Here is a 137252-nt window from a genome sequence, read left to right as displayed (position 1 = left end):
TGACTGACCGAGACAGTCCAGACAGCTGGACTGTGATTGGCCATGGAATTAAATCAAGAGCTCCAAGCCCAGGTCTGGCTGATCCCAGGGCTGGCTCTGTCCTGCTGCAGGAACAGGGATGCCTTTCTCGCCCTACACTACACCCAGAGTGTGATCAGAGAGTCTTGACGAAACCTGGGCTCGGAGCGCTTGATTTAATTCACTCGCCCACAGCGGGGATTGAGTGCAAAAGAGAAAGAATAAAGACTAGAAGAGAACATGTTTTCCCTTCAATAATGCAGGGAAACACGGTGGAGGAGGCTGTACAAATGTGATTTGGTCCTTTGCCCCTGTGTTACTCGCTGCTGGTCACTGGTGCACCCCAGCTGTGTCTCAGGGCCAAGAGAGCTGTTTGCCCTCTCCATGGGCGATGCCCACACGGAGCCTCCTCTCCCACACCATGAGCAAGGGCCTGGAGCTGCTTTTTTGAATATTTCTTTGGCAGCCACTGTGTTTGATGTGACTCAATGCAAGAGCAAATTGGATTAACTGAAACATATTTACTGGGATAAGCAGGGGGGAAAAAAACCTGCACAGGGGTGGTTTGCAGAAACTGGTGTCTGAACCCTCCAGGGACTCCCAGCACACAACAAAGCAAGACCCTGGTGTGTGGAAAAGGAAAATGGGGGTTGAGAGGGCCACAAACGAGGTGGCCCATCAGGGTCTCCCTGGCAGCAGTGGGACCCAGTGATTTACTGGTGTCACCTGCCACACTCACAAAAATGCTTGTCTTTAGCAGGTGACCCTTCCAAAAGAGCAGGGCAGGGACACCTTAGGAGGTGTGCACTTGGGTAGATAAAAACCAGGCACTGGACTGGTCACACTGAACAAATCAAGCTGGGTTCAGTGCTCCTGATCAGAGTAACTTGTCTCTGCACCTGGGAATGACCCTCCCTTGCACAGGAGGGGACAAGGCAGAGGAAAGGTGCAGACAGAAGAAGTTTTTGCTGTTAGGGGCAGAAGGTTGGGGCAGAAGGTTTGTGCCTGTAGCTGCCCTGCCTTGCTCAGCTTGCTGCCAGGAGCATTGCCAGGGCAATATCCTGCCCTGCTCCCTGCTCAGCCCACAGAGCACGATTATTTCATTCATCTCGTGTCATCTCCTCCTTGGCTGATCCAGCTGCAATATTGCAGAAATAACTTCCCACTGCTCCCTGAGGAGCAGCAGACTTCAGAGGCCAGGAGAGCTCTTCCCTCTCCCCCCTGCTTGCAGCGGGCCCCAGAGCTGACAGAAGGTCTGAAAGTCTTTGAATCCTTCGAACTCCTACAGTCAGGGATGCATAAAAAGCAGCTGATGCAAAAAAAAAAAAAAAAAGAAACCAAAAAAACCCCAATCAGTTATTATAATCATCAGACCCTTCAAAATCCCTGGGAATTTAGCAAGGTCTGGATGAAGTCAGGTCCCTTTCCCAGGCACCAAAACGTCACCTGGCACTGGCTGGTGCCAGCACAGGCTGTGGTGCTGTGGGTCATTCCCCATTCTCTTTGTGTGCCTTCTCCCCAGGCTTCATGCTGCTCCTCTGCCTGTGCCACGCTCTGGCCTGAGCACTCCAGGGCTGCTGCTTGGTGGAGATTCATTAGGAGCCAGGTGAATCCTTACTCCAACTCTTAAAATACTGTTTTAATTCAAAATATATGTCCTGGAGTAAATCCCTGTTTCCATTTAAATGTGGGGAAGAGTGCAGTGCTGAATTTTAAGCACGTTGTCACAGGGAACAATGGCAGTGCTGAGTGAGTGACACATCTAATGAGCACAGCAAGGGGAGTGGGGCTGGCACTGCCACCCCCTTGTGCCAGGGCAGCCTCTGTCCCCTGCAGGGGGAATGCTTTCCCCAAGCACAGGAGTGACAAATTATGGGATCAATACCCAGGCTAATTGTGGTCTAATCTTGCTTAGCCCCACTAAGGCTGGGATTGATCCAGATCTAATCTTGCTTATCCTGGACAAGCCCAGGAGCAGATCCAGATCCCAGGGCAATGCATCCCATGCAAATCCAGAGTGGCTCTATTGATGTGCTGGCTGTGGCCTCTGCAGAGGGGTTTATCAGCATTATCTGCCCCTTGATGTGTAATGCAATCAAAGCCGTGGATGAATCTTGATGAAGTGCTGGCAGAGAGTGCCAGCAGCCCTGGCGGCAGGGCTGTGGTGCCTGCTGCAGCTGTGTGAGCACTCCCTCCATCAGTGCAGTGCCATAGAGGAGGAGGTCAGTGCTGCTGGGAACCAGGGCTCCCCTGCTCCCTCTCACGCGAGCTGGGGCAGGTTTCCTGTGCTCTGAGAGGTGACCAGGGTTCCTGCAGAAGGTGCAGTCTGTGTCAGCGAGGCTCCTGCTCCCACTAGAGTGCTCTCTGGCCTCCTCCTTGGCCCTGCAGGTTTCCACATCCAAATTTAGTTAATAGAAGGGTTGTGACACCTGACAGTCCTGTTACTTTGCTGCGCTGCCCTGCAAAGGCTGGAACCTGCAGCCCACGCAGAGAGCTCCACACACACTGGGCTGCTGCTCCTGTGATCCAAGGTGCTTCTGTTGCAAGACCCTCCTGCACTCTAATAACTTCAGGAAGGAAAAAAAACCCAAGTAATTACCTTCTGGGTGGAATTTCTCCAGCCTTTACGGAGCCCACTGGGGAATTTGTCAGGAACATGGACTGTGGTTTTGTTCAGCAATTCCTGACTTATACCAGCACAGGGAGAATGGCATGTCTTGCAGCTTGATGTTTTTGTGATGTCTTTCTTTGCTCTCAGGTTTGAAAGAAAAATACCAGACCCAAAAAAAATCTCTCTTCAAAATGTAAAACTTGCCCTTAGCTTAATTCAGTGGGGACTTGAGCAGCTGCTCCTGCATCTCAGAGAAAAAAGGCCTCGTGCTATTAACATGTCTAAAGAAATTGGATGTAGAAATATGAAGGTCCCTCATCCTTTAAGAGCTGCACTCCCTGCCTCAGGCTCCTGGCTTCTGCCTGAGCAGAGCTGTGGGATGCAAATGGGTTCCAGGAGATGACCCTGCTGGGCTGGAAGGGGCAGTGCTGAACCCCAGCCCTTTGAGGAGAGCTGCCAGGAGGTGATGAGGGGCTCTCTTCCATCCTACAGCTTTTGAACCCCCCTGCCAGGTGTGTTGTGAGGGATTGTGCCACTGAGTCCTGGGGGCTTGGTGCCAGAGCTGAGCTACAGCTGTGTCTGCAGCCTGGACCCATATTTCTCAGAGTGCTTTGATCTGAAAAGTGCTTTAGCAGTGCAAATATAACCTAGAAGGTTCTCAAATGCCCCAGAAACATTCTCCAAGAAAATATGTTGCCTCTCCCCTTCCTTTCCCTTGAAGGGGAAATAATTCCGACTTCATCCAAATGTGCTTTTCTAATCAAAGGGGCCACTTTGTACATCTGAATCCAAGGGGAGGGGATGGGAGCAGGGCTAAAACAAAACTCCTTCTCAGCGCTGCCTTTGTGAGATGGATCTCCCGTGGCTAAATCCATCTGTGTTTCTCCTTTGGCAGGAGTGGGGGGATCTTCCCCCTGCAGCTGGGCACTTCCCTCAGAGCCTGAGCTGCTGCACAGGGAGGAGGAGGAGGAGGAAGTGCTGGAGTGGCCCAGGTTTCTATGGCACTGTGTGCAGCAGCCTCTCTCCTTATCTTCCTAACTTGATCGGGAGAAATTGCTTTTGTCAATTTTAATTTCAGCTGAGCTGAGCAGGATAAACAAAGGGAGGTGCAGGAGAAGCAGATGGTTTGTCACAGAGCAGTCAGGAAGACTCTGCAGCTTTTTATAGCATATAATGGCCTTTCCTTCCATCTAGCTATCCATCACCATGTAATTCCCAAAATAAACTGGGATTGTGCAATACAATATGTGAAGTAACCCGGATGTCACAGCAGGTTTGGAATATTTGGCCTGCAGGAGGTTTGGTGGTGGCTGGGAGCACTCACACAAAACCGTTTTGGTGGTCGGTGTGGGCTCCTCGTTTGGAAAGTCCCTGTGGTGGCTGCTGGTCCCACAGCTGGGGCAGGACAGCTCTGCTGAGTCTGGAGATGTGGCAGTGGCTCCAACACTTCTTGGTGTAACAGGATAAACGAGGGGTTTGTGCCTTACCCACAGCCCTGTCCTCTGATTACCCCAGCCAGGGTCACCCAGACCTCCTGGCCCAGGTCAGAGGGGCTGAAGGAGCAGGGGAAGGAGATATCTCATGGCCCTGCTGTGCCTTTCCTCACCCATGTGGGAGCCTCATGCTCACAGAGCTTTGTTATCCATGCAGGAATTGTTGTGGGGGTGGAGAATGTGTGCTTGGCCTTCTGCCTGGGCTGGGGTGCTCCCACCACAGGGAGCATTTTGGCCATGAGGTGTCCCCTGTGGCATGGCAGGGCTGCAGGAGGCTGCCTGTGGCCAGGATGCTCCAAGGCTGCTGCTGTGGCACCGTGTCCAAGGCAGCTGGGGGCACAGGATGGTTCCCAGGGCTGCTGCTGTCGGGTGCTGACGCAGGCTGGTGGAGATTTGTTTCAATAAGAGCTGTGCTGCTGTTTGCAAACCCTTTCAAATTGCTCTCAGCGTCTGGAGCAAAGTCTGCTCGCAGCAGAGCCTGTGGAAGGGAGGGCTGGGGTGGTGGAAGGAGCCTGAATCCCTGCCAGGTTTCCATCCTGCAGAGCGTGTCAGGGTGAGCAGGGACGTGCTGGGGCTGCTGCCTGCCTTGGAACAACGGGCAGCCTGTCCCCCTCCGGAGCGTCCCCATTAAAGCATCCCTCTGCAATTCCCAATAATGAGCAAATATGAAGAAAATCAAAGTATGTTTGAACTTCGTTAATGAACAGAAAGAGGGCTAAATGTTTCCAATAACTGTTTGCTGCAAATTTGCTGAATACCTGTCCATTCCAGCTCAGGTTCTGCAGGGCCCAAAGCCATGAAATTCTGAGGGCTGGGATGACAGGAGCAGCCAGAGCCTGCTGGCCAGAGCTGCTGCTGGTGGCTGTGATTTCTGGAGACAGGGGTTTAATTCAGCATCCCAGGGAGACTGTTCCACACCTGGGACGGGCAGGAACGTCCCTCGGGGAGGACAGCAGGGGACAGTGCCTGTGCCAGGAAAGGGGAGATGCGCTCCTGGGCTTGGGACAAAACAGCTTAAAGGAGGCTCCCGGAGGGGTGGGCAGCCAGCTCGCATTAAGGAGAGCGGTGCCCATGGCGCTTGCTGCAGGAGAGCCGGTGAGTGTTGGTGTCCCTGGCTGTCCCCGAGGCTGAGCCGCGCTCCCGGCTGTGTGTGCTCCAGCCGGCACCCGCTGTGCAGGGGACACCCCCGCTCTGCTCTGCGGCATTGCAGCCGGCTGCCTTTCCGTCCCTCAGCGCTGGAAACCTGATCCTGGTCACGGGCTGGCTGCTCAGGCCTTCCCCAATGGACAGACGGACAGGGACGGACAGCTGAGCCCCACCTGCACCCTCGGAGCTGAGCTTGGGCCCGGCTGGGGGTGCCCTGCGAGGGTCTCTGGCTGGTGCTGTCCCCTATGGGACCCTCAGCTGTCCCCCAGGGCCATCCCTGGCTGCACGGCGCCGACAGGTGATTAGCTGGCTAATTAGGGTAAATGCTGATGGCGGGTAGGGCATGGTTAGCCCTGCATGAAGGGTGTGTTTTCAGTGTAACTCGCAGCTCTGACGCAGGCTCTCGGCTGTAATTGCTGCTTTTCCCTCTGAACTTCAATGGTTCTTTGCTGCCCGGCTGCAGGAGAGCTCGGTGCCCTGGGTGACAGCCACAGGAGGGTCCTGGCTGCGGCGGAGAGCCAGGGAATCACAGAATGGCTTGAAAGGTTGGAAAGGACCTTAAAGCTGCTGTCACCCAACCCCCTGCCATGGGCAGGGACACCTTCCCCTGCTCCACGCTGCCCACAGCCACTTCCAGCCAGGTCTTGGATGCTTCCAGGGATGGAGCAGCCATAGCTTCTCTGGGCAGCCTGTGCCAGGGCCTCCCCACCCTCTGAGTAAAGAAATTCCTCCTTACATCTGATCTAAATCTTTCCTCTCAGTTTAAAACCATTTCCCCTTGTTTTTCATCACTATCTGCCTGGGGAAGAGAAACGTCAGGAGGGTGTAGAGGGAGAGCTACAGGCAACAGCCTTCTCTGGGTTCCTGCAGTGTCCCCCTTTGGTGCCAGGCCTGGGTCTCTGGTGCCAGCTCTGCCCAGTGCCTGGGTGTCTGTCCCTGCTGCTGCTCCTTCCCCAGAGCTGGGTGATGGCTGTGATGTCTCCTTGCTCCTCCTGGCTCCACGTGGCACTCCTGAGGTGTCACCCACTGCAGCAGGTCTTGCTCTAAAGGCAGCTCCTCCATCAGGTGGGTGCTGAGCCTCCCCATGTGCCACCCTGGCTTTCAGGGGTGACTCCTGCCTGCAGAAATACAAAATCTCCCTCAAGCAGCACACCAGACTCTGGGTCTTGTTTACATCACCTGTAAACAAGATGAACCCAGGGAACAGATGCACCTTTTACTGTTAATAGATCAAAATTATAGATGATCACAAAATAACAGCGTGCAGAATGCTTAGCTGATGTAAATTATCTTTTCCTCTATTTCCTTCCATTAGCCACCAGCCATTTACCCCAGGCAGAGATCTGTGCCAGGGAAACACCAAGCTGGATGTGGAGCAGCAGGCTGGGTAAGTGCTGGACAAGATAGCACTGCTGATGGACTGTGATGAGATGGAGTGTGAAAATCAGAGGGACTGGGAGATGGAAGATGCTGCATGTCATATTATCTCTATTTCTTATGAAAAAAAGGCAGAAAGCTGTTTCTGTCTGATTTGTGGTCTCCTGTCCAGGGTATTGCTTGCTCCAGGACAGGATTTGGCCTGCAGAGCAGAGAGGAAAGTTTGTAGCATTGGCAACAACACTGTGTGATTCAGGAGCGAGCCCTTAAACAAGATTATTATTCATTTTACCAGGCACAGCTATCCATTATGGTTAATAAAACACTGCATAAGTGATTCTCAGCCTGATCCAAACAATATATCTTGTGGCCCAGCTGGGCTCACTTTTATCCTGAGCCTCACAATCAGGATATGTTGGCATCAGCAGACACTGAGAGATTGGTACCTGATGGCACCGGCAGCCAAGATCTGCCTCTTCCTTTCCAAAGGGATGAGTGCTGCTGGATGGGTTCTGCTGCCACCTCCCTAGCATGTCCTTCTCTGAAGGACAGGGTCCATGCTGCTGTGGTGGCACCTTGTCCCAGGGCTCTGGGGAGAGGGCAGATCCTCCTCAGGCTGGGCACCCTGTTCCCCTGCTCCAGGGCAGCTGGGTGGCCTCGAGGGGACAGTGCTTTGTCCTTTTGCCCTGCTGGAGCAGCTGCTGCTGCTTTGGGTGCCCACTTGGGGATGTCTCATCATCCCAGGGCAAATGAGTGCTGCCTGCTGGGGAAGGGGAGGAAGAGCAGCCTGGGCTGCGGAAGGAAGGCTTGGTCAGGGCACTGCTGGTGGAAATGGGGCCCAGGAACTTGTTGTGGAGGTGCAGCTGCTGCAGGGATGGTGACACAGCTGCCTCCCCATGCCTGAGCTGCAGGAGGGTGGAGCCAGCCCCCTGCCTGCATGCTGCCCCTTGCATTCAGCATTCCACCTGCTGTGCCAGGCACTGGGAACAGCTCGAGGAGTGCTGGGACAGCAGCAGGAGCTGGTCCCTGCCAGGATGCTCTTACCCCACAAATAAGCAAGCAAGGCCTTGCTCTGCAGCGTGCTGGTGGCAGGCTGGGGGGCTCTGCTCCAGGCCATCCATCTGGCATCTTTTTGAGACACTGTACTCATTTTTTCTACCATGCCAAAACAAATCCTTGCAGACTATTAATCACTGGCTTGGAGCAGCATCCACCCAGGTTCAGTTGTGCTAAGATATGCCAGCCCTTGTCTGACATCGTGTAGCCATTTCAAGAGGACATAATTACAGCAATTGTTAGGCATTTTTCTAGCTTTTCCTGCCTTCTCTCCCAGGTAATGTTATGTGAGGAATCCCTTTCCCTGACATCCTCAGCTCAAACACCACTGCTCACCCGGCTGTGCTTTGGTGCAGGAACATCAGGCTCACTGCAGACAGTGCAGGTGGGGAGCCACAACCTGCCAATCTCAGTTTGATGGGTGAACATGACCCATGTGGCAATGCTGGGGGAGAGCTGGGGCTTTGGTGGGTGCGTTCTGCAGTCTCCCTGTGTCTGCAGTTGCAGGAGTGGTGGGGGATGCCAGGGAGGAGGGAAGTGCACCGGGACTGCTGCCTGGGCTGCCAGTTGCTGGGTGTGGGATGTGGGCAGGCAGTGTTGAAATGCCAAAGTCAAAACCAGGGAGGAACCAGAGCCAGATTCCCTGATGTGGGCACCTTGGTGGGATGGAGCTGGAGCCTGCTCTCAGCCCTGTGGCTGCTTCTCAGCTGGTGCTGGATCTCTGTCGGCAGCTCTGGGGCCAGGACAAATTGCACAGGCTGAGGAATGCTGCTGAAATGCCCCAGCTGACGCTCAGGGCTGCAGCAGGAGGCTGCACATCCCAGAAATGAATCCTGCCTGTTGGCGTGCTGGGAAGGAGCCTTGTGGCTCAGGGGTAAAGGCAGATGAACGTTTGGGAGCTCTCAACGTTCTGCCAGTGCCAGGTATCTAATTTGTGCTGGAAGATGGAAGATGTGCAGTGTCTCTGACCCCTTGCATGGGGTCAGCAGCAGACTAAGCAGCATGCAGGAATAAAGGGGGAGAAAAGCAGAAAGAGAAATGCAGAACAAGTGATTTAGCTCTGTTCACGAGTGTTTTGAAAGATGGGCTGGGTGTTGCTGGAGCGGCTGTGCGGAGTTGGCTGAGCTCTCTGTGTTATCTGTGGAGCCGTTCAGACTCGAGACACTGCGCTGCTCTGTTCCACTAAATCACTGTCTTTCCCCAGGTGTCTTTATTCCCCGACCTTCACAATCTGTTTGTCCATGCGGGGACCCGGAGCCTGAATTAAGATGTGCTGTTTGTAAGCAGGGCAGAAAGAGCAGAGATTGTCCCATCACCTGGGATAACCTTCACCAGCAGGCGGATCTCCTGCAGGGAGAGCTTTGGCTGCCTCTTAATCCATCCGTGGCACGGCTGCCCTGCGGAGCCCGGGGCCGTCTGCTGCTCACCTGCGGGGCCAGCAGCGGGCCTGGCCCGCAGGCAGGCGGCCGAGCCCGTGTGCTGTGCGGAGCGGCTCCTGCCCCTGCCCCGGGGGCCGCTCCCGCTCCTGCCCCTGCTCCGGGAGCGGCTCCTGCCCCTGCCCCGGGGAGCGGCTCCTGCCCCTGCCCCGGGGAGCGGCTCCTGCCCCTGCCCCGGGGAGCGGCTCCTGCCCCTGCCCCGGGGAGCGGCTCCTGCCCCTGCCCCGGGGAGCGGCTCCTGCCCCTGCCCCGGGGAGCGGCTCCTGCCCCTGCCCCGGGGAGCGGCTCCTGCCCCTGCCCCGGGGAGCGGCTCCTGCCCCTGCCCCGGGGAGCGGCTCCTGCCCCTGCCCCGGGGAGCGGCTCCTGCCCCTGCCCCGGGGAGCGGCTCCTGCCCCTGCCCCGGGGAGCGGCTCCTGCCCCTGCCCCGGGGAGCGGCTCCTGCCCCTGCCCCGGGGAGCGGCTCCTGCCCCTGCCCCTGCCCCGGGAGCGGCTCCCGCTCCTGCCCCTGCCCCGGGAGCGGCTCCCGCCCCTGCCCCTGCTCCGGGAGCGGCTCTTGCCCCTGCCCCGGGAGCGGCTCCCGCCCCTGCCCGTGCCCCGGGGGCCGCCCCTGCCCTTGCTCCTGCCCCGGGGGCCGCTCCTGTCCCGCCCCCTGCACGTGCCAACGGCGCACATCCCAACCTCCCTGAGCTTCGCCTTCTGCCCTCCCTCCTCTCTCCTCCTCGCTTTTAATCTTTGCTTAACTTGTTGTGCAGGCGAGCGCAGGGCAGTTAGCGCGCGGTGATGTGTGTTTGGGGCCCGGGCTGGAAATACGGCTCATTACCTGGAGTGGGGAATATTAAGCACTTCTCTCTGTTGGCCATTTGATCACAAGGTTATCCTGTTTGATGGTTTTATACCCTGGAATTGATTGCATGGGAAATATTTAGCCAGCATGGCTGGAATGTGTGTCTCCCCACAGGCTGCCAGGTGCAGGTGAGCTACTGCACTGTGGGGAGCCACTCAGGGGGTGATCAGCAGCCCCCTCCAGACCTTCAGGTCATCTTTCCTTGCAGGGTATGGGATTGAATCGAGCAAGATGCAGTTTTTTGTGTGATCCTGCAGCAGCCAGCGGGACACAGCCCAGTGAGGTGGGGGAAAAGGCTGTGTCACTTATTGCAGCGCCCTGAACCATGCAGCATGCTTTGCTTCGTGTCTCGGGTACAGGGAGACCTTGGAGCCCCTTGCAGTATCTAAAGGGGCTGCAGGAGAGCTGGAGAGGGATTTGAACAAGGGCATGGAATGACAGAGCAAGGGGAAATGACTTTACACTGGCAGAGGATAGATTTAGGCTAGATATTAGAAAGAAATTCTTCCCTGTGAGAGTGGGGAGGCCCTGGCACAGGGTGCCCAGAGAAGCCATGGATACCCCATGTCTGTGAGTGCTCAAGGACAGATTGGACAGGGCTTGGAGCAGCCTGGGATGATGGAAAGTGTCCCTGGCTGTGGGAAGGTTTGGAACTGGAAGATCCTTCAGGCCCCTTCCAACCCACACCGTTCTGTGATGCTGGCTGCCCTTGCCTTGCTCTTGCCCCGTGCAGGCTGGTGAGAGGCAGCTCCCTCCCAGCTCCTGGCTATGCCCTGTGCTGCTTCTGTTCACACAGGATGGGCCTGCCTGGCTCCTCAGGCACCTTCAGAAAGCCCCAGCCGATTATTTCTCCTCTTTCCCCACGATTATTTCTCCTCTTTCCCCACGCTGTGCTGCCAGGCAGGCTGTGTAAATTGGGAGTGGGTCCAGCGGGCTTCCTCTGGACTGACACCAGTGTGGGAGCAGAGAATTAGCCCTGCACCTGTCACTTTTATAATATAGGCTTTAAATCTGATTATGGCTGCCTGTCTGGCTCTACATTATGTTCTTCATGATTATTCAGCATTATGTAATCTTTGATAAAAGATGCTGCATCAGTAAAAGTGAATTAAACTATTGAGTGATAGGAGTTTATCGAATTCCTTAGAGTGATGTTGTCCTCTCTTTGGCACTTTAACCTCTTCAGTGCAAGGAGTGTGCCAGACTCTGCCCTTGCTAACAGCCAGGAAACCCTGCTGACTTGGGTGGAATTGCAGGAGTACAAATAAAGTTAGATTTCAGCTTAGAAAGACAGTTTTTTATAGTCTAAAGACTCAATATTTTACAGCAGCAGTCTCTTATCTGCATTATGTGCAAACTGCTAACAGAGTTACACAGACAGATGTCTGCAAGTCCTGCAGATGCTCAAGAAGGTTTGGCTCTCTGATGGGCAGAGCTGGCCAGGATCTCCTTACTCCAAACCCTCTTGAGAATGGGCGCTGAATTCCCATGAGATGAAAAGAAAAAAGTCTTTAAATCTAAGCTGAATACTTTGTCTCATTTTCCAAACACCCCCTGAATATAAAAACTTGTATTTTTCTCTGTTTAGGGCTTCTCTTTCTCATCACACAGTAGATGTTTCATGGCTGAATGGTCTGAGGATTTTGCCTTGAGTCTTCCTATTTCTTCACTTCCTTTTTCTATGCCACAAGTTTTTTCTTTTTCTACTTCACTGTGATATTAGAAACATTTCAAGGGGAAGAAAAACCACAAACCTAAAGTGTAACTCCTGACACCCGATACTTTGAAAAGCTTTCAAGTTGTGCAGAACTGGATAAGCAAAGAAAGGAAAAAATAAACCTACATCATTTATTTTACTTCACCTAGTAGCTAAAAGAAAAGGTGCTGGAAAGGGGAAAAACAACACTTCAGAACTGAGAAACTAAAAGAAAGGTTCTGAAAAATTAAAAAGATAAAGTTCCTCTTTGATGTTTAAAACAGATTTCAAATTTTCAAACTATTTTGTGTGTTCTCTCCCCAGTTGTGCAGAGAGCTGGGGTGCTGAGGTGCTGCCTTGGCTCCCCCTGGCCCCAGCAGAGGATGAGGGGGGCTGGTGCAGGGACCTGAGGGAGCCTGGGCTAGGAGGGATGAGGGCAGGCACTGAATCCCCCAGCCCACCCTGCTGTGCAGCCCCACAGCCCAGGGGAGGCAGCGATGTGAGCAGGAGCAGATTTCTGTGAGCAAGGGCTCATCCCTGCACAAGGAATGCTTAATAAAACCCCTGATACCATAGTTTTAAATATACATCTTTCAGATGCTGAGATTTACTTTTTGACAGGGATGAGGGCTGGAGGGGGGAGTCGTCACATTAATGCTCAAACAAAGGGCTGCAAGCTGCACCTCTTGCTTGTAATTCAAAGCTTTCCCTATTCTACAGGGTAGATCAGGATCTCTGTTCCATGCTGCCCAGCCCCAGCAATGAGGTGGGTGAGAGACAGGCCTGGTGCCATCCTGCTCCTCAGCCTCCTCCCGTGGCCCCTGGGCTCCAGGGGGGACGATGCAGCTCCCCAGCAGCAGCAGGAGGTGCTCCTACAAAAGGGGCTTGCAGGGCCAGCTGCTGCAGGGAGTTTGGCCAAGGGCAACGTGGGCACCACCCTGTCACCAGCTCCTTCCCAGACAGGCCACCAGGAGTGATGCCAAGGGCATCACCAGGTGCACTGCAACAGGAGTGCTGGGCTTTGCATGAGCTAATTGTGTTGCAAGGAGTGGAGCAAAGCTTTTAGATTCCAGAGCCAACGTGTGGCATCTTTATTAATGTGCCTACTTGAGTTCCCTGGGACGCGATGTTTTCTCCTCACCCTGGCCATCCATCTGAACTGATAACAGGACTATTAATCCATTCTGCTGACAGCACACACAGACCTCCAGTGAGGCAGGAGATGGGGAAGAGGTGGGGCTGCAATCGATGCTTGTTTTGCTCCAAAGGGATCCCTCTGACACAGCGAGCGGGAGCTGCAGGTGAACAGCTGGAGGGTGACCAAGGCCACGGGTGATGGCCACAGCTGTGCTCAGCTGGAGAGCATCCTGCAGGAAAGCACCGAGAGATGAAATGTTCTACAGGGGGCACACCTGGAGACCTTGTGCTCCAGGGCACATCACACTGTTCAGGTTCTACACTCAGCAACCTCCTATCAGTTATTGACCCACTTCTCATCCCCCTTCATACCCACACAGAGGTGAAGTTCCTCTAATCCCAGGGCCTTTTCAGCCCTGCCTGGCTATGAGATGACTGGCACAGCATCCATTGTCCATGATTTCCTTTACAGCAGCAGAAATACAATGCAATAAGTAAAGAGATGCAGGTCTTTTATAGGTATGATCTATAAAGGAATAGTTCAGTAGGAAAAGAGCTGGGAAATGAGGTGCATCCCTGCCCAGCTCTTGCTCCTTTGCCCAGCCCCTGCCAGTAGCTGATCCCAGGCGCTTTTATATTCAGACTGATCCTGTCTGGTTTTAAATATCTCAAGCCACAGAACTTTCTCCCTCCAGGGAACCACGTTGCAGTCTCATAATTTTCGCTGTCAGCAGAGGGGATTTTTTCCCCTGTGACATTCAACCTAAATGCTCCATTTCTTCATTTCCTGTCATCCCTTCTGGTGATGGCCCTTGTACTCTATTAAATAATTCCTTCCCTCCCTCTCTATTTACTCCAACCAGATCTGTAAGGCTCTTAGTTTGTCTCCCCACGGACAGCTCTTAACCAAGCAATATATATATTTAAGCCTTTTAATCTTCTTTCAGAAATCAGTCTCTCCGTGCCTTTGATCATTTGTGCGGCTTCCCTGTGAACGGCCGCCAGTCCGTCTGTGCCGAGGGAGCGGCGCTGGGGCTGCGGCCGCACCTGAGCCCCGCAGCGCCGGGGGCCGCCCGGTCCCTGCTGCCCTCAGGCACAGCAGCGTCCCCCTGCTGACCCCTGGCCCCAGGCTTTTCTCTGGGGCGTCGCTCTGCACCGTGGCTTGGCTTGGCTTGGCTTGGCTCGGCTCAGCCATCGCTGCCTGTCCTGCTGTCGCTTCCTCTCGCCTTTGCGTCCCAGCCGCGCTCGCTCACATCTGTGCACGGCACAGCTCCTTTCGCTGCTTCCTGCCCGCATTTCTAATCTCACCAGGCCCTTTTTGTGTTAATTTTCTATGCTTGCTGGAGCTCACAGCACCTCCCAGTATAGCATCATCTGCCAAATTCATTAATGTGTAGTTTACTCCCTCTTTCCAGGTCATTAATGAGGGTATTAAATGAGAGCAGCCCTAACCTAGATCCCTGCAGTACCCCATAAACACCTCCCCCTGCTTCTAATTACCCTTTGTTTATGATCCCTCAGCCAGGTTTTCAATCCGCATGGCACAGTTCAAGTCATCAGAATTAATTTTTTCATGGAAGACTTCGACAGGGCCTTGCCTCCTCGTGCTGTCCCCACCTGCCACCCCTCCGTGTCCCACAGCCACTCCCCCGTGGGTCACAGTGACCTACGCTGCTGCTTGCCGGACACGAGAAGGAACACCTGGCAAAGGCTTTTTCCTCTGCCGGCTTTTGTCCCTCTGCTCCAGGACACGGCAGCGGAAATGGAGGCGCCCTGCGTCCCTCCGGTGTCCTGCGGGGAGGAGCGGGCTCCCCTCGGCTGTCCCTGGGCGGTGTCCCTCCCTGGACGGGGGCACCCCATGGGGCGCTGTCCCTGGAGGGATGCTGTCCCGGGGCATGGAGACAAAGGGCGGATGCTGTCCGGGACAGGTGTCACCGAGAGTGGTGGGTGTCCCCGGACAGATGTTGTCGCGCGGGATGGGATCACGGGGACGGTGTCTCTGAACGGATGCTGTCCCAGGGACTGTGACCGTGCATGGAGGCTGTCCCTGGCGGCAGGCGGTGTCCCGGTCACCCTCTACAGGCGCTCCCAGCCGGGAGGGGCCCGTGCCGCCTGAGGACCCCGCCCAGGCCGGGTGTCCCGGGGTCCCGGCGTCCCGTTCTCTCGGTGTTCCGTTCTCTCGATGTCCCAGTGTCCCGGTGTCCCGTTGTCTCGGTGTTCCGTTCTCTCGGGGTCCCGTTCTCTCGGGGTCCCGTTGTCTCAGTGTCCCGTTCTCTCGGTGTCCCAGTGTCGCGGTGTCCCGGTGTTCAGTTCTCTCGGTGTCCCGGTGTCCCGTTCTCTCGGTATCCCGTTCTCTCGGTGTCCCGTTCTCTCGGTGTCGCGGTGTCCCGTTCTCTCGGTATCCCGTTCTCTCGGTGTCCCGTTCTCTCGGTGTCCCGGTGTTCCGTTCTCTCGGTCTCTCGGTGTCTCTGTGTCGCCCCCCCGCGCGGCCGCGAGATGGCGCCCTTGTGCCTGGGAAGGCGCTCGGGGCCCGACGGCGCGGCCGGGCCGGGCCGGGCTGGGCCGAGCTGGGCTGGGCCGGGCGGGGCGGGGCAGGGCCGGGCCGGGCCACACCGGGCCGTGCCCGCGGGGCGCGGCACCGCCCAGGTGTCGGTTCCGGATGCCAACCACCCAATGGGACCTGTGCCGCGGCGGATGCACCGGACCCCCGCCCCGCTGCCCCCCTCTCCCTTCGCCGCCTGGCCGCTGCCGACCGGCGGGCTGCGGGGCGCTTTGCCGACGGCCGCGGCGGCACCGGCCCCGCTGTAACCCCGGGGAAGGGAACGGTGTGCTGGGAGGTTTCCGAGCCGAGAACTGCCGGGGATTCTCCCGGTGACACCTTCCCCCGGCCCCGTACAGAGCCCCCGGGACCCTGCGGACGGCGCGGAGACGGGAGGTAAGGTACGGGCACACGCACCCGGGAACGCTTTATTTCATCGTTAGGAGGACTCGGTACCGCGGTGGTTTCGCCAGGGATCAGCACGGTGCAGCGAGCGCTGCGGGGCTGGAGCCTCCCGGGGGCGTTGGGCGGTCCCGGGCCCCTCGCCGGCTCCCGGGAACACTGCCCGGTGGGGCGGAGTCCTCCTGCCCCAGAGGGCTCAGTCTCTACTGAACGGACTTGGGGCGCACCGCGGGACCCGGTGGTCCCCGCGCTGCCCGCGGAGATTCGCCACCGCCCAGTGCGCACTGGCTAAAGAAGTAACCGCCGGTGACCGCGGCCGCGGAGCCAAAACACCGCTGCGTCCGCAGCTCCCTGGCAACAGGACGGTCTCAGCGGGGCAGCGGAGCGGGGACAGCAGGGACAGAGGGCTCCTGGCTTGGGAAGCGGCTCCGTCCGGTTCCGCTCCGCTCCGCGCGGCTCCGTGCCCGCTCCGCTCCCGCTCCGCTCCCGTCCGCGCCGCCGGCTCCGCCCCGGCCCCGCCCCCGGCCAGCGGCGCTATCCCATTGGCGGCGGCGCGGCGCGCAGGTCCCGCCCTCGAACGCCCATTGGCTGCGGCCGGGCGCCGCCCGCCCCCGCGCCGCCCGCCCCCGCGCCGCCCGCCGGCGCTCCGGACTGCGGGCAGTGGCGTGCGGCCGCCGCAGCGAGCGCCGGCGGGAGCGGGCTCGGCTGGCTCGGCACTGCACTGCACGGCTCGGCTGCTCGCCTCGCTCCTCGCTCCGGTACCGCTCGGCTCAGCACCCCGCTTCTGCTCCCGCACCCGCTCGCCATGCCCGGCCCTTCCGCGGCGCCGCCGGCACGGAGCGCCTGAGCGGACGGCGTTGGCGTGTGCGCGGGGGACCGCGGCTCCGGTGCCCGCAGCCGCCCGCCCGCCGCCGGGGCAGCCCGGCGGGCGCTGCCCGCATGAGCGCGGCGGGCCGCTGAGGCGCGCGGCCGGCGGCCGTCGGGGCGCGGCGCGGCGGGCGGAGCGGCGGCGCGGCCATGGGGGCTCTCCCGGCGCTGCTGGGGGCCGCCTTGCTGTGGGCCGGCGCCGGGGCCCTCGTCAACCTCAAGTACTCGGTGGAGGAGGAGCAGCGGGCCGGCACGGTGATCGCCAACGTCGCCAAGGACGCCCGGGACGCCGGTTTCGTGCTGGACCCCCGGCAGCCCGCAGCCTTCCGGGTGGTCTCCAACTCGGCCCCCCACTTGGTGGACATCAGCCCCGGGTCCGGGCTGCTGGTGACCAAGCAGAAGATCGACAGGGACTTGCTATGCCGACAGAGCCCCAAGTGTGTCATCTCACTGGAGGTGATGTCCAGCTCCATGGAGATCTGCGTGATCAAGCTGGAGATCAAGGACCTTAACGACAATGCGCCCAGCTTCCCCACTGACCAAATCGAGCTGGAGATCTCGGAGACGGCCAGCCCTGGCACCCGGGTGCCACTGGAGAGTGCCTATGACCCGGACTCGGGCAGCTTTGGTGTGCAGAGCTATGAGATCACCCCCAATGACCTCTTTGGGCTGGAGACCAAGACGCGGGGTGACGGGTCTCGTTTTGCTGAGCTGGTGGTGGAGAAGAGTCTGGACCGTGAGACCCAGTCCCACTACAGCTACGTGATCACGGCGCTGGATGGTGGTGACCCGCCCAACTTTGGCACAGTGGAGCTCAGCATCCGCGTCATCGACTCCAACGACAACAACCCGCTCTTCGAGGAGCCAGCCTACACCGTCAGCGTGCCTGAAAATGCCCCGCCGGGGACGCCAGTCATCCGCCTCAACGCCTCCGACCCGGACGAGGGCACCAACGGCCAGGTCCTCTACTCTTTCCACAGCTACGTCTCTGAGCGGGCCCGGGAGCTCTTCCAGATCGACCCCCAGAGCGGCCTCATCACGGTGAGTGGTGCCATCGACTACGAGGAGGGTCACGTCTATGAGCTGGACGTGCAGGCCAAGGACTTGGGGCCTAACTCCATCCCTGCCCATTGCAAAGTGACCATCAGCGTCCAGGATGCCAACGACAACCCGCCCCTCATCAACCTGCTGTCTGTCAACAGCGAGCTGGTGGAGGTGAGCGAGAACGCCCCGCCGGGGTACGTCATCGCCCTGGTGCGCGTCTCGGACCGCGACTCCGGGGCCAACGGGCGCGTGCAGTGCAAGCTCCTGGGCAACGTGCCTTTCCGGCTCCAGGAGTACGAGAGCTTCTCCACCATCCTGGTGGACGGGCGGCTGGACCGCGAGCAGAGGGACCAGTACAACCTCACCATCCAGGCCAGGGATAATGGCATCCCATCCCTGCAGGCCACCAAGTCCTTTACCGTCAAGATCACCGATGAGAATGACAACCATCCCCACTTCTCCAAGCCCTATTACCAAGTCATCGTGCAGGAGAACAACACTCCGGGGGCCTACCTGCTCTCGGTGTCGGCCAGAGACCCTGACCTGGGCCTCAATGGCAGTGTGTCCTACCAGATCGTGCCGTCCCAAGTCAGGGACATGCCTGTTTTCACCTATGTCTCCATCAACCCCAACTCTGGAGATATCTATGCTCTGAGATCCTTCAATCATGAGCAGACCAAGGCCTTTGAGTTCAAGGTCTTGGCAAAAGACGGGGGTAATCCCTCTCTGCAGAGCAATGCCACCGTCAGGGTGATTGTCCTGGACGTCAATGACAACACGCCCGTGATCACGGCCCCGCCACTGGTCAACGGGACGGCGGAGGTGTACATCCCCAGGAACGCGGGGGTTGGCTACTTGGTCACCGTGGTCAAGGCAGATGACTATGATGAGGGTGAAAATGGCAGACTTTCCTACGAAATGGTGGAAGGAGACAGAGGATTTTTTGAGATCGACCAGGTCAATGGAGAGATAAGGACCACCAGAGCCTTTGGGGAGAACGCCAAAACAGCCTATGAGCTCATCGTGGTGGCTCATGACCATGGGAAAACATCGCTCTCGGCTTCTGCCTTGATTTTGATATACCTGTCTCCAGCTCTGGATGCCCAGGAGTCCATAGGATCTGTTAACCTCTCCTTGATTTTCATTATTGCCCTGGGGTCTATTGCAGCCATTCTTTTTGTCACCATGATCTTTGTGGCAGTCAAGTGCAAAAGGGATAACAAGGAAATCAGGACCTACAACTGCAGGTAAAGATACCTTTGTTTATGTGCACCTGCGGGTCTGCTTTGATTTTTGCCACCGCGGTTACTTTTGCATTTGCTGCTGTATACTCGGGGGCGGTGAAGAGGGGTGGATTTGCCTGAGCAAATCTGAACAAAACTGAGCTTCCTACCCCTGCAAGAAAATTTCTTGCAAAGCTTTAAGAAATTGCTCTCTGCGAGGAGAGCGCGGAGTAACGAATCGACTTAATCGTGCGGCTTGACAATCTGTTGCAGCACCGCCGATTTTCCCTGCTCCATCACTCGCGGCGGGCAGAGCGGTGTTCCTGCCTTTTCCAGGGGCACGGCTGGATCCCGGCGGGGCTGCCGAGGGGGGAGAGCCCCCGGCCCCGCAGCATCCCCGCAGCAGCCGCTGCCAGCGGCATCCCCGAGCCTCGGCGGGCGCTCAAAGGAGCTATTGTGTGCCCGCTGCGGCTCCCGGCCACGGCACGGCACGGCGAGCAGCGCCGAGCGGCTCCGGCACCGGGCAGGGCTGCCGGCGACGGCTCCGGGGCATTTTTGTGTCGTTTTGCCCCGGCTGGGCCAGCGCTCCTCGGTCCGAAATGCCGGAGGGGAGGTCAGCCCCGCGCCTGGAGCCGCTGAAAGGCTGATCGGGGAAATCCAGTCCCCTGAATATGTAACAGCCTGGCGATTATTGTCTCTCTTTTACTATTCTCTGTGTTACACAAGTTAGGAGACAAATGCTAACCACACATGAATATCAATCAGATGCCATAAAAGAGCAGCTGCAATGCCTCATAAATGGTTTAATCCTGTTACTAGTGAAATAGCCATGACTTCTCCATTCCTTCGGCACCGAGTCGTTTCAGAGAGGAGGGATGGAAATTAATTTTGCTCTACCTTGGAAACGCACGCTCGCCCCTGGCAATTCAGCGGCGCGGGGGGATGTGCGGTCTTTAAAGTTTTATTTACGCAGAAATAATGCCGGAGAGTCGGGGCATTGTACCCCGTTTTCACAGCGTAAAGTGCGTATATAAGCCTTTTTGCTCGATGGGGGAAAAATCATCTGCAAATAAAGGTCGGTCTGTGCTGTATTATGGGATGTCTAGCTTCAAGTGAAAGCTCACAGACCAGATTTCTTGCCAGCTCGGCCCATTAAAAGGGGATGGGACCTGAATGGATAAAAATCATGTTATGGTGGTGCCCCTAACAGCTACCCACAAACGTATAAGCCCCGGGTTTACTGTGACGGCTTGGGGATTAATGAAGTGCGGTTTAATTAAATAATTGGTCAATAGAGAAAGGACAGAAAAATGAATGCCTGCAGGAAATAATTGGGCTCTCGCATTGCCAAACTTAAACATTTAGGTAAACAAAACAATTAAATCTTCATCAGGCATTGTTAGACGAGTCAGCAGCATATAGACTGTTGGCACAACAGCAATCCCTGCCTCCCCGTGATTTATCTGCAGGCTCGGGGTGCTCGGGCTGTGATCAGTGTGTGTCTGAGCAGGAGTCAGTGCAGACGTGGGGAGGCACCAGGCAGGCTCGGTGATCGTGGGGCACCCTCTCCCCACGCCTTTGGGCTTTGCAGTGCCTCGTGTGAGAGATTCTTCACTCGAGCTGCTGGAGACTCTTCACATGACGTGTTAATTTATGAGGCACATATGAGGGCTGTTCGACTTAGTGGCATTTTCATGCTCAGGCAATTGGCTTTCTGGAACAAGAATATTTGTCCAAGATTTGCCTTTCCAGATAAACTGTATTATTTATTTATCCCGTTATTTCTGTTGCAGCTATTGGATTTTTTTTTTTTTTAATGCTGTTGTCATAACAAGAAGAGGAGCAAAATCCTGACTTTCAGATGTGCATTTCTGACTGTGCATGGCATTTGATGTGCTTCCCTAGGAAATACCGAGTTGCCCAGTGCTGTGCATGTACAAATTAATGGCAGGGACTGTTGTGGTGCTCACTGTGGGAAGATGAGCCACAGCCACTCTGAGCCGAGCAGACCCAACTAATGCAAGGTGCAAATAATTTGTCATTATTTGCTTGGGTGTTGTTTTGCAGTAACTTTTTTCCTCTGGTGTTTTGCAGAAGGCAAACAAGGCAGTTCATCAGTTGATTCTTTTGGCAGGTGGGAAGCGAAGAGGGAAGGAAAGGCAGAGAAAAACAAGCTTGCAGTGAAATAAAAAGGTCAAAAAGGATCATTTTTCTTTGCAAAACACACGGTTGTTGTTCTCTGGTTTTGAGAAGGTGAAAGCATTTCCCAGCAGAAGGGGATGTGTGTGTCAGTGTGAGGCAGGAATGGAATTCAATTGGAGAAAAGATCAGGTGTGATCAGGAGACAGTCAAAACACCAGCAATTTAGATAAAGCATTAATAAACAAACAGGCTTTGGAGTGTGAGAGAATTGAGCTTGCCAGCTAGGACTGCTTCTGGGTCTGCTTTATTTACTGCTATGGAAAACGAACCGGGGAAAAAATCTGCTATTTGTTTTGAATTTCCATTATGGGGACCAAATGAAATCACTTTTAAAATCCTTATTATGCATGAAAATGAATGCAGGTACCCTTTTCAGTTCATGGATTTTAACATCTCTATTTTTCTCTTCTGCAGGATGGACTTTACTTCTAGTAACTAAATATCAGCAAATACATAGACTAGGTCAAAACAGAAGCATTCTCCCTTCCCATTTTTTTTACATGTTTGACCTGAAAATGTTATGCATATGAAATAAGCTAAAGACCGTGTTGTGCCACCAGCCCCAAACCATGATGTAACGTGCATGACTAAGAACCTGCACGGAGATGGGGCCAGGCCCTCTGGGTTCCTGTGTGGGAGTTTAGCGGGGCAGGGTTTAGGATGCTCTCAGCTTCTCATTTCCCCTCTGTCCCCCAGGATCGCGGAGTACTCCTACGGGCATCAGAAGAAATCCAGCAAGAAGAAGAAGATCAGCAAGAACGACATCCGCCTGGTGCCGCGGGACGTGGAGGAGACGGACAAAATGAACGTGGTCAGCTGCTCCTCCCTCACCTCCTCCCTCAACTACTTCGACTACCACCAGCAGACCCTGCCGCTGGGCTGCCGCCGCTCTGAGAGCACCTTCCTCAACGTGGAGAGCCAGAACAGCAGGAACGCGGGCTCCAACCACATCTACCACCACACCTTCACGGGGCAGAGCCCCCAGCAGCCCGACCTCATCATCAACGGCATGCCGCTGCCCGAGGTGAGTGCGGCCAGGGCTGTGCCCGGGGTCAGCAGGGGCTTGTGCTGAGCTGTGCCTGGGGTCAGCAGGGGTTTGTGCTGAGCTGCGCCCAGGGTCTGACAGTGCCAGCGCTGCCAAAATGGCTCTGTTGGTGCCAGCGCTGCCAAAACGGGCACTGCTGGCTTCTGTGTGCTGCACAGAGTAGGCTTTGGTGGCTTCTGTGTGCTGGACAGGGCAGGCTTTGGTGGTTTCTGTGTTCTGCACAGAGTTCTGTGTGCTGGACAGGGCAGGCTTTGGTGGTTTCTGAGGGCTGGACCAGGCAGGCTTTGGTGGCTTCCATGTGCTGGACAGAGCAGGCTTCAGTGGTTTCCGTGTGCTGGGCAGAGCACAGTTCAGTGGTTTCTGTGTGTTGCACAGAGCACAGTCTGGTGATTTCCGTGTGCTGGGCAGGGCAGGCTTTGGTGATTTCTGTGTGCTGCACAGAGCACACTCCGGTGATTTCTGTGTGCTGGACACCCCAGGGGGAGGCAGTGATGGAGGATGGGCAGGGGGGAGCAGCCAGCACTCACCTGTGGGTTCTGGGGCAGCCCTGACATGTGGCCATGGGTGGGTGGATGTTTTGTGCCCAGACACTGCAGAGACCCTCAGAGGTGACCCTCAGGGCCAGGCCAGGCTGTCTCCACGTGCCCCAGAGGCTGGAGGTGGCTGCTTGGCAGGAGGATTCTGAGTGTGGCAATGGCAATGCTCAGGAGAGGAGACACTCTCCTTCACGGGAGCTTTTTTAAAAGGCTGTTGGAAGCAGTGTTGGTGGCTGTTCTCTGGAGGCAGCTGGCCCTGCTGGGGGTGCAGACTGTGTGGGATGTCCCATTGTGACCACTGGCCTAGTGCTGTCCCTGCACTCTGCAGGCCCCTGGCTGGCATGGGAGGGATGTGTGGTACCTGCCAAAGGCAGGGAAAGGGACTGCCCTGATCCACACCATCCTCATCAGTTTCTTCTAATTCTTTGTCTTTCCTGTACATCACAGGCATCATTTAATGTTGCTTGTTTGTCTCTCTTTGAATTATTGTTTGGTTTTAAGCAAAACAATCAAAGGTTTGTCATGTTTCCTGCTTTGAACAGAATAACAAAGCTGAAAAAGCAGCTGAAATATTTATGGCTCACTCTGTTTTGTGTTCAGTGTGCTGGTGTAAATGCAAAATGCTGTTGCTGAAGGCAGTGGAGCTGCTTCAGATTCATCCTGGAGCTGCAGAGAGCCGAGCCCAGCGCTCTGCAGGGCTGCTGGAGAGGGCTGGTGCTGGGGGCCTGGTCCTGCTGTGGTGGTATTGGCAGAATGCTCACTGAGCCCTGGTGTTTGACCTCCCCTGAGGCAGAACCAGCTCTGAGAGGTTGTGTACCAGTGTTGGCCCACACGAGTGACCACTGCTGTTGTGGGCAGTGGTCCCTGAGGAATTCCTGTTTTCCTGGAGCAGTGTCTTCTGGAGAGGATTCTGGAGTGCATCTCTGGCTGGTGCCTTGCTCTGGGCACTGGAGCAGTGGAGCATCCTGTCAGCCTGTGATTCACAAAGCCCATCACAGGCTGGCATTCTCCAGGAGTGCAGGCTGGCAGTGGGCGGTCTCAGGTGCCAGGGAGGACGGAGGGACCATCAGAACTCAGGTGATAAACTTAGCAGGCAGCTGCATGCAGAAGGCACTGCTGCCTGTGCTTCTCTATGATGCAACAGCTGGGCTGGGGTCTCATGGAGTGTGCCCTCCAGAGATGTCCCTGCCTTGGTCACCCTCTTGTGAGGGACACGGGATTCCTGTTTCTCCCTGTGGCTGCAGCTCGCCCCATATCCCCATCACTCGTGCAGGTGAGATGCACTGTGCAGGGCTGGTAGCTTGCCTGGAGAAAGAAGTCTGTCTCTTGTAATGAGTGGCTGGAGTGTCAGTGGAGCAGCAGCCCCGGGAGCTGGCCGAGGGCAGCAGGCAGCTCACCAGTCCTGCCAAGGCTCTGGTGTGAGAGAAACACGTCCTGGCAGGGTCTGCTCCCCCTCTGGAGGTGCTTCTGGACAAAAGGGCAGGATCAGGGTATGGGGTGGAGAAATCCCAATGGGAAGCTGTTTGGAAGTTTAGTTCAGGGTGGGAATGTTGATGTTTTTTGGCAGAACCCCTGTGTTATGCTTCCAGCTGTTGCAGGCGCAGCTATCTTGCTGGTGGTGTGGGTTCTGTTGGCTCCTAAAACTCCCAGAGACCCCTGAGAGCGAGGTGGTTCTTTGGTGCTGGAGTGCCAGCCCTGTCCTGGCACTGGGGGTGACACAGACACTCCGCAGCAGCTGTTCCCATGGGGGAGCAGGGGGCCCTGAGCCGGAGCAGGCAGCCCTGAGCCGGAGCAGCGCTGTGCTGTGCTGCTGCGGCTGTGCAGGGTGCTCTTGGCACAGCTCCGGGGGCTGAGCGTGTAATAAACACAGTCCCTGCCCCGAGTTTACAGAGCCAGAGCCTTCCCTGCAGTGCTTGCAGGGCTGCTTTGTCTGGGCTGGTTTGAATGGCTCCCAGCGATGAAGCCGCCGTTGTTTCCCCGGGGAGGCTCTGAGAGGTGCCAGCATCAGGGAGAGATCATTGCTGCTCCACCCAGGAGTGACTTTTCCTGATGGGAAGGCAAAGCACAGGTTGAGAACAGGTGAAATACGAGGTAAATGTGTCTGTGGCAGTGTCACTTGGCATATGGTGGCTGTGGCTGAGGGTAAGCTATTGCCTCTGCAGGCACGTGCTGCCCCAGCAGCGGTGGGTTTGTGATGTGGCTGGTCTTTAACGTGAGCCTCATTTATTTTAACAGTCAGGAGCCTTGAAATAAAAGTCCCCAAGGATGGCTTGTTTGTGGAGCTTCAGGAAATGTTTCTTCTAGTGTGGTGGCAGGTCTCGGGGCTGGGAATAATTGGGTTTGTTGGTGCTTCTCATCTTTCCCTGGTGATCTGGAAAGGATTAAAGAGTGGTGTCTGAGGGGCTGCAACCCCGCTCTGAGGATGCAACAGAAGTTTGAGCCCACCCTTATAAAGCTTTTCCCTTTGACTGGGGCTGGGCTTGGCTGTCAGCTCTGCTTGTGCCGAGAGCAAGGAGGGGATATCCTGGGGTGCTCTGGCCCTGCTGGGAATCAGTGGGTGCCAGGGAGCCACTCAGGGCACTGCCCACAGCCCCTCAGTGCCCTGTGGCTCTAGGCAGTGATGGCAGGAGGCGTTTGTGAGCAGCTCTGGTGATCCTGGCTGACAGCAGGAGGCTTGGCCCCTGTTAGTTCAGACTTGTCTTGCAGCAGGGAGCGTGGGACATGTTGGAGCTGCAAGGGCATTGCTGCTCTGGGGCTTTGCTGCTGCTGAGAGCTCTTTTTCATCTTCCTTGAGCTGGAGGAGAAGTCAGCTTTGAAACCAAAAGGGCTTGTTGTCAGGTTTTGCATGTATATTGCTGGGAGTTGTACCAGGAGATTAAAAATCAAAATTAATAGGAGCCATTAGGCAGCTTCCTTGATAAAAATGTGTGTTGCATTGGGGTGGTGTGGAAATCGGTCTGAATGCTGAGCCTTTTAGGATCCAGGGCACATGACCTGCATGTAGAGCAGCCATCCTTGGGTAGCACTTACATGCCTGCATCTTGACTTGGTGGTTTAAAAGTAAACAGTGTGCGTGTGTGATGGCTGTATCTGTGCTTCAGAGGCAGTTTTACATCCCAGATTTGCACTGCTTTGGGGGATGGTGTTCATTTGCTGCTCCAGGATGGGAAACACCCTGGGGACACCGTGGTGGCAGGACCCGGCTGCCAGAGGCCAGGAGGTGTGACATGGAGAGGGAGAGCCCTCTTTGAGAGGCTGTGTGTGCCAGGGTGGAACTGGCAGGGAGGTTCTTGGCTGGCTCTGTGGGATGGCGCTGTGGGATGGCTCTCTGGGGTGGCTCTGTGGGATGGCTCTGTGAGATGGCTCTGTGAGATGGCTCTCTGGGATGGCTCTCTGGGGTGGCTCTGTGGGATGGCTCTGTAGGATGTCTCTATCTCTGGGATGGCTCTGTGAGATGGCTCTCTGGGATGGCTCTCTGGGATGCTCTCTGGTATGGCTCTGTAGGATGTCTCTCTCTCTCTGGGATGTTCTCTGGGGTGGCTCTGTAGGATGTCTCTATCTCTGGGATGGCTCTCTGGGATTGCTCTCCAGAATGGCTCTCTGGGATGGCTCTCCAGAATGGCTCTCTGGGATTGCTCTCCAGAATGGCTCTCTGGGATTGCTCTCTGGGATTGCTCTCCAGAATGGCTCTCTGGGATTGCTCTCTGGGATTGCTCTCCAGAATGGCTCTCTGGGATGGCTCTCTGGGATGGCTCTCTGGGATGGCTCTCTGGGATGCTCTCCAGAATGGCTCTCTGGGATGGCTCTCCAGAATGGCTCTCTGGGATGGCTCTCTGGGATGGCTCTCTGGGATGGCTCTCTGGGATGGCTCTCTGGGATGCTCTCCAGAATGGCTCTCTGGGATGGCTCTCTGGGATGGCTCTCTGGGATGGCTCTCTGGGATGGCTCTGTGGGATGGCTGGGTGGTGGCAGCATTGGGAGGGAAGTGGCAGCCCTGACATTGCTCTGTGAACAGAGCATGGATCAGGCGTGCTCCTGCTCTGGTTCTGCTTTGGTAGGGCTCACTGGAGGAGAAGGTCAAGGTGGAGCAGCCTCTGACCCAACAGGACCCACACACCCAGCAATGCCCAGCACCGGGGGCTGTGGCCATCCGCCGCCTCCGGAGCTGATGGCCACCATCAGTAAGATGGGGAATTACTGGTTTTAGTGATAATCCCGGTCTAATCCCCCAACCTTGATACACTCCCACATAATCCTCACTCACACTGATTTAGCTGGGGCTCCTCATGGCTGCAGGGATTATTTGAGGGAGCAACAGTTGCAGGATAAGGCCCCGTTGGTTTCTGATCTGCTTTGTACTACCTGGAAAGTGTTCTGCTCACTGTGGGAAATGGTTTTCTGAGCACAATAGAGCAATTTTCGTTTCAGGCAGCACCGGCAGCTTTTGCTCTGGCTATCTGGCGGTGTTAACTAAAGCACATTTCTACAACACACAAAGATTTTTGTTTTGTAAGAAATGAAATCAGCGTGGCTGTTTCTCTTTCTCTGTCATTTCTCTACTTGTCAATTCTTTCTTCCCCTCCAGCTTATCCTCCTCTTCTCTGCTAGCCTTAAAAAGCCCCCAAAGTGTCTGTTATAATCACATTTTGTGTGTTACAACCAGAATGAATGTACTCACTTTAATATGCTGGGTTTGAGGAAATCAGTTTCTGTCTGGTATAACAGACAATTTGTTATAAACCATGCCATTTAGAAGTGAAGGGCCTCGCTTTAGTGCGGCGCTGGGGAAACGTCATGATATATAATTGGAAGGGATTTGGCTTGCTTCTGAGTAATGCTGTGTATAGAGCAGGGAAAAAGGGGAAAAAAGGAGATGATTTCCAACCCGGAGAAAGTTTGCAGTGTTGAGGCAGGCGGGGCTGATGAGATGAGGCTTATTTTCAGGAGCCATAATAATTAAAGCATTATCAGGGATGATGTTCCACTCGTGGGAAGGCTGACTTTGCAGGCAGCGCTGCCAGTCTTGTTTTCTCCTTGGGAGGTCACTGTAACTCAGCACTTTTTTGTGCCTGCCACTGATGCACGGTGCTGGGGAAGGCAGGTCAGGCTCTGCTCTGCCCCCAGAGCCCGAGCAGCCCTGCCTGGAGCCAGCCCAGCCTCAAACAGGAGTGATGCTCTCAGCTTTAGACAGGCACTGCTTGTCCCCTCCCTGGGGATGGCTTCTGTCCCTGCCTGGGCACCCAGCCCCACTCTGCACTGCCAGGGATTGGGGTGGTGGGATGGGACCCCAACCTCCCTGCCTGGGCACCCAGCCCCACTCTGCACTGCCAGGGATTGGGGTGGTGGGATGGGACCCCAGCCTCCCTGCCTGGGCACCCAGCCCCACTCTGCACTGCCAGGGATCGTGGGACCCCCCAGCTCCCTGTGTACTGCCCCTGCTGGCCCCAAACCCCAGCAGATCTCTCATTTAACTGCTCCCAGAGTGGTTTGTGTATCGCTGTAGGTTCCCTGACCTCTCTGAGTGTCAGAGGCTGACATTATGGAAATCAGCAGCTCTTTATTCCATTCTGAGGTCAGCCTAACCAAATTATACATCTCTTAATGCAATTGCTCCAAGCTGTTGTATGGAGAAATTCCCTTCAACACCTTGCAACAGAGATAAATACAGCAGCTCCCATTTGTGTTTAACCACGCCATGCTCCCTGGGCTTTGGGCAGCCCCTTAGTTCAACGCTCTTTAGCTTTTCCTAAGATCATCACATCATTTAGGTTGGAAAAGGCAGTTGAGATTGAGTTCAGCTAAGAGCTGAGCATTGCCATGTTCCCCAGTAAACAGCACGTTTTGTATTGGTGATGTGGGGCTGCCACCCCATCCTGGCAGCTCCTGGGGCTTTCCAAGGGTTTTCTGGCCTGTGGTAGGGTCCTGGTCGGGAGGGACCAAAGGGGTTTTCTCCAAGGGTTCATGGAGGATTAGGGCTGGTGTGCCAGTAGCTGTTTGTAATTAGCAGCAAGACCTGAGTGCTCCCATGGATATGATCACATTGTTATGTATTACATACTGTATGTTGTATCTTGTATTTGTGATATCCTACATAGAATCACAGAATCCTTTAGCTCAAGGATTTAAGATCATGAGGTTGAGACAGTCATCTAACACTGCAGTGTTCACACTTGTATCCCTATGGCTACAGAAAGTGTGTATGGAATTATTACATATTGCACCTAATTATGTGGGTATATAATATGTCATATAATCAGATACATCTCATTTGTTTTTATGCTACTGCTTTTATGGTTCACTTTTACTGGAAGTGGAGAGGCTTCTCTTGTTTTCATAGAATCATAGAATGGTTTGGGTTGGTAGGTTCCTTAAATATTTCCTCTTGGAAAATTTGAATTTCTGATGCACATTTCTAATGCCTAACTCGTGAAGTCTATAAAAAAGCTTCTGCAACTATATTTACATGGCAGATAAGAATTTTCTCTTAAATTGGGAAAGATTTCTAGTAAGGTTTTTTTTAAAATTTCATCAAAAGGATAGTCTTGCATGGTACTTTATGGGCTTTCTTACAGCAGTATCCCAGTGTATTTGTGTTGTATCAAGTGATTTGAACTCTGTGGTTTCTCCCTCTGGTTTCCTTTACTTCCAGCACGTGCTCATGCAGAGGCATCACTGAGGCCAAGTGCAGTAGCCTTTGAATAACCTTGTGTGCATCTGCTTGGCTGGGTGGAAGAGCTGGATTTTCCAGCTGCCATTTCCTGAAGTCCCTCCTGAGGGCTTTGAGCCAGAGCAGCTCCTCAGCCAGGTGCCCTTCCAGGCCCTTGGGCTCCTGCCCTCACCGGCTGTGCCCTGCTGAGGTCGCTCCTGAATTCCCATCAGCCAGCAAGGGCAGAGCCACTGTGCCCTGCCTGCTTCCATCCCCAGGCTTTGCCTGCAGGCTGCCCGGGGAGGAGCCTCCATCTCTGCTGGCAGCCCCCTGTCCTGGCAGCCCCCTCTCCTCCATCTCTCCTCCATCTCTCCTCCATCTCTCCTCCATCCCTCCTCCATCTCTCCTCTCTCCTCCATCCCTCCTCTCTCCCCCCTCTCTCCTCCATCTCTCCTCCATCTCTCCTCTCTCCTCCATCTCTCCTCCATCTCTCCTCTCTCCTCCATCCCTCCTCTCTCCCCCCTCTCTCCTCCCTGCCCTCTCTCCTGACCTCTTGCCCTCTCTGGCAGCAGCTCCTGCTCTTGTGTGAGGGCTCAGATGGGTGAGACCCCCAGCCCTGCCCACTCCCCCTCTCCTGCCAGGCTGCTTGTGGGGCTGGTGTGGCCTTGCTTCAATAAATTGTTAGATATTGTTCCCAGTAGAGGCTATAGTTGAGTTCCAATCATTTTCTGTTAATTAAAATACAGGATGGTCTTATTTGTAGCATAAATAGTTGTAATCTGTGTACTTATAAGTGTAATTATAATTCAAATTAGAGCGTGCTCTGCATAGGAGATGGGTGGGGTGCTGTGCAGGCAGTGCTGCCCTGGCAGGGCTGTGCTGGGGCTCATCCCCTGGGGCACCCCACAGTCCCCAGGGTCCCCAGGACAGCATCACCCCGGGCTCAGCACAGGGCACTGGGGCTGCTGGCTGCTCCCAATGTCACTGTTCCTGCTGGGGCAGGGCTTGTCTGTGGCACCTGTTGGAGGGTTTGCTGGAGAAGAGGCACAACATCTCTGCTTCAGTGTCTCCCTCTAGCTCCTTGTCTAAATTTGGAGTGAAGTAATGGCTTATGTCAGCTGGACAAGTGATTTATGCTGAGCCTTGAAGTGTCTCCTGTTTAACATGGAATTACAGAGAATTCTCCCAGGCCTGCTGAAGGCTGGGGACAGCTGATGCTGCAGCAGGCAGGTGTGTGACAGGTACTGCACTTCTCCAGCCTCTGATGGCAGCTGAGCACCCACAGGTGATGCCAGCACTGCTGCACCTGACACCCAGGACAGGCAGGCAGGTGATGAACCCTGTCAGTCAGAGTGTGCTGGAGAGTCACCTGCAGGTGAGCTCCTCATCTCAGCACCCTGTTGAGTGAGATCTGGGTGTGAATGCCTCGTGTTTCTCACGGGGAGCTGGAGCTTGTTGGATTATACCATCGTTTGTACTGGCAGGTGTATGCCACAGGGCAGGTTGTAAATTCCCGTGTTGGTGGATTGCATTAACCCATCCTAAGTCAGGTATGTAAAATTCCATTAAGAGAAACCCCTCTGGCATTTTCTCACCCGTGCTCCAGCTCTGCAGGCTATGCTAATGCATTGTGTTTGCTCATCTATTAGAAGGATGATGGCTTTAAAATAATAACATTTATCTTTGGCAGCAGACTTACAATAGTGCACACCGAGTACAATTTTGTGAAAGGCTCTGCAGATGTTGCCTCATTCAATCTGGGTCAAAAAGAGCGCTTAGAATCATAAAGGTTAGAAAGAGATCAAATAATTCGGTGGTTTTATTGCTGAATAATGTACTTGGAAAATATCATTCACCGTTATTAGACTAAGTGAGTACAGAAAACACAGGACTCAATAGTCATTTCTCAGTATTGGCTGATTTTACTGTTTTTATAATGTAGCTAAATTCCCTGCTATTGATTCTAGCATCGATTATCGATCTGGAAATGTAAATGTAAGTGATGGTGGGAGCACACAGGAGTTGGACACTTGGGGAATCAGGCAGCTCCTCCCTGCAGTGCCTGCTGGTGGGCAGCACATGCTGCGGCAGACTGAGGCTGCTTTTGGGGAGCTGTCAGGGTTTTGAGAGCTGTTTTCACAAGTGAAGATGAAAAAACAGGAAAACACCCATTCTGTGTGTTCTTTTCCGTGCCTGAGAGCTTATGTAAACTTGCTGAGACAAACCCAGATGGGCTGGGACGCCGGCACCAGGATGGGGCTGGAGCCTCTGTCACCTGCTCCCTCCTGGACCTTTCATATTCAGATTCACATCTGGATGCTCTGGCAGGGACCCAGCTCAGACGTTCAGTAAGCAAAGCCTCAGGGCTGTGCCTGAGATACAGACCTGAACCTGTCTGCCCTGAAACACTTCCCAGGCGTTTGGGAGCAGTTCCTCTGCCTCCTGCTTCAGCCCCCAGGGTGCTGTGCCTAGGGGCAGTACCAGCTTGGGCTGAGACTCTCCCTGAACAACAGCTAATAATGGGGATTGGGTCAGTGAGAGCAAAGCCACGTCCCTTCTGGGCTCTGTGTCCTGTGCTGAACTGGACCAGAGCTGGCAGCATCACTGAGGGAGCCACAGGCTCCTGCTGGGCTGGGGCTCGCTCAGCCACGCCATGGGTTCCTTTGAGGAAGAAGAAGAGATAAATTTTGGAATATGTTCATCTCCTGTTCCCTGCACTTAGTTGTTGTCAGCATTAATATGCCATTAACACATGCTCATTAGGAGGAGAATGATTGTACCCTGCAGAGTAAGGGGGAAACCTTCATTAGGCACTAACATATTGAACTGAGCTGCAAACTTCACTTGGGAGAGCTGGGGAGTGCACTGCTCGCCTTCAGGTTTCCCTAATTCCTCCTTTTGCTCTGATAAAAAAAGCACCTCATCCTCTGGCATGTATTTTTGGTTATAAGTGGGGAGGATGTGCAGGCGAGCCTGGGCTCAGCCTGGGCTCAGGGTCCAGCACTGAAATCCTTTTGGGACCTCAAATCCATCTTTCCCCAGATAAAACTTCCCCGTCAGTGCTTATTTTGCCATGCAGAGAGAACACAAGCCCAAGTCACCCCTCCAAGGGCTCTGTTGGCTCTTCAGCCTTAATGAGATGAATTCTTCACGGGGCTGGGAGATGCTGGGGGAGCAGATTTGTAGAGAAAGGAGGTGTCATTTCTGCGTGCTCGCTTTTCACACTGTGAGGACGTTTTAAGTGTCCGTGTGGCCTTGCTGCCCGCAGTCTGCAGCCATACCCTGCCACGTGTGACAGGGCAATCGCTGGCCCTGCTGATGACTGCAGCGGGGCTCCCTTGCTTGCTCACAGCTCCAGGCTGTGCCTGGTGCTCTCTTGAAGTCAATCAATAGGAATAATTGCAGGTTCAGGTGGGGGTGAGGGAAGAGGGGCCCTGGCAGACAAATATTTGGTGATCAAGACGCTGTTTAGGTGCAGATGCCTCTGTGATAGGTAAGAAGGGATGGACGATAAAGACCATACGTGATATTTAATCAGAATTTATTCCAAATGTAGTGATTTCGTAGATTTCCACAGAGCTGGCAGCTGTCCTCTGTATTAGGAGTGAATGTCCTGGCTCAGTCCCTGCCCCACTGCCCTCTGCCCTGGGGCTTTGCAGGATTTTTCAGCGTGGGTGCAGTGTGGTCCCATCCTCTCTTGCCTCTGTGTAGGCATAGCCAGAGGGAATCCCACAGATCAGTTTTCACCAATAAACCTCAGCAAAGCTGAAATGACATTTGACTGGCCTGGGCTTGCTGTTGTGAAGGTAAATGAGAGCCTAGCCCAGACTGGAGCACGGGCAGGTCCTGGAGGAGGCAGCTCCTTCTGCAGCCAGCAGCAGCCAGCAGCAGCCTCAGCAGGAGCAGTGCTGGCTGAGCAGTGCTGCTGCCTGGGGGACAGTCCTGATTGCAGGGGGGTGTGCTGCAGCTGCAGCTCCTTGTGGGGACACCCAAACTCAGGTTGGAGGACTTCATCCTGCAAAGGTGAAGACAGAGGGCTGGGACTGTCACCCCAAGGTCACTTTGCCTTTGGTGCTGTAACCCCCCTTTTGTCATTGATCCTAAACCTAATGGCAGCCTGGCAAAACCAGACAGGTGATCCATGATCATCTGTCCTTGTCAGGGAGGGAAATGAGCTGGTGAGGTGAGATACCACCGTGGGACAGGCTGGGCTTGGGAGCTTCTTGGTGCCTCTGTTCAAGCACCATCTCCAGTGGTGGCAGCTGGCCCCTGCAGCGGTGCAGGTGGGTGGCTGTCCTGGCTCAACCCAGCTCTTGGGTATTTTCTGTCTCCCTCTCATCCTGCCATGCTGTCTGCAGGCAGAGCAGCCACAGGCTGGATCTGGTCCCAGCGCTCCATGTTGGAGATGTGGCTGTGTCCATTTGCTGGCTGCTGGCATGACTCATGTAATCACCATGCGAAATGCATCATTCATAAACTGTTTAGCGTGACCTTTTGTACAGTAGCACTAATTATTATTATCACAGAAGCCCAGTAAACTAGACTAGTAATTATCAGGGATTTATTTGAATGGACAGCTAAGCTATTCTTGGCAAGTTAGTCAAAGCAGTTGTCATGACAGCCACACAAATGTGTCTTATGAATTGGGTTAATTAGGGTAATTAATAACTGTTGTTTTGCCCTTTTTTAACAAGGTATTGCTGAGACACTATCAAAAAATAGCAATTGTACCTAACAGAAATAGTCTTATTTTAGCAGCAACCCTCACATCACGAAATAGAAATAGTAAATACCTGTTGGGTTGTTGTTTCACAAAGAAATGTGCCATCCAACCTTGTCTTTGAGAAAAAGCAGGGGGTTAGAGGCTCTGCTGTAATTTTTCTGTTGTGCTTCCCCTCCTGGGCCATATTACCAAGAAATTGATCATCATCCTTGCTGATATTGTCCTTATTTATTGCAATGCTGTGCTGCACTGAGCCGTTGTCACAGAGAGGTCTCTGCCATGCCCGGCTCCGTGCGGGTGGTCAGGGCAGTCCCAAGGTGCTCCCGTCGGTGGGAGCAGGCTCCACAAGGACTCGGAGCCAATTTTGAAGTTGTGGCCATAAATTAGAGCTGTTTTGCTGATGCATCGTCACCGTCGTCATCAGGACAGCAGGTGCCAAAGCGCCGCGGCCTCGCTCAGCAGAGCATCTGCTTCCCCTGAAAGGAGCTTCTGCTGAATAAATGCATTTGCTTCTCTGAGAATCTCAGAGGATCCTGAGCTGAAAGAGACCCCCAAGGATCCTGGAACCCAACTGCTGGCTCCCTCCAAAAACAAAACCATGGTTGTCGTGCTTGTTGTTGATATTGAGTAATGGTAGTTAAAGCTCTTAATAACCAAATAGCATCAAAACATCTCAAAAGGAACAAAAACCATAGTGCCCATCTCAGGGAGCACCCTGGGCGCCCTTGGTGGCCTCATAGTGGATTGCAGCCTGTGGTGGGTGATGATCCTGTCCCACAGCACTGGGCTGGGTGCTTTCCAGCACAGAGCACTGTCTCCCCAAGGACTGCAAGATTTGGTGCTGGTTGTTAAAAATGACCCAAGATTATGGATGCAACTGAGGAATATTACGTAAGTTTTGTAGAAAAATGACCTGAATAGATGAATGAAGGCTGAGCTCTGTCTATTTATATCACCCCTGGGCTTTCCAAGCCCTCTCTTAACTAAAGCTCATTTGATAACGCATGTGTTTTAAAAAGAAAATAATAATAATAATAAAAAAAGAAGGAATAAAAAAAGAAAAAAGGAAAGGAGGGAAAAAAACCCTAAAGAAAAACACCTCTATGGAGAAGGTAGGGTTTTAATGAAGAAATATTTTATACTATTCTCCTACAACCTTAGGGCTAATAGCCTGGAACTGGTACTTTGGCTCCTTAAAAAGCCCAACAAGACAAGCCAATTACGGCCTCTGAAACATTTTTATTTTTAGTTCCTTGTAATAGCAATTTATCCTCGGCTATGGTACATTAACTGGAAGGAACAAGAAGTAGTAAGGTTTTGGCATCTTTGTAATAACCAAGGGGCTGTGTTTACCAGGCTGTTAATAATGTGGGGTGGCTGTGGGCAGGGGAGAGGGCAGGGTGGGGATGGAAAAGGGCACCCAGCTAGTGCCAGGCTGAGATCCCCTCATCTGGAGAGGGCTGTGCTGTCATTCATTTCCCTGCAGTTGGTTCTGGGAGAGCACAGGCTCCTGCTAGCTTGAATTCTTCAGTTTCTGCTGGCCCAGAGCTGGAAGCTTGGCTCAGAGGGGAGGAAGGGCTGTGCAGAGGGTGCTGCTGTGTCCCCAGGGATGCTGGAGCTGCTGGCACCTCTGGGAAGGGCTGAGCTGAGCAAAGGCAGCTTCACATCCACTCCCCGTGCAGGTGAGACAGCGATGGCAGTGGGAGGAAGGCCAGTCCTACTCAGATTTGCTGCCAGTCTCATGGCTGCAGGGTAATTCTGTGGGCTGGAGAGCTGCACAAGTAGGGAAAAAAACATTAAAATAGGGGAAAACTGGTTTTGATAAAGAGTTTTGTTGTGAGCGAAATCCCCTGGAGGCTTCGAGTGGGAGCTGCCTGAGGCTATCCTGATTGCAAGCCTTCCCATGCAATTCCAGATAAACACTGTGAATGATAAAACCATGAGCACCAGGACAGCGTTGTCTGGGTTTGATTATCTGCCAGGGTGGGGGCATTTGAGCTGAAACCGGGCAGGAGCTGCTGCTGCAGAGGTTCCAGGGCTGGGGCTGAGTGCCTGTGACCGTGTGCCAGGGCAGGCCTGGGACCAGGTCTGGCCTCTGGTGAAGCCGTGGCAGGAAGATGGCTGGGGCTCTGTGGGTTGGGAAGCTCTGTTTGCTTGCCCAAAACCCAGAGAAATGGGGTTTGCACTGGGAAATGGGGCAGGGCCAAGGTCCCTGTGGGCCCTGAGTGCCCCAGGGCTGGTGCAGGCTCGGGGGGCATCCCCTGGCTCTGATGTACTGAACTGGCAGCAGCATTTCACGCCTTCCCTATTTTTAACTCAGCTGCAATGATTTTTGGTTTTTGGTTTTTCTTTTCCCTTTTTTTTTTTCCTCCTCCTTTTTGCAGTGACAAATCTGTGATTTCTCCTGTTCCCTACAAAATGCATTGGCCTGACCTGCCACTCCAGAAGGTGAATGACAGGGAGTTTTATTTAGCCCTAGAGATGGGAACATTTAAAAAAAGGTTCTCCTGTTATATTTGTTTTCATTCCTAATGGCAGGAGGCAGGGAAAGGACAGTTCTGAAAGGTTTTTTTAACAAATCTCTAAGTCATGCCCCATCACCCTGGGCCTGCTGATTAGATCCAGATTGTTTCTCTCAGTGCCTAGGGAGGGGTGTAGTCTGTGCTGGGAGCTGCATGTGTGGATCCATTGCACATCTGAAAGTCCCAGGTACAGGGAATGGTAAAACCCCCTTCTATCAGGTTTATTGGCTGTTCTGTCCCTGCAGGGAGCTTTCCTTGGCACGCTGAGGCAGGAGCCCTGTGCAGAAGGCTGTGCCCCATCAGTGGGCACATGGCAGGGAGGCATTGCCCCTGCTGCCCCCAAATCCCTCCTGTCCCAGCCAGGGTGGCTGCCAGAGCATCACCAGCCCCTGGCTGCTCGTGGCCCCTGTGAGGAGGTGTCTGTATGCTCCTCTCTCGATAGCCTGCCCCACTGTTGGGTCAGTATTTTGCTTTTCAGTAGATTTTGAGGAGTGATGCCAAGCGGGTATCTGCTGTGATGGTTCCAGTGGAGGAGCCCTGTGCCATGCCCCCCAAAAAGCTTTGGGGTTATAGATACCATGTCAATGTAAGGCAGGTGTTTCAGGATTTTTGCTCTTCATAGCCATACTGTAGATTTCTGATCTGCTGACAAATCCAGCCTGGTGACACAGTTTGTGGCTTTGTGGAGTGTAATTTTGGCTTTGTTGTGTGCTGCTGCTCCTGGATTCAATCTGAGTTTTTAATCCTATACCTCTTTTTCAAAATCACATCTCAGCAGCAGCTTTTCTCTTGCCTCCCATCCATTTTCAAACAAAAAATGACAAAGCCTGTGTTTATTTGGGGAGGGGACAGGAGTTCAGCGTGGATTAGTGGGATGCTTGCTCTGTAATAGAGTCTGGCTTGATACTGCTGCTTAGTCTGATGAGAGGAGTGATGCTAAAGGATGAACTCTCCCAGTGATTTCTCTGCAGTGCTTTTTATTTCATCAAGAGAAAATGGAGGCTGGACTCAGTTCCTCCAGTGTTTAATAATGTCCATCATAACGGAATGCCCTTTATTTAAGCTGCAGTAGTAATTAGAGGCTTGGTGGTGTTAAGTAGCCATAGAGTCTGGCTCTGAGGGATGTTCATTGTACCTCATTAAATTTGGAATTACTACTTAAAAGGCCAGAAATAAATATTCTGTTTATATTTCGGGGATAGTAAATCTAAATGGATGCTGTGTTTGCACATCCTTGTCTCTGCTTGTTCCTGCTGAAGTGAGCAAGGCACTGCTCCAGTAGGCTTAGGCAGCAATCAGTCTGCAAAACAGCCTAACCCCAAACCCAGCCCTGGTTTCATTGATCAAGTGCAGGAAAATGATCTGCTGTATTACATCTAATTATAAAACATCAATATCAGATGCTAGATGCACTTACTGGTTCAGAGGCACTACGCTGTAGTTCACAGTTGGCAGGCTCCTGTAGGAGAAGCTCTGTCAGCGAGCTGGGCATGGGGAGAGGGCTGTAGAGGGAGATGCCAGAGGTCAGGTCCTTCCAGCTCTTCCAGGTGATGGCTCCTCAATGCTCTTCAAGGGCTGAATTGCTTCCTGTGTTCCTTCTGTCTTGCTGGGGCTGTTGGCAGTTAGAGGTGCAGCCTCTGCTCCTCTGCCTCCTCCCTGGCTTGTGCTGCAGTGCCCCTGGAGTGGCTGCAGCTACGATGGGCACCAGTGGCCAGATGGGTCCTATCCAAAGGTGCTGACCCTGCAAGGGTGTCAGCCACAGCACAGCCTGGCTGTCAGGGACACATGGTGGCTTCCTTGCTGTGACCTGGGCATCGCTCCCCCACTGTGTCTGTCAGCGTTTGCTGATTTTCCCCCATGGTGGAAGCCCCAGTAGCTGTTTGGTGGGGTTTGCACTGGTGTTTAACACAAAGCCTCGAGCTGCTGCTGCTCCCAAACCTCTGGCACCCACCATGCCAGGAGGTGCCACTGTGGGAGGGTCAGGACCTGGGGAGCAGGAGTTTGGCATCTCCCAGCTGTGCGTGGCTGTGGGTGCTGCAGGTACTGCCAGTACCAGAGCAGAGCAGGAGCAGAGCTCCTCATGTGGGTCAGGCACTGCACCTGGTCACGTCCTGGCCCCTGACCCCGCTCTGGGGCAGAGGAGGGCTGGTAGCACAGGGCTAATTACTAATTACGAGCCATCACACACAACGGGGAAATCTCTCCTGACGTCCTTTGAGATGCGCTCCCAGCCCAGAGCTGGATCTGCCTCTCCTGCCGGTGTGCAGGGGGACACCAGCCCTGGATCTGCTGGGTCTGTGTGCAGGGGGACACCAGCCCTGGATCTGCTGGGTCTGTGTGCAGGGGGACACCAGCCCTGGATCTGCTGGGTCTGTGTGCAGGGGGACACCAGCCCTGGATCTGCTGGGTCTGTGTGCAGGGGGACACCAGCCCTGGATCTGCTGGGTCTGTGTGCAGAGGGACACCAGCCCTGGATCTGCTGGGTCTGTGTGCAGGGGCACACCAGCCCTGGATCTGCTGGGTCTGTGTGCAGAGGGACACCAGCCCTGGATCTGCTGGGTCTGTGTGCAGGGGGACACCAGCCCTGGATCTGCTGGGTCTGTGTGCAGGGGGACACCAGCCCTGGATCTGCTGGGTCTGTGTGCAGAGGGACACCAGCCCTGGATCTGCTGGGTCTGTGTGCAGGGGGACACCAGCCCTGGATCTGCTGGGTCTCTGTGCAGGGGGACACCAGCCCTGGATCTGCTGGGTCTCTGCTGCTGTGCAGAGGGACACCAGCCCTGGATCTGCTGGGTCTGTGTGCAGGGGGACACCAGCCCTGGATCTGCTGGGTCTCTGCTGCTGTGCAGGGGGACACCAGCCCTGGATCTGCTGGGTCTGTGTGCAGAGGGACACCAGCCCTGGATCTGCTGGGTCTGTGTGCAGGGGCACACCAGCCCTGGATCTGCTGGGTCTGTGTGCAGGGGCACACCAGCCCTGGATCTGCTGGGTCTCTGCTGCTGTGCAGAGGGACACCAGCTGTGTGGCTGGGTGTGGGAGCATCAGTCCCAGCCTGGCTGCTCCTCTGGGCCGTGGGCTCCATCCCAGTGCTCCATGGGGTTTCCCACTGCGCCTGCTCCCAGCAGGAAGGAGTCTCAGACCGCTTCTTTATTTCCCATGGGCTAAGTAAGCAGCTTGCTAAATGATAATGACTTTCCCTCATTGCTGATGCATACTTCATTTGACCTGGTCCCTACTTGGAAATTTTCAGTTTCCCGAGTGCAGCTGGAGCATTCTTATTTAATTTGCATGAATTTTGTATCACCCACAATATAATTCAAACCATAAGAATTAAATGCTGGTGAGATCTCCTAATAGGCAGCATCAGTTCTATTGCAGATGCTGGAGCCTGAGATTGAGTGGCCCATGGAGAACAGGACTGAGGATACACAAGGACCAGGAGAAGTGGTTTTACAAGCCCTACCCTTCCCACCAGGGAGGCCCAGTGGACTTTGGGGAACAATTTGCCATTTCTGTGGTCCCCAGTGATGCCTGCAGCACAAAGGGGAGTCAGGAGACTGGTGCTCCGGGTGGAGATATGCAGCTTGAAGCAGAGGATGAGGAGCCGTCGATGTTTCTGGAGGATTTTGTGAAACCAAAAGGAGAGATGCACATTGCAGCCTTGGAGAAAGGTCCGCTTTGTTTTTTAATAATAAAGGGTGACATGCAAGCTTTATTAACAAGGCATGTAGGGGAAAAAAGGCTCAAGGGATAACCCTGAAAAAGTGGTGCTAAATGTGTCATTTTTATGAAGCCGATTTTGTGAAGAGTCCCTACATGCTTTGGCAGGAGGTTGCAGCAGGTTTACAGTAATTTGTGGAAAGATAGAAATGTTTTCACCCTGAAGTGAGAAGAAGGGCAAAAAACCCCTGTGTTGAGATGCTTTAGAGCCATCTTCTGAGACAGAGGCTGGCAGATGGATGGATACCTGTCACTTCGGGTCGGGAGAGATGGGTCCAGCTCCAAACAGCCATGGACTGTGCTGGGGGCTGATGTGAAGGAGCCAAAGCCTTTGTCGAGAGCCTGCATCCACATGCTGTGGAGAAAGCTGGATTTTCACCTCTGTGGAGTTCAGTTTGAAAGATATCCCACATCTGAAACTGCTGAAAGGAGGAAGAGTGATAAAGAACCAGCTGCCAGGCATTGCCCTGAGGTGAGCAGGGACATGCCTGTGCTGCTCCCAGCCCGCTGGCATGGCCCAGGACACGTCCCTCCACCCTGGCACTGACCCTGGCAGCATCCTCTGTTTGTGCAGCCCTGCACAGTGCTGCTGGTGCCCGGACTGCTGCAGGCTGCTGCCCTTTCTGCTGGCACTGCATGAGTTCCTCTTGACGCGCCTTTGGATGCGCCAGGGTTTATTTCTGTTTCTGAGGCAGGGAGTGAGCAGTCCTTAGAGCAGTGCCCTGTTGCTAACAGACCCTTTGCTGTCGGGGAAGTCCCCCCATTGATATCCAGGTCAAGAAGAGTTACACTGACGTTTGTACATCTTTTTTTTTTTAATTTAATGGAATTGGCAGTCCTCAACCAAAAGCAACCACTAGGGGAAAAAAAATTTTAATATTTCCCTCCTGATTGCTCAGTTTGGAGTGTGTGTCTGTTGTTATATTTATATTTGTGTTGCTAAGGCAGCGGTTAAGAGTGTTTTTCAAATTAGGCACTGGTAAGCAGTGTGGCAAGCCAGGGCTCTCTTTGATGGCACTGCCACCAACACGTCTGCATCTGGAAAGCAAGGACAGACCTGTCCCTGGAGGACAGCAGGGCTTCTCTCCTCCAAGAGAAATGCGGGCTGAGGCCTCAGACTTCATGCAAGGTGTTCTTCAGCGTTTCTCATGTCTGGAATGTGTTGTTTATTCCTGGCACGGCGGCTGTGGGGCTGATGGTGACAAGTGTGAGCATCCTTTCTTCAGTTACAACGAGGAGATAAGAGCTGGCAGCATGTCTGGGAGGTCCTCGCTGTGCCTGGCTCTGAACATGGAAAGGAGAGGCTGGACTTGGGGCTGGGCTCCCCTTTGATTTCTACAGCAGTGATGCTGATTAGTGAGAAAGTGACAGTTCGTTTGCTTTTGCCGAAATAATGAAGAAGATGAGGGCCAGCCTCTCAGTGATGCACTTGATGAAGAGCACACTTTCATCGGTGCCAGCCAGCCTTACCTTTTCCCTCTTTTTTGTGCTTTGACTTTGTTCTTTGGGTCTCATTAAGAGAGGGAGTGGATCCTTTCCCAATTAAAATGTTGACATGTTGAAGACGCTCTCCTCTCCCATCATTTTGCCTCTGTTTGTAAGTGGTTGCACCTTGCAGGATGAACTAGAATTAAATCAAGTGAACTTTGATTGAATAATGCAAGCTGTAAAGCAACCCTTCTCCATGAAAAATCTCATTTCTTTTTTATTTTTCTGGTTTGATCCCTTAGTCTGCTTGGAGATAACCTTGACAGATAATCCCATGGCTAAGTAAAGAAACTGGGCTGGAGGGAAGGAAGAGCAGCCCACCCTTGTGCCAGCGTGGGCAGCACAGGCAGCTCTCACCTCTGAGGGTGCAGACCCAGGGAAGAGGATTTCCCATCCTTGTGGCCGTGTCACTGCTTGTTTTGCCTGGAATCTGGAAGCAATTATCATTCCTTGTGCTGTGTCCAGTGGTGGGGGAATTCCGAGCCTGGGAACGGATGCTGTGTCCAGCCCCTCAGGAGCCCTTTTGTTCTGTGTGGATGTGGGGGTTTCATCAGTGCTGCAGAGCATCCTGAGCAGGGGACACGTGGAGCAGGGAATACACAGGAAGGACATTGCTCCAGTCCATTGAACAGAAATCAGGGGGAATTTGCTTGTTGGTGAATGAGTTGAGCCAGGATATGGTCTTTGTTTTTGGTTTGAAATCCATAGGAAAGCTCCCAGGGATGTTGTTCCGAGGGGGATTTAGTGCCAGGTCTGTGTCTGGGCTGTGGCAGTTTGATGGCAGCACGTGTGGTGGTGTCTCCTCAGCCTCTGGGATTTTGGTGGCAGTGGTCAGACTTTCCCTGTGGATCACCTTGGGTGTTCCTTGGCTCCTGAAGCCTTGGTGATGCAGTGTCCGTGCTCTGAGTGTTTTAAAGCTCTTCAGTGTACCTGTGTACATTGAAATTTGCTGTCTGCGTCCTCTCACCCAGCTGTTCCTCTCCTGGCTTTCCCAGGGCTGTGCACACACAGGGATGGAGGTGATGAGGCAGTGGTGGGTGCAGGGGTCTCCCTGTTGCTGGGCACGGTGATGGGGCTGGGGATGCAGGGATGGAGGCAGGCTCTGGGCTTGTGGTCCCACATCTGCCAGTGCTGGGTGATGGGGGGCTCCCCACGCTGTGAGGATTGTGCCAAAACTGGCTCCCATCCCTTCTGCCCTCTATTGCTTGGCTGCTCAGCTCACTTGCAGGGCTGGGGGCAGCTGTGAGGCTGCCTGGGGGGAATGCTGTGGGACCCCCTTGGCATGGCAGCCCTGGGACAGACGGACAAACACAGGGTCAGGTATTTTCTGTGCTGTTTAGGTTCTCAGGTACCATATGCTTTGAAAATCCGTGTGTCTGTCTGCTCCTGAGCTCTCAGCACCAAAGTCACCCGGCAGGAGCAGGGATGCAGGAGCTGCAGGGACAGTGGTTTGTGCAGTAAATCTCCAGCGTGGCTCCCCAGCAGTAATTACTGTGTGCAGTAATAACAGAGCCGTGCTCAGCGCTGGGCCAGCTCCCCCGGCTCGCTGCTCCTCGCCTGTTTCTCTCTGGGAGGTTCCTGTTTGGTAAATTGGACATTGTGCTGTATTTCAGAAAAGGTTACACTTAACCAAGGCTGCCTGTGCTTTATGATCTTGGCAGAGCCGTGTAACCTCTGCTGGGGCACGATTGGATTTCACATTGGGCTCTGCTGCAGCAGCCCCACTCCCTGCATCCTGCCATTGTGATTACGTTAGCAGCAGACTCTGCTTTCCTTTATTTATTGAGACATTAAAGATGCATGCATTTATTTTTACCGTGTTCATAATTGCCATAAAAACATGCCCTGGTATCCCGGAGCAGCTCTTTGGGAAGGAGAAGAGCCCGGGGGCTGGGGCCAGGAGGAGCGTGGCAGAGAGAAGGCAGGACAGGGCTGGGGGCAGGTGGATGCTCCCATTTCTGTCCTGGGAGGATGCTGCTGTTGTCCTGGAGGAAGGGGAGCAGAGCAAAGCCTGCTCCTTCTGCTGCTCAGGGGGCAAGGAGCACCCCAGGGCTGGTGCTGGTGGGAGCCCGGGTGGGATCCCTGCAGGTGTGGGGGGATTTGGGGTGGATGGACAGGTGGGCTGGAGTGCCTGACTTGTGCAAGATCCTGCATCCTCTGGGGTCCCTGCAGAGCAGGAAGGATCCTGGCCAGGCTGTGCAGATCCCAACATGTTCCACCACTGTGGTGCACCATGCATCATCTCCCATCACACGCTACCATGCACCTGCCACTGCATGGCACTGCACAGCTCCCTCTGCATGGCACTGCACAGCTCCCACTGCTCAGCTCCCTCTGCATGGCACTGCACAGCTGCCACTGCTCAGCTCCCACTGCATGGCACTGCACAGCTCTCTCTGCACAGCTCTCACTGCACAGCTCTCACTGCATGGCACTGCACAGCTCCCACTGCACAGCTCTCACTGCATGGCACTGCACAGCTCCCATTGCACAGCTCCCTCTGCGTGGCACTGCACAGCTCCCTCTGCACAGCTCTCACTGCATGGCACTGCACAGCTCCCACTGCTCAGCTCCCTCTGCATGGCACTGCACAGCTGCCACTGCTCAGCTCCCACTGCATGGCACTGCACAGCTCTCACTGCATGGCACTGCACAGCTCCCTCTGCACAGCTCTCACTGCATGGCACTGCACAGCTCTCACTGCATGGCACTGCACAGCTCCCATTGCACAGCTCCCTCTGCATGGCACTGCACAGCTCCCTCTGCATGGCACTGCACAGCTGCCACTGCACAGCTCCCACTGCTTGGCACTGCACAGCTCCCATTGCACAGCTCCCTCTGCATGGCACTGCACAGCTCCCATTGCACAGCTCCCTCTGCACAGCTCCCTCTGCATGGCACTGCACAGCTCCCATTGCACAGCTCTCACTGCATGGCACTGCACAGCTCCCACTGCACAGCTCCCTCTGCATGGCACTGCACAGCTCTCTCTGCACAGCTCTCACTGCATGGCACTGCACAGCTCCCTCTGCACAGCTCCCATTGCACAGCTCTCACTGCATGGCACTGCACAGCTCCCTCTGCACAGCTCCCACTGCACAGCTCCCACTGCATGGCACTGCACAGCTCTCACTGCTCAGCTCCCACTGCACAGCTCCCACCATGTGCCCCCTGATGGCTCCCACCATGGCCTCATGGCTTTCCCCCTGCTCTCTCCCATCCCTTCTGGTTGCTTTTTTTTGGTTCCTTACCTGCTGCCAGCACCAGAGCCCGGGGCTGTGTAATCTGAGGTTAAAAGATGTGTTTCAACTGCAGAATGAGTTAGTGGGTTTTGCTTGTAAGTAACAGCTCCTTTGACTTTTCTCTCCTTCTTTTACTCTCCTCCAACTTTTAAGCATGTCACCCATTGTTTGCTATCTTATTAATAACAGAGCCCACTGTCTCTGCAAATGAAATGATGTAAAACAAAGAAAAGTGCCCGCATTAAATTCTTTGGCGGGGGATTACCTTGCTGGCATTTACATATCTATGCAATAAATATTTTAACATGTTAATTATACACTAATAAGAAAAATGCCTTTTGAACTTTCAGTCAAATTGACACACACAGAACTGAGTCCATCAGGGAATTAAAAGCAATTAGTTTTGTAACAGAGCATAGTCACATTGTTTCTTCTCTGCAAATTGTTCTGTGGTCACCAGCCAGCCTTTTTATTGGGGAAAGTTGGTGGAAAGACCTGCAGGTCCTGGAGTTTTCCATGCCTGCCTCTGTCCTGCTCACAGGGGCCTGTGCCATCATGGGATGCTCCTTCCCTCTCCAAAGGTTTCATCCTGGCCCTGCAGACCTGGCTCTTCCCACTCATGGGGAAATCAGACTTGTAACCATCTCCTGTTTTCTTTTTCCTCCTTCCAGACTGAAAACTACTCCTTTGATTCCAACTACGTGAACAGCAGAGCTCATTTAATAAAAAGGTACGTAGGCTTGCTTGGAGGGCTTGCTTTGCCCAGCCAGATCCCAAGGGTTTAATGTTCTTTCATGCTGCCTTATATACTACTTGCTTATTTTAATATGCAAAACTTTTTAAGAGTAATAATTTGATTTTAAAACAGTACTTATTTACCATTAAGTCCCATTGCTCATGGTTTGCAGTAAAGGAAATATTTTTTTTCCTTCTCTTTGGCTTCTTCATGCTGGGAAGGTACAGTAAGTGAGGTAGAGTGCTGTTACCCTGACAACTTTCAAATTCTGAAAGTTTATTCCATTTGAATGCACAGGAATAAAAGGATAGATTTGGGTGGTGAGATCTCCCTGCCATGTGAGGTGGGGAAAATTAAAAAAAAACAACAAGTTGTTTGGGGGCAGGTAATTGGGTTGGATGCAGCTCATGGCTCTAGCTCACTGTTTTAGTTTGAATACCAAGGCAAACAGCACTTGGCTAGGCTGATTTTTTCCCATGTGTGAAGGGAAACAATCAGTTCAACTGCAACCTAGCAGTCACCCTTGGGGAAACAGAACCCTCTGGGTGAAACACTGCTGTCCTCAGAGCCTGGCAGTGGGGAGGGAATGTCTCTGGGGGTTTCACACCGGGGTTACCCAGCTGAACCCTGCTGGGCTGTGTTAACCCAGAGGTGAGCATCGCCCCAGGGGCAGGAGGCTCAGGAAGGGTCACCCAGCGTGGTCAGTACTCCTCACCAGGGCTGCAGGGCCAGCTCCCTGCACAGGAGCAGGGTGCAGGACGGGGCCAGCAGCTCCTTGCCCACCTCCCTGCTCTCCCCAGGGCCTGGCCAAGGTGTGTGAGCACCAAGCCGTGGCCATGGCCATGCCCGTGCCCAGCACAGCTGTGCTCGGGACTCTGCAGAAGCCATCACTGAACCAAGGGTTTTACAGAGAGCAGAAGCCAGCCCTGAACTGTTGAGATCTGATCTGAGCAGTAAAAATATCCAATTATCTGCCTGGCTGAGAGCCCATTTGTTTACACCTTAGGAGCCCGAGCAGCGAGGGAGCTGCGAGCGGGTTCAGCTGTGGAGGGCAGGCGTGTTTGCCCGTGTGGCTCGTGGTGTTTAACCATGCTAATGTGCCACTGAGAGAGCTGGCTGGCCTGTGCCACGCTGCTCCTGCCAGAGACTCTTCAGGCACACTGAAAAGCCCCCAGATCTATTAATCTTTCCCTGCTCACACCTAAGATAAAGGCAGGCAGCGCTCCCGCCTGCGCGGCGGGGCTGACTCCGAGCCTGTATTGTTTGGGAGCTGCTGCCGCTGCCGATTCCCCCAGACCTGCCCATCCTTTAGGAAGTGTCAGCCGTGGAGGCACGTCTGAGGCTGCTGCATTCCAGTCTGGCTCACTGCAGGGAAGATAAATGCCTTGTAACACGGGCTGCCTGTGCATTACGAGCAGCAGCCCCGTGTAGGACAGCGCTTCCCCTGCTTTCTGCCTTTGTCTGTATCTTATGTACAACGGGTGCCAGGAGTGCTGTGCAGACATCTGAGAACAAAACATATTTTCTGTAACATACTGCGGCATCATTTTCATCCTTTGCCTTTATGAAGATGTTGTAGTTCTGCTATCTTTGGTGAGTGAACCTTCTCAAATCCAGCACTTAATTAATCTATTTGTACTTTTCCTGTGTTGTCTGCCTGCCTCTCCTGCTCATCTACACTCACACAAATGAATTGTAGATTTGTAGTGCTTTCTTAACTTAAAAATCTTTGATGTCACCTGGAATCAAAGTCAGCGGCTTCAATAGGGACATCTTTATTTAAAAGGTAATGTTTGAAGGTTTACCAATTTATATGTATTTCAGAGCTCCCCCCTCGTGTGCTTTTGCAGAGCATTAGATGGTAGGTGGTCTGCTTGGTTTCCGTGGAGACACAAAAGGGCTTTTCAAAGTAATGAAAATCTCCAGCTCTTTGGGGCTTTGAAGCCCAGGCTGAGTCTTTCACTGACGTCTCACACCAGATCAGCCAGTGAGAAAGTTCAGAGAAGTGGGTGCAGGTGGATCCTCCCAATGGGTGCAGTTCTGCCATGCCATGGCTGGCTGTGGAAGGAGCACAGGGTGTGTCCCCCCAGGGACACCCTGATGGCTGTGCCACCTGGATCAGGTGTGTCCCAAGGTGTCCCTGCTGCTCACAGCACCCCTGGTCCTGGGGCATGGCCCCTCTCAGGCTGTTGGGGTCCCAAATGCAGCCAGAAATGCAGCTCTTCATAGAGTCACAGAATGGTTGGGGTTGGAAGGGACCTTAAAGATCACCCAGTGCCACCCCTGCCATGGCAGGGACACCTCCCACTGTCCCAGGCTGCTCCAAGCCCTGTCCAGCCTGGCCTTGGGCACTGCCAGGGATCCAGGGGCAGCCCCAGCTGCTCTGGGCACCTGTGCCAGGGCCTGCCCACCCTGCCAGGGAAGAATTTCTTTGTATCATCAAAATATCATCTCTCTTCTTCCAGTTTAAAACCATTCCTCGTTATCCTATCACTATCTGCCTGTGTAAAAAGTCACTCTCCCTCTTTTTTGTATGTCCTATCACTGTTTGCCCTTGTAGAAAGTGACTCCTGTAGGAGCTGGAAGGGGCTCTGTTCCCAGAACATTGTCCAGGATGAGCAGTCCCAGCTCCCTCAGTCTTCACAGGATCTGCCCTTCCTCCATCCCCCTGGCCTGGGGGCTGCTCAGCCCTGGGGGAGATCTGGGAGCAGCTCAGTCCTTGGTCCTTCCAGCAGTGGCTGTGCTTGCAGAGGCTGTCAAGGATGTTTGACTGTGCATCAGATTTCCTTAAAGCTGCATGAACTTGGACCCAGAATCACTGGTTTATTTTTAAAAATGAGAATGCATCATCATGATTAAAAGACATTCCTGTTTCCAGGAAGACTTTTTTTTTTAAGCTTGAAGTGATTAGGACCTGGCTTATAACCCAAAAAAATGGGGTTTAGATCTTGTGTAACTTCAGTATGAGGTAGTGCAACTTGGGAGAGCCAAGTTGTAGAAACAGCTCATTTAACGTATATTTTTTAAAATTTTATTTCAAATTCTGCTTCACTCTGAGCTTCTGTAAGATGAGGGCAGCCTGAGGGTACCCACAGGCTGATGCCAGGGCAGGAGGGGCAGGGATGGTGCAGGCTGGATGCTGTGTTTTGGGGTGCAGAGGTGCCAGTCAGGGAGTGTGCCCCCCAGTCCCTGCCCAGCTCTCCGTGCCTGGCGGTGCCACTGGGTGCCACTGGGTGTCACTGGGCGTCACTGGGTGCCACTGGGTGTCACTGGGCGTCACTGGGTGCCGCTGGGTGTCACTGGGCATCACTGGGTGCCACTGGGTGCCACTGGGTGCCACTGGGTGTCACTGGGCATCACTGGGTGCCACTGGGTGTCACTGGGTGTCACTGGGCATCACTGGGTGCCACTGGGTGTCACTGGGCATCACTGGGTGTCACTGGGCATCACTGGGTGTCACTGGGTGCCACTGGGCGTCACTGGGCATCACTGGGTGCCACTGGGTGTCACTGGGCGTCACTGGGTGTCACTGGGCATCACTGGGTGTCACTGGGTGTCACTGGGCATCACTGGGCGTCACTGGGTGTCACTGGGTGCCACTGGGTGTCACTGGGCATCACTGGGCGTCACTGGGCGTCACTGGGTGTCACTGGGTGTCACTGGGCGTCACTGGGTGTCACTGGGTGTCACTGGGTGCTGGGGTGGGCAGGGATCTCCCATCCCCACAGGTCTCACTGCAGCACCACGCGGTGTCAGGGGCCACCTTGTCCCACCCAGGAAGTGACAGCTGTGTTTCCCCAGCAGCTCCACGTTCAAGGACTTGGAGGGGAACAGTCTGAAGGACAGCGGGCACGAGGAGAGTGACCAGACGGACAGCGAGCACGACGTGCAGCGCGGGCTCTACTGCGACACGGCCGTCAACGATGTGCTGAACACCAGCGTGCCCTCCATGGGCTCCCAGGGCCCCGAGCAAGGTGAGCCACCACCCGGGGGTGCCCCCTGCCCCCACGTGCCCCTCTGGTGCTGCCCTGGTGGGTGTGCAGTGAGGATGCTTAGTGCTTGCTGGGGATGACGCCGTGCATCGGCAGAGTGCTGGCTAGGTATGAATTAACCTTCACGCCACGCCTGTCAGTAAGCGAGCAGCTGGGATTATCCTCTGCTCAAGGGCAGGAAAGCCAAGGCCCTGAGATGTGCCTGACAGTGAGGGAGTGCTGGAGTTGGGATTAGGGCAGGAATCAGGGCGCTGTGCCCAGGGCTGGTCCCTGCCTGCCTCCCCTCAGGAGCCCTGATGGTGTGTGCCCTTCCCAGCCCTCCCATCCCAGCCCTCCCATCCCAGCTCTCCCACAGGTCAGCAGAGCATGTGGGCAATCAGCCAGGCATCCCACAAGGGATTAGCTCAGGCCAGTGGGCGAGGGTTTGCATCTTTTCCCCTGCAAAGGTGGCAGCTTTCAGCCCTTCTCGTGCCCTTGTGCAGGGATGAAGTCCTGCTCTGAAACCAGACTGGTATTAGCTGGAGGAAGGAAGTCAGAGGAGTTCAGCTGAGCCCAAGTGTCGTTTGTACTTGGGCATGAATGTCGCTTTTAATGTCTGAGGGATGCAAACATCCAATGCAAACATCCTGTCTTTTTCAATTAAGGAGGTTTGGTGCTGGGGCACGGGGGAGCCTCGGGGCACTTGGCTATATCTTGAGATAAGCTGGAGCTGAGGCTCAACTGGAAGCCCCACTGCTAAAAGACTTAAGGATATGAAAACAAAATGCTGTGATTATGAACTGGTCTTCAGCTGTTAAATTCAATTCATGGTAAACATCATTAAAAGCCTTTGTTTTGCTGTCACAAAAGAGTCAAACGGGGGAGAGAGAGTTCTTGCCATCTGCGCCACCGGGTGTGGGATTTTTCTGGGGAGAATCTGGTGGCTGTATTAATTCTCGATAGAGTCTGTTAAATGGCCACAGTTAACCCTGTGAGACTCCACGAGGAGGGGAACACAGAGGTCACCTCCACATTCCACACTGCCAGCCGCACTAATTGGAGAGGGATGGCATCCGCAGCGATAATGTATTTCCAGACAACCCTACTGTGGCCAAAGATGAAAAAAATTAAACATTTCTATAACTGTACAGTGGCAGTTTGATTCTCTGCGGACCAGCACCGTGTCAGAGAATGCAGGCTGATAACTATCATTTATTATTCTTCTATTACAAAGAAATGCTTTTTCATTTCGATCAGGAGAGGGTTTCCTAAGATGCGTTTGTAGTAAGGGATGACTGTGGAAGCAAAAATGTTCATAATTGATTCCCATCCTGGTGAATGGTCTGAGCAACATCTGTTAATTTTTTGTCACATTTCTTCAGCAAAAAACCCAATCTCAATGGGCTGCAGATAGGGTTTTACAGGGATTACATTTCTGATAAGTCTGCGTGCTGGCTCTGATAACAATGCAAATAAGTTAAAGAGGCTGAGTTGGAGGCAGAGCTCCTCGGAGGAGTCAGATGGGAGTAAATATGGTTCAGTCCATTGTAGCATGGACTCCTCACTGCACGTAAAATACACCCAAAATTCAGGTGTATTTCCAGAAGGTGACTTCTGAGCGCAGCCCGTCTGTGTCCCAGTCCTGCAATGGCCCAGGGGGTTGGTGCTCCTGGATCTGGTTTGTTCTGGGAGGAAAGCTGCACTGACACCCAGCTGCACCTGCAGGCAGGTGTGCCACAATCAGCTCTCTTGTCCTGCGGGACCCACTCTGTCGAGTGTGGAAGAGCTCAGGGTGACCCTGTGAGGTTATCGGGGTGCTGGTGGAGCAATGAGAGGAGCAGCACAGGCGGGGAAGTGAGTGGTTACTGTCACAGAAGCTGAAAAAAAGGTTAAAGAGAGTGTTGCCTGAGCTGATTTGTGAAACAAGAGCTGCAGAAAATAATCAGGAAAATCAAGATGCTGAGATGATGGTGATAACAGCAGTTCCCACATGATTAAAGCGATGGTTTTCACTTGGTAATTTTTACCTGATTTTGGGGCAGAGTGGCAGGGTGGGGAGAAAACACCAGAAATTCATTGAGAAGGATGTGCAGGACTGTTGGCTGGCTACTGCTCCAAACACACAGTCCTTGTCTGGAGAGCAGCCTGGCAGCTCATGTACCCAATGCTTTGCTTTTCCTTGCTGTCCCTGCCCAAACTGCATCTCATGTAATCCCAGAGAAATGGGGTGGGAGAGTTGTTGGAGTTTGCTTGTTAATGGTGATGATCTCCTGGCTGGGAGCCTGGCGTGGCTCCCCTGTGGCCAGTCTCTGACTCAGCTTGAGACACCACGAGTCCTTCATGAGTGGCTAGCCCTCAGACTGTGTCCCAGAAATTTGTGAGTCTTCATCTGCTCCGTGGGTAACCCTGGATCTGCCGAGGGAGACACTGGTTGGCAGAAATCCCTGTAGCTGGCTGGTGGAGGATGATCCCTGTGTGGTGGCTCAGGGTGGAAAGTGTGGACCTGTCTGGGCAGCCTTTGCCCACTGAGATGCTGCATTTCCTGCAGAGGGAGGTAAGCTTGGATGGATCCAAGCTCCTTTGTCTTCTTAAACCAGTGGCACCAGTGGTCAGTACTCAGGCGTGGGAGCCCCAGGGAGCTGCTGGTGTTTCACTTTCCTGGTGCCACTCTTGGGTGGGAGTGACACCAGCTGCCAGTCCTGCTGGCAGGAGCCCTTTCTCCTCCTTTGGAAATGACCTAGATTGCCAGAAAAATGGCAAACCATAGCATGGAGAGTGCTGAGCTTTAGTGGGTAGCAGCAGGTCATCAGAAATACTGCCTGGAGCTCAGCCACATTGCGTATTTTGGGAGCAGGACTTCTGCCCAGTCCCTCTTTACCTCAGGATCTTAATTATTGATTATAAATTCATCTGATGAAAAGATGGCTTTAATTGCTCTAATATGTACCCAATTTGGAGTTCATTATAGGCCAGGATTGTTTTCCTTCCCTTGCTAATTGGCACCGAATGGGATGCAGAGGAAGGCAGGCACTGGTGCTGTTCCACCTTCAGCGATTGCCTGGCTGCCTGTAATTGTTTGTTTATTTGTGGAGGTGCTAAGTGCTGCTGGAAGTTTATATGTGCTCTCTTCCTAACGAGTCCTCAGCTGAACCTCCAGGATTTCTCTGAGACAGGGGGGTTTTCAAGCAGCTGCTGGATCTCAGCGATGTTTTGGGATGGCTGGAGTAGTCTGCTGGAGGATGGGACTGAATCCTGGGCTCCCCTTTGTGCCTTGGCCTATTTCCCTGCAGGATGGGGTGGATTTTCTCTGTATCCTGGTGTACCTGAGGCTCCAAGTGCAGCTCTGGAGGAAGCCCTGGCTTGCAGGAGGAGCTGAGGTGTGGAGCTGGTACAGGGACGCTGCCCTGAGGACAGGTGTGGGGTGCTCCTGACCCTGTTCCTCCCAGCACCACGGGCAGAGCTCACTGGGAGATGTTTTCCAGCCCTGCAGACTGTGGTGGTGGTTTTCCTTGGAAATGGCAGCGTGGACCAGATGTTCACAGGGTAATTGAAAATTCCATTTTATCAGAAAGCGTTTGCTGTCAAAAAGTTTTATCTTTACTTCAACAAAGAGGCTGATTAGATCCCTCAGGACCTGAATTAGCATCTTTGAGGCTGGATACTCTGTTTTGTGATTCAGGTAGTTATTCCTGCCTTGGTTTTCCTCATACTGGTACTTTTTTCTTTAAATCCTTTTGCCCTCTTCCAATCATAGTGTTTGTGCAGGTTTGGCTTGTTTTCTTTGTGTGGATGTGCACCAGCACCTAGATATGCTTAAATGTATTCTACTGCCTTTTTCACCTTGCCTTGAGCAAGAGCCATTCTCGTACTCTCTAAGTTGTGGGAGCCAGCATAGAAATCAGAAAGGAGATATTTCCAATATAAGTTTTTAATGTTAGAAGCAACAGATTTCACACTTATCTTAATTCCCAGTGCTGGCCAGTATTTTAGCCATCAATTACAGAAAGAAAATCATTGGTCCAATGAAGCAGTGATTCACTGTTTAAGACAAAAATAGAAAATATGAAAATAATAAGCACACGCTAATCATAAAATGGCAGTGTTAGAATAGTCACCACCAACATAAAATAGTGAAAAAGCTTTAAAATCAAAATGAGAGGGTTTTAAGCAATGTCAGTAATGGTTCTCTACAGAGAATTGCTTCTAAAAGCATCACTTCCACTTTTCTGGTGCCAGATCAGCAGTAAAGGTTCACATGAAATGTCATCTGGAAAGACCTGATCCCGCATTCATTTCCTCATCTGTGTAACTTTGCTCACAGGGGAGATTTAATTGTGTCTGAGTCCCATAAACTCCAGCAAGATGTAGGGTTCTTTGAATAGAAATGGGTTATATTTAAATAGTTATGTTAAGTCTTCTTTATACTATCACACAGTATAGAAATAAGATTTGGATGTAAAGGAGAAATGGGCCCGTGATCTTCACTGAAACTTTTCCTGCTGGCTGCATCCCAAATTATTCAGATGTATCATCATTTAGGGGATCAGGTTTTATCTGGAATATTCCAATTGGTTCTTATGCTCATCTCCATAGTATCTGGGTGTTTTCAGTTGTGAATTGAGAACATGACTAATGGTATTAACTGGAGGCAAACTCAGGTATTAGAAACTGTTGATTTTTTGTAAGCTGATTTCCAGCAGTCGTTCTACCTACAACCCCCTTTCACTCTGCAGAAAAGCCTTTCTGTAGAGCTGCATGCACATAAAGACCTCAGTGACATATTCTAGGGCTTTGGAGGCTGCATTTCTCTGGAAGCTTCTACAAATTAATAAAAATACCTAATTTCTTGTATTCATACATGCAGCACAAGATATAAAGTATAACATTAATGTGTGAGTGACAGCACATCCCTTAAGATGGATGAATGCTGTAAGCTTTCTTTCAGGGCAGTGTCAATTATTCCAGCTCCTCTGATTTCTGTATTATTGCACAGCTCTGGTAAAGCAGCCTCAGTGAGCTCAGTGGTGCTCCTGCAGTGGCCAGCCTGGAGGGAGCAATCAGCTTCTCACAGCGCTCTGAAAGCCCTGAGGAGGATTTTCCTGACGAGGGGGTAAGCTGGTCTTTGGGAAGAGGAGTTGATTGTCTTATGATCCCCACACTTTTGAATGATTGTGTGTTGAGCATCTGAGCTCAGCTCTGTGTGGAGGTCACTGATGCTTTTGTCCATGCTCTCTCCATCCTCCCCTAGCTCCTGCTGACTTTTCCTAACCGGGGTTGTGGAGGGCATAATGTCTGTTGTTGGACCATTGAGTGTAACTCAGCTCCTTCAGAGGCTGACGTGGACAGGCAGAGCTGGCCAGAGGGACAGGCGGCCCCACTTTGGACTCAGCTGCCTTCACCCCTGTGCTGCAGCAGGGCAGGGCTCGCGTCAGGAGGGTTGGTCCGTGCAGGGAGTTGCTGCTTGGCACGGACAGATCCCCTGTGCTGCTCTCCCTTAGTGCTGCTCTCCCTTAGTGCTGCTCTCCCTGAGCCTGGAGCAGTCCTTGCTGGAAGGTTCTGGGGGGCAGGGGTGACACTGAAGTCATCCCCGTAGCAGTGAGTGGAGCCAATCCCTCTTTGCAAGAGCAGAACTAAATAACAAACAGATGTGCAACCTCCTTGGTTTGCATAAGAAGCATTGTCCTATATCCCACGTTCCTGGCACTCTTCCTTCAGCTTGCAGGGTCCTTCAAAGATAGTTCTTGTGGAGTCTTCATCACTGAAGTTTCTCCATTCAGGCTCACAGGAGTTATAACCTTTAGGTCTTCAAGTTTTTTTCCCCCTAAGCACAGAGAACACTCAGCAGATGTGAACATTTTGGCAACTTGGAGAGGAAAATTAAAACTTGAATCCATGCCCTGTTGTGTAGGTTTGCAATGGATGAATGATCAGCCCAGAAATTTGGAGAGTTTCTACTGTTTTATTGTACTTTTTAATGAGATTTTCTCAAATTCAGTCATTGCTTACCCATATTTTTACTGGGTGACTGGAGAGCAATTTATAGGAGATATGAAGAAGAGGTATTTCAGATTAGAGAATTTCAGCTTCTATTTCTGCTTGGTTTTGTTAACTGTTCCTAAGCTCCAGCCCAAGGAGAACCTTTGCAGAGAAGATCTTTGTCTCAGGGTTCAGCTGAAGATGGGGTGGTTCTAACCCTGGCTCTGCCAAAGCCTCCTTTTCCAGAACCACTACCCCATACTTGGATTTTAAGATATTTGCAGATAAACAAACAGTTCAGGCAAGCTTGCAGCTTCCTTTTGCCTTACAAACAAGTCAGAAAAGGCTCCTGTGGCCTCTTTTGCCCCTCTGCCAGTAACTTCTAAGGAAGCCTTTAACACTTTCCTTCTCCCAGCAGTCAAGTCTGGCAAGGTGGTCAAGGTAATGGCCATCAGATTGAGCAGTGGGGAAGGTACATGAATAAAACCAAACCTTCTGCTCAAGCAGCAAGCCAGCACTTCCCAATCTCCTCCTGTAATCAATCTACATCGTTAATGACTCTGAAAACAGACTGAACTGCTGGGGCTGGCACTGGGAAACTTGCATTACAAACTAACCATCTCTTATTAACCTTTCTGTGTTTCCTTCACAACACTAATTAGATCCAAATAAAACCAATGTTTGTGAAACTCTTAAGTTAAAATATAATTTTCAGAGAAAATATGGTAAACTCCAGAGCTCCTGTTTGCTTGGCCTTTCTTTTTAATTATGATAGGGGATGGCTGTTACTTGTTTTACAGAGGCTTACATGATTAATGCTGCAATGTTACTGTAATTAAAACAGCAAAAAAAAAAAAGATGTGATTGGGGCCTGTATAATTTACAGACATCTCGGCATTCTGGTGGCAGAGCTGCTCTGAGCGTTGCAAAGACGAATCATAAAAATTTATTCTAATTAAAATTGCCAGATTGACTAAACAACAGGTGACTTACATAACTTGAGCGACTTGCACTTGGGGTGAGAAATCATCTGAAATCAGTGAATTATACAAAGCTGCCTATTATTCTGCTAAATGGGAAAGTGTGTGCTTACCATGGCAACCCGCATCAATTTTGCAGCCTCTGGAAAATACAGGGCCCTTTATTAAAGGAATAATCAGCACCAGCAGCGTGGTGACCCCGGGCTCTGCAGGGGCAGGGACACGGCCTGGGGGCTTTGGGGCAGCCCCTGGGCACAGGTGGGGCCAGCAGGTGAAACCCTGCCCTGGTACCTGGGGGGTTCAGGTGTGAGCCAGCCTCTCCAGAGGGGCTGCCACAAGTTGGGTGCCTGTTGTTTTTCCCTCCAAAACGTGGTGCAGTTAAATTAATGTGTGTGATAAGGATAAATTGTTTGGACCTCTGCCAATTAGGCTGCATGCTGCAGAGAGCTGTAGGGCAGGGACTGTGTCTCCCCTGGTGCAGGGGAAGGAGCCCACCTGGCTCCAAAATATGGAGATATGGGTGAGTGTCTGAGCTGCTCCAGATCCTGCAGATATCTGCTGAGGGGAGACACACCACTGGGTTTGTATGTAGGTTGTTTTACTAAATGATCTATGTAATAATATATAAGTCAAAACTCTGTAATAATTGGCACCAAACAGCAAAGAGAACTCGCAGCTTTTATCTGTCTTGAGGGAAGTGCTGCCACTCAAAACTCGGGAGTGCTATATTTTATTTCTCATACAGCATATGTGAATGTAAGACTAGATAGTTCTAAATGGGTCACAGAATTATTAAGAAGTTTGGCAGCCTTTCCTCCTGGTGCACGCGGGTACATGGGGAGCAGGAGCGTGGGCTGTGCCAGGCTCTGGCTGGGTGTGTGTTGCCTTTGCACAGTCATTTCCCCTTCCCTCCTGCATTTAACCCCTGTGTCTGTTTGGGAAATAAGTTCTTTAGAAAGTATTATTATAGACGTGTGTTAGTCACAATGTTTATAATCACGGCACTCATAAGGTGGCCCCTGTTTTTGCTGAGTATCTGTAATGGTAGTGATCAGTTTCCCCACTCTCAGCATTAGCTCCCTTAGTGTTTTTATTTTTCAACAGAAACCCCTTTTTGTTCCATTTGCCTTATTGTATTTCACCCTTTTCCAAGTGTGAAGAACAACTTGCTTTGTAACTGGCTTCACTGTTAGGTTGTGTTTCATTACCAACATCCACAGCTGGCTGGGGGTGCTGGCACGTGGCAGCAGGTGACAGCAGGGCACTGCTGTGCCACCTCACCTCTGGGCAGTGCCAGTCACACCTGGGCAGGGCACTGGAGCTGGGCCAAGGTGGGTCAGCCTCGAGGTCGGGGTGTGTGGAATGACTGGCTGTAGTGAAACCAGAGCTTCATCCCAAAGAAATCCTGGCTTAGCATCAGTCCCTGCAGGAAAAAGAGTTTAAATTGAACCACAGGGAAAAAAAAAAGGGAAAAAAAGATGAAAAGCCCCCTCTCTGAATTGAAGCAATAGGAAATGAAAACTGCTGAGATACACTGTCATGTGGGTAGTGGTGCTACCAACCTTGTGCTGCAGTAATTACCTCTATGCATGCAATTTGTGCTCAGCTACGACTGATTTCCCACATCATCCGGTGCCCAGGCTATATTCAATCAGTCCCAGCTGGAGAGAGCTATCTTGGATTATTTGGTGAGATTTCACCACAGATGCTGCCTGGCACGCCAGGGAAGGGCTGCGGAGCCCCCTGGCCCAGGCTGGAGCTGTGGGGACAGTCACAGCAGGGTCCCTGCCCCAGGGACATGGGTGCCACCTCCCGTGGGGTGCTGAGGACCCGCAGCGGCTGGGGGTGACAGGTGAGGAGCTTCTGGCACCTCCTGGGGAGAAGTCTTGGCTCTGCTGGGTGCGTGCTGGAGGGAGAGCAGGTTCTGTGGTTGTTCCTGCGCTGTTTCATGTGAGAAATGAAAGAGTGAGAGCGTCGGTTGGGAATCTTTGTGAGAAGCCAAGGGAGGTGGGTGTCCTCATCGCCTGCAAACCAAAATAGGTCGAGCACTTGATTTCCTTTGACTGCTTTGGAAGTGTCAGCTTCAGTAAGGAGCTGAGCGGAGCAGGAGCTGGTGTGAGTGCAGCCCTGCCTCGCCTGCTCGGGCACGTCCTGTCAGCTCCTGCAGGAGCCAGAGGGCTCCGAGCCATTGCCTCAGGACAGGAACTTTCTCAACTCAGCTACCTGCAATCCTGGATTAGGTACAGCTTGGTGAGGAGTTATCGAGGGGCAGCTCTTGTGTGGGCAGAGGAATTTGGCAGGAAACCTGAAGTTAAAGCTGTGCACAGTAGTAACTCAGGAACTGTCAGAGAAAGGGTTTTTTTGGGAGCAGTAGCTGCATTATTGGAGGGTGTAAATACTGCCTTATTGGAGGGTCAGGCATACTCAGGTGTGTCCTGGAAGGTTACTATGTGTATACTGGACTTGGATTTGTTTTTTACTCTCTGTGTTTACCAGTCCATCATCATCATCACACAATGGTTTGGTTTGGAAGGGACCTTAAGGATCATCTGCTTCCAACCCCCTACAAAGGGCAGGGACACCTTCCACTATCCCGTGTTTCTCAGAGCCCCATCCAGCTTGCCTTGGACACTTCCAGGAGTGAGGCACCCTCAGCTTCTCTGGGCAAGCTGTGCCAGGGTCTCACCAGCCTCACAGTAAAGAATTCCTTCCTAATGTCTTACCTAACCTGTGAGTCTAAAGCTATTCCCCCTTGCCCTGTCACTTTTGCCTTGTCAACAGTCCCTTCCAGCTCTCCTGCAGCCCTGCATTTGTTACTTGTGCCACTGCTGGTTCCAGTGGGAGCTGTATGGGCAGGATGTCCTGCTGTCTGTCCTGGCAGGCTCCCAGGAGCCACCCCTGCACCCAGGGATGTGAGTGCCTGGCAGCACTCACAGGGTCACTGCTGTGTCCTGCATTGTTCTGACAGGCCGTGCTTTTGCAGCCACTCTCAGGTTAGTGTGGGTCCCATTGATTTACAGACCTCTCCTGTGCAGGGCAGCCTGTCTCCATGACAGGCCATGAAGCACATGATAACTCAGCAGCCTAAATTATTCAGGCAAATTGAATGTGTTTGGCTTGTTCCAAACCTTTGTTTCCTTTCAGTGCTGTCAGGAGCACAGGTAGCCCTGATGCTTGTATTGGAACTCACTCGAGTGCCAAGGAGACACAGACAGCTCAGGTATAACTTATGTTTTACCTCATTTGTTGCTTACTTCCACCTTGCTGGGCTCTTTCTGGGCACTTCTGTGCCTCATGAGAATGTTTGTCTTGCACCTACTGATGCTGCCCTCTGGTATGCTGCTGGGTTCTGGGAATTCTGTGCGTCACGTGGTGGAAAAGCCCCTGTAAAATCCAAAACAAATTCTGTGTCTGTTCCACCCTTTAGTGGAAGTATATTCACTCATGCAAAAATTTTGACCCATTAGTCATCACTGGAGGATCCAGAAACCTCATCTTAATGAAGACAAGTAATTAAAATTAACAATTCTACCTGCAATTCCCTCATTGCCTGACCTCTGCTTTGTCAGTCTTCCTCCATTGTTACTAGGTGGATATATCGAATTAATTCACTGTAAAAATCCACACAACCCTTCTGTGAGCAGCCTTCCCTTGCAAGGACCACCGAGCTATGGCAAGCAGATGGAGAGGAGATGCCTTGTCAGTGCAAACATGTCCCCTGGCTTTCTGGACACTGTTCAGAAGCTTCTGGGATAGGTGAACAAATTGGCTTTCACCCTCCAAACATGTGTCTGGAGATTTAGGATCTCACTCAAAGCCTTTTGAATCCACCAAGATTCTTTCAGCTGAGACCACTGGGCTTGAAATAGGACCCGAGGGAGATGGCATCCTCAGGGACGTGCTCTGAGACATTGGTCATCTAAGCCTCTGTTCAGAAAAGAACTGAGGGAAGAGGGGATCTCTGCTGCTGAGCATCTCCCTAATTCAGTGAGCAAAACAGAGCCTTGGGAGATGGAGATTTGCCTTGGAAAATTCCAGCTGCAAATGAGATGCATGATTTTAGGAATTAGAATAATTACCCCCTGGAACAGGTTCCCAAGGGATGTGATATATTCTGTATCACTTAGAGTCTTTAAATCACATTTGCATATTTTTCTCAAAAGCGTGCCTAGTCACTCAGAGTGCAGGGCTGTCCTTGAGGAGCACAGTGTGACAGGGCTGAGCCTCCCCTGCTTTCAGGGCAGGAGTCACCTGGTCCTGCATGGGCTGAGCTCTGCAGATCCCTGCAGCAGAGGCTTTGGCACATCCTGGAGAAGAGCTCAGGGCTGTCCCTTGGCCGGCGCTGGCGGCTGTGCAGGAATGTGCAGAACTGAGCAAGTAACTGAGCCGGGGATGATTCAGAAGCCAATTCCCCCAGCCAAAATCTGCCTTCTCTTCCCCAACACACGCAGTCCCTTCCTCTGAATCAGATGTCCCCAGGCGCTGAGCAATCCTGGCTCTATCAGTGTTTCCAGGACCTTCCCTCCCACCACCCCCTGAGTGATGAGAATATTTTTGTAGATCTCATTTCCTGGCCTTTCCCTTTCATCTCTCAAAGCAGCAAGTAAATGAACAGCCCTTTAGTTTTTAGTTACTGCTCTGCACCCAGTGAGCTATCAGAGGCTGTTGACAATGACTTTTCTCTTTTCCGTGCTCCTGCCTGCAGGATTTGGGGAGATAATTCATTTGGTCCTGGTGCTTTGTCAACTTTCAGCACTTGTAATTGCCTAATGATCAGTGCTGATGCTGTTGTTAAGCCTGTTAAAACTTTGTCCTGCTGAACAGCCAGACTGTGCCTGTCTCATCATGTTGTGCCTGCTGTGCTGGCTGGGGCTGCCTTTGATGCTCCCACCCTGGCCCCGTCTTTGGTTGCTGCTTCCCACCCACCCCAGGCACTGCCGAGGGGATGGATGGATGCAGCAGGGTGCTGCCCACGCTGAGGAGCTGCACCTGGAGTTACAAATAGCTGAAGAATAATCCCACAGAGAGTCAGATGCTCTCCAGGGTGAATCCCCTCTCGGCCCCAAGGAGCCTGGAGCTGGTTGGGGAAGGTGGGCTGGTGTCTGCCTGGTGGGGTGGGTGAGAGCAGCTCTCTGGAGCAGGCTATCACTGCTAGAGCACTGCTGTTTAGCAACATGCTGCTATTTCTGCTTTTCCATCTCTCTTGTGCCTTTTCCACCATCATTGTAGTTTTTCTAGGGCTCTAATTGGCCACATTTCACGCCACCACCTCTTCTGCTGCTCATCCGAGGTGCCCAACTGGCTGGTGCCATCTCTGGAAGCCCCTGTCGCTCATCCTCGCCTCTTCCAAGGCTGGTTTTTAATGGCACACACTGAACATTAGTGCATTACCATCCCTTTTCCAAGAGCAGTCTCCAACCACTCTTCTCTCGTCCCCCAGTGCCTCATCCAATTTAATTAATTATACTTAGTATATTACGCATCCTGTCAAAGTTTTTCCTTTCCGAGGTTTAATGGTTTTTTAATTCTAATGCATGCTGCATGTGGAAGCGTTTGAGCAGTGAGGGAGCGTGCAGTGGCAAGGAGGCAGCATTACAGCATGTGCTGCAGGCAGCCAGGGTGGGTCCCTGTAGAGAGGCTCCAGCTGAGCTGCTGCAGGACTGAGCTGCCTCCTTCCCTCTGCTGGTGCTCAGGGGGACAATCAGGGGCTGGGGCCAGTGCAGGGGGCACTGCAAGGGTTTGGGTTGAGCCCACTCGCCCTTGGTGCATCTGGTGGAACAGGAGAGGGAGGGCTGGTGGCTCAGCCCCAGTGTCCTCTCTGCAGCTGCAGCCCGTGCTGAACTCAGGGTAATGAACCTGACTCTTCTCCTTGTGCTAATCGTGTCTGAAAGCACCAATTCCATCAGTCATTGCAGCCCTGCCTTATCCCTTTGCAGAAGGGAGGTGTTGAGGATGTGGTGGGGACTGGGCTGAGCAGGTAACGCCGGCTGGGGCTGGTTCCTATCGCTCTGAATTTCCCAGAGACACTTAAAAGGCTTGGTCAGGAAAGTGGTTCAGCAGGAATGACTTTGTGGGGTCTTACACTGACTAGCTTTGGGTATTTCCAGATAAAACCTGCTCAGACTAAGAGGGTTGTGGGTTGGTGGTTGTTTTTTTCCTGCCTGTCAGTGTTGCAAAGTGCTTAGGTTTTGAAAATCCAGCTGGGCTCTGTCTGTCTGTCACACCATCACTGAGAGTAACGATGCTGTGGTGCAATTTAGCTGACAGCCCTGTGAACTGGGGCCAGGAGCCAACACAATCCAGCCTGACCTCGGGGCAGTGCTGCAGGAATGTGCCTCAGGAAACCAGAAACCCTGCGAGGCTGCACTGGCAGGAGCTGGGGCAGAGCTGGAGCAGCCCATCCTGGGGAGCAGGGCATCCCACCTCTGCACTGTACCCACAGCAAGGGGTGTGGGGGACGATCCCAGTGAGGTGTGCAGCCCCCAGGTGGGACTCAGAATCACTGCCCAGGTGCCCATGGGTTGGCAGCAGCGTGGCTGGGAGGGCTGGAGCTGTGGAGCTGAGTGCTTTCCTTGCAGTGCTCGTGCAAGTCATGGAAATGCAGTTATTTTCCATTCCAGTTGTTCAGCAATCCCCCTGTGGCTGTGGAGCTGACAACCCCAGACACACTGCAGGGCTTGTTCTCCATCTCACCCCCGTGGCTGTGGGCCCAACAGAGCGGGGTAGGGTCGGACAGGATGACACCCCAGCTGGATTGCTGGAGTTGAGCTTGTCCATGACTCACAGGTAAAGACATTTCCCCAAGCTTATAATGAGGTTTTAGATTTAGCTATTGACCTTATAGTAGTTTTACATGCATGTTTATCTGCCCTTTGGATTAATGAAGGTAAACTTAATTGCCAGAACAAAGTTTCATCTAATTAAATGGATCAGATTCTCAGACTCTGGCAATTCTGTCATGTCTTCTCTTGGCCCTGGGGCAGTGTAACCCACAGCTGGCATTTCCCTGGCATTCCTGTTATCCCTTGTTGGTGTGGAGCTGGAGCCTGCTTTGAGCCCTCTCTGCAGCTCCATGGCCATGCAGAGAGAACAGGAATGTCCCTATGAGTCAGGTGCTGGGTCAGGCTGGACAATGCAGAGCAGCTTTTGCAGACCTGTCCCAGATCCCTGTGGGATTTTCTGATGCACCCGCCCCCCTAGGCAAACATCTCATTGTGGTCCATCCCTGTGCTTCAGAGCAAAGATCCACCAGCATGGAAAAACCCTGTGTTCATCTGAAAGAGACTTCAAGTAGAGCACCAGGGAGGGGATAATGCTGAGCTCCAGGGTGGAGGCACGAGAGGTCAATGTCATGATGAGAGATGGCCAGCAACCAACATTTCGGTTTTCTAAGAAAAGGCGTAAAATTCCCCAGCTCTCCCTTGATGATGGGGAACGCCCCATTGTGCTGGGAAGCCTTCCAGCTCCCTCCACTCTTCAGAGCTGCACACTTTTAGAAAGTACAAAGAGCTTCTCATAATGTTTTGCCTTGTGGGTACGTCTATGATTAATTCCGTGCAAGCATTACTGGTGCAATAACAATACTGAAGGTCCTAAAACTGAAAAAGGAAACACATTTGGCTCGTACTTCATACACAATCACTTACACTTAAGCTATTGATAGTTGATTGGGATCTGTAGACTGCTGGGCTGGTGCCACTGGGTTTCTGAGCGCGCTCAATGGCTGGAACAGACAGCGAGGCTGTAGGTTTTGGCAAGCTGTAGGTCTCATTAGTCAGGCTGACTGTATCTGACACGAGAGATTCCCATCCACCAAGATGAAGCTCACTTCCCTAGGCTTTGGCTGACATCCCAACAATATTTACATGAAGGACAACAGAGGATCAGTGTTAGATTAAGGCTGTGAGTTTCCAGTAGGCAGACAGTTAAATATTCTATTGAAATACTCTTGATTATTTAGATAATAATGAAGTTTATGCATGTCCTTGAGAAATCTGGGGAAAGGCAGTTGTTTTATGCTAAGCATGCAAAGATGTGTTTAATCTTGATAATAGGAGTAAATTATGTATCAGCGTTTATAACCTCAGCTCCTTTCTTTCTCACTTGTTGTGTGGAGCCACCAGAAGCCTTGCAGGGAAGGGTGGCAGGAGGAGGGGGCAGCAGCCTCCCACGGCACCCTGGCCTTCACATCCCTGCGGGAGGAGGATCAGGATGGCTTGTTCTGCTTCGTCCTGGCCGAGGGAGGTGCTGGTTGAAGTTAAGGCATTGACCACGAGCCCCTGAGGAGAGGGCAGGGATGTGCTCTGACAGGCGCTGGGCCAGGAGTTGGCCCAGTACAGGCATCCAGGAATTGCTTCTTATCTCCCCCAGCTGTAATTTCTGTTTTGTTGGATTTTTATCAGGATCGTTGAGTTGCCATTTTCTGACCGACGCCTGATTTTGAATAGGACTGAGTAATAATTTGATTTATTGCTGCCGTTGGAATGTGGCTGCCTGGCTGGTCCTGCCTTACCCTCACAGAATATGTGAATTTGCTTCGTCTATGACAATAGCAGAGAACAGTAACCTTTGGATTAATTTGTTTCAGGGACCGAAGTCCCATTAAATGGAAGGCAGCTGGTGTCAGAGGCATAAACTGAGACAAAGTTTTGTTCCCAATTGTGGGAAATGTGTTTAAACAGACTAGAAATGTTTCCATCTCTGCAGGGTATAATATACTCAAATGGTTGCATTAACATGAAAAAAGTCTAAGGAAGAGTGTATTTAGGACAATCCCTCTGTATCCAGCGCTAATGAAATTGAATTGCAGTAATGAAGTCAGGGGTTGTGTCTGCGCCCGTGCAGGAGCTGCCTCAGCATTGATGGAGCCGTGCCCAAGAGTGGTGGAGCACTAATGGCTCGAGATGGAAGAGGTCCATCAGAGCCCAGAGTGCTCTCCTCTCCCTGCCAGGGCTGGATCCCACATCCCAGAGCTGTTAGGATGCTAATGAGCCCTGGATGGAGGCAGAGTGCTGGAGTTTCGGAGGTGCTCCATCCCCGCTGCTCAGGGGCCAGCAGAGCTCCACAGACCACTTAAGAAAAGGATTAATTGGAGTTTAAATGGTGTGTTCCGCCGGCCCTCTGAAAGGGAATTAATTTTTCCTTGTGAATGAGGTGGGGATTGGCCTGCGGTCCTGGATAAAGGGGAGCAGCCAGCATTAAATTGCATTCCAGCCCATAATAATACCTTCTGGGTCTGACTCTGCTGTGGTGCATGGCATAGCCGCACCACAGCTCCTTCTGGTGATCACCCTCCTTCCCACAGCCTGCTCCTCACCCAGAGGCATCAGCATCCCCAGGAAATCCTTGGCGTCGACTCTGTCCTTGCCCTCTGCTTGCAGCTGGCCAGGCACCCAGGTCTGCCTGTCCCTCAGTCCTCGTTCACAAAGCAGGGACAGCCCTGCAGAAGGGAGGGAGTTATTCATGGTGATGCAGAGCAGGGCAAGAGGGGAATGGGCCAGCTCTAAATCGGAGGGAATCCTCAACATTTCCTGGGAGCTGTCTGTGTCTGCAGCAGCTGGGGACAAGCCCCCTTGCACACCTCTGCTGACCATCCCAGAAGCACTGCCCATGAGCTGCATGCAGCCACAGGTCCTTATCAGCAATTGCTCAATAAATTAATCTAAATGACAGCCCTTGTTTCATTAAAATAATTCCTGTGCTTTGTCCAAGCACTGTTGACCTTCTGTGTTGGACAGACAATCCAGGATTAAAAATACAGCATTTTTAGCTTGCATAAATCCCAAATAATGGTGAAAGAGAGGAAGAGAAAGGCTTCTTGTGGCAGTAAAGAGCATTTGTCACTGTCCCTGGTTATTAGTATCCTCTGAGCATTGTGCAGGGGAAGCCACGCCAGGATTACATTGCTGCATTGACTGGAGATTTCTTATTAGGAAAGGCAAGGAAGGCTCTGTGAAGCCCATAGGTCAAAAATATAATACACTATTCCTCACCTCTCATTTTCTGATGTTATGCTATTAGAGGAGATAAGGGAGAGGTGCAGAGTCTTAATTTACAAGCGAATGATGAACCGCGGCTCGGGACTGTTTGTATTTTGCTGGAGCTTATTATTTTATCTGGAGTGTGATGCAGAGGATCGCTGCCCCTGAGCCAGAAACAGCCACTCCTGTTGGGGTGGAGGGGTGTGGGCTCCACTGGTGTGCTGAGGGTGCTGGGTCCTGAGAAGATGAAGGTGCTGGAGTTGAAAAGAAACCCCGAAGTAGCTGGAAGAGGAGGAGTGTTAAATAATGCAGTCGCGCTTTGTCCATGAAAGATGGCTAACCATGAGTAAACAGCCACAACAGTGTTTGATCCCTTCGTGTTTACTATTTATTCATATTTATTATTCATAAATTCTGTCACAAATGTTGGGCCCGCACCCCAGTGAGACATTTGCATTTTATTTTAAGTTTGATTCCCCCCCGCCCCTCAGTTTCATGAACGGAGATTTAATGATTTGCTTTTCCACATTGCTCCCGTGCTGGCTCTCCCTGGTTCTCCTCTTCTTGTTTCAGGAAGAGGTTTCTAACATGGAAAAGTGATATTTGAATAGATTCCCCTAAGGCAATCAATTTACTTCTAATTTGTCTGGAACTAAGCTTTTCTTTGTTGCAATGAGAAAGGATTGAAACTGCTGTAAAATTTATTAGCTTCCAGGAAGATTTTGAAATGAATTTTTTAATGATCGTGCTGTTTGCTGTACCCAGGAGCAGTGTCATCGTGATTACAGTATAATCACACGTTTGCTGAAGGAACACTGAAATGTGGAGCTAGAGCTGGGCTCCTGCACGAGGGGACCTTTGGCACTGCCCAGGTACTGGCACCACCTAGGTACGGGTTGTACCCAGGTACGGGCACCGCCCACGTTTGGGTAGTACCCAGGTATGGGCACTGTCCAGGTATGGGTATTGCCCAAGTACTGGCACTGCCCAGGTACAGGCACCGCCCAGGTATGGACATTGCCCAGGTACTGGCACTGCCCAATACAGGTACTGCCCAGGTATGGGCACTGCCCAGGTGCTGGTACTGCCCAATACAGCTATTGCCCAGGTATGGGCACTACCCAGGTATGTTACTACCCAGGTACTGTCACTGCCCAGTACAGGCACTGCCCAGATACTGTCACTGCCCAGTACAGGCACTGCCCAGATACTGTCACTGCCCAGTACAGGCACTGCCCAGTACAGGCACTACCCAGGTACTGTCACTGCCCAGATACTGTCACTGCCCAGGTACTGTCACTGCCCAGTACTGGCACTGCCCAGTACTGGCACTGCCCAGATACTGTCACTGCCCAGGTACTGGCACTGCCCAGATACTGTCACTGCCCAGATACTGTCACTGCCCAGATACTGTCACTGCCCAGTACTGGCACTGCCCAGATACTGTCACTGCCCAGTACAGGCACTACCCAGGTACTGTCACTGCCCAGATACTGTCACTGCCCAGATACTGTCACTGCCCAGATACTGTCACTGCCCAGTACTGGCACTGCCCAGATACTGTCACTGCCCAGGTACTGTCACTGCCCAGTACAGGCACTGCCCAGTACAGGCACTACCCAGGTACTGTCACTGCCCAGATACTGTCACTGCCCAGATACTGTCACTGCCCAGTACAGGCACTGCCCAGGTACTGTCACTGCCCAGTACTGGCACTGCCCAGATACTGTCACTGCCCAGGTACTGGCACTGCCCAGTACAGGCACTGCCCAGGTACTGTCACTGCCCAGTACTGGCACTGCCCAGTACTGGCACTGCCCAGATACTGTCACTGCCCAGGTACTGGCACTGCCCAGATACTGTCACTGCCCAGATACTGTCACTGCCCAGGTACTGTCACTGCCCAGTACAGGCACTGCCCAGTACAGGCACTACCCAGGTACTGTCACTGCCCAGATACTGTCACTGCCCAGATACTGTCACTGCCCAGTACAGGCACTGCCCAGGTACTGTCACTGCCCAGTACTGGCACTGCCCAGATACTGTCACTGCCCAGTACTGGCACTGCCCAGTACTGGCACTGCCCAGATACTGTCACTGCCCAGGTACTGGCACTGCCCAGTACAGGCACTGCCCAGGTACTGTCACTGCCCAGTACTGGCACTGCCCAGTACTGGCACTGCCCAGATACTGTCACTGCCCAGGTACTGGCACTGCCCAGATACTGTCACTGCCCAGATACTGTCACTGCCCAGGTACTGTCACTGCCCAGTACAGGCACTGCCCAGTACAGGCACTACCCAGGTACTGTCACTGCCCAGATACTGTCACTGCCCAGATACTGTCACTGCCCAGTACAGGCACTGCCCAGGTACTGTCACTGCCCAGTACTGGCACTGCCCAGATACTGTCACTGCCCAGGTACTGGCACTGCCCAGATACTGTCACGGCCCAGGTACTGGCACTGCCCAGATACTGTCACTGCCCAGATACTGTCACTGCCCAGGTACTGTCACTGCCCAGGTACTGGCACTGCCCAGATACTGTCACTGCCCAGGTACTGGCACTGCCCAGATACTGTCACGGCCCAGGTGCTGGCACCGTGGCTGGCGCGGCTGCAGGGCTGGGGGCTCTGGGCTGGGGCTGCTCATCACGACGCTCCCCCAGCCTGTGCATGTCCCAGCAGGCTGGGATCCCTCGGTCCCTCTTTGTCTCCCCTTATTTCTTGCTCTCAAGCAGCTCCTGCTCCTCTTCCTTGCTCGCCTGTAACAGCACAAACGAATTCTAGTTATTCACCGTGGCAAAGCTGCTCTGACACGGATTGGATTGAACTGAGCGCCTGTTTGGAAATGGAAACTCCAGGGACTATTGTCATCGCCCAAATTGCACCTTAGATTGTATAACAGCACGTGTCATCTGGCCATTTATCAGGAATATTACATTCCCAGGCACTTGCACCTTGCTACGATTTAACTTTGTCTCTTTGGCCAGCGTTGCAATTCCACTGGAGATAATTCAATTGCTGGGAGCTGAACGGGCACCTCGTGCACCTGCTCCGCGTTGCGGTGCCTCAGGTACCTGGGTGTTGGACAGGGGACTGGGGGATTTGTTCACCAGGGCCATTCCTCAATCCCCCTGTGATGAGGGAAGAGCCCGTGCTGTGTGGAGCTGGGGGCTCTTGCTGCAGTGCCCACCACGTGTCCTCTGCCAGCTCCTGCTGGGCTCTGCCTGTTGGGCATCCGTCCCGTGTCCCTGCTCTTCCGACCAAGAGCTTGCACGGTGGGATTGGAAAGTGCCAAGGGTCTTGGCTGGGTGGGGGATTTTTATCTCTCCCACCAGGTCTACCTGCAGCTGCTGGTCCTCGGCAGCTGCTGCCTGGCTGAGACCACAGCAGTTGTGGGTCTTTGTGACCCATAAAGTTGCCTTTGTGCTGGTCTTCTGAGTTCCAAGTAGAGCTCTGATTTGAAATCTGGAGCTTAACATGGATTTTGGTTGACTTGTTGAGGAACGTGTTTATTCCAGAGGTGGCTGTGGATTTTATGTTATTTCATATTTGCTATGCAAGAGCTTATGTTTAGTAATGATATTTTTCCTGCCAAGTCTGACTTCAGGATAACTGCTCACCTCTTGACGAAAAGGCTTGTGCCAGGATGTTTTGTCCCTGGGGAATGTTTTAAAAGTGACCCTGCTCTAAGGTGCCCTGAAACAAAGTTCTGGGTTTGTGCTGGGTGAGGACAGTCTGGCTGAAACACGGGTATTGCTGCAGTGTGACCTGCACATCTTTCATATGTGTAGGGCACTTGCCCTCAAGCGAGCTGCTCAGCGTGTCTCTGGGCCAGCTGGGTGCCACATGGGTGCCCCCACGGGTGTCCCCACAGCCTGACTGGCAACTGAACTATCCCCTCTGTGTTTGCAGTGTCCTCAGCTCCTTAGAGAATGCAGCCCAGGTCATGCCCTGGGCCGTGGTGGTCTCTGTCCCTGGCCATGGTGTTCTCAGTCCCAGCCCATGGTGTTCTCAGCCCCTGGGCCGTGGTGGTCTCTGTCCCCAGCCCATGGTGGTCTCAGTCCCAGCCCATGGTGTTCTCAGTCCCAGCCCATGGTGTTCTCAGTCCCTGGGCCATGGTGTTCTCAGTCCCTGGGCCGTGGTGGTCTCAGTCCCAGCCCATGGTGTTCCTCAGCCCATGGTGGTCTCAGTCCCCAGCCCATGGTGGTCTCAGTCCCAGCCCATGGTGTTCCCCAGCCCATGGTGTTCTCAGTCCCCAGCCCGTGGTGGTCTCAGTCCCAGCCCATGGTGGTCTCAGTCCCAGCCCATGGTGTTCCCCAGCCCATGGTGGTCTCAGTCCCCAGCCCATGGTGTTCTCAGTCCCCAGCCCATGGTGTTCCCCAGCCCATGGTGTTCCTCAGCCGATGGTGTTCTCAGTCCCCAGCCCATGGTAGTCTCAGTCCCAGCCCATGGTGTTCCCCAGCCCATGGTGGTCTCAGTCCCAGCCCATGGTGTTCCCCAGCCCATGGTGTTCCCCAGCCCATGGTGTTCTCAGTCCCCAGCCCATGGTGTTCTCTGTCCCTGGGCCGTGGTGGTCTCAGTCCCAGCCCATGGTGTTCCCCAGCCCATGGTGGTCTCAGTCCCCAGCCCATGGTGGTCTCAGTCCCAGCCCATGGTGTTCCCCAGCCCATGGTGGTCTCAGTCCCCAGCCCATGGTGGTCTCAGTCCCAGCCCATGGTGTTCCCCACCCGTGCCAGCTGGCAGGTCCTTGCCAGCCTGGAGCACTGGGGCCCTTGGGGGCTGTGTGTCAGGATAAGGTGCTCACGCTCACACAGAGCAGTGCCAGAGCTTGGGGTCTCACCCCACTTTGCCCCTCTGTTGCTCCCCCTCCCTTTGCCTGTCTCTAGCTCTGGTCAGGCAGCAGTTTCAGCCTGCTCAGCCCTGCCATGAGCACAGAGGTGGGAGCTGCCTGCTCTGGCTGCCAGGCACTCACCATGTCGTGGTTCTGGTGGTTATTACCTGGGCTTTGCTCCGTGCATCAAGAACATTTTGTCACTGCAGACAGTAACAGCTGTATTGACTAGGGCAGGTCTAGGGCTGTAAAAGAATTTCCTGTTGTTCTATTTCTGATTGTTAAAGTGGTAAAGAGCAAGACAGAACAGTACAGTAATGTGAATGTGAACGTGAATGGCTGTCCTGGGTGCCATCAAAGCTGGGTGAGTCAGACTGAGCTGCAAAGGGCAGCACCAGGAGCGTGCCCAGCAGCTCCCTGCCTGCTGCCTCTGTTGGGGCGGGAGCAGCATGCAGGGATCAGCCCTGGCTCAGCCACTGGAGGGGCTCAGACCCTGCTGTGCATGCCTTTGGATCTGGGACAGCAGAGGAATGGCGTTTCTGTGTATCAACAGGCCTTGCTTGAGGCGTAAAAATAATATTTTATACCAGCTACAGGGCTAAGACAGTGATGGATGGGTGGGTAGCTGAAGATGCCCGTTCTGCCATGTTGAAGAGGCTGCTCCTGGGGGCTCTGTGCTGGTCCTTGTGTCTGCTGCCAGTCAGGGCTGCTCTGGGCAGCCTGGACACATGTTGTCCCCGAGAGCAGGATGGTTCTGGCTGCAGGGCATGGTCTCAAAGCTGAGATGTGTGCTGAGCACAGAAGCTGAGTGACAGAATGTGCCATGGAACTACCTGTTGTCTCAGGTCTGTGGATGGTGGTGGCTTGTGACCCTCTGTCTGTCAGCCTGGCCTCTTTGAGACTTGTTAACATTCCCTTCCTCATACAAAAGATTGAAACAGTATAATTTAATGTAATGCTTCTCAGCTCCTTTCCTCCCTGCATTTCAGCTGCTGCAGGTTCTAGACAAGCATTGTAATGTCCAAAACTGATCATCTCCCTGGCACAGAGGCACCAGGCCCTTTAGTGAGCTGCTCTTAAAGCACAGGTGCCTTTCTAGGCTTTGAGGAATATCCACTTGCAGTAATCAGGGAAGTCCTTCATTTGTTTCTAGCTGTAAAATGTGGCAGTTGGAATAAATGGGTCAAGGCAAGACCAACCTGCCTGTGCTCCCTCTGGAGTGAGGTTTGCCTTGGCTATGGCAGTCCCATGGACTGGGGCCTGAGCTGTGCTGCTGGGCAGGGAGGATGAGGAGAAGCAGCTCCCCTGTGCCTTCCCGTGCTGGACCAGCCAGCCCAGCACGCTCACAGATCCAGCTTTTCATGTTTGTGGAGAGACTGAAGTGATGTGTGCTCCAGCAACACGCCCAAGGTCACACAGCACAATAAATCAGTGTCTCATCGGGATGAGAATCCAAGATATTTCTGTAGCCCCTCCAGCCATCACCAAGTCCTCTGCTATCACAGCCAGACTACACAACTTTGTATGCCTGTAGCACCCTTTTGAAGTTAAGCTGTGGATAAATAGGGAGACAGCAATATTTTCTGGGCCATTTTTCTTTTTTTTTTTTTTTTCTATTTTGCTCAAGTACTTGAAATTAGCAGAATCAAAGTATAAGATCATGGGCTTTTAGAGCTCAGTGCTGGTTGTTCAGTGTGTAGGGCTCAGGGCATCCTTCTCACAAGCTGCTGTAAAGGCAGCTGCCAAAACCCAGACCTCCTCCCCTCCACCCAGCCCTGTGCTCCACATCACTGGGTTGCTGCTCTGATGTAGAGAAAAAGCTGATGTTTTACCCATATATTTTTCAATTAATTGGCTTCTTCTCTTTCTTTAAAAAACCCTTTCTTGGTGGTTTTTTCTTTTTTTCTTCTTTTTTTTTTTTGAGGTCTGCCTTTTGCTCGTTTATTCTCTGTAAGTGTTAAGCTGCTCATATTTTGGTGCATTGTGTTATGTGCTGAGAATTTTTATCAGCCGCCCTAGTGCTCGCATGTGGTGGAAATACCAATGTGTCTGAGGAGCGGAGGTTATGCACACAGATGTACAGAGCAGCAGAAGGAATGGTTTTCAGACAGAGGGAAGGAAATCTGGGCTGAGCCTGCTCCTTCCATCCATCAGCCCAGCCCCGACCGAGCGTGGGCTCCTGGGGGTGATGGCGTTGGAGCTTTGGTGCTGCTCCCAGCGTGTGTGGGTTACGGGAGGAAGGAGCCCCGTCTCTGCGTGGGGAAAGGCTGTGCTTTATGAGGGCTGCTGCAATTACAAGCTCTTATCAAATGAAGGAAAAGCCGAGACTGAAAAGCAGCCAGGATCCTGCGGTGTTCGGCAGGAGCCACGGTCGGATGCTCAGCAAAGGCTGGGCATGGTGAAACTGCTGAATTTCATTTCCAGCTTTGCACTTGGCTGAGCCTGGCTGCTTCCCCGAGCCTCGGTTTGTCCATCTGTGATGTGGAGGTGAAGCTGTGCAGTCCTCCGGGATTGACTGACAGTGCAGGAATGCACACAGGCCCTGGGCACCAGGGTTTGCACTCGCCTGAGAGCCCTTGGACCTGGTCTTGAAGGATCCTTGGGAAGGGTTAAACCACCAGTCCATATTTCAGCACTGTAAAGTGGTGTTGGGACGACAGCCCCAAGTCGAGAGAAGGAATCTTTATTGCTCCTGTATGAATAAAGCCCCGGCACTGGGAATGACACATTTAATCTTCAGTGGAGTGGACAATCTTGGAGATTTATAAAGCCTCCGTTGTGTGAGAGGTCAGTGGGGATTAAGCAACAAGTTAAAACTCACATATACAGCAGAACCACAAAGAACCTTCCCTCCTCCCCCTCTTCTTTCCTCCCTCTGTTCCTTTCCCCTCCTTGCAAAAAGTCAAACTTAAATGTCACGTCAAACCAAGCTTAAAACATGGTGGCTTTTAACACTGGCCACTAAACCCAGGAACCACTGGCTCTGAGGGCTTGACACACGGACAGCCCTGTTGTGATGGATTTGCTGCCGTCACTCCTTCTCCAGGCTTCTGTGCTGGTGCTGACAGGTGACACACAACCTATTGGAAATTAAACTCCAGTCTGTAGAGCCTTGAAAGCGATGGCTGTTTGAGGTTCAGTCAGTGCTGTCTGGGGTAGGATCCCCTCTGCAGTGCCCGGGCAGGCTGGACGCTGTGGGCACCCCGTTCACCGTGCCTTGTGCTTTCTCCCCGCAGAGCCGAGCGAGGGCTTCCACTGCCGGGAGGAGTGCCGCATCCTGGGCCACTCGGACAGGTGCTGGATGCCGCGCGGCGCCGTGCCGAGCCGCGCCAAGTCCCCCGAGCACGGCAGGAACGTCATCGCGCTGTCCATCGAGGCCACGGCGGTGGACGCGGAGCCTTACGCGGACTGCGGCGCCAAAAGGACCTTCGCCACCTTTGGCAAGGAGGGCGGCGAGCCCCCGGCCGAGGAGCGCCTCGCCAACCCCAAAGGCAAAAGAACGGTGGACTCGGCCGCCTGCTGCAGCCCCAAGGTGAGCGGCGCCGTCCGCGAGGCCGGCAACGGCTGCGAGGCCGTCAGCCCCGTCACCTCGCCCCTGCACCTGAAGAGCCCCTTGGCCGGCAAGCCGGCGGCGCCCTACGGAGCCGGGCACTGCGCCGGCGGCCGGGAGCCCTTTGGGAACAGTGGCCCTTCCCGGCCCAGCGAGGCAGAGCCCCGGGGCGCGGACAGCGAGAGCAGCGGGCAGGAGGGCAACCCGCTCCTGCAGGCAAGCCGGGAAAAGGACTCGCCCGGCGCCCGGAGACTAAAGGACATCGTCCTCTGAGCAGCACTCGGCCACAGGAGCATGAGGATGAGGATGAGGGACCGCACGACTCCCAGCGCAGATTGTTTTTATCGCTTACCAATGGTTCACAGATTGCTGTATTTAAAAGCTTTCCCTAAATGTATTGTTTATAAATGGAGCTATCGTTGATGTGACAATCCCACGTGTCTCGAGGGCGGCAGGGGTGTGCAGCCCGAGCGAGGAGCCGGTGTTCGGCTTTGGCCGGGAGGCAGCGGGTGGCGGGGGCAGAGGCCAGACCCCCCCAGTCCTCAGGAGCGCTCGGTACCCCCTCCTCGGAGTTTATATATTTTTGTATCTCAAAATGAAGATAAATTTCCATTCCTGGAGAGAATTGAGTGGCCAATTCCTTATTCGGACATCTTTAGTAACCACCCCGGCGGTTTTGTAGTCTGGACGAAGTAGCGGCTGTTTCTTGTGTGGGACTGTTCAAAGTGACAGTCGGGTGAGTTTCAGTTCAAATTCACCCAGCACGAGGTTGTTTGTCTTTTAAGGTGTTGGTGTTTTGCTATGGACACCCCTGCATTTACGAATCCTTTTGCTGTCACATACTTATCTGTACTATTATTGTATTTGATATTGCAAATTACTGTATGTCTAGTGATGGCAAAAGGCTTTCAGGCTTAAAAAAAAAAAGGAATAGAAAAAAAAATAAATCACAATCATCTTACTTAAACTTTGGGGAGCCTGCAGTTTGCAGCCCCGGTGGAGCAAGCGCTTCTTCCAGCCCCCACCATTGCCTGCAGCCTCTCCCTGCTCCTGCAGGAAAATGTCAGGGCATTATGGGAAGACGTTTTTGGGAAAATCCTGCCTGGATTGCAATTGTCAGATGCACTGTGCTGAACTTTTCCCCTTACCCCTTTTTTCTTTTGCATAATTTCAAGGCAATGCATGGAAAGGTTTTTTTCCAGAAGTTGGTTATTTTGGTTTTTTTCCAGTTCCCAGATTTAGATATCCCTCGCCTCCAGTCATTTCCAAGTCAAAGAGATGGAATTATTTTAAGAGATCTAAATTACCTTCTCAATTAGACACACACACTTCCCAGTCAGCGTTTCCTAGCCATGATTACACCAAGAGGGTGTGTGTAGGTATGACATCATGGCATGGATTTTAGACCCTTCTGATTTCTTTCTATCCCTGCATCATAAATAAGTATGGAATGAGCAATAGTGATGTTAATTTAGGGGCAGACAGGTGATACGTAACAACGCTACTAATTCAATTAATGTGCCTTCTTAATGGAGAAAAAATTAAAGCAATTCTTTATTTTTTCTCATAATTAAGGACTTTTTTGTGTGGGTACAAATCTACTCATGTAAAATTGATTTGAAAATTGAGCTACTTTAATAGCCATTTTGTAGAAGGGAGAGAGGGAAGGGATTCCACAGCTCTCTGCTCTCTTGCAGTGATGATTCCTCAGTGAGGTATGAGTAAGGTAGAAGGATTTCAGTTAGTGTATTATTATTATTATTATTATTATTGCTATTATTATTAACCCTTCACTGAACAGATTTTTCCTACCCTCAATAATGTTTCCTAGAATTTAAAATTGATTATGGAAGGAAAAATATATAGCTCTTGCCAATGTTTGCTGTACCAGCAAGTTGAAATTAGTGGTTTCTAGAGAAAGAGTCTTTCTAGGTCTACATATCATGATAAAGTATTTGTTACTTGATTTATTTAAATGAAAAACAACAAGAAAACAAGTTCCAGTTGTTATCATCCTCAAAATAAAATTAAACTCCAGCCATTTATTTCTTCAGGGCAGATTGATCTTGCCTGAAGCCACAGCTGGTCTGAGACAGGTCCAGAGTCAGCCTGTTCCCCCTGCCACTTGCTAGGGCCAGGAATTGGGAAAGAATCAACAAAAAAACAGTTGTCTAATGAAATTTGTGATGCTTCCCTCACTGGTGTGATGACTACCTCATTCAGCTCCCATCCCACGTGCTAACATGATGTCCTGCATCCCTCCAGAAAGCAAACTGGGCGTTTTCTCCCCTCTTCTGGATTCTGAGCCCATTTTTCAGGGATATGTTGTTTCCGTTCCCGCTGTGTTTCCTGCCTGTGTACTGTTACTGCTGTCATTTATTTCTGGGTTTTTTCCCCAAATGTGTGTTTTATTATAACACGAGCAAAGAGGAGAGGGGCTGGCTCGGGGCTGTTGGAGTAACTGGGTGTTCTGTAACTGTTCAGCTGAGTTTATTCTGATGTTACCTGGTTTTGTCAGCTCTGGGAGGTTTTTTTTTTTGGCGGGGGGGAACTTCTCCTGTGTGTTTGCGGAGAGGCAGAACCTGCCTTGCCCATCTGTCAGGTGCTCTTGGCTTCACGGGGCAACGGCTCCACGTGGCCCCATCATCACCCACACCTCTGCCAGGAGGGGACCCAGCTTCCCCATGGCCCGTGGTGGGGTGGGGAGTGGGGGTCCCCCCAGGTGCCCCACCACCGTCCCCAGGTGCCTGGAAAAGCACCAGCCTTAATTCCTGCCGAGCGTTGCCCCCTGCCTGCAGAGCTGCCACCACCAGCCTTGTGTTTCGGGTGAAAAATAGATGCTAACTGAAAAGGAAGAGAGGAAAAAAAAAAAAAAAGAAAAGAAAAAAATAGAAACATTTCTCTAATTTACCCAGAGGAAACGTTCCTTGCCACTCTGAATAAAAGCACAGCTGAGAAAGAATGTGAAATAATTCTGTATTAAAAGGGGGCATTAAGGAGGTCAGTAAACCCTTATGCCTCCAAGAAAATCATTTAAACACCAGTTTTCTGGGCTGACCCAGGCTGCAGCGGGGGATGTGAGCGAGGGGCCCTTCCCTGGTACGGCCTTGCTGTGCGGGGCCAAGGGGAGACCCAGAGAGCTGCCCTGGCTTTGCTGCCTTGGCCCTCTCCAGAATATTTTGGTACTCCTGTCACTGTCCCTCTGTGTCACTCGAGATGAGTTCAGGCTCCTGGGCAAATTGCAGTCCCTTGGTTTTTTTTCCTACTTGCATCGAAACTGGCCATGCAAAAAATGTTCCAAGCTGCAGGGCGGGCAGGAAGGCTTTTTGGAAGGGTTCCAGATGTAATTATTGTGCTTTTTAATAACATAAACCTGTCCTCAGATTTGGTTTAGGAAAAATCGCTGGGATCTGTTGGTTCCCTTCAGGCAAACTTGCTCTGCTCCCCTGTTAATCCAGGAGAGCAGCAAGCACCGACGATTCTCCCCCGAGCATGACGAGGACCCCATCTGGAGCAGCTTTGGGGCTGGGGGCCAGGGGCTGAGCTCTTCCCTGCTCCCTTGGGAGCCCCTGGCCTTTCCCACCCTCGGGGCTGCAGGGCTGTGCTGGGAAGGATGGTGGAGGGCTGGGGGGCACAACTGATGGCTGGAAACATCCCCCCCTCCAAGCACTGTCTGCTGAGGTTGTTGCCGTTCCCTGTTTGTTGTGAGCTGGAGGTCGCCTGTGGATCACACTTTGTGCAAAAGTGAATTCCTTTCTTTTTTAATTTTTATTTTTCCAAACAGGAAACAAGTTGCTTTTGTGAAGAACACACTGTCTGATGAATATGTTGAAATTATTCTTGGGGAGGGCAGGGTGGGAGGGAGAGAAAAAAAAAAACCAATCTAATTTTGAATGGAAACACATTTGTCTGTCATTGGGGAAAAGTGATGGTCTTGTTGCTACAGCTGCTTTTGCAGCTCTGGGTAATCTCTGATCCAACCTGTGAGCTGTGGTACCGCCGGGGAGAAACCCCACTGCCCCCACTGCCAGCTCTGCTGGGGCTGAGATGGAGCCTCCGCTGGTGCCAGCTGATGTTCAGCTGATCTGAGCTGGGGGAGAGCCTCCAGACACCCCTGGGGTAGGGTCTCAGACACCCCTCCCTCACCCACTGGCTCTGTTCAGCTGATCTGAGCTGGGCTGGGGTCTCAGACACCCCCTCCCCTCCCAAACCAGCTCTGTTCAGCTGATCTGAGCTGGGCTGGGGTCTCAGACACCCCCTCCCCTCCCAAACCAGCTCTGTTCAGCTGATCTGAGCTGGGCTGGGGTCTCAGACACCCCCTCCCCTCCCAAACCAGCTCTGTTCAGCTGATCTGAGCTGGGCTGGGGTCTCGGACACCCCCTCCCCTCCCAAACCAGCTCTGTTCAGCTGATCTGAGCTGGGATGGGGTCTCAGACACCCCTGGGCTGGGGTCTCAGCCCCCCTCCCTCAGCAGTGGCTCCCAGCAGCAGCAGCAGCCACCCCGGCGGCCGCGGCACCGAGCGCGGTACGTTCTCGTCATGGTGTCTCCGTTGCTGAGTATATGAAGAATAAATTGTTGTATATGCTGATATGTATGTTATGTACATTTTCACAGTGATTGAATCATTGTAAACAACAAAATGGAAAAAGGAAAAAAAAAAAAGAAGAATCACCATTCTGTCTATTTTATGAAGATGATAAAGCAGCTTTATTAAATTATTATGATTCTGTTTCCAAATGGTGTACCTGCCACATTGGGATTTTTTCATCTGATGAGAACTTTGTTTTCCACCTAAATGTGATTTTCTTTTCTCTGCTTTGAGCATCTAATGCATTTTAGTATTAAAGCAATTATTGAATAAAATGGAAAGTAAGTGTTTGGTTAAATATGCCTCAGTGGGTTTGCTTTGATGGGCTCCAGGTGCTGGTCCTGCAGAAGCCAACGCACGGCTGGGTGCCACCCCAGCCCCGTCCCTGTCCCATGGCTGGTCAGCTTTGGCACCCCAGAGGCTGCAAAGCTCAGACAGAACTTTCCTGGTCCTGAGGAGGGGTCATCACCATCCCCAGTGGTGACCAACTGGCACAGGCAGACTCTGAGCCCCCATGAAACTGCGCTCGGTGCTGGTCCTCTGCTCTGCCACCTTCACCTTCAAGGGGAACACCGCTGGGAGAGGGATGAGCACAGGTAGGAAACGCCTCCAACACACACTTCTCCACTGAGGCATGGCAGAGAAGACTTTCTTTTCTGCAGTTTTTCAGGAGGGTGCTTTGGAGGAGATGGTGAGGAGCATCCACTGCCTCTGAATTAACTGGTTGATGGACTGTATTTACACATGGAGTATCCAAGCACTTTGTGGCTACCAGGCTAAATGCTCCCACAAGGTCTCTGCTCACTCAGTGGCTCAGTCAGGGTGACACCAAGGTGGAGCTGGAACAAGAGCAGTGGCACGGGAAGCCCTTTCCCTGGCGTGGGAAGATGCTTGAGCTGCACACCGAGCATCATCCTGCCTGACAGAGACACAGGAACAGAGGTCAGCTGCAGGTAACCACACCTGGGTGAGGCCCCATCACGTCAAACCAGCAGGGTCTGACCGGCCTGGGCTCAGCTTTGTCACAGGTGTGTGTTGGCACGGGGACCCCAGGTAACGGTGCCCAGCCAGCCGGGCACCAGCACCTGCAGCTTGTTCGCACCCTCATTAGTGACTCATTTGGCAGGTGGGTAAGAGGAGATAATCCAGGCTGTGGGAGGGAGGTTGCTGTTTGTCTGAGGGGGGTGGGTTGCTGCCGGGCTGGGGAGCAGCGGTGCCGCAGCAGCGGGGGAGGCACCGGGTGGGCTCCTGCGGTGTGCCCGGGCTGGGACCCTGCCTGCACCGGGGACCTGGAGCCGGAGCTGTGCCAGCACCGCGGACTCGGCTGCCAGGTAGGAGCTGAGCCTGTCTGGGGAGGAGCGGCCCTGGGGCGCTGAGCGGTGGGCAGAGGGGCTGCCCAGGCTGAGTGGGGCTCGCTGGGGGAGCAGGGCGCAGCCCCAGCCCGGGGGCTGGCTGGGGGATGCGATGGGGCTGAAACCCCCTCGGACGGAAGGCTTTTCTCGTGGTATCGCAGCCTGCCGGAGCCCTGCGGGTGCTGGGTTTGTCCTGGTTTAGTCGCCTCCCTCCGCTCGCTGCGCTGGCTGGGCGAGCGGCGATGGCAGCTGCAGCCGGGTCCCCGCCGTGCTCCCCGGCCAGGTGTCACTGTCCCCCGTGCCCCCCGTGTCCGTGCCAGCGCCGGGAAGGGCCGGGAGGGCGGCCCGGGAGCCATCGAGCGTCTGCCGCAGATAAAACCGGGATTGCCTGTCTGGAACCGGGGACGTGCGAGGGGAGGATCCCGGGACGCAGCGAGCCCAGGCAGCCCCTGGCACTGGGAGCTCTGGCCGGGCACTGCTGTGTGTGGCACTGCTGGGCTGCTCTGTGAGCCCCTGGCACTGGGGGCTGTGTGTGGCACTGCTGGGCTGCTCTGTGAGCCCCTGGCACTGGGGGCTCTCTGTGGCACTGCTGGGCTGCTCTGTGCGCTGCTGATAACGGAGTCCTCGGGGTGCAGTAGGCTGTGGGCTGCGCGCCCAGGGAGGGACCCGTGGGCATCCATCGCTGGTGGCCTGAGCTCCCCACCCTCCCTAGGAGACGGTTCTGGGGTTGGGTAGGTGGCTGGCTGCCCCTCTCCCGTGGGAGAGAGTTTCTGGGGGTGCTGCAGTGCACCCCGAGGGATAGAGTCCCCACCCCGCTGTGCCTCTGGCTGCAGTGAGGGGCTCAGTGTGAAGCCAGTGAGAGAATAAATCAGCAAAGAAAGCAGGCAGCCCTCACCAGGCAAGGTTCAGAGCCATGGATCTCGTTCCTGTTTCTTCTGGACGTTATTCTATATTACATTTGATGTTAAACTGGAATATCTAAACAGAGCCAAATTGGATTAAGAAGCAATGACTTATTGTACAGTCTGACTGTTAAGCCCACAAAGACAAGAATAAATAAATTGGAGGAATCAAAGGCATGAAAGCATAGAGCAAAAAAATATATAATTTATCTGGGTTTGAAGCAGGGCTCTGCTCAGGGCCTGTTGTGGGCCCAGAGGGGCAAGTGATGGTCCCTGTTCTGCTTTTCTGTTGTCTGGATTTGGGTTCTGCTCCTGTGCCTGGTGCTGGACCAGCTTGCCTGCTTGCCTTGGGCAGGAGCTGGAGTCCAACAGCCCCAGCGGGCTCCCATTTGTTTAACTTGCAGCTGTTTTTTGTTTTGTGTTGTTGTCCTTTCCTCCTGAACGTGATGTAAGCGAGCGTCCCCAAAGAGCCGTGGCAGAACAAACACAGGCAGGTGCACAATTATAGAGCTCACCTCTGCTGCCACACGCAGCCTGCTCAGCTCCCCCTCCCTCCTGGCTGCTGGAACAGGCTCTGCAGGAGGGATGGCTCTTTGGGGACACTCTCTGGGCTTTGGGGCAGCCATCACGCCGCTGGCAGGGCTGTCTGGGCAGCTTCTGTGGGGACACAGCCCGATCTGCTGTGCTGCAGAGTGATCAGTCACTGCAGCCCAGCCTGCAAAATACAACAACCCAAGAAAGCAGCACTGTGGTGCTGCTGTGGAAAACCCAGCCGTGGCAGTTTCCATTAATACAGATAAAAAATTGAGACACAGGGCAAACAATATTAACCCCATCACTGATCAAGCTTAAAAGCTTTTCCCAAGAAAAATTGTCTCTGGATTCCAGTTAAATAATGGGCAGGGGGGTGGCTGCCTGCAGAAGCCTCTGCCATGGTGCTGGCAGGTGCTCCTGGCCAGGGCAAGGGAAGGTGGCTGGGGTGGCAGCAGAGGGTCAAACACCAGGCTGATCCCTTGCAAAGCTTCAGGACATAAGAAGCTCCAAGTGCTCTGTGCTTTAGGGGAAAATGGCACAGAAGCAGATCATCAGCCTTGGCAGAGGCCAATCTATGCTGCCTGAGGGTGATAAATTGTCTTCCAAGGCAAAAATAAAAAGGAATTAGGATAATAAAACCTCCAAGAGAGAAGCTTAGTGTGAGGGTTTTCAGCTTCCCAGGCAGGAGGAATGGAGGCTGATTGGTGGGAGCGCATATCCCCAGGTGTGGAGGTAACTGGGGCAGGGACTGCCCCTCACCTGTGCCAGCCTTGGTGGGTGTGAGAGCCCAGCATGTCAGACCTGCTGGGCCACTGTGCTGCTGGTGCAGCTTCACGGGCCAGGGCCCACCTTGGAAGGGCTGGAAGGGAGGTGGGATCTGGGCAGGAGGCTCCAGGGATGGGGACTGCAGCAGCTTCATCCTGGCACTGCCATCAGAAACCTTCTGTGCCCATGAAGGGAGCAGGCAGCAACAGGGTTGTTTGGACTGAGAAAGGGAAAATGAGCAAATAACATCCTCCAGGTTTTCTTTTTTCCCTTTTTTTTTTTCTTTTCTAACTCTCCTGATAAGGAAAGAACCTTTTTTTAAACTCCCCCCTCTGTGTCTGCTGCACACCAGCTCAAAGGCTGTTCTTTATGTATTTGATTCTCTGTAAAATTGATCTTATTCTCTTTGGAGGAGTTAGGTTTAAATCACAGGATGAAATTCTGGCCACAGTGAATCAATAACAAATCTCCAATCAACCTCAGCCTGGGCTAGAGACTTTGGTCATGGAACTTAGGTTCCCTGCTTCCCAGTGGGAAATGTCATCTGTTGATGGAGGACATTCTTTCTTTGCTCAGTGAGCAAGTCCCAAGGTCTCCATTAGAGCGCTTTGGCTCTTCTGTCTTTCTGCTCCAGCCCTGCCTGCCTGTGCTTGGGACTGAGAAAAGGGATGAAGTCTCCAGCTCTAAATTCCAGTGGAAAGCCTCCAACATGCTGCCATGTGCCTCCCCAGCCTTCCTCTGGTTCACTCTCCACCTCTGTGCTGTGTAAAGGCACAGCACAACAATGGCTGGCCTGGCTGGGCGAGGCTTTGCTAAGCCAGCCGTGAGCTCTGGCTCCACACCATCCCTCCTCCATTGTTAGTCCCACTCTCCAAACCCTCTGCATCCTGCAGTGCCTCATCCCTGGCTGGTGGCGTAGGGAAGTTGGCCAGCATTGACACTCACAGCCGTTCTGAGAGGGTCTCCCAGGCAAAAAAAAAAAAATAAATTACTATTTTAATTTTTAATTTTTTTTTTTTAAATTTTAATTCTTTCTTCTTGTTGCTATAGTAGATTCATCCACCTTGAAGGTGATGGGGGCTGGCTGGACAGGCCCGTCATGGCAAGGGTCACCCTGGGTGCCATCAGCTGCAGCGGTGGGCTGGGTGATGGCTGTGTCCCCCCCCTCCCTCCCACCTTTGCGGGGCTGTGTCCCCCCCTCTCTCCAGGTCTGTCCCCACGGCAGCCCCGTCCCCCCTCCCCACCGCCGGCGCAGGGAAGATCCCCCGAGGCAGATGGTACAGCAAAGCTGTGTCTTTATCGGGCGATACCGGTAGTGTTCAGCTGCTTTTGAAGTCTCCAAAGAGAGCTGGGATATTTCTTGATCTGCTCTTAAATAAGTCATTGGCGCTGCTGTTAGCTCGCATTAAGCACGGAGGATGCGGGGAAGCAGCGGGACCGGAGCCTGCCCGCACGGGGCTCGCAGCCCTGGGCCAGCCTCGGGAGGAGATTTCGGGCTGCTCAATATTTGATGTGAGAAGTTTATTTTAGCCCGAGCCAGGCTGAATCGCTGTGCCTCCGCTGTGCCGTTAGTCGGAGGGGCAGCCTCGGACGGTTCAGGGCTGGTTTTGCTCCTCAGTTTCTCATTTCAATCTCAGCCTGGTCCCTGCGCATCCCTGGCCACGGGGGCTGTGCCCGAGCCCTTCAGCGCTGGTTTTGCTCCTCAGTTTCTCGTTTCCATCTCATCCCTGGCCACAGGGGCTGTGTCCCAGCCCTGCTGCAGCCCCCGGAGCAGCTCCCCGCCCATGCCCACACCTGCCGGGCTCTGCATCCCTCCCGAAGCCTGACGGAGGCAGGAGCTGCTTTCTGCTGCACCGCTCGTGGCTGGCACCCGGGTACCCTTTATTTCCTGGTCCTTTGCTTGTGCTGAGCAGTGGAAGGAGGAGGGCTTGGGAGGCTGAGCCCGATGTCCGGGAGGGATTCAGTGCTAACAGAAACATTGACAGGTCGGGCTGTGTTTTTTAAATGCGCCTTTTTCACTTTTGCTCGTTCCCCTTGGACTCTCTTCCCACCAGCAGCACCTTTAGCATTTATCTCATTCGAGTCCTCTAAGCAAATCTTATCTCTACATTTATTGCATCTTTGGGAATAGTAATTTTCGAGTCAGCTTTCACATTACTCCATATTTGTTACTAGTCCTCTGTCGAGGGAAAAACCTGGCTCTTTATTAGTTCTCTGCCTGATACAAAACATTTAATTTGAACAGAAACCACCAGGAGAGAGATACATATTGCTTTTCATAACCAAAGTGTCAACATCTTGACCAGACTGTAGCTGAAGCAATCTTTACCATATGGTGGATTTTTATACTTGAACGTCACATCTGCATCCCCGCTGCCTCTCCTTTCATTCCAGAGATGCTGTGCTGGTGATAAAAGGCGCTGTCTCCATGTCCTTCCACAACACAATCACAAAAGGACCCCTCAGCAGATAAGGAACTAAACCAGAGATACAATAGCTGTGGCTTCCCACTGGCTTTCTGCTCAATAGCTTTCTGCTATGCAGTTCACACACAAAAAAAAAAAAAAAAAAAAAAAAGGAAAAGAAGAAGAATAGCAATGAAGGAGCATGTGTTGGGAAAATAAGCCCCAGTAAATCCCAGGGAGGACACGGCTGCAGAACATGCTGGGAATAGCGACTAGAAGTGGGCTGAAACAAGATGAAATATTTTTTAAACATTTTTTTTTTCCCCCCAGATTCCTGGTAAATGGGATGCTCCCCACAGCTTCACTGAAGCTTGGGGGCCTTCACAGTATTCAAACTTGGTTTTTGGGAAAATGGGGCTGTGCTAGCATTGAGTTTTACTGCAAGGTAATGCAGAAATCTGTATCAGCTGCTGTTGGATCCTGGTAGGAGCAGGATGTAGGAAGTTTCTGGCTGGAAAGCGTGTTCAGAGCCCAGGGCAGTGGGGAAGGAGCTGTGTGTAGCTGTCACTGAGCAGCAGGCAGAGGCTGTGCACAGCCCCTGCTGAGCCAGGGCTGTGCCAAAAGAGCTCCAGTCTCACCTCTGGTCTCTGCCTGCTCCGGCACTGCCCCTGTGCTGCTCCCCAGCCCTCCTGAAGGATGTCTTGTTCCTTGGAGAGTGATGGGAGCCTCAGAGCCCTTCCTGGCAATGGGATTTCTTGCCATGCTGTGTAAATTGCTACAGATGCCTGGTTTTGTTGTATTGAGGACGCAAAGGCTCTGCTGCCAGCTCTTCCCTTCTCTCACCTGGGCTGGGCTCTGCCCTGTGGGCCACCCCACCGCGCTTCCACAATGGATATTTTCTCTCTGCCATTTCCTTAGACTCCTGTCTGCCCTCTTTCCCACCCCTGGGGCCTCACGTTTTGCCACTGGCCTTCCCACACTGCTTTCCACATCCCTGCTTTGCAGAGCCTGTGGGCTTTGCTTGGGTGCAAGGATTCCAGGGTTGGGCTCCGTGCTTGGCACGTGCCCCAAACGCTTGCCTCAGCATTTTGCATGCCGCAGAGGATTTTATTGTATTGCTTTAATGGGAAGTCATGCAGCTCTGAACCCCAAATACACAGCTCTGTAAGAGTAGTGGCTGGAGGAATCCGCAGATAATTCAGTCCTGCCTCCCTTAAGTGAAATAGGATGTTAATACAATACAGTGGAGAATCGCTAATACAATCCTATTTTTATACTAGCACTTTCATGTCATATTAGAAGAAGATTCGACTTTTAGATCTTTTTTAGCAATTTAGCACAGTGAGGATTTCATTATACTGACAAGAACTATTGACAAAAAGAAACACATTAGAATTGGGAGGATAATGGTCCTGGGGAAGAGGAAGTTTTGCAAGGCTTTTCATTTAAAACTGGACTGGGCAAAGTAACAGGCACTGTGCTGAGGGGAATAATCCTGCATTAGCAAAGGGGTGGACTGGCTGACCTTTTAAGTCTTGTCACAGACTAATAGAAGTCAGAGATGGAAGAGACTTTTAGGTCACATCAAACACTTCTTCCAACCCAGCGCAAGATTATTTCTCGATATATTTGATGGTGTTTTTTTCCACTTCTAAAAGTTCCAAGTCACGAAGCTTTCTCTCCTAAGGAGCCTTTTCACACTGTTTTACCCAGTAAGCGTGCGCTTAACTTTGCGCACTATCATTAATTCCCCTGAATTAAAGTTGTTAAATCCTGCCGAGACTTAAATTGGATTACTCGCAGCCTGCAAAGTTAAGCACCTGCATAAGACTTTGCAAGAGGGAGGTTTAACAGATCTTAGCATTAAGTTCTTCTCACTTTTCCACCTTAATCTTTATTTTACTTCGCAGTTCTCTCACCTTTCCCTTGCCTGGTTCAGCTCAGCCTCTCCTTCTCCCTCCCCCTGATGCACTGACAGTTCTCACCTTCCCCGAGGTCTGAGATCTCTCCCCAGACTGGCTCTGGCTCTGCAGGCATGTGAGACACAGGGAATGCCTTGGCAGCAGTGGCTTCTGGCACTGGATTAAACTGGGATAGCCTTGCCACAGTGAACAATTAAAGTGTTTTTGCCGCCCCCTGCTCCATGGCACAGCTTTGGAGTGAGAGGAGAGGGAAGCACGGGGATGGGTGGTGAACCTCGCTTGCTGCGGGTCTGTGACAGGAGGAGGAGAAACTTTCCTGCTCCATCTGCTCCCAGCCTCCTCGACTAGGTACCCACTTTCCACACTGAGAGCAGATGTTCCTGCTGGAAATAGGCTTCCCTTCTGAAGCTGGAGCCATCACTTTGCATTAGAGCCTGCAAGCCTGCTTCCTGCCTTATAGTGCTTTCCCTGCTGACAGGGTGTGAGGCGCAAAACATTTTAAATGAAGATCTTTACAATTGTGAACATGCTGCAATAAATATTAATGCTGACTTGTTAAATGGCGAACCAGCAGCTCCTGCAGTGGCTGGGGATGCCTCTCCTTAGGTGACACAGGACAGCTGGGTGCTGCCCTGTGCTCCCCAGCCTCGGCTCCTGCTGCCCAGGGGATGTGTCCCTGCTGCCGTGCCCCTCCTGCCACCTCGAGGGACTGCAGCACCAGGGGCTCGTAGGGAGGGCTTGGAGCTGCTCTGGCTGGCGCCAGGATTTTCTCTGTGAACCATCCAGGAGGGTTGGAGGGCTGCCCTGCAATGCCCAGACTCCCTCTTGCTCTGTTTAATCACCTCAAAGGGACAGACAAATGTAGCCATGATATTTTCTGAAAAATCCCTTTGCCAGGATTTTTCTCCTGAGAAGCTGAGAGGCCTCAGGAACAAAATGCAAACAATGGTTATCTGCTGCTGTGGAATGCAACAGGTGCATCTGGGATTGGGCTCATGTGGTTGTTTCTAATTAATGGCCAATCACAGCCCAGCTGGCTTGGACTGTCTCGGTCAGTCACAAGTCTTTGTTATCATTCTTCCCTATTCTATTCTTAGCCAGCCCTCTGATGAAATCCTTTCTTCTATTCTTTTAGTATAGTTTTAATGTAATATATACCATAAAATAATAAATCAAGCCTTCTGAAACATGGAGTCAACATTCTCATCTCTTCCCTGATCCTGGGACCCCTGCAAACACCATCACAGACAAGAGCCCTGTGTAACTTGGTTCTGGGGGTGCAGATGAGCACTGGTGGAATTGTTAGCACTGAATGAAAGGTTGCTCAGAGGGTGACCTGTTGCTGTTAATTAATGTATTACATTAATATGGTGGCGGTCTGAATAGGCTGACCAAGGCACATGCTCAGGTTCAGTTGTTCCCCTGGTGAGGGCTGGGGCTGTAAGCAGAGTTTGTCCAGGCTGCAGCCCAGCTCTCTGGCTGCCTCTTGCCTGCTGAATAGCTGTGTATTGTCCAGGCAGGAGGTGGATTTTCAGCGGAGACAAAAGCAAGACAAGTTCCTTTTTGAGATTTTAAGCTTGAGTTCATCCAGAGGAGACAATTTACTTCTCTTTGTTGTTTCCAGCATCATTCATCCCTTCTGTTTGTGCTCTGTAGACGCTGAGCCTGGGATATCATCTGAAAGAAGTTTCTCTTTCAGGATCTTTGATGTTAGGTTTGTTATATGTATATTTGAAAAGTACTTCTGCAGTGACAAAGCTCGGCACTGCTCCTGCTGGGCTGATGTGTGTGTGAACCTCTCCAGTGAGTGGCAGTGATTAATCCTGCAGCACCATGTGCTTTTGTTGCTGCACCCTCCCAGTGTGGGCAGAGCAGCAGCACTTGGGTTTGAGCTGGTGACAAAGGGGATGGAGCAGTTTTCCTCGTCCTCAGGTGTGCAGGAGTTTGGGGTGGGGCACTGCTGTGCCCTCTGTGGCTGCCAGGGCTGCTGGGGATGGGTGGGCAGGGCAGGTCCAGCCGGGGTGTGTGAAATGCTGCAGGGCCCCTGGTGGGCCTGTGAAGATGGGCTCCTTGTGCAGTACACTGCTTTCAAACAAAAAAAAGCCCTGCAGGTGGCCACCCCCAACCAGGAGGGCTCAGTTGAGGATCTGAACCATCCCTCAAGCACCAGCCCTGCAGAGAGCAGCTGGAGCCCTGCCCAGCTCCTGTCAGGGTGCCATTGACTCCAGGTTTGCTCCTTAGCACCTTGCCACCCGTGAGCAGAGCAGACGGAGCCTGTGCCAGCCCAGGGCTCAGCTCTGTGCTCAGCCAGCAGCAGGTTCTGGGAGAAGGTCTTGGAAACAGCGTCTGAGCTTTCCTGCAGCAGAGCCTGCTGGCTTCCAGCAGGGAGGGACTGGGGTGCCCCGAGCCAGGGATGGCAGCCAGGCCTGCTAGCCAGCTGATCCACTCCCCTGTTTGTGTGTGTTGTCTCTTTTGAAGCAGCTCCTGCCCTTGGCTACCGCAACATCTGGTGGTAATAAACAGTGCCATGTAATTGTGCTCTGTGTGGAAAAGGGTTTCCTTTTTTTTTTCAGTTTAAATTTACTCATTGTGGCACTGGTGGTAATTTGTGGGGTGTTCTTTTTGCCACAGCCTGTGGTGCTGTGGAAGACCTGACGCCCATGGGGACATGCTGAGTGCACCCAGCGTGTGGCCCTGCCAGGCTCTGTGTCCCTGTTGTAGGGGCTGAAACCTGCTTTTGTTTGCTAGATGCTACATAAATAAAATCCAGATCTGTCACATTTGCTGCTAATTGGCTTGCAAGGGCTGCTTGTTTGAATTGTGGAGCTCTCACAGAAATGGGTGACCTTTGGCAGCACTAATGTTTCCAGAGAAATCCCCAAAGCTCCGTGCCTTCCCTCACTCCTGCTGTGAAAATCTGCTGAGAGGAGCTGCTCCCCTGCTCTCCCATGCCTTCCCCCACTGCCCTGCTCTCCCCAGCCTTCCCCCTCTCCCATTCTCCCATTGCCTTCCCCACCACTGCACTCAGCTCCTCTTCAATGACACATGCCGGGAATGCTGCTCGTTAATTAACAACGAGTTAATTAATGAGAAGCAAAAGTCCAGTGCTCAGAGTTGTTAAGAAAGGGCACTGAAGAAAACATTCTCAACTTTTTTGGCTTCTGGGCTGTTTCTGAGGCCCCACTCAGGTCACTGGCACATCTGTGGGTGTTTCCCAGGTTAGAGAGGAGCAAAAATTTCCCTGCAGGAGAAAATCCTGATGTGGCTTGGATTGTGATGTGCAGAGGATGTGGTTGGAAGGCAGTGTGCTGCCCAGCCCTGTGCTGAGCCAGCTGTGCTGAGCCAGCTGTGCTGCTCTGTGTGGGGATGGGGCCATGTGCCTCTGGAACAGCCTGGCTCTGTCATCCCATGGGGCTCTATTTGTAGGTTTCAGTTTTTGCTGGTTCAGCTGCTTGACTCAGCTCAGCAACCCATGACCTTAGCACCTAGTGCTGGGCCAGGGCAGGGTGAGCAGTGGAGTGGGACAGCACCCTGAACCTGCCCCACAACACCCCAAACCTCCATGGAACTGCATTGGGCTCAGCAGCATTTGTGCTTTTATCCTAGCAGGGTAGCTGGCTACTTCTTTCCCATCTGTCCTTGCAATGTCTCTCCTTATTATTCCTTTATTTGTATTGATTTTAGTTCACTGGAACCTGAATTGCTGGGTGTGTAAATTGCTGGAGTCTGGCTCTCCCTTCCGTGTGGCTCTGACCTGGGGTGCAATCCCCAAAACAAAACCCCCCAATGGGTCAGGGCCCCCACGCCAGCCCCTCTGTCGTGTCCCTCCATCCTTGCCCACTGTCCCGAGGTGTCCCTGGGTTGTGCTGCTGGCGGGGAGGTTTGGGTGATGCATGCTCAGCCCCTGCTATTTGTGCTCTCCCTTTCCAGCCTAACCATGGTGATTTACATGGCAACCTGATGAGGCCTGGCATTTCAGTGCCTTTATGCATTTAGCGGCATCAGCTCCCATGTAATTTAATTGTCTGTGTTTTAAACATAAATCAGCAAACTGTGGGCTGGAGCAGAGCAAACTCCTCACTGGGCACAGAGGCTGCTCCTGCTGCCTGCCCCTTGGGCAAGACATGGCCCTCAGGGATGCTCCTCAGGGATGCTCCCTGCAGAAAATGAGGCTCTGGGCGTGTTTCAGTTAGGCTTTGGGGGTTTCAAGCAAGGTTTTGGGGGGTTTCAGCGAGGCCATGGGTGTTTCAGCTGGATGAGCCTCCCTTCAGGGCTCTGGTTAGGTCAGCATGGAGCAGAGTCCTGGCAGTGTTCACCCTGGAAGGTGGTTCCTGCATCCCCTCCCCTGCAGCCCCACAAAGCCCCTCGGAATGTGACACCTCTGTGGACTCCCCTTCCAGCCAGTTTTTGTTTGAACTTGGCCAAGGGGCTCAGAATTCATTAGGCACTGTGACTAATAGTTGTGACTCAACCAGCCTCATTTCCTGAGGAAATTGGGCTAAATGCTTCCCCACAAGTTCACGGGGAGCGGCTGCTCTCAGCAAGGCTTTGATCACCCCGTGTCAAGCGTCTGGGCAAAGTGATGTTTGGGTTTCACTGGCCTCTCTTTGTGGCTCCCTGGTTGGAGCATGGTGAGAGCAGCACCCGTGCTGTGCCGCCTGCTGCTTCCCCAGGGCCTGGGGAGAAGGTGCCAGCAGAGTGGGAATGAGAGCAGGGATGTGCTAATTGGGCAGTGTTTGGGCTGGGGACAGGCTCCCCCTGCCCTGCTGGCTCCGGGGGATTTCCGTGGCAGATTCCCACTGCCACAGCTGTGTCCCTGCGAGTGGTGCTGGGGAGCAGTGCCAAAATCCTCGAGGGCGCTTGGCCCTGCTGTCCTTGTATCCCTGGGCAGCCGCTGTGCTGGCCAAGGCCGCTGCTTCCCTTCACAGCCAAGGCCAGGGATGAGCTGCCTGTTCCTGCCAGCTCCCTGGGCTGTGGGGGGCACACAGGGGGTGTGATCCCACGCTGGGCAAGTCACAGCTGCAGGCTTGGGAGCCAAGGTGATGCTTTTCCCAGACATCCCCCAGTGTGTCCTGCCTTCAGTCCAGTGAGGGGAGCTGGGATGGAGCTGCTTGTGTGGCCACCCCAGCAGCCCCTTGGACTTCTCTCACACTCCCTTCCTTCACCCCTGGCCAGCTATGTCCAGCCCACAGGAGCAGCAAATACCAGTGCTGTTTTACCCTTCTTTTGCACTCTTCCACAAAGTGTTTTGCAGGCTCTATGGAACGTATAAATCCTCCCATGCAGGGTAAATCAAGGACCAGAGGGAGGTAAAAATAACTTAGGGGGAAAAATAAACCTCACACTGCCAGGTCTTAGCAGATGTATGTATGTCAGGGTACATGTTACACTGGAGCTCTGGCAGTAAGGAGCTTCTCTACACCAGCTTTTTGTAAGCCTTTTTGTATGTGAGTGCTCCCCGTAGGGTAAAGCAGCTTCCCGGAGCAGTTATCTCCTGCAGCTGCACGGCATCTCCACACACGGCCGGGGCTGGCAGGGTCCGGGCTGGGCAGGTCCTTGCAGGGTCAGGGCTGGGCAGGTCCTTGCAGACGGGGCTATCCCGATGTGGAGCCCGCTCTGCGCGGGGCAGGAGCAGGGGGTGCTGTAGCCGTGATATTTTCTGAAAAATCCTTTCCTTAGGATTGTTCCTCCTGAGAAGCTGAGAGGCCTCAGGAACAAAATGTAAGCAATGGTTATCTGCTGCTGTGGAATGCAACAGGGGCATCTGTGATTGGGCTCATGTGGTTGTTTCTAATTAATGGCCAATCACAGTCAGCTGGCTTGGACTCTGTCTGAGACACAAGCTTTTGTTATTCATTCAATCTTTTGCTATTCTTAGCCAGCCTTCTGATGAAATCCTTTCTTCTGTTCTTTTAGTACAGTTTTAATATAAGGATATATAATAAAATAATAAATCAAGCCTTCTGAAACATGGAGTCAGATCCTCATCTCTTCCCTCACCCTCGGACCCCTGTGAACACCATCACACTGTGCAGCTGATTTCCATAGCTAATTCAGCTCCGTGGCTCTCCCTGGAGGAGGTTGGTATTTTGGGATGCAGCAGGTGTGAGTCAGGGTGAGCCAGGTGTGACCTGTGAGCATTGCCACAAACACCTTGGTGGGCTGGGGCCAGGAGGGCACAGGGTAGCTGGGGGCAATTTATTCCCTTAACGACATTCACAGTCTGCAGGCTCCAACAGAGAATGATCTATTTTTGTGTGCTGGGTTTCTGCCCATGGAAAGGCTTGTCTCGTGTCCTTAGCACAGAGCATGTGGCTTGTGCAGAGCACAGTCACTGTCTCCCAGGATGGGCTGGAGGTGTGAGAACAGACCTGTGCTACAAACCCTCCCCTTGCTGGGGCTCTGCTCTTCCTGCCTGGTGCCAGCTGAGTCCCCCCTCGGTGGTGCCCAAGGTGCTGCTCCCCCATCCTTGCAGGAGAGCCTGGGAAGGGGATGCAGGCTGGGGCTGCCCCGAGGCAGAGGGGCTGGGAGCAGGGTGGATGCTGGGCAGCTGCAGCCAGCCTGGCAGGGCTGTGCTGGGCACAGGCACTGGCAGCAGAAGGATTATCCCTGCCAGCAGTGGGGCTGGAGTCCTTGTGGGGGCAGAAGGAGGTGGCACTGTGTTTTGTAGAGACGCTCGCAGCTCCAGACAGTGTGAGAGCGATGCAGGGGCTGCACCCCCGACAGACAGAGCTGCCAGGCACACTGACAGCAGCTCCAGCTCGTGACTGAGGCTGGCTGTGGTGAGGGATGCTCTGAGCCCCATGTACAGCCTCTAGCTCACCTGCCAGACGGGGCCTTTGCTGCCTGGGTCGGGCCCTTGGAGCACAGGGAGGCTGGTGGGCACAGCCCTGCTGCTCCTGGAGCCCGGGCATGCAGCAGGAAACTCTGCCAGGCCCGCTGCCCTTCTCATCCAGCAGCTCCTGGATAATTTACGAGCAGCCTCCGCTGGATGAATATTTCCCATAATGAACGTCGGGCTCATTTTCACGTTTTTCTTCTGCTCTGTTTGTTTTATTTGTTTTTATCATGAGAGATCCACTCTTTGCCTCCTGCCTAGCCCTGTCCCATGCTGGGCTGTGTCCCCTGTCCCGGCCAGGCCGTGTCCCCCTGCCAGTCCGTGTCCCTCTATCCTGGCCAGACTGTGTCCCGTGCCATGCCGTGTCCCCCTGTCCCGTGCCATGCCGTGTCCCCCTGTCCCGTGCCAGGCTGTGTCCCCCTGTCCCGGCCAGGCTGTGTCCCCTATCCCGGCCAGGCTGTGTCCCTGTCCCTTTGCTGGCTCCTTTCAGAGGTCGGTGCGGGCAGCGTGGGGCAGGGACAGCCACAAAGGGAAGCAAAGAATCCTCCCCAAAAGGCCGGGGAGGAAGGCAGGGGAAGGCAGGTGGCCAGTGAGCATCGGGCAGGCAGACAAAGGGCCGTGAACAATGGGAGCTCCGGGAGCACAAACTCGCCACTCTCGTTTTCCCCCCATTGCCCAGAGGCACCCCAGGGCTGCCAAAAGGGAGGTTTTATCTCCCAAGGGCTCTGAAATGGTGTTGGAGGCTGCAGATGCAGCCTGAGGAGCGGGTCCCCAGAGAGAGGGGATGCGGTGCCACTGAGGCATTTCCCTGGAAATCTTCTGAGCTGCTCGGAGGGTGCAGAAACGTGTGCCTGGTGAAAGATGAAACTGCCAGCACTGAAGTAGAGAAAATAAACCTCTTAGGCAGATGGATTCCGCAGGTCAGGCATCGGCTGCCGGCAAATAGAGAGCTAATGACTTGGTTTTTGTCATGTACCAGGCATAACTATTCCAGGGACCTGCCAGTGCGCAGGTGGAGGGCAGGGGCAGGTTTTATCTTAGCACACTCATATTTAAAGGTGCTACCTTGTGATTATGTCAATTTTTCCTGCTTTTTCCATTCATCTATCACTCTGTGATGAGCATCTGTTTGTGTCAGAACAAGGAGTTGTTGACGGCACTCGAGCTGAGCTGCTTTGACCCGCACTCGGCGGCGCACAAAGGCATTTCTCTTGCGGTGATTAGCTCTGTGCTGCAGCGCTGGGCGCCGGCCCCCTCCTTTCCTCGGGGCCTCTCGCAGAGCCTGTGAGGTGGTGAGGAGCTCCGCAGAGCCGTGCTGGATGGAGGGTCCTGCGGCTGGGTGACTCAGAGCTGCGGCTGCCCTCGCTCCCCCTGGAGCAGAAACCGCCTGACTCAGTGCGGCTCCATCACGAATGTGCAGAGCGAGGAGAGATGCAGGGGGAGATTACCGTGTGCAACGGGAGCCCCGGCCTGTGCAGCGCTGTTCTGGGTGGGATTGGGTGTTTATAGGTGCAGGGGCAATGAGTGAGTGAGAGGAACATGGAAACAAGGGCTCGGGGGAGACAGGGATGTGCCTGCAGGAGGCTTGGGGTCACCACGACTCCTCTCTCTCTCTGCCTGTTGCTGGCTGCTGCTCTCTTCCACCCCGCAAAACAGCCCAGAATTAGCTGGGAAAGCAATCCAGGAGCTGCCAGGCTGTGAAGGTAAACTGCTCGGTGCTTGAGGGTCCTCCTGAGCTGTTCCATGGACTCTCCCATAGATGGGGATAGTATTTTTCCTAGAAGGAGACAGTATTTTTCCTACACCCAAACCCCTTGATTTCTCACTGGTTGGGACTCCAACTTTCTGGAAACATTTGTGAAGTGTCTTGTACGACCCCAAACATCTTTGGGCTTTGTCATTGTCACCTGAGCTCCTGCTGCCATAGGGTGCCCATGGGCTGAGGCACTGACTGACCCTAGAACCTGAGCTTCAGCACAGATTTCTGGGCTTGGGGATCACACAGTGACCACTCTTCCCCCACTTATGTATGACCAGAGAATTAGTCTCATCTCTTCCCAGTTCTTTGGTAGAAATCTGAGAAGGGAAGCCTTTTCCTTCCATCCCTTTTCTTTGATAATTAATTAAATAAATAGAACCCTTGAGCAAATGAAATGTCATTTCCCATTCAGGCAAATACATTTGGGTTAGAAATCTAGGTCAGAATGTAAATTATCATGCTGCCTTCTTGAAGGTGAAGTCCCTGAAATGCACTCAATTTAACTGAAATTGGGGATTTCCCAGTTTTTGCAAGCACTTTATTTTCCTTCTAATGAATACAAGGAAAAAACTTTTCTGAAATTGCCAGGGGATACAATCTATCCCGAATGGCTGTAATATTATATAATAGAATAAACCTTAACAACACATGCCTTATGTTCTTAGAGGTTCTATTTTGAGCACGACATGTAGGGTGTTAAATTTGGTGGAAAATCTGACCAGAAGTCAGAAAATCAGTTGTGTTTTTTTCAGAGAGAAAATGAGACTTTGTTCATTTTGGTGCCATGGAGAAGAGGGACCCATGGGTGCCCCTCACACAGGCCAGGGGGGCACAGAGCATCTCCCAGTGCTGGTGGCACCTCCCTGTGCCAAGGTGTGACATCAGGGACACCCGCATGGAAAGGTGGAGTGAGAGGGACCTTTCCAGTGCTCCCATCCCCTGGGGTCTGCTCTCCCTTTGCCCAGCTGAAGTGGCCCCAGCCTGCCCAGTTTGGCGCTACATGACCTACCAGTGGGAGGGAACACACAAATTCAGTCTTGTGGTTGATAGGGAAAGACAAACTTCCAGTATTACACTGGGCTGAGACTGTTTGGACAGCAAAAACCTCATTAGCACTGTAAATTATTTGTCAGAAGGTGCAACCAGGAACAGGAGCTGCAATCAGTTCTGAGGAATTCTGTGATAGGAGCTCTCTGCTCTCACTGCCCCCTCCCACCTCTTATCCAGGGAATTAAATCCTTGAGTGTTTCTATTTATCACACAGTCAGTGTTTGTTTGTCTCAGCGTTAACATTTCCTTTCTTTTTTGTCTTTAATCAGCTGCAATTATTCACTTATATTCATGGGTAGCACTAATATAAAAATAGGTGCATTATGAATATTAAACTCCTGCAAACAAAGCCCCGAATTAGATGATTTGTGTGCTCTGTGTACGTAGCTTTTTCTGCCTGGATTATGCAGTGAGCCATATATTGTCCCTCTTCTTTTCTCTTTCATGTGATGCAAACGCTGAAGGGTTCACGGGGGAAAGGAGATGGGGAAATTCTGGTGCCCTCTGAACATTGCTGTGAGGTGCTGCTCACAGTGGAGTCTGCAGGGGGGAGCCTGCAAAGATGAGCTTTAAATTGCTTTAAACCTGGATTGCAGCTGGGAGACCCAGGGTGGTGGGGAAGCGCCTGCTGCTGCCCTGCCCAGAGAGAGGATGGCTCAGTTATCTCCCCTGCCTGAGCCCTGCCCAGGGCAAAGGCAGGCTCCTCACCTCCCAAAAGCCAGGCTCCTCATCTCCCCAAGGCCAAAGCCAGGCTCCTCACCTCCCCAAGGGCAAAGGCAGGCTCCTCACCTCCCAAAAGCCAGGCTCCTCATCTCCCCAAGGCCAAAGCCAGGCTCCTCACCTCCCCAAGGGCAAAGGCAGGCTCCTCACCTCCCAAAAGCCAGGCTCCTCATCTCCCCAAGGCCAAAGCCAGGCTCCTCACCTCCCCAAGGGCAAAGGCAGGCTCCTCACCTCCCCAAAGCCAGGCTCCTCACCTCCCCAAAGGCAAAGGCAGGCTCATCACCTCCCCAAGGGCAAAGGCAGGCTCCTCACCTCCCCAAAGCCAGGCTCCTCACCTCCCCAAAGCCAGGCTCCTCACCTCCCCAAGGACAAAGGCAGGCTCCTCATCTCCTCAGAGGCCAAAGGCAGGCTCCTCACCTCCCCAAAGCCAGGCTCCTCACCTCCCCAAGGACAAAGGCAGGCTCCTCACCTCCCCAGAGGCAAAGCCAGGCTCCTCACCTCCCCAAAGCCAAAGGCAGAAGGATCAGTCCCTGGGCATCCTGCCTGCATTTTCAGCAAGTCTGGTTTTGGGGCTCCTCTCCCAAGCACCCCTTCAGCACGGGCTCTCCCAGGGAACTCACATCATCCCTGACTGGGGCTGTTGTAGGGTGTGGTGCTATATAGGGTGGGAGTTTTTTTGCTCTAGGTCATTAGGGGACAGAGTGGGGGACTGGGACCAGGCTTTAGGGGATTTGGGATGTCTCCCTGCTGCTATGGGCACACCACCCTCGTGTGTTCCCATTGCTGGTGCCCTGGGATGAAGTTGGACCCACTGCTGTAACCTTTGACCAGGGCTGCTGCCCTTGCTCCCCTGGAATGCTTTTGTGGGCAAAGTCAGGATTACACACCAGCTTTGTCTTTGTCCTCTTCTGCCTCAGATTGCCCTGGGTTTGTTGAAGGGCAGCTGGGGGCCAGTGCCACAGCCTGCTGCTGCTGCCATTGCTCATGCCCCTGGTCTTTGTCTGCGTGGATGGCTCTTTGCATTTTTAATGGTATTTTGTATTGCTTTTCTTGTACTGCTCCTGGATATTTTGCAGTCCACATCTTTGTGGATGGATGCAATGAATCAATAGCGAATAATAATCTGAGTCTAGAGGGAACAGAGTTTGCAAAGCAACTCACCATTCACACTTGCTGGAAGCATGGTGAGAAATCACCAGCATAAGGCCGAGTAGAGAGAAAATTACCTGGGAGAGGGACAAGAAGGAAATCCAATCTCTGAAAATGAAAATAGATTTTTTAAAGTGCTGTGTAAAATTATACATTTAATTCTTTCTCTTTTAGCATCAAACCTTAGAGCAAATTGTGCCGTAGCAGCTTCCTTGCTGCTCTCTTTTGCTGACTCTCAGGAGCTGGGGTGTTAGCCACTTATTTTTCCCAGTACTGCTATAGTTTTCCATCTTGTTCCTTAAAGGATTGGATTTGGGAGCCTTTTAAATCGCTGCAGTCATCTGGGGTGAGCAGTGTCATTGCCATTTAGACCTGCAGGCTGTCCTGGGGAGGCTGCCGTGCTCAGCCTGGCTCTCCACAGCCCTGGCACCGCTCATTCCCGGGGCTGTGCCTTCCACCACGGCTCCCCCTTCAGCTGGACTGTGCCTCTGGGGCTGCTGTGCCTGATGGATGTCCCCGGTGTAAATAAAATCTGTTCCAGGGGCTTGAGCCGCTGGCCGTGTTCATCCCCTGTCCCTGCTGCTGCTCACTCTCCGGCCAGGACGATTGTCTCAATCTATCACAATTACCAAGAGCCTTCAGCTAAATAACTTGGTAAAGATCCACTGGGAAAATTCATTGGTTTGAGATCTTAGAAATAGATTCTATTTACAGGGAATCCTAGAGAAGAGCTGGCCCATGTGCCTGTGCTCGTGGGCAGTTCAGCCCCATAGGACAGGCTGTCTCTGCCCTGTGGTCCCCAGTCCTCACCACCCACCAGCCCTGGAAACTTGAAAGCCTTCTTGGAAGGGGATCCAATAAAGAATGGTTTGAGCGGGAAGGGACCTCAAAGACCACCTAGTTCCAACCCTTCCACACCTGGATTCCTTATAGAGGGATGTTTAACCCCACCTTCGCTGAGAATAAAGGCATGGGAAGGATTTTAGGTCCTGGAGGATTTGCTGGCAATGCCTCTATCCTGGACAAAGTTTCCCAAAGCCTTTCCTGTCTGGACTGCCCATACTCCATTTTCAGGACTAATGTTAGCATCGGAGGGCTGGCTGGAGATAGGATCGTGTTACAGCAACATAACAAATTACCTGCTGTCAGCAGAGCCCTGATACGGGCTGGGGATGTGCTCTTCCCAGTGATCTTTCACTGACATTTAAACTAAGCTGTTTTAAGGATCTAAGAGCAGTCATAACAGATCATAGCAGAGGGCCAGCCAGCCTGGGAGGGGCTCTGGCCACAGCCCTGGGAAGTGAGTAGGAAGAGGCAGAACTGCCCTGCTGCCTCCCCAGGGCTCCCACCACCCCCAGCACTGGGGCGGGCTGGAGGAGCTGCAAAGGGATGGGATGGGTTGGGTTGGGATGCTTCAGCCCACGAGGGAATTTTCTCCTACTCATTTCCTTTCTTTTCTTGAACTCCAGTAAATTTTAATCATCTGTAAAATCCTGTGGTGAGATATTTCAAAGCTTAACCCCATGCTGGGCTTAGGGAAGTTTCCTGGCTCAGTATTTGATGTTCTGTGGATCATTTCTGCTGTGGTTTGGGGTGTACATACGTAGCAGAGGATCTGCTCCCGTGTCCCAGCCCACATTCCTGGGCTCAGCTGGCTCCTAAATCCCCTACAATTTGGTGCCTAAACCCTGTGAATTCCAGGCGGCTTTATACACTGGGTGAGGAGCAGTGTGTACAGTGAGATGCCTGATTTTGGCTGGGTCACTGCGTGCTGCTGTGGCTGTGCTGCTCAGCACCAGGCTGACTCTGCTCTGGCCGGGTCCCTGCTGCCAGTGTCCAGGCAGAGTGGCACATAGAGGGGACAAGCATTTGTAAAAAATCACGTGAGTGGTGGTAGCTGAATAAATGGTGCTTATTTTGTGCTCTCTGAGGGACAGCTCCTGGCTGCTCTCTGGAAGGGAGCTGTGCACGCTCTGTCAGGGATAGCTCTTGTTCCAAGCACTAAATGCCAATTTGGCTCCCTTCACCCGTTCCCATTTCACTACAATTGACTCGCCCAGTGCTGAGTGTGATGGGCCAGTGGGTCTGGGCACTGTCTGGGGCCTGGCCCCGCTGGAAGGGGCTGGTCTGGCCAGGGGTGGTCAGAGCAGGGCTCCCTCTGCCTCTCCCTGCCCCATGGACCTTCCTTCCTTCCTTCCCCTGCTAATTTAAATACGATAATCTTCGTTTAGCTACTGCATGCAAATCCCTAAGTATCGTAATTTTGATTGCCTCTCTGGCAGTTTAAAGGATTATATCTAGGCTATTTTTAGCCCAGATCATTTCCTTGATCTGATTTCCAGGCTGTGCCCAGAAGGAGCGTGAGGCAGGTGGGATGCAGAGGGAAGCCATGGGGGCTGAGCATCCCAGGCAAGGCTGCAGCCACAGAGGGGGTGAGGGAGAGGCCCCAGGGTGGAGGTGCAGTGTTTCCATCTCGTGCAGAGTGACGAGCTGCATCATTGCAGCACAGCTGGGCCTGCGGAGGTGGGTTGGTGCTGCAAAGTGGTTCCTCATCTCTCCATGGCTTTGGCAAAAAACTCTGTGATTTTCTTCACCTCCCTCTCAGAGCATGTTTAGGACAGACAGGAGGTGCAGGGCACCCTTTGGCAGCTCTAGCTGCCTCTTGAGCCCCTGTCCTCTCTCGTCCACCTCTGTCCAGCTGGCTCAAGGTCCCCAGGCAGCCTCTTCCACCTCCCATGCTTCAAAGTCAGCATCAGTGGCACAGCAAGGCCCCTTGCTCCTTTCACTGGGGGATTTAGCTAATGCTCCCTCCAATCCCCTTTGCTTCCCTGCAGCTTAGTGTGGATTTCCATCCCCATCTCATCACCCACTTAGGGTGTGCAGCCCTGAGGCAGCTCAGCCCCTCCTGTGCTGGGGGCCCAGGCAGGGCTGAGGGTGCTGAGCACCAGATGAGCACAATGGGGAGCAGCTCCAGGCCCAAGAGAAGGAGTTAAAGACAGAGAAAATCCTGTTGTAGCATGTTTGGGCTCCAGAAACCCTGCTTGTGTGCCTGCACGTCCTGGGGCTCTGGAGGGGGAGCCCAGGGAGGAGCAGCAGAGTGGCAGCACCAGCTGTGCCATGGTCCCAGAGATGGCTCTCGGGCTGCTGAGCCTTCCCTGGTGATGGAGCAGAGCTCTGGACTCATCAGTCATGTCACATTGCATTACGTGATGCAACGCAACGTGCCATGACTGATGCAAGCCAACGTTAAATGTCATAGAGCAATGGATCAGCTCAAGGCTACGGTAATTTTATGTGCCCATTTAATCTGGTATTTAAAAACAAACACTCATAGCAATCTGCATCACACGCTACATTTTGCAAAATTGAGCAGCAAATCTGTACCAAGCAAATTATATAATTCTGTCATCTCTCAGCCTTGTGTACATGTGTGCAATGCTGCAGTCAGGTTTACCCTGGTGTCTGGCTCCTCTCTCACCCCGTGAGCATCACCAGGGCTGTGCAGAGTGCCCAAGGATGGGGTGTGCACTCCTCAGGCCCTGCTGGGGCAGGTCCCACTCTGGCATTCCCCACCTCGGGCTGGCTGCCACTCTCACCACTGCAGGTGGAGCAGCCCCTGCCACCACCCACTCCAGGCAGGTCAGCCAGGCTGGTTTAGACCAGTCACTTACACTCCCAAGCTGGAAATGACAAAGGGTTTGGTCTGGAGGGCAATTTGGGTGGCCTGAGCTAAGGTGAGTGCAGGTGTGGGGGCACAGCTGCACCCACATCTGTCTGCAGCTGCACAGAATTCCAGGGCTTCCCTCTCCCTGGTGGCCTGCAGATGCATCTGCCATGTGTCCCATGGCCCAGGCTCTTCTGCAGACTCAGTCTTGCTGTCTTTCAAATAATCTCGATCTTTTGAAAGGGAAAAGCCTCCCCTGTTGTTTTTCCTCCCAGCTCTGTGTCTATGTGGCCTTGGTTTGTCTCTGCTTGGAGAAAAAAAAAAAATCCCTTAAGTGCTTGCTTAGTCCAGCCCAAATGAGGGAAACACTTTGACATGAGCTGAATTTCAAGCAGGTGCTTAAGGGCTGTCCTGGGATGCTTTCCCAGACCAGAGCAGGGCAGAGCTCTCCAGAGCAGGGGCCATTCCTCCTGTTAATGGCCAGAGCAGCAATAATGGGAATGGATGTTTCCCCAGCCTGTCGTAGCACGGTCACATTTTATCACCAAAAGAAGTACCTGGGTCCCTTTGCCTTGCTGGGCTCCTTTGCTGTGTCCCTGTGCTGGGTCAGGGGGGCACCCCTCTGGATGCACTGCCCACTGCCTGCCCTGCCTGCTGGGCAGTGATTCCTGGCAGGAATGCTGCTTTCCCTTCAAGGCAAAGAAAAATCACTCAAACCAAGCCAAAGGAGGGGACCCACTGGCCTGCCAGGTGTCCCTGCCCTGTGGGTGTTTTCTGGTGGCATGTGCTGAAGACCTCCACCGGCATCAGTCCATGTGGGTTCCTGCTCCTTCCATCCCCAGTCTCTCACCGTTCAGCTCTTGGTGTGCTTTGCAGGGCTCGTGTCTGCATTTGCAAGAACACCCTGGTGTCAGAGCACCCCCTTTGCCAGCAGAGATGGGCTGCTGAGGTCTGGAGGCTGGCAGGCTTGGGAGAGCACGGCTCCCCATCCAAACCTCTCCCTTCCAAGGCTGGGTGCTCCCTAGACAGCGTGGCTGGGGCAGGAGAGCTCAGCACAACACGAACCAGAGCCAGGCTGGGCTCAGCTGGTGCCAGGCACGCTGCTGGGCTGGGATCTGTGTTTGTGCACAGACCTTTCCACGGGGGGCTGTGTTTTGCAGCATTCGCCAGCCCTTTTCCCTTTAATTTCTGAGGCTGCCTGGCAGCGTGCAGCCAGGTAGGGATCCAGGGCTGGGCTGGAGAGAGCAGCTCCAGAGAGGCTCAGCAGCAGCACGGCCAGGCAGCGTGGCTGTCTGCAGGGTGTGTGCTCAGCAAACACCTCCCAGGGCTCTGCAGGTACCTGCTCGTGGCCCCGGAAGTCTGTTTTTACATCTTGAATCAGAAACATGCAATGAAAAATTCATATTTCGGTTCAGATCTTATTTTTGGCTCAAGATCAGAAAAAAAAAGTTAAGTGGGGAATCTAATGTGCATTTATATTTGCGGAACTCGCTAGCAGTGGAACTGCTTTGTGTCTCACACAGCTCATGCCAAAGTGAAGGATTTGCTCTTTCATTTTCAGCCTGGGGTGAAATTTTACAGTTGAGATTATAGGATCCTGAAAATAATTGTTGCCCCAACCTTAACTCTTACATTATAAATGAGGATGCATCATACTCAGCATGACTGGGAATTACAGAAATTAAGGATGAAAAAGACCTCATCTCCCAGCCAGTGTAGGATTATTTTGTATGGTGTATTTGATTTTTTAAAGCATTCTCTCTCCTGTTGTGATGGCCATTTTCCTCCCAGAGCAGTGCTCTTAATGAACACCTCCATTTCAGGAAAGACACAACGGTGGTGTCCTCATGCTGTTCTTCTCCAGAAAAAGGCAAGAGCAGTTTCTTTGCCTTGCTCTGTTATTCTTCTGGCCCAGGGAGCTCAAACATATTCAGGGCTGAGGTGAGGCTGAGGTTTGCTGCATGCCAGGGCTGCCAGCATTTGGCTGGCACCGTGTGCCACTGACTGTGTGTGAGCCTGGGAACAAGGAGACTCCAGCTCCATCCCCACCAGCGACCTGCCATGCTTCCCCCTCACCCTGCCTCCGAGTGCTCTGCCACCCTGGCACCAGCCTGGGCTCAGGACAGCAGCACTGGCACTGTCCCCACCCTGTCCTTCCAGCGTGGAGCACAGGCAGAGAGCCACAGCTCTAGTGGCACTGGTTTTCTTCCTGAGCTTATCAGGACAGATTTCTGCTGTGGAAGGAATAACCAAAAGCTGTGAAAAGGAAGTTTTCTTTCTGTGCTTTCTTTTTCTCCCTCTTTGCCCATCCAGGCTGGCTCCTTTCCACCCTCCTTCCACTTCTCTTTGTTGTTGCTAAAAAGATTAAACTTGTTTGACCAGGTTCTGAGTCAGCACAGTTGTAAGGGGAAGATGAATGAGGCTCTTTAACCCTGCTTATCCTTCCAAATGCCCTCCTCCTGGAAAGAAACACACACACGTATGCTCTGGGAAACATCAGTTTTAATGTTCCTTTTATTTTTAAGTCATTCTTTCCCCCAGTCTTATTTCTACTTCTGTCAGATAATGGGGCTGCTCTCGCTCCTGCTGCTCTCTGTGCTGAACCTTTCTCTGCTTTTCCATGCTGAAAGGGCTCTCCCTTTCTTCTGCATCTTCTGCAGTAAGCCAGAGCAGGACGCGTGATCCTGAAAGGCCAAAGTGCCTTTGTTCTTTTGTCCCCAAAACCTTTCCCCTCTCCCCTTGAGTCTCACATCTTGATCCTTTTTTTCCCTGAGTCCTCGGAGGAGTCTGCTTTCAAAGCCCTTTCATCCTGGCAGTAAAAATTGGAAGCATGAAGAGAAAGATGGAAGAGGGTACAGAGAGATGGGGCCTAAACCCAGCCAGAGCAGGTTTGGGATGGGCTGGGATGCTGCTGAGCACTGAGGGAACCCTTTGGGAACCTTGGCTCTTGCATCTCCTCACTTGTGGTGAGACCTGACCTGTCCCATCCCTGAGCACTGCCATTGTAGGGTCCTGGCACCTGCAGCATCCCAACCGGCAGCGCTGGACCCGGCCCCAGAGCATCTCCCCAGCCCTGGGTGGAGCCAAGGTGGAATGGAGCCTCAGGGCGGGATTGCAGTCCCGCTGTGTTTATTGCTCCCTGCATTCCTGTTTGTTTGACATCCTGCCGCCAAAGTCCGCAGAGATCCAGGAAATGTCTTAAGCTTGAGCCTTGGGAGAAGCAAATATTTTGCTTTCCTGTTTGGGGGATAAACAGAAGTAAATGGTGCATCCATAATCCTGGAGCCTGCTTTACAAATGCCTCGTGGTGGTACTGCGTGTCATTCATGTAGGTGACTTTTACAATGAAAAATCCCATTTAAGCCTGACCTTTCACGTTCTGGAACATAATAGACTGTGCAACCGGATCACATCCTGCTGCTGGGGACACCACTGACCTGCAATATTAGTTTTGTAAGGGAATGGGACACTGCAATCCTGGAAATTCATTGGTCAGAAGTTGCGTTCCAGGAAACCCTTGGGGGAGCTTTGTGGGCAGTGCAGGGCACAGAGGCTGCCCTCAGCCTGCCATCACCATGGTCTGGAGGCGGTGAGAATCTCCCTGATGAAAGGTGGGCAAAGGAAAGAGTCTCCTCTCTGCAGGGGGGTCTGCTTGTCTCCCAGGGACCAGGGCAATGGAAATGCAGAGAAGGTAAATGAGACAGAAACAAGCCCTGCTCCAGAGCAAGCACAGTGATGTGCGTGATGTGCATTCTGCCTGGATGAGATGGAATGGGACAGGTCTAGTTCTCAATCCCAGCACCACTGCCTGTCCTGTCTCTGGGTGGAGGCCAGGAGGGGCAGCCCATGCAGGTGGGCCAATTTTGGCTAATTTCCAGCTAACAGTTAATTATCACTGCCATGCTCCTCACGGGGCTCTTTGTGCAGCAGCTCAGTGTTGGCTGAGGAGGCTGAAATTCCCCTGCTCCCTCAGGCTCCCGGGACTGCAGTGGCTGCTGCTGGAAGCATTTATGTTAATACACTATCAGGCAGCCACATCCCATGGCTTATCATTTTCATCAAGTCTTGGTTTTATGGTTGAAAGGAATTACTTTCAAAAGACCATTACCACCTCCCTGTTTCTCATGGCCTTATGCCTACCTGCTGTTAAGCTTTTATAAAGGCATATTTTTCCTGTGTAAAGCTCATAAAAGCTCCTACTCAAGTCCCATGCTTGAGTCCACTTCCCTCAGTCGGGCTCTGACTGATCCTGGCTGGAGCTGCTGGGAGCTGGGCAGGGCAGGGGGGAGCAGCTGCTGCCCTGGCTCTGCAGGGCTGAGTGGTGCTGCCAGCACCCCGAGGCCAGGAGTGATTCTGGGAGGGTGCCCCAGGTCCTGCTCAGGGAGGACTGTTGAGAGTGTTTTGCAGATTGAGGAGTTTTTGCAGGACAATGGCCATATTCAGCCGATGCACAATCCAGCCTGCCTGTACTAATGGACAATGGTCACGTTCACAAGCAATGAATAATGGACATATTCACAAATGGGGTCGGTATATCCTTGAAAGAGATACAGGAGGAGTCATCAGGACTCAGGAGGTTTGTCAGCAAGCTTGGGAAAGTAAGAAAAAAGTGAGCCATGGGTGGGCCAGATGACCACAGCAAGACGTGTGAAAAATTAGATGATCCAATCAGCATTCTAATTTATATGTGTGAACAGCTACAACTAACCAATCATGTATTAGCTAGAGACACGTGGACAGTAGAGATTTATTATAAATATAGTCTTTTTAGGGATAATAAATTTGGCTTCACTGGATCATATTGGTCATGGCCTGATGTCCCTGAACCTCCGCACCCTGCAGAGGACAAGGGGACACAGGAGTGCTTGGCCATCTTCAGGCAGGGAGAGGCTGCTGGCCCCGAGGCTCTGAGGTCCTGCTCACCCCAAGCACAGATTTCAGCACCTCTTTAACCTCTAGGTTCCTTTTGGAACCGAGCTCCTCACTGCTGAGGCGGGCAGGTGTTCCAGTCCCTGGGCTGTGCCACAGGTTCTAGGGCTGGGGCAGGCACTGCTGGCAGGGCAGCATCTCCTTTAGCATTCCTGCCACATCCACTGCTGCTTTACTTTTTATTTTTTCACTGGTGGGTTGAAAAGGGGCAGGCAGCTAGTCACACTGCCTGATAGTCACTTGCCAGTAACATAAAAACTCTCATGCGCCAATATATCAATCAGCGTTACGTGTCAGCCTTGACTACTGCATTCAGCTTCCATCACCCAAACAAAATCATGCTGGAGCAGCTGAGGAGGAGGCTAATACTGCTGGCTGGAGGCATGGCTGGGCATACAAAACAAGGCTGGGGAGCTGGGTGGCCGAGCTGACTGCTGAAGCCAGGGATGAAAGCTGGGGAGATGCAGGATGCAGGCAGGGGTGGGGTCTGCCCAGCAGAGCCTGGGGTGCTCCCTGCCCCTTGGGGACAGACGTGGTGGCCAGAGCAGGGTGGGGTGCCCTGCATGGTCACTGCCCAGGAAGGGGTCACAATCACATGGCAGATAAGAGATGCCCGTGGCTCTAGGCAGGAACGGCCAGGGCTCAGTACCTGCAGCTCCCCAGCCTCCTCCTGCTGCCCTCCACACCTGCCACTCCTCTCTCCATCCAATTAGAGTAATTGCAGCCTGTTAAAAGGAGCTAATGGTTTCCAGAGGAGCACTGTGTGCTGTCACCATGTCCCTTTCCATGAGGTGTTTGCTGCTTGTTAGAACCTGTGCCAGCCCAGGTGCCCATGGTCACTCCTAGGCAGGGACAGTGCCCATGGTCACTGCTGGGCAAGGACAGTGCCGGTGGTCAGTGCTGGGCAGGGACAGTGGTCACTGCTGGGCAGGGACAGTGGCCGTGGTCACTCCTGGGCAGGGACAGTGCCCGTGGTCACTTCTGGGCAGGGACAGTGGTCAGTGCTGGGCAGGGACAGTGGCCGTGGTCACTCCTGGGCAGGGACAGTGCCCATGGTCACTCCTGGGCAGGGACAGTGGTCAGTGCTGGGCAGGGACAGTGCCCGTGGTCAGTGCTGGGCAGGGACAGTGCCCGTGGTCAGTGCTGGGCAGGGACAGTGGCTGTGGTCAGTGCTGGGCAGGGACAGTGGTCAGTGCTGGGCAGGGACAGTGGCTGTGGTCACTCCTGGGCAGGGACAGTGCCCGTGGTCAGTGCTGGGCAGGGACAGTGGTCAGTGCTGGGCAGGGACAGTGCCCGTGGTCAGTGCTGGGCAGGGACAGTGGTCACTCCTGGGCAGGGACAGTGGTCAGTGCTGGGCAGGGACAGTGGCTGTGGTCAGTGCTGGGCAGGGACAGTGGTCAGTGCTGGGCAGGGACAGTGGCTGTGGTCACTCCTGGGCAGGGACAGTGCCCGTGGTCAGTGCTGGGCAGGGACAGTGGTCAGTGCTGGGAAGGGACAGTGCCCGTGGTCAGTGCTGGGCAGGGACAGTGGTCACTCCTGGGCAGGGACAGTGCCCGTGGTCACTCCTGGGCAGGGACAGTGCCCGTGGTCACTCCTGGGCAGGGACAGTGGTCACTCCTGGGCAGGGACAGTGCCCGTGGTCACTCCTGGGCAGGGACAGTGGCCGTGTCCTGGTCCTGGCAGTGCTGGGGGACTGGGGAGCCCCTGCAGCCTGTGCTGGGCAGGCAGGCAGGGCTGTCAGTGAACACTAAGTTATGTTTTGGATTAAATTGCACAGAAATGTGAATGTGACCGGGGCAGCCCCCAGGTGCTTGCTTACCTGCTGATGAGGGGTTTGCATCCCCCTGGCTTTGCACAGGAGGCTTCCTGAGGAGCCCCTTGCAGACCATCTCTGGCCCCAGGCTGCTGCAGGACACAGAGCTGGCCTCGATTGTCCCTGGGGTGGTAACCTGGGATGGAGAGCTGCAGTGTGGGTGCTTTCACAGCAGCACAAACCTCCAGGCTTTGTGCTTCTTCATATTCAATATGCGAGTGGCCACTGTATCTCCTGATTATTTAATTTGACTGGAATAAGAGGTATTTGTATTCATTTCCAGAGATGATGTACAGGCCTGATCTTAAACTGATTTAGACAGTATTGTACATCATGAAAAATGAGAATGGGGAAATCTAATGTATGGGGTTTTTTTCTTTAAAAAAAAAAAGGGCACTTCACAAACCTGTACAGAATTACAAGAGATAGGAAAATGCTGTCACAAAAGTGTCTCTTAAATGACAAAAGGACATGAAGAATAGCACTGCTCAGCAGCACAATACAAGCTCCAATAATACCATCACATGCTTCCTCTCAGTAGTTTGTAGTAGGAGGGCTTTGACAGATGTCCTGTGTCAAACCTTCCCCTGGTCACTGGAGCTGTTACCGGTGTCTCCTGTGCCCTCTGGGGCAGGGAGCTGGCTTTTCCAGGTGCCTGCACATCCCCTGGGCACATTCACCCCTCCATGTCTGTGCTCCAGGCCTGGACTCATCACCAGGACTCATCTTGTGTCTGTGTTTTGGCTGGCTTGGGCACGATGCCATAGAATTGTAGAATGATTTGGGTTGGAAGGGACCTTAAATATCACTAGTTCCAACTCCCCCACCGTGCCTGTGCTCTGTGTGGGCAGTGGACTGTGAGCCTGGGGGCCTGTGAGCTCTCTGGGGGATGTTCTGTCCTGGCCAGCCCAGGTTTGGGAGGGTGAGTGCAGAGGCAGAGGTGAGGGCTGCTGCTCTGGGTGCTTCCAGCAGTGTGTGGCTCTCCTTGCACACACAGACACCTGCAGAGAGAGGTGCTGCTCGGTGCTGGGGGGCTGCAGGCCAGGAGAGCTGACACCAGTGCCTTAATGACAGCACTCCAGGTGGGAATTAAAGCCCTGGCTGTGGCTCGGGGGTGCTGTGACCTCTGCAGGCTCTGATTCTAAGCAGTCATTAAAGCTGATGTGATGGAGGGGGAGAGGCTGGAGCAGGTGCCCTGGCTGGGTGGGAGAACACACCCACACACACACACACACACACACACACACACACACACCTCTTGCTGTGTGATTTCTGTAGCTGCTGCTCTGATCCTCCTTCCAAAATCATCACAGAGCAGTTGTGGGAGCTGCTAGGAAACAGCAGTGTGATTGGAGGTGGCTGTGTGCCTGTCAGAGGTACATGGATCCCTTCTGGGAATCGCTAGGATCAGCTCAAACCTTTCCATGGAAGCACATATGCTTGGATGAGGGCCATGTTTTGACCTTGACTGGATGGGAGGTTTTAATTATCAGAGCTGGCTGAATGGCACACAACATTTTGCCACGGGCAATTTCTAGGAATTCTTTTCAGCATTGCTTACACCTTTTGGGCTCTGCGTGTATGAACACACAAATAAACCCTCTCCAAAGCAGGTGTTTTCACCTAAGTCACATGCTGAGGGCACTGTGATATTATTTACACCTCTTTGTGCTGTTTCTGTACTGTAGTTATATTTATAACTTACACTTTGCCGTGTCGCTGCAAAGAAAGTGTGAGATCCCAGTTCAAGGAGTCACAAACCTTCAGTCAGTGCCACGGGGTGGTCTGGGGGTCAAAGCTGGGTTTGCAGAGCCTGCTCCTGCATGGTAGGAGTAGAGGAGCCACTGCAGGCAGTGTCAGTGTGCTGGGCATGGCCTGTCCCACCCCACCTCATGCGTCCTTCAGAGCTGTCCTGCCTCCTTCCCAAAGCATCCCACTGTCGCAGACAACTTTTATGAAAAATCCTTTCTTTAGGATTTTTCCTCCTGAGAAGCTGAGAGGCCTCAGGAACAAAATGTAAGCAATGGTTTTCTGCTGCTGTGGAATGCAACAGGTGGATCTGGGATTGGTCTCATGTGGTTGTTTCTAATTAAAATGGCCAATCACAGCCCAGCTGGCTCGGACTCTCTATCCGAGACAGAAGCTTTTGTTATCATTCCTTTCTATTCTTAGCCAGCCTTTCTGATGAAATCCTTTCTTCTATTATTTTAGTATAGTTTTAATGTAACATATATCATAAAATAATAAATCAAGCCTTCTGAAACATGGAGTCAACATTCTCATCTCTTCCCCAATCCCAGAACCCCTGTGAACACCGTCACATCCCACAGTCCCTCCTGGGCTGCCCCTCCAGACAGCCAGGGAAGCACTGGGAGGTTTGGAACTTTGGGCTTTAGGAGACGCTTGTTGCTGCTTAAATAGATAACAATCAAACGAAAACAGTCTTGTGCGGGCTCAGGGGAGCGCTCCATCTTCGCGGTGGCACGGAGTGATTTAGCCATTAAGGTTAATGCTTGTCTTCCTGCTGTCTGCTGGAACTCTGGGCCAGGCAATGCAAATAGCTTAGCCAGTACTTTTAAAGGTCATTGTGCATGAAAAAATAAAGATCATACACCGCTCATGGAAATGTCCTTAGTAATCACTGCCTTCTCCGGGAGGAGGGACCCGGTGCTCCCTCCTGGAGCGTTTATCTCATCCCACCGGGAGTTCAGGCACAGCCCTTGGATTTTCGGCAGCTTGAGCTGCAGGTTGGCATCACCTCCAGCACTCGTGTCCCCCCGTGTGGTTTGTGTCCTGGGTGATGGTGGTTTGGCAGCCCCTGAGCACGGAGGCTGCTGGCTCCAGGCACACACCCCCAAGGCACACAGGGCAGGTCTCACCTCTGGGCTCTTCTCTGGGTTTCCTGCAGGAATCCCTCGTGTTCAGACCTTCCTTTCTCTGCCTTCCCCACAGGATGTCTTGCTCCTAATTTATCTAGGAGGTAATTTTAATCCTTCTCTCCTCAGACAACTGGCTACCTCCATGCATAATTAATTTATTAACACACTAACCTACTTTAAGGTGATAATCTCATTAGGGTCACAGCGATCTCAGCCTGGCCGTGTGACAGGAGATTTCAGAGAACCTAAATTCCTTGGTATCCGTGTGGACAGTGCCATTCCCTGCAGACAGCCCTTTCCATCTCCTGGGGCTGCCCCACAGCCAAAGCTCTGTGCAGAGGAGCTGGACCAGGAGCAGTCAGTCCTTTAGGCAGTGCCCTTTAGGAGCTCCCTCCTCTCATTCTTTGCTGCAGGATTGTGACTCCCGCGGGGAGGAGAGGAGGGAGCTGCTGTCCCCAGCCTCTCTGATGTGGGTGTTTAGCAGCAGCTCTAATAGCCTCCCCTCTCAGCCAAGTGAACTGCATCCTCTGCTCATTACTGCAGCCTTTCAGAGGAGAGGAGAGCAAGAGAAAAGATCCCGTTCAGTCTCCCTGTTTGCAAACAATGCCAAGAGGACGAGGACTCCTCTGTTTGTAGTGAGCTTATATAAGAAACAAGCAATAAATGAGGAAATCCTGGTGACCCGCAGTGTGCCCCAAGCCCCAGCGTTTCTGGAGTTCGACTGTCCATGGACATAGCTGCAAAGTGAAATGAAAGCAGCTTTTAAAGTCTCTATTCTTCTCTTCTGCTGTGAAATTCCTGCCTCTCTTTGTTGAGTACGATCTTTGTTGGTGTTTTCTTTGTGCCTGGAGTAATTTCTGTGTTGAGAGGCTGTTGTGCTGCCATGCAGTCGTTGCTTACCCTGACACACAGCCCTTCTCCCTTCTTCTCCCTTCTTCTCCCTCCTTCTCCCTCCTTCTCCCTCCTTCTCCCTCCTTCTCCCTCCTTCTCCCTTCTTCTCCCTCCTTCTCCCTTCTTCTCCCTCCTTCTCCCTCTTTCTCCCTCCTTCTCCCTTCTTCTCCCTCCTTCTCCCTCCTTCTCCCTTTCTCCCCTTCTTCTCCCTTCTTCTCCCTCCTTCTCCCTTTCTCCCCTTCTCCCTCCTTCTCCCTCCTTCTCCCCTCTCCCCTGTCCCTCCTTGGGAAGCTGCTGTGCCAGCGAGGTGCTGCCTCTGCTGCTGGGCTGGGGGGACACCAGCAGCCCCCCAAACCCAGGGAAGGCAGCTGGGCTTTTGACACTGTTCCATGCCATACAGAAAGGATATCAATGAATATGAATAAATATTGATATTAATTCTCTCAGCCTGCTGGAAGCTCCTGAAAAGTACATGTCTGGGGCTCTGTAAGAGGCAAGCTGGCCTTAATTCTGCTGCCACTGAGCAGGCTGTGCTGACAGCCCTGCACAGGTGCTGATGTTTCTGCAGTGTTGGTGGAACCAGGGGGACAGGTGAGATTATGCACAGTGTGAGGAGTGAAACGTGCCCTGTACATCTGCAGGAGAGCAGGGACTCAACCTTGTACTTTATAACTTCTCTGGCTTCTCATCTGTAAACTTCCCAGTCAGGGTAACAGATGGGGACAGCTTGGATGTTGCAGATACAGTTTGATGTGTATGGACTTGAGCCAGTGTCCTGTTGAAGCTGAGGGTTGCCTTCCAGCCTGTGCATCATGGCAAATGAATGAATGCAGGCTCTGGGGTCATCAGAAATACTCACCCTGTCCAAGGAGTGGTGTGTGTGGCTGGAATACCACACCTTGTCAAGGCAGGCTCTAGCCCAAAGCTGCACTGAGCTCTCCCACCCTGATGCAGCCCTCGTTCTTGCTGGGAGTGCTGAAGGCTGGCAGGGGAAGGAGGGTAACACACCCAGGGAGATGATGAAGGATGATGGGGGATATTCCCAAAGAGTCTGTGTGGCTGCTGTGAGACCAAAGCCAGGGCTCCTGGCTGAGCCAGACCCCGTGCAGAGGGTGGAGGGCAGAGCAGGGGCTGCCCGTGGGGGCTGCTCACACCCACCAGGGCTGCCCAGCTCCCGCTCCCCAGCTGGCAGGGGAGGAAGGTGAGGAGGCACCCAGCCTCCTCCAGAGGGGAGCTGATGCAGATCCTCTCCCCGCTTTAGCCCATCTGTGTGATGGTTCACCCTCCTGGACATCCACAAGCCACTCTGTGCCATGGCAGGTGTGGGATGCTTCCTTCTTTCTGTCACTCACCCCCGTGCTGCAGTGTCGTGCTGTCACTCCGGGGCACCACAGCCTGGCCAGGCGGCATCCTTGGCTCCTTTTGCCCCTCTGCCAGAGGATGTCTCCTGGGTCTTTGGAGAGGCCACCAGAGCTTGCACACAGCTTGGCTGTGTGACTGTGAGCTGGTAAATCAGGCAGAGAGACTTATCACCCTGGCTTGGGACGCTGCAGTGCCCTCGCTGTCCCCAGTGGCTCTGGGGCCGTGCTGGCAGCAAAACCTGCCTGTAAAACTTCAAATCTCTCTGGGAGCAGAAATGGGGGATTCAGTCCTCCCTTTCCCCTCCCTCTGGCAGCACGTTTCCTTGGAATAAAGCTGCTTTAAACTGCTTCCCTGGCTGGTCCTGCTGGGGTGAGCTGCATCTGCCTGTCATGTCACGTTAGCGTTCCTGGGAGTGTGTCCTGACATCCCAGGCAGGCCGGCGGGCCAGGGAAATAAAGTTGCTCTATGTGAAAATGGAAAAGTCGGCGCTTTCCAGAAAATAGGGCTGGAGAACATCAGCTGCAAATGGGAAGGAAGGAAAGAAAGGGCTTGTCTGAGTGGATGAAGGGATGGCTTTTAAAAGGCAGACCCAGCTTCCACCGGTGTCAATGGAAAGCCTTACACAAACGCTAATGGCTGTGGAGTCATGCCCTGAGGCATTATATTTTTTGGGATGATGTCAAATTGTAGCATCTTAAACGAAGCCTTTGTGTTACTATAATAAGGGACTTTTTTGATTCGACTGCTTAGGTAAGGTCTTCAGTGAAGTCACTTCACCTCTCCCTGCCCCTGGAAAACAGCTCTCGTGAAACCATGAAACTTTATCGAGTGCTTTGGGATCTGTAGGTGGAGCGAGGCTGTTGGGGATGCATTGTTATCACTCTCACTAGAGAATGATTTGAGGCAGGAAAAGTGTTTGTGATTCTTTGGACAGATCTGCAGAGGGTAGAAAAAAATGAGTAATTTGTCCCCTATTAAAACATTGTGAAATACTCCAACTCTGGAATAATTTCCCTTGTGCTTTTAGAAACCCCCTGAGTTCAAAGCATCCACCCCCTGACGCTCCAGCCTAAGCTGTATCTTGTAATCTCTGCTGTACCCTTTGGGAAATCTGCCCACAGCTTTGTGTACACAAGAGAGACTCTGCTCAGGAAATTTTATTAAGAAAGACATTTTTTTTAAAGCGGGATTTAAATAGTAAGCTACATTCTCTCTGTCAGCAGCTCTCTCCCTGCATGCCTGGTGGGTCCTGCTCTGGAGCAGATATCCATCTCCTGTCTGGCACGTGGGCATCTCTGATAACCAGGGCTGGCGCTGCCTGCGAGGAGCGGGGCCCCAGCTGGTGTGGAGGCTGTGAGCACTCACAGCCCCTGCAGATACACCCTGCACTCCTAACTACCCTGGCTGTCCTCTCAGCAGCCCTGGCAGGATGAACAGGGCTCAACCAAACACAAATCCTAAAAAATCCTGGCCTTTTCTTCCATCTCCCACCTAGGCTGAATAGCAATCATTATCATCTACAACCCTAAACTCACCCTCCTCAACTTCTACCTATAGGCTGCAGTAACTGCAACCTAAACACCATCAAAGTCCTAAAGCTGTCTACCCTAAGGCTTTGCCTGGAAGGGGAGAGGGGAGCAGCTCCTCCAGGATGTGGCAGGTCACCCCCAGGGACAAGGACAGGGCTGGCATGGTCTGTGAGCTGCATCTCTGCTCAAGGACACAGCCTGGAACAGGCTGAGGGCTCATTTTTATTGTGGTGGTCCTCGTGGGGAGGAGGCTCAAACTGTTTCCCTGAATTCCCATCACATCACAGAGGCAGCACTGAATATTATGGATTCTTTTTGCATTGCTCTGATAAATACTGTCTACAGGGTATGTTGCAACAAATGTTACAAGTCCCAAATATAGCGTTTCAGAAGCAGTACACAACTTGATAATCTCATTATTTGCTACTCCTACACAATATAAGAGCATCATCACATCAGCCTTATGTTTTGCTGCAATAGAAATAATTAATAAAAATCAAACTGCCACCTATAATGTCTTTAAAAAACAATAGAGAACATGCAGAATCTACTCTGAAAACAGCTTCAGGACTAGAGCTTCTGAAACTTCTCACCTAAATAAAGGAAGAATTGTTTTGCATTCAGATTCACTTTGAAAGTTGTAAATACTTGATGGCAGTTTACTTGCAGAAAATGGTGAATTTTTAAAACATGAGTTTTGAGCTGGTGCTCATTCTCAGGGTTCTGGGTGGCTGAGCAAAGTGCAGTTCCCTCTGCAGGTCCTCCTTCCCGGGTGTGCCCAGCTCCCCTGGCACAGCTTTGGGCCATTCCCTCGGGTCCTGTGGCTGTCCCCACAGAGAAGGGTTGGTGTCTGTCCCTCCTCTTCCCCTCCTAAGGAAATTGGAACTGCTCTGAGCTCTCCCCTCAGTCTCCTCGAGCCTGAACAAGCCAAGTGACCCCAGCTTCTCCTCATGTGGCTTCCCCTCCAGACCCTCCTCCTTCCCCATAGCCCTCCTTTGGGAGCTCATCGTGGTGTTCTAGACCTCACCAGTGTTTATCCATCTATAACAATTGTATGTCTGGGCCATGGTTTGAGCTTGGGCCAGCCTCACTCAGGTAGGAATCACCACAGCACTCCCCGTCTGGTGGTGGCCATGGGGTTATTTTCCATTCGGATTGAAATACTCTGCCCTCCCAGCCACCGAGCAGCCCAGGCTGGGCTGGAGGTGCCCGAGCAGCGAGCAGGAGGCTCTGGCTGTGTCTGAGGAGTTCCCCAAGGGGCTGGCATTGCCAACCACGGTTTAAAAGCAGCAGCAGGAGCTCTGTATTCATAATGAAAAATTCTTCAGCAAGCAAAGCAGTCTAAGGGACTGCTAGAAGGGAGCCTGCCCAGCTGGGAGTCATTTGCAGATGGTTCTGGTTCATTTGTTGGCTGCTTTTTGCCTGTCTCCATCAGCCACCACTTGCCTTGGCTTAGCAGCACACTCGGAGCACATTCTTTGCTTTAAGCACCTGAGAAGTCCCATTGACTTCAATGGAGCGACTAATGCTCCTGATTAAAGGTAAGTAACTGCTCCCGTGTTCTGCTGAATATGAGGCTTGGGAATAGAAAGAAACGGGAGGATCCTGCCTGCACAGGGGGGAAACTTCAGTGGAAATGTTTACTCCGGAGGTGTGGCCGGTTTCCTACCCACGGTGACTTTGGCCATCTCCTTTTGGGAAGCTGTCCACACTGAGTGTGTGGCTCCAGACTGAACCTGGACCCTTTCCTGGCCAGGAAAATGTTCCTGTTCCATAGGATCCGTCACGTAAAGTCAGCAACGAGTGAGTGGGAGCAGACACAAAGTGTTTTGGAGGAGGAAGAGGAAGGTGAGGAAGCCATCTCACCTTCCAGAGCACCAGCCCGGGGTGGGAGAAGTAAACCCATCACTCCCTGAGCACTTTTTGAGGCCGGCTCGGTGATGGCCCAGGCTGGTCCCTGCGAAGGCTCCCAGGTGGGAGCAGATCTGCTGTGCCTGCTCTGCCTGGCAGTGAGAGCCAATCTCCTGGAGAGAGTGAAGCACTGCCAGGACCAGGACAGAGCCGATGGGCCGCTGGCCTCGGGGGACTAATGGGCTGGCTAATAAGGACATGGGTTTTGACATGGCAGAGCAAATAAGAATTGGCAGGCATTAACCTCAGACATGTCTGCTACCTAGAGAAATCCAAGCCCCTCTCTCACTCTTGTCCTGTTTAGCATATTAATGTTTAATTCCATTAGCATCAGCAGCGGTGGCTGTGTTCAGCTGGGAGCTGCTCAGGAGCCTCAGGAGCTGCTGCTCTTGGAAGGGGGGCCCGTGGCTGCCCAGGAGCCCTCAGCCCCTGCCCCAGCTCTGCAGCATTTGCCAGCCCTGCTGTGGCTCCCAGCATCTGCCTCTTGCTTGTGCTCCCCTGCTAATTCAGCATCAGCTCCACAGGCTGTCTCCTCCCTGGCTGTGCATTCCATTGCTGCTCTCAGAGGGATTTCCCATCCTTCTCTCTCTCTCTCACCCCTTTCCCCTTCATGTCCAGGGTGCAGTTCCCCTGTGCCTCCCAGGAGAACAAGGTTGCAGGGGCTGCTTCCAGGATGGAAATAGGACAGGGCAAGAGCTCCTGACAGAGAAATGAAGCATGTTGATTCATCTCCTGGAGCCTCCCCTCACTAAGTGGCCGTGGCAGCAGCAGCACGGTGCTCAGTGGTGCATTTCCCCTGTTCGACCCGGCAGCCCTGCACCTCTGCAGGAGGATTGATCACAGGAGCTCAGGAGAGGAGCAGACCCAGTGTCTGCTGCGATTCCTTGCAGGGCTGATAAATCTAATCAGTGAGGTGCTGTTCTATTTTCCCCTCCTTTCTCCCCTTAATGTTTCCCTTTAAACGAGATATTAAAAATAGGAATATTAATTTGGCAGATGGTGCAATTGGGCTTTTGGCAGGAGTCTGCACACTGTGCTGTGGAGCTGCAGACCTCTGTCTCCACGCTGGAGCTCTGAGGGATGCTCTGGCTCCTCTCCAGGCTCTGCCTTCCTCCAGCTCCTGCTCCCTCCTCCAGCTCTCAGTGCTGGGGCACAGGGAGCTCTGATGGGCTCTTGCTCCAACTGCAGCCAAGCAGATTTGATTTCTGACAGTTCTGAGCCATCACCAAAGGGTGGAAAGCTCGTTTCTGCTTTAATTGCAGCCAGGTTTGATGGCAGTGGGAGCACTGTATGTGTGGTGCTTTACTTTTGTGGGGTCAGGTGAGTCTCAGTTCTGAATTTGTGGGGCTCCTGGGTGCCCTGGGCTTTCTGCAGCATCCAAGAACCCCTCCTCAGGAGCACCTGTGGGGGCTGAGTCTGATGGGGAGATGCAAGCAGAGCATTTCCACCCAGAGACTTCTCTGGGTACTGGGATCAGTTTTTTATCTTTTTCTTTATTTGTGTACTGTGTCTGATTGGTCTCAGCTCCATCCAAGAGGAGGGTTCTGGTATTTCACTGCTTTCCATTGCCTGAATTTTCAGAAACACTACAGAGTTAAGTTTCCCCTGAATTTTCTCTGCTGGAGCTTTGGCCCAGTGCTGCAATTTCACCAGGGGCAAAATGAGCCCTGATTAATCCCAGCATCAGTGCTGTGTCCCTTTAGTCCATCCTGTTGTTTAACATGTCTCCCCTCACGCTGTGGCTGAGCCCAGGCTCAGTTTTGGGGCTGTATCTCAGCAGGGTCCTGGGAATGACAGGGAACAAAGGCAGAGCCAGGCCTCGCACTTGCTGTTCATTTTTCACATGCACACAAAGATTTTTTTGTTTTCCCGAATTCTTTTGGCAAATTTTGTCGTCCTTTGAACTCCTTCTGGCTTGTCTGTCTTTGTTAGAGTGTGATGCCCAGATCTGGGTGTGTTGCTTCAAACAGCAGCCTGAGGAGCACTGGGAAGAGCAGAATAATTACCTTGCAGGGATGCAGCAGCCTGGTGCTATTGACTTCTGTTCAATCGATCATCCCCCCCAGCCCACTCTCTGTTGGATGGCTGTTTGGCCAGATATCTCCATACAGCCTCTCTGCTTTTGTTTATTCCTTCCTATGTGTTAATCTTTTGCATTTGTCCTCCTGAATCTCTTTGTATTGATTGCAGGCCACTTCTTTAATTCATCAAGCTCGTATTGTATTTTATTCCTGTCCTGCAAATTATTTGCTACCCTCCCATCCTGGTAAAATGCTCAGATTTCATTAGCATACTCCTGGTCTGGCTTCCAAGTTGTTAATAAAACTATTGAATGGTATTGACCTTGCAGGGCACTCAGTGGGACCCCACTTAACATTTCTGCCCACTGGACTCTGACCTGTTGAGGTGCATGCACATGTATTTTTAATCAGCAGTACATCTTTGCTCCTGTAGTTCATCTCATTTACACGATGTAAGGAGCCATATGATGTTTTGATAATGGAAATGATGATCTGTGCAGCCTGAGGATCTTCCTGGAGGCAGATACAACCCCTGACACGGTGCTCTCTGAGCCCGTCTGCTGGGCAGCTGCTGATAACAACGGGCAGGGCTTGTGTCAAATCTGAAATGAAAATATGCTACTGCTCTTTAAACCCTCAAAACTCCTCTTTGGGCCCCTTCTGCCAAGCTGTAGGGTCTGCTCTGACCCTTGGGCCTGTCTGCAGGCAGAGGGTGTTGTTCCATCAAAAGGGGATCACCTTCAGCTGGCCATGCCATTGTTTTCCAGTTGTTCTGTAACCGAGGTATCTCAAAGCTGCTTTCATTTCAATCTCACTGATAATTTCCATATTCTCACAATCTTTTGCCAGGCAATCATATTGATAAGGCTTTCCTGCTTCATCTTCCCCAGCACCGTGGGTCCTGCCTGGTGGGAGCACCAAGGTGGGCACTGGGCAGGGCAGGGGCTGTGCCAGGCTGCTCCCGAAGGAGAGCATAACCCAGAGGGGCAGCTCTGGCCATCTCCCACCTTCCCTGGCTGCTCTCAGCTCCCTGCCAGGGCTCTGTTCTGTAAAGGAGCTTATCCTGAGCGTGTTTGCCTCGCTCTGCTGGGGATGGAAGTTACCTTTAAGTACAGGGAGAGGCGACAGGGAAAAAAAACCCCTCTCACTAATTCAGTAATGTGCTTTTGACTGCCAGAACCAGCTTGCATTTCACACTCCTGCTTTAGGTGCTGCTCCTTTTGCCAGGGCCAGTGGCTTGAGGGCCAGGGCTTGCTGGGAGCATCCCCTCAGCTTTGGTCCTGACTGTTCTGAGCCATCACCAAAGGGTGCAGAGCTCGTTTGTTTTAATTGCAGGCAGGTTTGATGGCAGTGGGAGCACTGTGTGTGTGGAAACACCATGGATTCCTGGCCAACAAACATCAGCCCATCCCTTGACCACTGATGGACAATATGCTCCCAACACATGAGAAAATTAAACCCTAATGAAAATGGATCCTTCTGATCTAGAGACCACTTTAGAAAATTTGGGGATAAATTGCTCTGGCAGCCTTTGCCTGGATAGGGCTTGCCTTTCATCTCTTTAGTTTATTGGAGGCTCCTTCCCCCACACGCTTCATTTGATGCCCTTGGATTTTATCTGGAGTTGGAGGGAGGCTGAGCTGTGTTCATCCTGATTTCCCTCACTCTCCTGGGGTGCTGCATGCTTTCCCCTCCCTTCCCTCAGCCTCCTGAGGGGCTGGGGACAGCCCAGGGCTCTGGCACGGGTCCCCTGGCCCTGGGGCAGTGCCAGGCCGTGTCCCACTGCTCCTTTCCTCTGCAGGGTGTCTGCTCTGGCACTGCTGCTTGTGCCTGTGACAGCTCCTCTTCCTGCTAACTGTTATTGAATTACAGAGCCTCTTAATTGTCTCCTTTTCCTTGAAGACTAAATCAAAGCAACTCTTTAGTTCATTAGTCTCCTTGCTGTCTGTCAGAACTGACTTTTTTGACTGAGCCTGTCAGGCTGTGCTCCTCCTCCCTTCTCTCCCAGTGACTCTGAAGGAATTCACCTTCCAGTGGTGTTTTTATGCCTCAAAGTTGCATTTTGGGGACTCCCCTGTGATCACCAGTGAAAACCAGCCACGGTTGCATTGGGGGACCAATAGAAGTGAGGGAAAGGGTGGCCCATCCTGTCCCATCCTGTCCCATCCTGTCCCATCCTGTCCAGCCCCCATCCCTGGTGGGCAGCTGAGCTCCCAAAGAGTCAGAGCAGCTGCCCTTGGGCAGGGCTGGCAGGATCTGCCCCTGGTGCCTGACACGTGGTGAGGCAAGATATCTTTCCTAGAGTGTGGATGCAAAAATTGTTCCTACAAGGTGCAGAGTTACATTGATTGTATTACTGGATTATCAAATGATTAAAGCCATTAACAATCCACTCTTGAGCAATCAACGTAACAATGTTTAGTTGCCTTGCAGTAACAATTAAAAGATGAAGCAATTTGCAATAATTAGGTAGTATCTGGAAAAAGTAGTCCTCATTAAGAGAAGTTAAAAAGACTTTTTCTTATGGTTGAGATGAACCTAGCAGGCCAATTTTGCTCCTTCTTGCCCTCTTTCCTTCCCCCCCTGCATTTTAAGAAAACAATATTCTTTTTTAGCCTTTTATCGCAGCAGAGATCAAAGGGGATGCAGTGACTGGCTGCACCCAGGGGATGGTGGGGATGGTGGCACACGGTGCTGGAGGTGGCAGCTCCTTTCCCAGGAAAGCTGTCCTGGGTTTGTGCTGGGCTCTCGGGCTGTTCGCTGCCCACTGGGATTCCAGGCCAGAGCCTCAGCAGTTTCTGTGCAGGGAGGCTTTGGGAGCCAGCACCTGCTCAGGCACGCGCCTGCTCTGCCCCTCCCTCTGCCCCCACGAGGAACGGGCACCACCTCCAGGCTGGTGCCAACAGCAGAGCACGGCCAGGGCAGGGCCAGCAGCAGGGCTGGCTGCTGCAGGAGGGCATGGCTGCTGTGCCCTCCTCGTGCCCTGGGCACTGAGCCCCTGAGAGGGCTCAGAGCTGCTGCTCATCCAGCTGTGGGGGCTGCTGCTCCAGCTGTGGGAGCTGCTGCTGCTCCAGCTGTGGGAGCTGCTGCCAATCCAGCTGTGGGGGCTGCTGCCAGTCCAGCTGTGGGGGCTGCTGCTGCTCCAGCTGTGGGAGCTGCTGCCAGTCCAGCTGTGGGGGCTGCTGCTGTTCCAGCTGTGGGAGCTGCTGCTGTTCCAGCTGTGGGAGCTGCTGCCAATCCAGCTGTGGGGGCTGCTGCCAGTCCAGCTGTGGGGGCTGCTGCCAATCCAGCTGTGGGGGCTGCTGCCAATCCAGCTGTGGGGGCTGCTGCTGTTCCAGCTGTGGGAGCTGCTGCCAATCCAGCTGTGGGGGCTGCTGCCAATCCAGCTGTGGGAGCTGCTGCTGTTCCAGCTGTGGGGGCTGCTGTTCCAGCTGCGGGGGGGGGGGCTGTTGCTGTTCCAGCTGTGGGGGCTGCTGCATGCCCAGGTGCTGCAGGACCACACAGCCACGTGCAGATGCTCATGTGGGGGCTTCTGGATGTGACAAGCCAGGGCATCCTCAGTGCTCAGGAGCAGGAAAGCAGCTAAGAGCCCAGCTATACTTACTTAGCTGAATTCAGGTGTTTTGAGGTAGTGAGTCAGGATTTTGGGATGGTGCTGGTCACTCCACTGTTCTGATGGCCACGGGAACTGGCTCCAAAGGAGACCTCATCTGTGTACATCATTGTCAGGCTTTGCTGGGGCTGGTGCCTCAGAAGATGCTCCATTTCTTCACACAGTGTAAAAGTAGACATGTTTCTCTTCTGGGCCTCTCTCCAGGCACATACTTGGGTGATGTTTCTTTGTGTTTAGTGCCATCAGCCAGAGGGAAGTGGAGGAAGAGGGATGTGGGATGTGCTGTGCAGAGGGGCTCTGTAAGAAACTTGGGTGTGCAAGTGCTGGGCTCTGTGTGTGGAAGTAAAAATGAATCCAGTGCTTGTGTGGAAGTGAGTATCCACCATGGAGGGGCACTGGGAAACTTCCAGGAACAGGTTTGTCAGATGCATAGCTCATGCAGAGATGGGTATGTTACTTCACTGGAAAATAATCTCCTTGGTGACAGTCCAATCATCCTGTCTGGAAGGTTCTGCTCCAGAATTTCAAACAGATTTTCTACCTGAAGGTACAAGTGAAGATGTTCAGGTCAATAAGTAATTACAGACATTGGGATCTTGGGATCTGGCTCCTACCCTGGGATTCCCTCTTCTGCTCTGGCAGAGTGAGCTGTGGCCAGGATCTCCTCTGGCTGGCAGCAGACAGGCTTAGATTATCTGCTCCACTCACATGGCAGCTGGTCTGTGGCCCTGAACCTCGCTGGGACACATGTCCCTGGAGAAATGCCATCCATCTCCACGTGGGCTCCAGAGCTGCATGGTGGGGCTCAGGAGCTCGTGGGTGAAGTAGAGAAACGTGAGTTCAGAGCACCAGCTTGGGGTGGCACAGTTTGGGGCCTGTGTGGCGGGATTTGGGATTCAGGACTCCCAGCACCGTGCAGAGCCGCCAGTCAGAGCGTGCTGGGGAAAGGGCCTGGATTGCCACTGGTGAGTGAAGCAGCACCAGTGTGTCCTCCTGTGCTGTGTCCATATGGGAACCATCTGGTGGGGATGCAGGCTGTGCCTTGGCGCTTCCCTGGAACACGCAGCTGTGGGCTGAGCTGCCGTGGAGGCACAGCAATCAGGAGTGATAGCAGAGACTGGAAAGTTGTCACCAACGATAGGAACTGATAGCAGCCCGTGTTCTTTAGCAAACCACTGCTGTCACAAATGGAAAATGAGAATGGATTGAGCTGCATTAGGACTGTGAGAGTAAATCATCTGCAGTTTCTGGGATATTTAGAAATACGAGGATACCCTGAAGGTATCTTTGCTGATGAGAAGGCTGGAGTGAAAAAGGCATTTGAATAGTGGATAGACAGGAAAGATGCAGGCACTATGATAATTTATATAGTCATCAGGAGCCGAGCAGCATCTGCAATAAATGGTCACAAAACCATCAGAAAGTACTCTGGCACATATTGGCTGTAGCTGTTTTTGGGCTGGAGCAGGGCTGACAGGAGCAGAGATCATTCCACACTCACTGCTGGGCACGGTAGATGTAGATCAGACACGTTTGTTCTGGCTGCTGAAAGATGAACATGGATTACAGCTCAGGTGTAGGCACAAGGAGCTGGCTCCATCCATCACTGTCACTGGCTGACGTTGTTGGAGCCCCAGGAATGCATCATCCAGTCTGAGCCTAAAGCTGAGGGAACCTGGAGCCCCAGGAGTGCATCATCCAGTCTGAGCCTAAAGCTCAGGGAACCTGGAACCCCAGGAGTGCATCATCCAGTCTGAGCCTAAAGCTGAGGGAAACTGGAGCCCACAGGAATGCATCATCCAGTCTGAGCCTAAAGCTGAGGGAAACTGGAGCCCCAGGAATGCATCATCCAGTCTGAGCCTAAAGCTGAGGGAACCTGGAGCCCCAGGAGTGCATCATCCAGTCTGAGCCTAAAGCTGAGGGAACCTGGAGCCCCAGGAGTGCATCATCCAGTCTGAGCCTAAAGCTGAGGGAACCTGGAGCCCCAGGAGTGCATCATCCAGTCTGAGCCTAAAGCTCAGGGAAACTGGAGCCCCAGGAGTGCATCATCCAGTCTGAGCCTAAAGCTGAGGGAACCTGGAGCCCCAGGAGTGCATCATCCAGTCTGAGCCTAAAGCTCAGGCCAGCCAAGCCCCCCAGCAGGATCCAGGGGGATCCCTCACTGTGCCTGGGAGGAGCTGTGGGGCAGCTGCAGTCTGTCTGCTCACACCAAAGCTCAGGAGGGAGCTGGGGCCGCTCAGCAGCGTGGCCAGAGCAGGGCTGACAGGGCTGCTGGGGGTGTGTGGTGCTCTGGGGGTGGCACAGCAGGGGCAGTGGCACAGCATGGCACAGGCACCCTCCTCCTCTGCCTGGCACAGGCTGGTGGCAGCCCTGACTTGAGCAAAAGGGGATGCAGTGCAAGGGAAGAGTGACTGAAGGATGTTTTGATGTTTCTCTTGACTGTCATTCAGTATTTCTTAAAAAATCCTGCTGGTAGCATATTTAAATGAAAACCCACTATTTTTCTACTGCCGTCCTCCTCAACTGCTCCCAGTTTCCCCCTCCCCAAAATACCCATGTATTCTCTTGCCCCCAGAGAAGTGTCAGCTATTAATTGTGCCTTCTAAGGAACCCATCCCTGCACAGTGCTGCCTGTGTGGGTGCCCACGGGCTCCGTGTGCCCAGGCTTGCCAGGGCAGAGCTGGCACAGCTCCGGGTGCAGCAGCAGCAGCAGCAGCAGAATTGTGCCAGTGGCTGGAGCCCAGGGGAGAGGCTGAGGCTGTGCTTGCCTTGGGGCAGCAGAGTGAGCCCCTTGCTGCTGGCCCAGGGCCTGTGGGCAGCCCTGGGAGGGCTCACAGTGCTCAGCAGAGCTCCCGTGGCAGGCTGGGACACGCATTGCAAACGCTGCTGGCAGACTCAGACTAGTGTGAGTCTTGGTCTATATTTATGTTGCCAGGTATTCAGACTACTTCCCAGAGTAATGGGCTCTGCCAAAATAATTTATTCCTGATTTCAGCAGTGTGTGTGCGCATCTTTCTGCTTTTATTCACAAATAAAAGTTATGTGGAATGCTGTCTTACAAGAACAGAAATATATTTAGTGATTCAGGTTGTGTTATAAAGCATGAAAATGAAGCTCATGTTGTCAGTCAGTGGTAGGCTAAGACGTATTTATACCTTTGGTCATAATTTCTTTGCTTTAAAATACGTGGTTCAGGGTTTGAAGTTGCACAGGAAAAGCAATAGCACTTACAGGGGAAATGTAACAGACATGCTTTAAAGAAAAATTCTGTGTGTGAGTATATATATGTATATACAACATATACTTTGTAATATCTATTTATCTGTCTTTTAATGTTTTAAACCAAATATACTGTCAGAGCAAAACACAGCCTTGTGCTTTGCTGAATTTCTTAGGAATTTTCAAAGCCTAAGCATGTCATACAAGTCCTGAATTGGCCACAATTATTAAGGCTGAGGTTTTTATTTTAATGGGCTGGACACCCTGCTGTACTGGGCAACACACAGCTGCCTCCAGCAGCTCGTGGTGCTGCTGCAAATTAATAGAAATAGGTTATTTCCATTTTGGAAATGGAGATAAATGATGTATTTGGTCCCATCCAGGAAATCTGCAGCAGAGTGGAAAATTAGGCCTCTGTCACAGAGTCCCCTCCAAGCACTGCACCATGAGCCTGTCTCACCTCTTGTCTCTATCAAAGGTTTCTGAGTGGTTTTAAGTCCTGAGCTCAGTTTGGCACAGTTCCTTGGTGCTTTTACACCAATGCTGAAGGCAGTAATTATATCATTGCTTGCAAAATCACCTAAAGTGAAAGATGCCACAGCTCCTGGTGCTGCTGCCTGCTCCAGTGGCATTTCCTGGCATGGCTGTCAGAGTGCTGCCCAATCCCCTGGCTGTGCCCAGGCACACGGGGGTGCCCCATGCAGGTGCCCTGTCGCAGACATCTTTTCATGAAAATCCTTTTTTAGGATTTTTTTCTTCTTGAGAAGCTGAGAGGCTTCAAGAACAAAATGTAAACAATGGTTATCTGTTGCTGTGGAATGCAACAGGTGGATCTTTGATTGGTCTTATGTAGTTGTTTGTAATTAATGGCCAATCACAGCCCAGCTGGTTTGGACACAGTGTCCGAGCCACAAACTTTTGTTATCGTTCTTTTCTATTCTTAGCTTAGCCAGCTTTCTGATAAAATCCTTTCTCCTATTCTTTTAGTATAGTTTTAATGTAATATATATAATAAAATAATAAATCAAGCTTTCTGTGACATTCTGAGTCAGATCCTCGTCTCTTCCCTCATCCTCAGACCCCTGTGACCACCGTCACAGAGCCCCCTTCCTTCATCCCCACCTGGGTTCCCAAGGGCAGGAGAGCTGAGCCCAGGGGCTCACAGCAAGGGATGCTGATGCTGGCAAAGGGAGCTCCTGGCAGGGACTGCCCTGACCAGGGGTGTTTGTCCCTGCTGTGTTTGGGGTGTGGGAAGCAGCCTGGGCACTGCCATGCTCTGCTTTCCGCTGGCACTGCTTGTCCTTTTCCCCAGGAGAAGCCCCAGGCACCCCTGCCCTCTCAGCAAAGGGAAAGCCCACGAGCCAAGGTCCATCCTCCAGCCCAGGAGAGCTTCCCTGGCTGGCCATAAATTCTCATTAGGCTGGTGCTGCCAAGTGCTGGGCGGCCCAGGGCGGGCACAGGATAGGTCAGCTCCAATGACTCGGTCGTGTTCACACTCAGACTCGTCCCTGGTCGCAATGGTGGCTGCTCAGCAGCTCACACAGAGCACAGTATGTGGGGAATTAATTAGCTGTGTGCTTCTCAGAGGGTGCTGAGTGCTGCCCTGGGCACTGCAGTGATAACAGTGCCTTCTTGAAGCACCAGGGTCAGCCCTGCCTTTCCAGAGCTGCCAGGGAGGGCTCCTGCCTCTGCTCCTGCATTTCTCCCTGCTGAAGAGGCAAAGGCCCTTCCCAGCTGTCCCTCCCGAGGCAGAGGAGCTGGGCCAGCAGCATCCTGCCCTGGTGAGATCACCCTGCTGCACTGCTGAGGGGCCTCGACCTGCCCGAGAGCTCTCTGCAGCGCAGCAGGGGATTGGTGCTTTATTCTTCTTCCCTACTTGATCTTCTATTTTCACCTTGGGCTGCTGTGCAAATAGTCTGGGAGATGGGCTGTGTGTCAGGGTTGGACCAGAAGCTGGCCAGAGGCCCTTTGCATATGCAGTTGTTTGATGTCTGCTCCCCGTCCCGATCTATTTATAGCCCAGAACTTTCTGCAAATTTGAAATTCGTTCTATGAAAACTTACCCAAACTTTCTTTAAATGCTTCCTTGTCCCTGCAGTCCTTGTGGAAAGGTCAAGCTGTGCTCATCAATGTATTGATTACACATTTCTCCTTCTATTGATTCTGGTTAAAGACTCTCATGATAGGTGCCCTGGATACTAATCCCTAAATGCATTGGAGGCTGCAGGAAAAGAGGAAGAAGATCCTAAAATTGTTTCAAAGTTTGCTGGCTTTTAACATGTCAGCCATGATTTACCCCCATAGAACAGACCTGAAAGCTTGGGGAAAAGATAATTCCTCTGATTTCAGAATGTTTGATGTCAGGCATTTAAGGAACAACAAAGATTTAGTGACTGTGTGCAGCTTGAAAGGGGGAAGTGGGCTTTTTTCCCCATTCCAGCTTTATGAAACAGAATCACTTTTGTCCTGAAATACAGAAGGGGAAATGTAATCCTGGTTGAGACCTGTCCACATGGAACTTGGCAGAGCCTTTGTTTCAGTCGGCAGCCCCTCACAGCCAGGAGGAGCTGCATTTCTTGTTACTGATGCAAACCTCTGGCTTACCACCAAACCTTCATTTCTTTTATTATGGGGCAGAGGACCCACGGTGGCAGATGCATTTGGTTGAATTATCTCCCGTGGTGTTTTCACAGCTCTGCTGACACTCAAGTTTCACTTTCCTCCGCCGTGCTCAGTGCAATTCTGTCAGCTTCATTGGGAATTCCTTTCAAGCTGCAGGATGTAACGCAGTAATTAGCACTGTTCCCTGCACAAGGCAGGAAAAGAGGCACCAGGGGATTGAGCTAATATCCCCTCTGTGGGGGCTTGGTGCAAAGCAGTGGGCAGAGCAGAGGGGAAGGAGGAAGCCCCAGCCAGATGTGTGATCCTGCTCAGGAGGCTTGGCCCTGCAGGGAAGGAGAGCTGCGGGCAGGAAGCCAGGCCAGGCAGGGTAATGGTGTCAGGGGTGAGGGACAAGCTCATCCTCACTGCACCAAGCAGATAATTGAGCAAGAACCTGTGGCTGTTTGTGCACAAGAGGATGGTTCCCAGCTGGCAGAGCTCTGCTGTGCCCTACATAGCACGGGCTGGCTCCATGCTGGGCTGGCACGGCTCACAGAGCTCCTGGCATGAGGAGGAGGAGGAGGAGGAGGGATGTGGCTGAGGTGAGGCTGCTCCTGCCACCTGCAGAGGTTCAGCAAGCACACTGAGGGCTGTCCAACTGCACTGCACAGAGCTGGAGGGAAACAGCTGCCAACCTCTCACAAACCCACCCAAACCACCCGAACATATTTGTTCATTAATTAGTTACCAAGAAGGTTGTAATTGGAGCCATTTTTGGTGTTCCCAGTAGGAGAATTTAATGTGCCATCCAAGACACCCAAAACCCTGAAGGTTGTTGTGACAGTGTTCACAGGGGTCCGAGGATGAGGGAAGAGACGAGGATCTGACTCCGTGTTTCAGAAGGCTTGATTTTTTATTTTATGATATATATTATATCAAAACTATACTAAAAGAATAGAATTTCATCAGAAAGGCTAGCTAAGAATAGAATAGGGAAGAATGATAACAAAGGCTCTATCTTGGACTCTGTCCGAGACGGCTGGACTGTGATTGGCCATTAATTAGAAACAACCACATGAGACCAATCCCAGACCCACCTGTTGCATTCCACAGCAGCAGATAACCATTGCTTACATTTTGTTCCTGAGGCCTCTCAGCTTCTCAGGAGGAGCAATCCTAAGGAAAGGGTTTTCCATAACAGATGTCTGTGACAGGTTATGAGCAGAGTGAGCACAGGAAGCTCCCAGAGGTGCTGGTCAGGACCTGCCCAGGTCAGAGAGGTGCCAGCTCCAGCAGAGCCCCCGGCAGCCACCACATCTGCTCAGCCGCGCTCCCAGGCACAGCAGCTCAGCAAAGACAACATTGATCTGAAATTTAAATCCAATGTAGTAACTTAAGCATTTTAAAGTGCCTGTGGATCAATGGAAATGATTGAAGTCAAAATCCGGACGGCCACACGGCTGTATCATATAATACTGGCCCAAGGTTGGCTTTCTCTGAGCAAGGGTATCTTCTAACACAGACTTAATCTTCAAAGAATTTTAAATGCTGCAAAATGCTCATCCTGCTAAAAGTCTTTAATATGAGCCTTTTCTGTGCCCCCTTAGTAATCGGCAGTGCTGTCGCTGGGATTGTGATCTAATGCTTTATGGATATTTTTCTGCTTCATGCTTCCCAAGGCCCTGGGAGTGAGTCATGTGTGCTGGTGAGCACAGATCCGATTGCAAAATGCACCGAGATGCTCTGGGAACACACCCAGGCTCTCCCAGGATCTGTGCTGCAGTTCTTGCTGGATAAGCCACAAGATACTAAATGTGATGGGTATTTAGGATTTGTTTTCAGAGCATAATCCCAGTAATACTTTCCTGTCCGTTTGTCTGATCGATGCAAACGCCACTGGAGCAGGCTGGCCAAAGCCTGCAGGACTGTGGGGTGGGAGGCATTGCCTCTGATCACACCAGGGCCGTGGAGAGACCAGGAGGCAGAGATCAGGATTTCACACGGCGCCTCTAAGGTCCTTGCACTGAATGAGGCTGTGAATAAATAGGATTTGCTCGGGGTGCTGGGCTTTATGGAGGGGCTGCCATGCACGTCCTGTCTTCTGGAGGCTTGACTAAGCCCACGCCCACGTGTGCCCAGGGAATCTTCCCTGATGCGTTTCTATTTGATAAACAGACCTTCCACCCTTGGACATCAGTGACCAACAGCCCTGTGCATTTAGGGGCCCGCTGGACTTTAGCTTAGCTCTGCAGCATGGGACAAAGGGCTTCCCTCAGTTTCTGTTCAATCAGCTGCAAATCACTTCCAGACAGCCATGTCTCCTACTTGTATTGCAGGAAACAGTGAATAATTGTCCCCTTCGTTTTTCCTACGTGATATTCCTGATTTTATGGCCTCCTTAGGTGCCTCTCTCCTGGGGGCAGGGAATCCCAGCCCAGGTAATGGCTTCTTGGATGGGAGCCCTTTCACAGCCATGTCCACATCTGTGCTCTTTATTTCTTGTTTCCACTTGAACACATTCAGAAGCTGCAGACCAAAGCAGAGCATTTCCCATTTCAAACAGAAATATGCTGGGCAGTCCCGAGTGCAAATAACCTTCTCCACTGCAAGCTCTGGCCATTTATTCCCCTTTTTAGCTTTGTTTCTATGGAACAGTTGTTATTTCAAGAGAAGTTTTGGTTTTTGCACCATGGCCCCTTGGTTCCAGCAGCACTTTGAGGGCTCCCATGAGTTCCATCAGCTGCATCCCCCTGATTCCCACACCAGGGGGAAATAATCAGGTTTTGACGCTCCCCACAGGTACCAGAGCAGCTAGATAAGGTACTCACAAACAGGTGGCATCAGTGCCTGTGCCTCAATCTGTGCCTCACATCCTCAGTTTCTGGTTTTACACGGGCTCTACAAGCTCAAGGATCCAAGCAGGATGCACTCAGCAATTCTGATGGTGAGGATTCTGTGTGCACACGGCCGTACATAAAGATTATTTCCACCTTTAGATTGGAATAAAAATTGCACATGAGCCGTTTGGGACTACCCCACCTATGGATTTTATTGAGCTAGAACCCCGTCTTCTGAAAAATCCCCGCTGTAAGGTTTTGATTGCATCTCAGAAGCTGCTGGAGGAATTGTATTTTAATGTGGTTTATTTTCCTCTGACAGCTCTCGGGAGGCACACACCCACATGGGGCTGTTCTAAATGATTGTGTCATTACATTTGAACCCTCAGTAAAAGGGTGGTTTTCGGCAATTGAATTCATATGTTTAATTTGGAATTTTTGTTTTGTTGCTGTATACAAATTAAGGTCTCTGCTGGTACAAACACAGCTTTCTAGTAAGCCTGGAGGTGTTGAAATGAAAATTAGAACTGTGCAAAGGTTGGTTCTTTTTTTTTTTTTTTTTTCTTTTTTTGTTAATGAGGTCTGTAAGGCACGGGCTGGAGTTTGCTGCAGCCTGAAAGCTCAGTCCAGAATCACAGTACAACCTGAATTACAGCACAGTTCCTGCTGGCAGTGTGGGATCCTTGTGACTGCTGCATGGCCTGGGTGGGAGGAACCAGCTCAGGGATGGCAAATGCTGCCAGCAGCCCCTGCCCGTGATGTGCAGTGCCAGGGGATGGTGGGGCTTGGCACAGGGCTTTGGCAAAAGCCAGAATTTGTGGAAGTTCTTGGGTCCTTTTGCACATGGCAGGGTTCCAGGTGAAGCTGTGGAAGTTCTTGGGTCCTTTTGCACATAGCAGGGATGCCTGGGGTAGGGTACAGAATCACAGAATGGTTTGGGAGGGACCTGAGAGATCACCCACTGCAAACCCCCCTGCCCTGGGCAGGGACACCTTCACTATCCCAGGCTGCTCAGAGCATCCAGCCCAGCCTTGAGCATCTCCAGGGATGGGGCATCCACAGCTTCTCTGAGCTGCCTGTGCCCCTGCCTCTCCATCCTCACCGTGGAGATTTTCTCCCTAATATCAAATTAAGAATCTGATGCCCAAACCCACCCACTTTCAGCCTGAAGTCATTGCCCCCTGTCCTGTGGCTCCATGGCCTTGTCCAAATCCCCTCTCAGCTCTCTGAGAGCTCCCTCAGGCCCTGCAAGGGGCTCCCAGCTCCCCCCAGAGCCTTCTTCTCTCCAGCCTGATCCAGAGGAGAGGGGCAGAGCCCCCTGAGCATCTCTGTTGGACTCATTGCAGCAGCTCTGTGCCCTTCCTGTGCTGGGCACATTCTGTCTGGGACACCGAGGACTGGCCATGGCCTGTGACCTGAAGAAAGTCACCAAATGCCACTTTGTCCCTCAGCACTTTCCCCCAGGGGGGTTTGGCCCCCTGTGCTCCATCACAGCAGGGCAGAAGCAGGACAGGTCCTGATCCCCCTCCTTGCACTGAGTCATGGCTTGGAAAAGCAGCAAGTCCTGCTTTGCTTCCCACATCTGGGTTATGAGATATCCATGTCTTGAATTATAATGTTTTAATACAGACACATAAAACTTCTGCCTTAAGACACAAAATGATCTGTAACTATTAGGGATTACAGTTGAATGTTCCTGTTGGGGGAGTTTGAATCCTGAGGCTGCTCAGGGGATTTTAATACTCTTGTCTGGAACAGCTGGTGCCAGTGGAAGTGTGCTGGATGAGACAGTCAATGGGCCTTGTCTTATCTCTCATTCCTCTTTTCATATATTTTTATTTCCATCTGTGAGAGATGTGCCTGTGTTTCAAGATATGAGCAGAGAGCAGGCAATGTGGATCATCAGTGGAAAGACTGAGCAGGGAGGCAGGAGGGCCCAGGGAAATAGGGATGCAGCAGGGAGACAGAGCAGAACTAGAGACCAGGAGATGGCAGAAAAAAAGTGGGGTTTTGGTAGGCCCTGAGTGATGGAAGGAAAGGGATTGAGTGGTGGAAAGGCTGAGGGACAAAACCTCCACAGGGAGACAAAAAACTGGGGACAGGTGGAAACTGGGAAGGGAAGGAGTTCTGGAGAGTGGGCACTAGGCAAGAAACAGGCAAGGGCTGAAGAGAAGGAGAAACCAGCAGAAAACATCTGAGGGAGACACCATCCCTGCAATGCACTGGGAAACTGCCAAGGGGAAGGAGCAGTTTCCCTGTTATTCCTGCAGCATCTACCACAGATTCTACAGTGTGGAGCAGGATCATGATGTGCAAGTTTCTCTACAAAAAGTTTGTCTCCACCTTACACAACTTTTCATTTAAGAGACAAGACAAACAGAAATGCAGACACTGAGATGGAAAAATAGGAGATAATGAGACCACAGTCTGGACATGCAGGACACCCTTTTAAATGCTGTTTGCCACACATGAACAGTGTAATTGATGTCTGTATTTCTGTAGCACAAACTGGCATCTTAAGGAATGTTTGAGGAGAACAGCATGGTGAAGGTTTACAAAGACGCTGTGTTATCCTGAAGGGTCAGAAGAGGAAGAAAATGTTTGCCAGGCAATAGAGCAGCAGAGGTTTGCACCATCAGGGTGAAATGGTGAGACTGGGAGTGGTGGTGAGTTGTGGGAAGGATGCATGGATAGAGATTCTGTGTGGTGCCACAGGGACCAGGGCTCTGGGAAAGCTGTACAAAGGGTGATGGGGTCAGGAAAGGAGCTGGCTTTGGCAGCAATATTCACCGTGAGCTTTAATGCCTCAGGATCCTGGAGGATGTCATGTTAATGGAGGTCTGAGATAATGAGAGGGCAGACAAGAGCCCTGGTGATGTAAATGAATACAGAATGCAAGGGACATGATGCAGAACTTCTAAAAATTCAGACAAGCTCTGGCTGTGAGGTGGTAAGGGCTCCAGGGGAAGCTGTGTCTGAGGAGGGTGCCCTCGTGACCAGCAGCACAGTGAGGGTCTGAGGGGAAGGGAGTGACCACATGAGGGCAAGGAATGTCCTTGCCTTGAGGACAGAAACTGTGCCCACTGTCTGGAGGAAAATGAGGACAGCAGACAATGGAAAGAATAAGTTATCTGCCTGTGTGTGAGAAACATTCTTTTAGCACAGAAAAGATTCACCCAGGGCAAGAGAAGAAATAACTCTAATCACCACCCACCTGCTCCTCTCAGGCATCTTTGCTAATGCCTCACTTCAGCGTGGTGCTTCACCAGCTGAGGCAGGCTGAGATGAGGAATTGCAGCACACAGCTCCTCCATTTACCCTTCTTTCATCCTCCAGAAACCTCTCCAACACCCAAGAGCAGGAATATTGCAGGGTTATTGTTCATCCGTGGATGCAGAGTGCAAGTGTGCAGTGCAGCTCACAGCTGCTGACACAACCTGTGCTTATCCCCAGCTGGGCAAACATCTGCTTAGGTGCTCCAAGAAGATCATCCTGTTGGTTGCTTGTGTTTATCCTCTGTGTCCCAGGATACTGTAGGGGAAGAGAAGAGAACCCTAAGCCATTAGTTGTGATCATCAAAACCACAGCACTGGATTTTATTCAGCATCTGCATCCTCATTTTGGCAGCCAAAAGTCCGTACTGCTCCCTAAGGCACTTGCCAGTGGCTGTTCGTGTGCTGTGGGCTTGCAATGACTTTCAAGAGAGCTGTTCAGCCCCTCTTTCTGGGGCTGGGAAATGGTTAATAGCTCCTGTACTTCTCTGCATGCTTCCCACAGTGCTGCACTTTCTGCAGTGCCATCCATCACAGTGTGAGGTGCTCAGTGATCACCCACGCCAGCCAGGGCACCGCTGTGGTGCCACAGCCTGCCTGTGTCTGTGCCTTGCCATCCTCCTCACACCTCTCCCCTGGGCTGCTCGGGGAAAAGACATCTCAGCCTGCCTCTGGAGCACCATTAAGGGAGAAAACAAGCTGGCAGATATCAGTTTTTGAGCCATTCTTATCTGATTTATTGCGAAAGTCACCTCTTTTGATTTAGGTGGTGCTGATAGTGAATGAGAAAACATGTGTTTCTAAAACAATGGCAATGAAAACATTTCTTGTCAGGGACTGTAGTTTATTGTCTTACTGCTTGAAAAGTAAAATATCCAGCAGGGAAGACACTGTGTCATCATAAAGCAAATGTGGATTATACAATACGACAATAACTTCACGGGAAATGCCCAGAGCCGCTTCTGAGCACAAGTTATGTCGAGTGGTTTGTGCTCAGCAATGCTGCAAACCCCCTCCATCACCCAGAGGTCTGCCAGGACAGGCTTTCTACAGCTGAGAATGTGACTCATCTGGCTGTGGCTCTGATTCTTCATTTTGTATTGGCTCTTGACCTGGGCTTTTCTCCAGGGAAGGATCCCCGGGGCTGTGTTCAGCATCTCCTTGCTTTCTTGTGTTAGGTGGCCCTCCAAAAACACAAACACCTCCTCTGAGCCATGTCTTAGGGTACCTGAGCAGAACAGCCTTCTCAGCATCAGCATTTGTGCTCACATTTAGTGCCTGGGACCATGCTAACTTTGGCTTCTCCTCAGAAGGAGCTGCTGGTCTCAGTGCAGGCACTTGGCAGTGCATCCTGCATTTCTCTGTCCCTCTCATTTTCCTGCCTGGGCTCCTCTCCCTGATTCTGTTTGACAATGTTTTCTTTCCCCATTTGGCAAGTCAGCTCACCTCTAAGCCTTATCATATTTAAATGTTTAACTGCTCTCAGACCTTAATTAAGAGTAGTAGCAGCAGCAATAGCTGTAGCTGCAGGAATGGCAGTGATTTTCCTGTCTTAAATTTTAATGGCTTTTGTACCAGGCTTTCCAGAAAGGGTGATTAATGGTACCTAGAGAGGCTGAGGTAAATGTTTCTCCATGCTGATTTTTGCCCTTTCTATTCATGGCCCCCTTTTTTTGACATGAAAA

At 52.6% G+C, this 137252-nt stretch overlaps 1 protein-coding gene across 1 annotated transcript; it reads left to right on the top strand.

Annotated features, from left to right (window-relative positions):
* Positions 1-16772: 16772 nt before the first annotated feature.
* PCDH19 (protocadherin 19) lies at positions 16773-79928 on the top strand. The gene is made up of 5 exons (XM_066559436.1): positions 16773-18913; positions 21788-22115; positions 45685-45743; positions 49554-49723; positions 74728-79928. Exons 1-5 carry the CDS (start codon positions 16773-16775, stop codon positions 75312-75314), a joined length of 3285 nt encoding a protein of 1094 aa, XP_066415533.1. The 3' UTR covers positions 75315-79928.
* Positions 79929-137252: the final 57324 nt, after the last annotated feature.

Source organism: Molothrus aeneus, chromosome 14 (genome assembly GCF_037042795.1).
Source record: "Molothrus aeneus isolate 106 chromosome 14, BPBGC_Maene_1.0, whole genome shotgun sequence".
Taxonomy (NCBI): Eukaryota; Metazoa; Chordata; class Aves; order Passeriformes; family Icteridae; genus Molothrus; species Molothrus aeneus.
This window is presented reverse-complemented; position numbering and strand designations above follow the sequence as displayed.

What these genes read in the sequence shown, in the direction of transcription:
- PCDH19 (XM_066559436.1), top strand. Translation starts at nt 16,773, where the DNA reads ATGGGGGCTCTCCCGGCGCTGCTGGGGGCCGCCTTGCTGTGGGCCGGC. An exon ending in ATCAGGACCTACAACTGCAG is followed by an intron (nt 18,914 to 21,787) that starts GTAAAGATACCT and finishes TCTGTCCCCCAG; the next exon opens with GATCGCGGAGTACTCCTACG. An exon ending in AGAGCTCATTTAATAAAAAG is followed by an intron (nt 45,744 to 49,553) that starts GTACGTAGGCTT and finishes TTTCCCCAGCAG; the next exon opens with CTCCACGTTCAAGGACTTGG.